This window comes from Polistes dominula, unplaced genomic scaffold, assembly GCF_049000335.1.
Source record: "Polistes dominula isolate Pdom_NZ unplaced genomic scaffold, Pdom_raw_medaka contig_31, whole genome shotgun sequence".
Classification (NCBI taxonomy): Eukaryota; Metazoa; Arthropoda; class Insecta; order Hymenoptera; family Vespidae; genus Polistes; species Polistes dominula.
The window spans coordinates 3,017,260-3,161,438 of record NW_028300925.1 but is presented as its reverse complement, the minus strand read 5'-3'; the positions used below and the strand labels follow the sequence as shown (position 1 = coordinate 3,161,438).

General features: G+C 32.0%; 9 protein-coding genes and 1 long non-coding RNA gene across 19 annotated transcripts in view; 3 read left to right on the top strand and 7 right to left on the bottom strand.

Annotated features, from left to right (window-relative positions):
* Positions 1 to 10,272, top strand: part of superdeath (Suppressor of ER stress-induced death) — a 25,332-nt gene extending 15,060 nt beyond the window's left edge. For 2 of the 4 annotated variants that reach the window (XM_015329116.2, XM_015329117.2), the window contains exons 2-15: positions 3,966 to 4,335; positions 5,185 to 5,483; positions 6,676 to 6,834; positions 6,922 to 7,221; positions 7,325 to 7,508; positions 7,606 to 7,762; positions 7,832 to 7,913; positions 7,992 to 8,175; positions 8,240 to 8,447; positions 8,518 to 8,795; positions 8,871 to 9,070; positions 9,159 to 9,470; positions 9,549 to 9,630; positions 9,703 to 10,272. In XM_015329116.2, coding sequence (XP_015184602.1) covers positions 3,979 to 4,335; positions 5,185 to 5,483; positions 6,676 to 6,834; positions 6,922 to 7,221; positions 7,325 to 7,508; positions 7,606 to 7,762; positions 7,832 to 7,913; positions 7,992 to 8,175; positions 8,240 to 8,447; positions 8,518 to 8,795; positions 8,871 to 9,070; positions 9,159 to 9,470; positions 9,549 to 9,630; positions 9,703 to 9,852 — 2,952 coding nt within the window. In that variant the 5' untranslated portion in view covers positions 3,966 to 3,978 and the 3' untranslated portion in view covers positions 9,853 to 10,272. Of the gene's footprint in view, positions 1 to 1,292; positions 1,678 to 3,965; positions 4,336 to 5,184; positions 5,484 to 6,675; positions 6,835 to 6,921; positions 7,222 to 7,324; positions 7,509 to 7,605; positions 7,763 to 7,831; positions 7,914 to 7,991; positions 8,176 to 8,239; positions 8,448 to 8,517; positions 8,796 to 8,870; positions 9,071 to 9,158; positions 9,471 to 9,548; positions 9,631 to 9,702 lie in introns of those variants that run through there. The other 2 variants (XM_015329113.2, XM_015329114.2) reach the window with 2 other exon arrangements.
* A 529-nt stretch (positions 10,273 to 10,801) lies between these two features.
* LOC107070683 (uncharacterized) lies at positions 10,802 to 30,303 on the bottom strand. The gene is made up of 45 exons (XM_015329111.2): positions 30,026 to 30,303; positions 28,885 to 29,325; positions 28,226 to 28,684; positions 27,693 to 27,876; positions 27,456 to 27,612; positions 27,293 to 27,374; positions 26,795 to 27,210; positions 26,404 to 26,681; positions 26,122 to 26,312; positions 25,491 to 25,793; positions 25,343 to 25,412; positions 25,080 to 25,244; positions 23,141 to 23,198; positions 22,900 to 23,007; positions 21,875 to 22,286; positions 21,629 to 21,784; positions 21,061 to 21,532; positions 20,745 to 20,983; positions 20,310 to 20,668; positions 19,930 to 20,210; positions 19,652 to 19,836; positions 19,400 to 19,573; positions 19,172 to 19,324; positions 18,856 to 19,085; positions 18,390 to 18,774; positions 17,863 to 18,021; positions 17,292 to 17,778; positions 16,964 to 17,202; positions 16,529 to 16,890; positions 15,906 to 16,183; positions 15,703 to 15,836; positions 15,475 to 15,636; positions 15,247 to 15,393; positions 15,044 to 15,122; positions 14,387 to 14,925; positions 14,121 to 14,279; positions 13,757 to 14,047; positions 13,499 to 13,679; positions 13,262 to 13,418; positions 12,945 to 13,189; positions 12,203 to 12,861; positions 11,930 to 12,097; positions 11,678 to 11,830; positions 11,537 to 11,615; positions 10,802 to 11,430 (listed from the first exon to the last, which is right to left on the bottom strand). The coding sequence occupies exons 2-45, from the start codon at positions 29,307 to 29,309 to the stop codon at positions 11,176 to 11,178; spliced, it is 10,875 nt and encodes a 3,624-aa protein (XP_015184597.2). The 5' UTR covers positions 29,310 to 29,325; positions 30,026 to 30,303; the 3' UTR covers positions 10,802 to 11,175.
* A 730-nt stretch (positions 30,304 to 31,033) lies between these two features.
* LOC149032955 (aminopeptidase N-like) lies at positions 31,034 to 35,159 on the bottom strand. The gene is made up of 11 exons (XM_089171315.1): positions 34,483 to 35,159; positions 33,933 to 34,388; positions 33,656 to 33,839; positions 33,405 to 33,561; positions 33,241 to 33,322; positions 32,770 to 33,152; positions 32,406 to 32,680; positions 31,859 to 32,049; positions 31,482 to 31,784; positions 31,314 to 31,383; positions 31,034 to 31,229 (listed from the first exon to the last, which is right to left on the bottom strand). Exons 1-11 carry the CDS (start codon positions 34,965 to 34,967, stop codon positions 31,098 to 31,100), a joined length of 2,718 nt encoding a protein of 905 aa, XP_089027441.1. The 5' UTR covers positions 34,968 to 35,159; the 3' UTR covers positions 31,034 to 31,097.
* A 300-nt stretch (positions 35,160 to 35,459) lies between these two features.
* LOC107070680 (aminopeptidase N) lies at positions 35,460 to 40,915 on the bottom strand. 3 transcript variants are annotated; one of them, XM_089171314.1, is made up of 12 exons: positions 40,800 to 40,915; positions 39,540 to 40,042; positions 39,009 to 39,464; positions 38,752 to 38,935; positions 38,166 to 38,322; positions 38,002 to 38,083; positions 36,931 to 37,346; positions 36,571 to 36,851; positions 36,293 to 36,483; positions 35,932 to 36,231; positions 35,772 to 35,841; positions 35,460 to 35,706 (listed from the first exon to the last, which is right to left on the bottom strand). In XM_089171314.1, exons 2-12 carry the CDS (start codon positions 40,037 to 40,039, stop codon positions 35,569 to 35,571), a joined length of 2,775 nt encoding a protein of 924 aa, XP_089027440.1. In that variant the 5' UTR covers positions 40,040 to 40,042; positions 40,800 to 40,915; the 3' UTR covers positions 35,460 to 35,568. The 3 variants fall into 3 exon arrangements, with proteins under 3 accessions (XP_089027440.1, XP_089027439.1, XP_089027438.1); XM_089171313.1 differs by lacking the exon at positions 40,800 to 40,915 and adding an exon at positions 40,523 to 40,766; XM_089171312.1 differs by lacking the exon at positions 40,800 to 40,915 and adding an exon at positions 40,523 to 40,766 and having other exon boundaries at positions 39,540 to 40,039.
* A 153-nt stretch (positions 40,916 to 41,068) lies between these two features.
* On the bottom strand, positions 41,069 to 46,222 carry LOC149032954 (aminopeptidase N-like). Its single transcript, XM_089171142.1, has 12 exons — positions 46,045 to 46,222; positions 44,920 to 45,541; positions 44,350 to 44,799; positions 44,071 to 44,254; positions 43,834 to 43,993; positions 43,505 to 43,586; positions 43,031 to 43,413; positions 42,667 to 42,944; positions 42,384 to 42,574; positions 41,960 to 42,274; positions 41,759 to 41,840; positions 41,069 to 41,665 (listed from the first exon to the last, which is right to left on the bottom strand). Exons 2-12 carry the CDS (start codon positions 45,486 to 45,488, stop codon positions 41,435 to 41,437), a joined length of 2,925 nt encoding a protein of 974 aa, XP_089027268.1. The 5' UTR covers positions 45,489 to 45,541; positions 46,045 to 46,222; the 3' UTR covers positions 41,069 to 41,434.
* Positions 46,223 to 47,306: 1,084 nt separating this feature from the next.
* On the bottom strand, positions 47,307 to 51,571 carry LOC107070679 (aminopeptidase N). The gene is made up of 11 exons (XM_015329108.2): positions 51,452 to 51,571; positions 50,894 to 51,360; positions 50,667 to 50,822; positions 49,916 to 50,556; positions 49,750 to 49,831; positions 48,973 to 49,657; positions 48,612 to 48,802; positions 48,009 to 48,176; positions 47,778 to 47,924; positions 47,608 to 47,683; positions 47,307 to 47,513 (listed from the first exon to the last, which is right to left on the bottom strand). Exons 1-11 carry the CDS (start codon positions 51,455 to 51,457, stop codon positions 47,379 to 47,381), a joined length of 2,754 nt encoding a protein of 917 aa, XP_015184594.2. The 5' UTR covers positions 51,458 to 51,571; the 3' UTR covers positions 47,307 to 47,378.
* Positions 51,572 to 63,452: 11,881 nt separating this feature from the next.
* On the top strand, positions 63,453 to 99,923 carry mAChR-B (muscarinic acetylcholine receptor). Its single transcript, XM_015329131.2, has 5 exons — positions 63,453 to 64,452; positions 74,744 to 74,922; positions 91,743 to 91,951; positions 92,121 to 92,309; positions 92,617 to 99,923. The coding sequence occupies exons 2-5, from the start codon at positions 74,825 to 74,827 to the stop codon at positions 94,926 to 94,928; spliced, it is 2,808 nt and encodes a 935-aa protein (XP_015184617.1). The 5' UTR covers positions 63,453 to 64,452; positions 74,744 to 74,824; the 3' UTR covers positions 94,929 to 99,923.
* On the bottom strand, positions 95,290 to 101,597 carry LOC149032953 (uncharacterized). The gene is made up of 2 exons (XR_016176102.1): positions 95,776 to 101,597; positions 95,290 to 95,736 (listed from the first exon to the last, which is right to left on the bottom strand). It is a non-coding gene; the product is annotated as an uncharacterized LOC149032953 (long non-coding RNA).
* A 101-nt stretch (positions 101,598 to 101,698) lies between these two features.
* Positions 101,699 to 103,572, top strand: Pfdn5 (prefoldin 5). Its single transcript, XM_015329110.2, has 2 exons — positions 101,699 to 102,004; positions 102,514 to 103,572. Exons 1-2 carry the CDS (start codon positions 101,800 to 101,802, stop codon positions 102,792 to 102,794), a joined length of 486 nt encoding a protein of 161 aa, XP_015184596.1. The 5' UTR covers positions 101,699 to 101,799; the 3' UTR covers positions 102,795 to 103,572.
* Positions 103,303 to 141,884, bottom strand: LOC107070691 (uncharacterized). Of its 5 annotated transcripts, none has more exons than XM_089171113.1 (6): positions 141,009 to 141,884; positions 112,039 to 112,244; positions 109,874 to 110,009; positions 107,006 to 107,139; positions 104,149 to 104,433; positions 103,303 to 103,991 (listed from the first exon to the last, which is right to left on the bottom strand). In XM_089171113.1, exons 1-6 carry the CDS (start codon positions 141,133 to 141,135, stop codon positions 103,920 to 103,922), a joined length of 960 nt encoding a protein of 319 aa, XP_089027239.1. In that variant the 5' UTR covers positions 141,136 to 141,884; the 3' UTR covers positions 103,303 to 103,919. The 5 variants fall into 5 exon arrangements, with proteins under 5 accessions (XP_089027239.1, XP_015184614.2, XP_089027240.1 ...); XM_015329128.2 differs by having other exon boundaries at positions 104,202 to 104,433; positions 141,009 to 141,880; XM_089171114.1 differs by having other exon boundaries at positions 141,045 to 141,880.
* Positions 141,885 to 144,179: the final 2,295 nt, after the last annotated feature.

Here is a 144,179-nt window from a genome sequence, read left to right as displayed (position 1 = left end):
TTTTCGACTTTGATGAACCTTTTAAAGGTAATATTGGAGCAAAATTCAATTAGATATTTTCAACAATTGCAAAGAGTTCCAAAAAAAAATCCCATGAAAGGTGTCTTGCACTTATCAGTCGCAGAAACGCCATTCTTTGTCTCATAAAAAATGGAAATTATTTATGACTCGACCTAAATAAATGATAATATGAATATGATAGTTCCTCTTTAAGAACGTTCATCACTGGTTTCACTTGAATTATATGTGACTTTGGCAAAAGATGCGGAAGAAATAACAATAAAAAAAAAAAAGAACAATGAAAAATATGTTAGGGGAAAGTTATATCTTTAGTCGATTATATATACATATACATGTTTGCTTGGGTTGATATATGTTATGCCCTACACATTTGTGCAAGTTAAACGAAGACATAAACTACCATTATAAAAAATATATGATCGTTACTAACTTTTATAAAATAGCACGATTAAACATAGGTAATAAATAAAATTTGTAACAGCATAAGAAAAGTTACATAGATCGATATCATTTCATACAAAAAATATAAAATAATTTAAAACACAACATTTATATATGACAACACCATGACTCGTTGTTTATCAAAAAAAAAGAAAAATTATTGTATACATTGGATATAACATATAATTTGTTTATTAATAGAAAAATATCGTCGAAACAATCATTGTTGACGTTCACGTTGTACCGGATTGACGTTACTTGCAAATTAATCCTCCGTCGAAGAGTTGTAATTTAATTAATCGTGAGAAAAAAAAAAGAAAAAGAAAAATCTTGTAATTTTACACATTGTTCGTTACAGATTTATCATCAATCTCGATAAATTTATTAGTGAATAATAATCTTGTACTATAACATCGTTAAAATGTACGATTAATTTGTCTCATTTTTATTTCTACTGTAATTATCGTAAAACAAGGTTCAAAGATTCGAATTACTCGGATGTTTTTAAACGAAAAAAGCCAAATCATTGATTATCAATTAATTTCGTTATCGTTGTAATCGATATTATTTAAATCAATCGTTTGAGTAGTATTTGAATATAAATATGTAAATGAAAAACAGATTTCATCAAAATCACTGATCTTTAATTAATTAAAAAAACAAAATTATACAAATATGTCATTCCTTCGTAAGTTTTAGAAAATTTCAATTGATGAGGAAGGCAACGTGTAAAATATGTTAGAGATAATTATCCTTGAAAATAAAAAAATAAAAAATAAAAAAAGGTATTATAACAAAAGATCATAGGTGGAATATATCGAATCCAACAGGAAATCGATTGTAGGGTTTCTTACGGTTTATCCGGAAGATGGTATGCAGGTGGGAAGGAAGGAAGGATGGCTAAGGAAAGAACGGAAAGCGATACCACGGAGATGGGCAAGCAGGAAACTTGGATGGCAAGGAGAGTAAGGAGGAAGAAGTATGAAGCCGGATTACGGCTCCCGTCCTTGCCAGTTGCGCGCGGAACTTCGAGCCGAACGGAGGTGTGTTTTTCGCGACTGATCCTGATTATAGTTTTCATAAGATATACATTCAGAAGAAATACATTTTCATCTTGGAAGAAATACGAATAGCATTTTGAAACCCACCACCCCACCCCCCCCTCTTCAAAACCCGCACGGCCACTCGCAGGCTCTTCTTTTGCGGATAAAGGAAGTGAGTTTCCTTTTTATCACGGAATTTTGTTTCATTTTTTTGATTGTTTTAATATTCGAAATATTTGATCGAATAAATTTGTCTCGAACGTGAATTTATCGATCCTTTATTGAAGAAGAAAGTGAAGTGATATTTATCATTATAAAATATAAATAATAAACGATATTAACATGTTTAAATTAATGATAGATAATTAAATTGATAAGCTGATAAGGAGAGACAGTGATTATTTTACTAAGTGAAATATAATAATAATAATAATAATAATAATTGTTTATCGGCTGTGTTTAATCAAACTAAGTCAATTAATTATTTCGTTTATTTACCTGTGTATTATTATTATTATTATTATTATTATTATTATTATTATTATTAACATTAACATCTGCTATTGGATTGTCTCGTCGGAATACGTAAATCTTCAATCTTATCTTATGTCATTGAACGACAATTTGAAATATTCTTAAGATAATAATAAAAACATAAACAAAAACAGAAAGAAGAGTAAGGAGGTGGAGGAGGAAAAGAAGGAGGAGTTAAAAGAGGTAAAGGAGAATGTTACGAAGAGAAAGTGACTGAAACGGAGAGAGAATAATAATAATAATAATAATAATAATAATAATCAAATAAATCTCATGATAAAAATATTTAATACGTTTTGATATTCTTTGAAATAACTCATTTTCCTTTTAAATGAGAAAAAATAATAATAATAATACTCGCGTCAGCAATGATCTCATTATTTAGTCGGCCTTTTTTCTCTCTCTCTCTGTTAGTTCGTTAACGCATATTCTTGGAAAAAAAAAAATAAAAAAAATAAAAAAAATAAAAAAACAAATAAAACGTTTATCTCGTAATATTTAGCAATGAAATAGTGAGCGTGTAAATTGCAATTTGTTGATTACTTCTTTCAGCAGATGAAGAGAGAAAAACTTACAATATCTAATCTCTTCTTATTGAACTACATGTGTATATCGTTTGATGTACTTTTCATTCTACATGATTGTTGTTAATCAAAGAAAAACATGTTTTTATCTGCGTCAATCTTTTCCAGTCGTGAAAACATTTTTTTTTTTTTATATATATATATTTCATTGATAAAAAAAGAAAATTCAAAGCAACAAAAAAAAATTGTGTGGTGGTAGACGACAACGAGTTGAAGTGCTTTAAAACAATCCAACCATCCATCGTCCACCCATTTCTCTCTCTCTCTCTCTCTCTCTCTCTCTCTGTCTCTCTCTCTCATTCTCTCTCGTATATGCAATCCTTGTTTAGTCGCTTGTAGTAATTTAATTACGTTGTGTAAATCTTTGGCCGGAAGGGACGTTGAAGTTAACGTTAAATTTTTTCTAACCAACGTGAGCTTTTCTCATTTCAAAGATTTAACATAACAATTCATTCTTTAAAATAATAGGGATTAACAAATACATATATATATATATATATAAAAGGGATTTCATTTGAAAATTATATGAAATTGTGAGACGATAATTTTACACGTAGGTATTATTGTATGACTACGAAGGAACAAGTTTGTTTCTTCGTTCTTTCAACGTTTGTTTCTTTTTAAGGCTTCGAAGTCAAGCGGAAAATTTTGCCGTGAGATAAAATCTGTTTTCCTTTTGACTTGTGATGTAAGGTATCGCGTGCGTACTCTACTACATACAGACATATATGTATACATTGCTTATATTTCTCGTGGAAAAATATATTGTATGGGATTATTATAGTTATGAGGATACTGAACCGGATAGTATAATATTTGTATTATTTCTATAAAAAAAAGCTTGTACAAAGATTGCAAGTAAATTGAATAGATCGATTGCTAGCATCTTCAATTGTGTAATCAACACATACTTATCGATTACTATCACGTCTTAGTTCAGTAAATCTCTGACGAATGAAATCGGCTAGGTACGATTCAAGAATCTTCATTATCCTTACGTTTCTTATCCTTGACACGTTCTCCGTACTACGTGAAATTACTTATAATGATAGTTTACCTTAACCTCCTTTGAACAATGATCCAAAAAACGTAGTTTTATCGTAAAACTTTAAAGATTATTGTTATCTTTCGTTTTTATGAACAACAACAAAAAAACCCATTAGATTTTATTCATTGTGATGTTAAGATCGTTGTTTTTGTTGCATTTGTAATGTTTTGCATAATTAACGAGTTAGGTCAAGTTTGAAACGTTTGAAATTTTCTATAAAATAATAATAATATGATTGTGTGAAGTTTCTAAAGATAAAAAAATAATATTAATTTGTATTCTGTCGTTTTTTAGGTGCACACATGATATGACTCAATCTCATGAGGTACTGGCAATGATGGATGCGCACACAACAACATTCGGACGAACTAAAGGATGCACAATTTCACGTTGCGGTGCTTTCTTCATTTGTACAATATTTCTCATTTCTTTGGTGGTAACCGGATTATTGGTTTATCATTATGCACCATGTCTCGAAGAGAAACAAATGAAATGCGATAACGCGAATACTAATAATAGTCGAGATACAAGTAGGATATTTTCCGTTGATTTGTCGAACAAAAAGAAAATTGATGTCAGATTACCGAAATCGGTTATACCGGAATCATACGAGTTAAGGCTCGTACCTTTCATATGGGAAGGAAACTTCACTTTCAACGGTGAGGTACGTGTGTTACGTTGATATTTAAATTACATTTACATATCAAAAGGAAAGACGAATAAGATAATTATCTAATGGTTTAAGAAGAAAACGTTAGAAAGGTCTTTATCATTCCAATCGATGTCAATTCAAATGTAAATTATTTCGTCACTCTGTCTCTTTCATTTCCCATTAAAATTACAAATCGATTTCCAATGTACCAAATTCTCGGGATAACAAATTTCACTTCGCTAACTTTTTGACCATCGATCCATTTTCGAAAGTTCCAACATTTTACGATTTTATCCACGAAGATGTCGTACTTTTACTTTGTCACAAATGAATCTAAATCTATTGATATATATATATGTAAATTCAATTTCAACTGGCAATTGAATTTTCGTTTTCCCATTTGACTTCGAACATTTCACTTCTTTCCAGTTTCGTGTTTCTTTTTTTCTTTTTTTTTTCATTAAAGTCTTTCATTTTTTATTCTCTCATTCTATTTCTGTAAAGTTTCAAATGGAAACGCATAAGATACGATAACACTTTGGTGGCTCAAAGGTGAAAGTACCTGTTCGAAACTATCACAGCTGGCCGATCACAATTAGAAAGTAAGGAATGCCACTTCATTTCTCATTGAACAGAGTGGCAACGGTAAACAATGAGAAAAGAGAAGTTTCATTGATCATTAGAAAGGAGCCGATGATGTTATTACCTTTCCTTTAATCCTATTCAATTATTATTCTTATTATTGAGAGATTTTTAAACGAAAAAAAAAAACAAAAAGAGATTTTATCGATTATAAAAATGTTAGGACACATTTTCAAATTTATTTCATTACGATGACAAACATTTGTTGACAAATTTCAGGTAACAATTTTAGTAAACGTAACAGAAAATACGAACAATGTTACGCTTCATGCAACCGACATGAAAATCGACGAATCTCTTACAAGTATAAGAGAATTTTCTATGTCTGGTAATAAAACAAAACCGATTACAATCGTCGAGCAGAAAAACGACACAGAAAGGCAATTCCATGTAATTAAAACGTCAGACACGTTGAAGGAGGGAAAGCAATACTTGGTGCATCTCAAGTTCGTTGGTCACCTGAATGATTACCTTCAAGGTTTCTACAGAAGCTCATACACCGTCGGCAATCAAACGAGGTAACTTAATATTATATCAATAATAATTCGAGATTCTATCGCAAAACGAGTTTAAACGTTTTATTCTTTTTGATTTTTTTTTTTTTTTTCCGAATGAAAAAAAGGCCATTAAAATGCAATCAGATCGGATAATCGTTAATAGGTTAAATAGTTTATGTATTATTTATAACGAATGCATTGATACGATTCGTTAAGATAAGAATCTTTTCTTATTGGAATTCTCTTTCAATAGATCGAATTAACATTATCTCATTCTATTTATACGATAGTTATAAATATCTACTAAGATTAAATCTTTTAATATAAATGTTGATATATATAGAGGATTAATAATTACAATTCGATATTAAATAGATGAAAGTAAATCTTTAAAGTTATTCAAGTCGATACTCGATCTGAAATTTCATTGATTTTATGTTCGAAATATTAAGTATGCTTACATATGTATGTATGTCATACTTTCTCTGATCGAAAGTGAAGGAAGTTGAAAGAAGACGACGATGTTACAGGTTCATTCAATTTATTTCTACTCTAAATGATCTCGTAAAAAATTAGTCGTCTTTTGAATCGACTATTGTGCAATATTATCTACCTTTAGAATTTTTTCATAAAAAAGAAGCAAATTTTGAGAGAATGAGATGAGTGCATTGAATCAGGAGTGAGATAATTTATTATATAATTATTTATTTAATAATTATAATAATGCGCGCCTGTAAGAATGCAACTCTTCAGACACACTTTGAAAATGTTGCTTGCGAACACTATCTACTGGGACGGAATTTTTTTGATACCCAAACTGTTCATACACGTTTATCTTTCGGGCAGAAAATTCAAAGTGTGTCTGGAGAGTTGCATTCCTAAAGGCGTAATGTTTTTATAAATAATAATAAAAATTGAACTTTTATTTTGTAATTAATACGCTTCGTAGTATGCAGTTGCATATAAACACATTCTATCTCATTCTCTCTTAGACTAAATCCTATAGATCTATATATGTTTGTTTATTTCTTTTTCAAATCACCCTCATTCTAAAGAAGTTTTTACTTCTAAAAGAAGATCGTTTAGTTTCTATTGAAAGAGTTTTAGCCTGAAGGTAATAAGAAGAAGATTGCGTTTATCAGTGAAACTTTAAGAACCGTCGTTTTCCTTCAGATGAATGTTTACCAAAGGTTTCGCGATCCTTGAATTATAGATGGATTGCTACGACTCAATTTCAAGCAACGGACGCTCGTCGTGCCTTTCCTTGCTTCGATGAACCAGCCATGAAAGCTAAATTCCAGATTAGCATAGGTCGTCCTAGAAATATGACATCTATTTCGAATATGCCGAGAAAAGGACAACCTGAACCAATGTGAGATATTTAAATTATTTATTCGTTTATTAATAAGTAAGAAAAAATCAAAGCATTGATTATTATTATTATTATCATCATCGATAGGCCTGGTTTACCCACGTACGAATGGGATCATTATGAACAATCCGTACCAATGTCTACTTATTTGGTAGCTTTTATAGTTTCTGACTTCGAAATGTTAAAATCGGAGTCTAGAAACTTCAGAGTTTGGGCACGCAAAGAAGCAATTAACCAATCTCACTACAGTTTGGATATCGGACCGAAGATACTTGAATATTACGAGGATTACTTTAAAATAAAGTTTCCCCTGCCAAAAATGGATATGGTTGCTTTACCTGATTTTTCAGCTGGAGCTATGGAAAACTGGGGATTGATCACTTACAGGTAACTCGAGTAAAAGTTTTTATCTCCTTTTTTTTTTTTTTTATTCCAAACTATCGGATAATTTAATAATTTTTGTTTATAATTTGAATGAATATGATTACAGAGAAACGGCTATGTTGTATCAAGAACGAGTATCAACCAGTAGCAATTTGCAAAGAGTAGCAACAGTAGTGGCTCATGAATTGGCACATCAATGGTTTGGAAATTTAGTAACACCAAGTTGGTGGTCGGATTTGTGGTTGAACGAAGGATTCGCCAGTTACGTGGAATACATCGGAATGAACGCGGTTAGTGATCATAAATTTTTTCTGTTTTATTTCTTTTTATTTTTTTTTTTATTTTCTTGTTTATTTTTACGAAACAAATATTGATACGATATTTTAGGTAGAACCATCGTGGAAAGTTTTAGAACAATTTGTGGTTAACGATGTTCAATCGGTCTTTGGATTAGATGCTTTACAATCTTCTCACCCTATATCTATAGAAGTTGGACATCCAGATGAGATTAGTGAAATTTTCGATAGAATTTCTTACGAAAAAGGTGCACCACGATTGAAATATATCATTGAAAGATTTCAATCTCAATTACATTAATCTTCACGTTTTGCAGGTGCTTCTATCCTCAGAATGATGGATCATTTTCTTACAACGGATGTTTTCAAACGAGGACTCACGAATTATTTGACAGAAAAGTAATTAATTATTTAATTAATATTAATTTTTAAGATTAAAATAAAAATCAACATATTTTCATATTTATTTTTCTATAGAGCATACCAAAGTGCCGAACAAAACGATTTATGGAACGCTCTTACGAAACAAGCGCATAAGGATAAGGTTTTAGATCCAACTATTACGGTCCAACAAATTATGGATACATGGACCCTTCAAACTGGCTTCCCCGTAGTTACCGTAACACGAAATTATCTTAATGGTGCTGCCACTCTAACTCAGGTTGGTTTATTTTTTGCTCTATCTATAATCTGTAAGAGTTTCCTTTAACTTTGTATCTCTTTAGGAACGTTTCATGCTCCAAAATAGTTCTATGACTACTAAGAAAGAACCTGAACCACTTTGGTGGATTCCTATTACGTACACGAACGAACAAGAATTAAATTTCAATAGGACTCAGCCTAACCATTGGATGAAAGCAGAACGTACGGTTAATTTGCCGAGTTTAAATGCTACCGCACATCAATGGGTTATTTTCAACGTCCTTGAAACCGGTACTTATATATATATATTATTTTCTTGAAATTTTGAATTCTTTATAAAAAAATTAAATCAATTTAACAGGTTACTATCGAGTCAATTACGATAGAGCTAATTGGCAATTAATTATAAAACAGTTAAATAAGGATAACTTCAAGGACATATCGACGATCAATAGAGCACAGTTGATCGATGATGCTCTCAATTTGGCTAGAGCAGGTAGACTAGATTACTCGATTGCTTTAGACGTCACATCTTATTTGGCACACGAGACCGAATATTTACCATGGAAATCTGCCCTAACTGCATTGAATTATTTAGACGATATGTTAATAATGTTACCTGGTTACGATAAATTTAGGGTATGTGAAAACATTAATAGATTTTCATTGGAAATCTGATATTATCGAATATAACAATTTGATTTATTCTTTAAGCTTTACACACTGGAACTTTTGGATAATGTGTACAAGCAAGTTGGATTTTCGGACAAACCTGGTGATCCACAATTAACAGTATTTACAAGAATCGATGTTCTTAATTGGGCATGTACTTTTGGTCACGAAGATTGCGTTGGTAATGCAGCTAATCAATTTTACAATTGGCGTAAAACGCCAGATCCTGATACGAATAATCCGTAAGTGACTAACTCGTTATCTTCTTTTTATTTAAAAATAAAAAAATGAAAAAGAGTGAATAAGATTATTTTTTTCTTGTAAATTAAGAATTTCACCAAATCTGAAGAGTGTGGTTTATTGTACCGCCATACGGGCGGGTGGTCAAGTCGAATGGGACTTTGCTTGGCAAAGATACTTAAATACCAATGTGGGCTCGGAAAAAGACTTGCTATTACAGGCCCTTGGCTGTAGTCGAGAAGTTTGGATCTTAAGTAGATATTTAGATTGGGCAGTTACTGAAAATTCTGGTATCAGAAAGCAAGATGCAACGAGAGTCTTCGGATCTGTTGCTAGAAATGTTATCGGTCATCCTCTGGCTTTCAATTATCTCAGGAACAAATGGAGTCGTCTACTAGAATAGTACGTTTTTCAAATTTGATCATTTTATTTTTTAAGTCTCAAGAATTTTTCATTATAAGTCTCAATCTTTTCTTTTAGTTTCGGTACTTCATTACTTTTGATGAACAATATCATTAAATCAGCGACCAGAGGTATCAACACAGAGTATGAACTCAACGATGTAAGTTTTTTCATATTCCAATTGTTTCTATCTTTTGCAATCGTAAATAATATTATATTTCATTTCTTATAGTTAACCGATTTCATAAATGAGAACAAAAATGAACTTGGTAGTGCAACCAGAACCGTCCAGCAAGCTGTAGAACAAGCTCAAGCAAATATACGATGGTTAGACAATAATTACGTGACGATTCGTGATTGGTTGCAAAGAAATACCGCGTAATCCTGATCAAATGATTACTATAGGTATATAATGATCATTGATTGTTCAAATGCCGCATTTAAAATAGCGGATTATCGTGGTACGTCGTTTTAATATTGATGAAAGTCGTAATACGTTTTTAAAACATCTTTTGCAACTCGCATCTCATTTACTCTGGTTAAGCATATATGCTATTAAAAAAAAAAAAAAAGAAAAATTGATACGAACTTAATGTTTAAATAAGTTCCCAAGAGAGTATAATATTTAAGCGTTTTTATATGTATCTGTAAATATGTGCGCGACATTAATATGTGTATTATACGAATAATATTTAGAGTATACGTCACAATGATATGAAAGAGGCTAATGATTTATGGATAATCGTGAATAATATAATGTGAAATAAATAATAAAACAATGAGTGATTGTTGAAGAAAAAAATATATTGGCCAGAATATTTTTTCTTTCGTCATATTATAAATCCTTACGATACAATTTTTAAATATCTTTATTTTAACGAACATATATAAATATTATTTTATAGATAAATTCGTTGGAAGAAAAACATTTCGAAAGATTTATTTGTAAAAAAATCATAAAACGTATGATATTTTAATTAGAAATAATTGTTTTATTGTTTTAATACAATCAAAGATAATTTGAAAATGATAATTCATGCCGCGCAGAAGCAAAGAGAGAATTCGAGGTGCGCGCGCACATCTGACATGCGCAATTCTTACTTTCATTTCTCGAGTTGTTTTGTTTTGTTTTGATGATTATGCCGAGTGTCTTGCAATCTCACGTGTCTGCAATTCGTTCAAGGAAGGGTAAGAAATAAAATCCGTGTTTATGGAAATTAATTAAGTGGTCTCATTAATTTTTATAGTCAATGCTATTACTCAGTTACTTTTTTTACAGTAATTAGAAATATTTGATAAAGTGGATTGATCTATTAAAACAAATGATAACATAACAGGTACTCATATATTTATTTTGTTATATATAACAATATTTAATAAATTACATTTGAAATTGTCATTATTATAAGTTCAATTTGAATTATTAGATGATTTGGAAAATCATTTCGTTTTTTGTTGACGCAATAATGCCATTAGTTGATGCAAATCGACAAATAGTAACACGTGAGATCGATGAGAGTTTAAATTTATCAAATTCAACTATTTATGATCACTTGAAAGGTTGAGGTTTTTAACCTCGAAATAAAAATTATCTTCATTTTTACAAAATAACAACGAAAACGACTTTCCGAACCACCTCTAATATTTTTAACATTATTTGTCATATGTTACTTTTTTACAGTTTTTATATCAAACAAAATGATTTCTATTTGAATAAAAGAAGCGACATCAAAGATAGAATGGTAAGAAAAACGATGTTTAAATTTGAACTTCCTGAATTGCCATTTGAATTATTCGTGTTCGGTCTTCTCTGGTTAAATAAATCTTCTAATATCGATTCTAATTGTGATGGCAATCGTTGATTTGTAAATATTATTTTTTGTGCAATTTCTGTAGCTTCTAACAATGCAGCAGAGATTGGTGCAAGAGCTTTCTCGTTATTTTGCTTAAAGAATTCAAACTGAAATAAAGAAAAATTTATATTTTAAACCCGTATCATAAATGAAACAAAAAAAAAATATATATATATATATGTGTGTGTGTGTGTGTGTGTATTAATAAAATACCTTATCAAGTGTTTGTGTATCAGGAATACGTATTATAATTTGATAAAATAATGCGCCAACTTGATTCCAATTGCCCATCCTAAAAAAATACACAATAAATGAGTTTTAAGATGAATCATATTATAATAATCGATAACTTACCAATTATAAATCTGTTGATAATGAGTGGTTAGATATTGATAACATTTTTTCCATCCTTTATCGCTAGATTTGTATATGGATGCAAAAGCTCTTGGAATATCTTCTTTTCGTACGTATCCTAATCCATTAAGATTGAAGATGTGTTCAAGATATCTAATCAGATATAAATAACAATGATATTATCAAAATCCTTTCCCTAATAATATAATGTTATTAATTCGAACTGTAAAAATAATGTAATTAAAAACTTACATATTTAAACTATAATCATTTTCTGTACATCCTAAAGCATCTAAGTAAATAAGTTGTTCAGAATGTAATTTTATTTCTGTATATTCTGTCCATAATCTTATCCAATCAGTTTCATACCGATGTTTTATGGTTGTACAAAGGACTGCAGGTTTGGCATTCCGTGAAATTCTGTATAAATGTATTTATATGTTAAAACATTGTTTTATCTATTATAGATTTTTCTTGAAAAATATTAAATGAAAAACAAAAAAAAAAGAAAATGATTATACGTACGTTTTGAAATGCAAAGCATTCCTGAATATATTTATCGATTCGTTGATACAAGCTTTACCACCAAATTTGCAATTTAATTTAAGTATTAATTCTCTGTTTAATTGATTTTCTTTACCACGTTTTTCCATTGTATCAAAATCATCATTAGTGTCATTAAATCCAAGTCTTTGAACGTGCTCATTCGTTAAATACAACACGTATTTCTGAAGACGCTCGGTATTTTCAGAATGTCTTACTTGTTCCCAGAGATAGTTGATACCACGTTCGAATGCCTTCCAAGGTAAATGTTCAGTTTCTTGACGCAAATAAAGTGCCAATTTGAGAGCCTTAGAATATGTATTTCTAGATCGAGCCAAATTGAATGCATCATCGATAATTTGTGCACGATTTATCACGTGAATCATTCTATAGTTGGCACTATTTAAAACATTTATTAATCTTATCATTAAATTATTATCATATTCCACTCTATAATATCCAACTTGTTGTACATTTAATACAATCCATTGATTTTTCAAATCATATTCAAATGTCTTTTCAGTTCTGCTTAACCAAAATTGTGGCTTGGTATTATCAAAATCTGGATTATTCTCTGTAGCTATGGAAATGGGTATGTGGAAGTGAGAAGGTCCATAATATGTGTAATACAAGAATCGTTCCTAAAATGAAAAAATGTTTAAATGGATTTGTTTATTTAAAAATTATAGTTCTTATTATTAATATTAATGAGTTTTCATCGTACCTGAGTAATCCTAATTTCTCCTGGTTTAGAGTAATAGATAGATACGACGGGATAACCAGGTTTATCAACCCATTCACTCATCGTTGTTTCTAAAGAAACATTCCTTTGTATATAACCATCTAAAGCATCCCAAAGTTTATTTGGATTAACTGTTCCATATTTATATTGATTAAGATATCTCCTAATGGTATAATAAAAGTTGTTTTCTCCAGCGAGCGTATGAAGCATGCGAATAATACTAGCACCTGTACATAGTACATAGAAATAATTAAGTAAAGTTTGAAATACAATCAATAATTTTATCTTGATACCTTTACCTTTTTTATAGGAGATTACATCAAATGGTTTTCTTAAATCTTTAGGATGCGAAACAGGATAATTCAATGGATGAGAGTATATGAAACCATCGATATCAAAAGCATCGTGCATATCATTAACCATAAAATGATTTATAAATTCAGTCTCATCTACTGCCTGTTTAGAATATATCAAATAATATGAAATATAATTAAATATTTATTTAAATATCATTATAAATTAAGAATAGATTATACTTCTAGGAGCAACCATTGAAGATATTGGGCAAATCCTTCGTTCAACCAAGTATAACTCCACCATTCGCAAGTAACCAGATTTCCAAAATATCTATGAGACATTTCGTGTGATATTGTTGTCAATATGGAATATCTTTGCGATGAAGGTGCAATATTTTTATCATAGAATAGTTGAGATTCCCTAAATAAAAAAAAATCAATTAATGCTAGTGTCTCAAATAAATATGATTTTAATTGTAAATAATAAAATGTTTATACCTAAAAGTAAAAAGACCCCAATGTTCCATCGCCCCTATTGGAAAGTTTGGCAATCCGATAAAATCTAATTTTTCTAATTCATCCATTTGTATAAATTTTTGATTAATACTTTTATAATATTTATAAGCAGCATACTGTGCTTCATCACCATAATCAATGGCATCTCTTCTTCCCCAAATATTGAATTTTTCTTTATCGTTATTAATTGGCAGGAAACTACCAACAACGAATGACACTAAATACGTAGACATATTGAAACTTTCCTTGTAAATATCCCACGTGTAATCCGTGCTAAACATAATAATTTATGTTAAATCAATTTTCTGATTAGTAAGATAGATAAGTTTCATTTTGAAATACTAACTCGTTAGGATATGATCTTTCAAGAGGCATATTACTTAAACTTTTATAAAACTTGAATCGTAAGATATGAATTTTAAACTTGGCCTTGAAAGATGGTTCGTCAAAGCATGGAAATGCCATTCTGGCATAATTTGGTTGGAAATAAGTGGCATAATAAGTGCTAAAAAAAAAATAAAAATGACATTAAAATTGAAGTCCAGATGTTTGTTACAACACTAAATCTAATCTTAAGATTTGATAAAAAAAATTTCATAATTTTATACATACTAATATTTGTAGCGTTCGAATTTAGCACTATACAATCCTTTCATTTCTTTATTATTGATTTTGATATTTTCAAAATCTATTGCCACGGTTATTTTTGGTACTTCGATATAATTAGAAAGATAAATGATCAGCTGTTGATTTTTTTCGTTTAATTGATAACCAAGAATGTTGAAATATTTCCGATCATCGTCAATATTTCCAATAGGAGTTTCATAAACCATTATCGTTGGTAGAATATCGAGTTCATAAGAATTAAGAATTATTTTGTATGTTGGTTTATCGACTCGAATATTTATTTCAACGGATCCTTGAGGTAATTCATTGTTTTTTATGATTATCGAGAGATTGTAATTAAGTGGATAAAGTGTTGTAGGTAAACGATCATTATTTAAAGGATAAGACTTTTCCAACCAATATGATATCTTTGGTATATTTTTTTTATACCAATTAAGTTCGTAAAGTATAAGATCGTTATATGATTGTAAAGTATTATTTAACGTTGGAACTTTGCTCACGATATAATTCGTCAAATATTTATACTGCAATATAATAATATATTAATTTATTTTTTTTTTGTAATTTTATTAAAAATTATAATATATATATATATATATATATATATATATATATATATATATATATATATATATTATGTACCTGTTCATAAAGCTCTTCTGTTGATATTCTTTCTGCGAGTCCTCCCATAATACTTTGTATTGCAGATTCATCTTCATAACTGTAATATATATATAATTTAATTTTTAATATTATGTATATTCATATTTTAAACAAAAAAAAAAATATATTTGAGCAATAAGGAAATATTTTTAAAAAGAGAAATTTAATTTAATATAACATACTATTGATAAACATTTTCAAACGCCATCGTCAAATATCTCAGAACAGTTTTTACACCAATTTGGGAGCTCTCGTAAACTGAAGCAAAAACCCCAATACTGTCTCCATATCTTATATCGGAATTTTTCGTTAACGCTCTATTTAACAACCTATGAATAAAAAAATACACATCGTTTGTATCAATTGTTGACAAAAATAATGTAATCATAATATAATCATAATTATTTTACGTGTTAATAAGAAGGGTATGTTCTGTACAACCCAATGCCTTAAGAATTACACGTTTTTCTGATGTGACAGTAGAATTTACATATTTTTCCCAAAAGGCGTTAAAATAATAATGATTTTTAACCTGTTCACAATATTTACCAGGTCTATCATTCGGTGATATCCTAAATAATTAACATAATGATTATTAATTACAATAATTATAGAATGATTATTAATAATCTACTCACTTCATTTGAATGCAATGTATGCTTCCATATTTACAGGCCCATTTGTGTAAGTCCATAAGTAAAAGATCAGATAAATGAGACTCATCAGTTAATGATTTTTCAACTACCGAATTGATGAGTTTTAGAACGTGATACTGAAAATGACGAGAATAACAATTAGAAATTACGAAAGTTATCAAAATAAAAAGTAACATGAAAATTACCTTCAATGATTGGAAAATTTCTTTTCCTTCCAATTTATTATGCAAGTATGTTAAACCATTGAAAAATGCACGCCAAGGTAAATAATCATTTTCGTATTTCAAATATTCCGTAGCTGAGAATAGTAAATCGTAATCAACGTATCCGGCTCTAGCAAGATTCATGAGATCGTCTATTAACGCGGCACGATTCACCTTGTGTATCTTATGAAACTTTTGTTGATTCAAAGCATCAATGATACGCTTCCAATTAGCAAGATCATAATTAACACGATAATAACCTACAATGTAATATTTATCTTAATATATATATAAATTACGTGTCACGTTGTTTGTTCGCAATGGACTACTAAACTACTGAACCGATTTTAATAAAATTTTTCACACTGTGTGCAGTTTCATTCAACTTGAAAGATACGATAGTTTATATTTCAATTTATAATCGCAATATTATTTTATTAATCGCGAATTATTTGTTTATTAGAAAAAGAGTCATGATTATCTCTGTTAGTTCGATAAGATTCTAACAGATGACGGTATAAGGTAATTCGTGTGTATCGGACTGATTGTGAGTCACAGCAACTCTCTTTGCCAAGAATCTCTCTTTAAAATGTGATCATACTTACCAGCTTGTTGTATGTTGAAAATTTTCCAACCATCGCTATTGTCCGTCATTATTTGCATTTCATTCTGATTTAACCAAAATTGTGGTTTCGTATTGTCAAAATTAGGATTTTTTTCTGACGTCCATGTGATCGGTATTTCCCAAATATTTTTAACAGATTCACCTTCTTCCTTTCTTAAGAAAAATCGTTCTTGTGATAGAGTTGCCGTACCATTTGAATCGATTGTAACATTGACAACAGGATATCCAGCCTGAGTTGTCCATGAATTTAAAAATTTTCTTACACCATTTGCAGACTTTTTGTCAGTTAATTGATTAGAGATAGCTTTGTAAAGATCTTCCGGAGTTGCTACGTTGTACTTTCTAAATAATTCAAATTCTTTATAAGATGATAATTATATTAATAATAATCGTAATAAGTGCAATAAATATCTACCGTTCTTCTAAGTAATTTTGCAATGCAGCGTAAAAAACATCACTGCCATAAGTCTTTTCGATCATTCTTATAACACTTCCAGCCTTGGCATAAGTTATTTTATCAAAAATGTCTACTATTTCTGTAGGAGTTGAAACATCATAAGACATAGGATGGCTAGACGTTAAAGCATCTTTTTTAAATGCAGTATGAAGTTCATTTACCACGAATTGCCATTCTAATTCCCATTCAGGTTTTATCTAAAATTTATAATCATAATAATAAAGAAATAATATAATTGAAAAATGATGATAATTGATACGTGTATATGTATTTTGAATTTACATACGTAAGATGTACCGAAGTATTCAAAATATGTTGCAAAACCTTCGTTCAACCAAGCATATTTCCACCATGATGGAGTAACTAAATTTCCGAACCATTGATGAGCAATTTCATGAGATATTATATTAGTTCCAGTTTGAATATCACGAATATTCGTTTCGTTAGATTGTAAAAGTAAATAGTGTTCTCTGAATGTGAGAAGACCCCAATTTTCCATAGCACCGAATGATAAATCTGGTATTGCTATCATGTCGAGTTTGTTCAATGTGTAATTGTGTTTCAATAATTTTTCATAAGTTTTAACAAGAGGTTCCATCAAAGAGAGAGAATAAGATGTTTCATTAAATGAATTAGGTCTAAACCATATTGTATAAGTTTTGTCACTTTCATGATATTCGTAATTGAAATCGGAAACCACTAATGCCAATAAATACGTTGACATCAATTCCGTATCTTCAAAACGATACAATATTTTAGTAGTTTTATGATTTCTAAAAATGTCATCAATCATATTTTAAATAATCCTATGAACAATAAATTCGTTATAATAATTAATTATAAAAAATATTTTTTACATTAACTTCTTGATCTCTTTCGGATCGGTATTACTAATAGCATGATAACCATCTGGTACTAAAACTTCCACAGCAAAGATAGCTTTCATTTCTGGCTCGTCAAAACATGGAAACATTTTTCTGGCTCCTACTGGTTCCATTTGAGTAGTTGCTAACCATCTATTCAAAAATAAAATGTTAACCCTTAAAGTGCACACTTGGAAAAAGTTAGTTAAAGTATAGTGTGGGTGTTTGACACCCCAACGTGTTTGAACGCGTCGTCTCCTGAAGCCGCTATTTAATATTTAGATCTCGCAATTCTTTTCAAAGTAATTTCATACATCTTTTTTAAAATAGAATAGGTTTTATACCCATCTGAATGAACACTAGATGGCACTAGACAAATAACCCATTTGTTCGAATTCAGTACCGTTTTCGAGAAATCAAACATTTGCTGGGATGTCAAACACCCCATGTGCACGCACTTTAAGGGTTAATACACGTTGAAATAATTATAAATATTAATGATTTGTAATATAACATTAAACCTTTTATTTCCATCACTGTCGATGTAATAACTTTTGTAAAATCCTTCCATTGCATTATTCAGATTACCAGTGTATCGGAAAATAATATTCACTTCTGTTTTCTCATTTAATTCATTCTCCAGTTTGATCACGTAAAAATCATAATCACTTTCATAATTATCAGTAATATTAACTTTTTCATTATTGACTATGACATTAACGCTATGTATGGTAATATTGGATGCGTGTAGAACAATTTCATTAGTTTTTTTAACAACCGTAGCTACAATTTGAACGTTACCATTGAAAGTGAAATTATCTAGATTGAGAAAAGGTTCCAAACTGAGTATATATTTCTCTGGAATGATATTTTTCGGTAAACGATACTCATTGATAATTGGATTATCTGTAAAAAGAAATGTTGCAAAAAATAAGTAGCAATCTTTGATGAAATATTTCATGAATTATATATTATCAGATATTTTACCAGATTCATGATTGTTATCATTTATCCATGAGATAATATGATCAACATTATTCTTGTACCAATTCAATTCGTATTTGGCTAATTCCAAAGAGTTGGTCAATGATTTATTTATTTTAGAAAATTCTGTATGTTTATTAATCAATTTTTCGAATTTGTTTATTAATTCATCCGTAGAAAGATATCGAGATAGTCCTGAAAGTATACTTGCAATCGTATCGTAACTACCATAACTGAAAAATGATAAATAATCATTTTAATATTATCATACACAACGTATTTTTTTTTTATATAATTATAATTATATTGAAGTATTTACTATTGTGCCATTAAATCGTGATTTTTATCAACAAAATCGAGAACAGTATTAATTCCGATAATGCTTGAACTGTAAACAGCTGAATATACACTGGTACTGTCTTGTTTGCGAATTCTAAATACTTCGTAAGGTGTAATGGCATATCGAAGATATCTAAAATGTAAAGAAATTTTGAAGAAAGTGATTTGCAACGAACAATGAATCAAAATTATCTTCTATCTATCTCACTGTTCTAAGATATCGACATCTTTGCTGCAACCAAGAGCATTTAATACAACCACTTGTTCAGATACAACTTTAGATGTTTTGTAATGATTCCATAAATTTTCCCAATCCTCCGAATCACCATGAAGTATTCCCATACAATATGCTGCCGATCGTTGATTCGGTTCTATTCGATTACTACGAAAGAAAAAAATATATTTCGAATAATTGGGTCTATAATAATCATAGATAAAATGATATCGATTAAAATCTTACTTAGAAGTCGCGTTAATCCAATTTTGGAAAAATTCCAATGAATTAGAAACGCATTGTTCGTGATCAAATTTACATGCTAGATCGTTAAGTTCTCGTCGTAATTGTACAGTTAATCTATCGTCATTTTTTCGATCAACATAACCGAGTTCTTGATAAATATTTTCGATAAGTGATAAAACGTGTTTCTAAAAAAAGAAAATTATTTTCAAAGACATATGAGTATGTTCGTATGGTCCTATTAACAATCTTTTTTGTTTTATTTTTTTTAACAAATTAACCTTGTACAAAATGTAATTAGTTTCATCGCCAGAAAATCGTTGAGTGAGATAATCAAGTCCTCTGAATGCAGCTTTGAATGGTAAATAATTTTTCTCTTGTCGAAGATATTGTAAACCATCTAAAGCAACTTGATAATCTAATAATCCAGCTCTAGCAAGATTTAACAAATCATCTATGATACCTGCTCGATTGTATTCGTGTATTTTTGTAAAGTTATTACTATTTAGTGTATCAATAATTCGATACCAAGAAGCATTGTCATAATTGACACGATAAAAGCCTGAAATCAATGAATCGATTCAATTTCTATTGTTCCACGATAGATGAATAGATGAATAATGAATAGATGAAAATAGATAGATAGATAAATTTTACTTACCAGTTTGTTGTACATTGAACACTACCCAATCCGGATCAGAAACATCGATAGGAATCGTCTCTTTTTCATCTTTCATCCAATGTTTAACTTCGGTTGATTCGAAATTCGTTTGCTTTTTCGTAGTACAAGTAATCGGTATCCACCAATTTTTATTTACAGACGTAGATTTGAGATTTCTTAAGAGAAAACGTTTTTGTTGTAACGTTGCTTTACCTTTTTCAATGGTCACTGATAATACAGGAAATCCTGGCTCCTTCGTCCAATTGTTCATAATAGTTTCGATAACAATATTTGAAGAATCAACGATATTTTGAAAAGCTAACCATAAGTTTTCAGGTTTGACGACGCCCCTAGTTTTACTGAAAGAAAATTCATCGAATGTAATGAAATTTTTATAATTATTTTGTACTTGTTGTTATTTTTGTTTATCTTTACCTTTCACGAACATATAATCGTAAAGCTTCATGAAATTTATTAATACCAATAAAATGGCTTAACATACGAATGACACTAGCACCTTTGGCATATGTTATAGAATCTGCAATTCCAGCAATTTGAGATCGATTGTTAACTATTCTTGTCATCGATTGTGAATCTTCAATCCCATCAACACCCAAAGCAGCTTGATGTTGTTCCACTAAGAATTGTCCTTCCATACTCCAAGTATTTTCAATCTATCGATGATTTTCATAAGTAAATCAAATGAAATTACAAAACAAACAAAAAATGAAATCTATTTGATCATCATTACCTTTGCTGTACCAAAATATTGAAAATATCTGGCAAAACCTTCGCTCAACCATAAATAACTCCACCAGGATGGTGTAAGTAAATTACCGAACCACATGTGAGTGATTTCGTGTATAATAACAGAAGCTACATTTTGTTGTGCAACTACTGAACATTCTTTTTCATCATAAAGCATTCGTGATTCTCTATAAGTAATCAAACCCCAATTTTCCATAGCACCAGCGGAAAAATCAGGTATTGCAACCATGTCCATCTTTGGCAATTCATATGGTTGATCGAACAACTTTTGTAAATAGTTCAATGCACTTGTACCAATTTTCAAAGCATAACGTGTTTGATCGAGCATATCTGGTCTTGCCCAAACTGTCAAAATTTCTGAACTATTTTTCGCAAAATCGAATATGGCAAATGCTACAAGATACGTCGACATAGGAACGGTCGTTTTAAAATTGTCCTTAAACAAATCTGATGAACTAGAAATAACACGATATATTTTCTCGTTACGAATGATTTAATAGAAAAATCATTAAAACATTTAAAAAAAAAAATTTATGAAGCTTATTTCTTACATTTTTTGGGTATTTTCCAAAGGCATATTACTAATACTAGTAAATTCTTTGTATCGTGTCAAACTTATTTTAAATGTTGCTTTGTAACCAGGTTCGTCGAAGCATGGGAAAGCATGTCTCGCGTGTGTCGTTTCAAATTGAGTTGCTGCCAACCATCTATATAAACAATGTTTATTCTTTTTAAAAACAAAAAAAACATAAAAGAAGTTTTATTTAGCTTATATAATGAACAAATAAATTACTTACTTAACCATGTTGTCATCAGTTATATAAGAACTCTTGTAAAATCCTATCATATCATTTCTAAGATAACTATCATAGGTGAATGTTAATACTATTTGATTTCCTTTATTAAGAGTTTTCTTTAATAAAATACTATATTTTTCAGTTTCATTATCATAATTCGTATCTACAATTTCCAATTTGACATTTTCCGCACTAACCGACGAGATTACATTGAATATACTTCCATAATGAAGGACAATTAATTTTGTTGGTTCATCTACTGTAACATTGATTTTGACTTCACCTCGAAACGAAAAATCACCAATTAACTTTGGAAATAGATTAATTTCGTAGGAAGTTGGATGCATAGAATTTGGCAGTCGATAATCTTTCGAAACGAGTTGGTCATCATACGTTTGGGATTCGTCTAAACCTATTAAAAATTAAATTTTATATAATAGAGTGTTTTTTTTTTATATTTGACGTATCAAACTTTTAGAAATTACGATAAAGAATATTAAGCATCAATTTTTTTCGATAAGGGGAACCACATGATTCAAAATAATATATCTTACAATTAGTTCAAAGTTATCGATCAAAATCTGTCAAATAATTAAGTTCGTATAAAAATATATTATCTTTTGCATTGTATTATAACAAGATAAGATGAATACGTTTATAGCATGATCCAAATGGCATGATAACGTGGCAGAAAATTCTAACGTCCCTAAAAATGTTCTGATAAGGTTGCAGACTGCAAAAATTCTTCCTAGGATTTTCATTCAAGTGTCTCATACACCTTTTTTTTTATCCTTCATAATCTTATAGACAAAAAAAAAGACGATAAATCTTCCAAATCATGGGTTCCGGTTATTTGCATTTGATCCTAATGCTTTTAATGCTTTTCTTCATCGTCCCGAAAAATTTGATACGTTATCACAGAATTAACCTATATATATATATATATATATATATATATATATATATATATATATATATATTTATTTAAAGGTTTTTCGTATCTTTTTGTTATAAAAATGTCTTACCTTCTAAAATATCCTTCGTATATCCACTGTTTAAAATAATTGCGATGCTTGCAATAAAAAATAACGTTCGATGAATATCCATCGTGTTGATTCTAACCAATTTCGTTACTAAGAAATGATACAAAATGAATAATAAAATTGTCATGCATATATGTTGATAATACGAGATTAAGCTTATCAGTAATGGAAATAAAATGTAAAAATAAAAATGTCCAAAGTTATTATTTTATTCTATACGTACCCTGATGGATAAAGTTTTTAATTGCATCGGAATTATCTTCATACGTTACAATAGTATTATTTATTCACTTCATTTGTTTGTATAATTATACGTAACACTATGATTCATTATTAAAAAAGAGTATTAAACACCTGTGTGTGTGTGTGTGTGTATGTATGTATGTATTCGGCAGGAGAAAAATGAAACGTCGTTCTTACACTGCTTATGTTTCTACTTCAATCCTACCAAGTAATATAATATATTTTATACTTAATCAGAAAAATACAATCTTCTATGTTATCTTATCACCTACTCCAATATTAATGTTATCATTTTTTTTTCAATATACTATTATCGATTTCGAGGAACGTGCAAAAATTTATACATTTGATATATAAGTGTAACACACATTTTTTTATTTCTTACACTTTCTACGCGCTTAAACTTTATTTATATAATATTGTATATAGGAACGATCGATGATAACACTTTTATATATATATAAATAAAAATTTCAATTTTTCTTAAAGATAATTAAATACAATATTTTTTTTTGCAAATATATATCTAAAGATAAGACTTTCAACTATCTGATACAGTTTATTAATTAAAGGCGTTTTACTTTCATTTTCATCAAATATTTGTTCTTTGCAATATATAATCTGATATAATTTATTTTTAATTGATAAATAGTTTCACGAAGATTCGATTTAAGTAGATAACTAATGGAAATATTAGGTCGAGTCATAAATAACTTCCGTTTTTTATGAGACAAAGAATGGCGTTTCTGCGACTGATAAGTGCAAGACACCTTTCATGAAGTTTTTTTTTGCACTCTTTGCAATTGTTCAACATATCTAATTGAATTTTGCTCCAATATTACCTTTAAAAGGTTCGTCAAAGTCGGAAATACATCCTACACTCAGTTCATCTTTTAAGATCATATCTCCAGAGCGGAATTTGACAAACCAATTTCGGACTGCCCTATCAGTTATCAGTCCTGCACTGTATACGCTGTATATTTTTTCAGCTGCCACTTTAGTGCTATTGCCTTGTTTCAATTCTTAAAGCATTACATGTCGAATATGCACTTTTTACTATCCAATTTCAGTGGTTAAGAAAAACGGTGAAATGTAACATTGACTATATAAAGAAACATGTGTGCAAATCACACGTGTTAGAAGTGAAATCTTCAAAAACTAAGTTACGAGAGAATGAGACGAATACAAAATATTTGGTGTAGGATAATTGTATTCTCTTCTTATTTAGTATCGCGGCCGTTTCATCGTCTCCCACCGCTCCGTTACACAGCCGCCTACCGCTCCGTTGCATAGCCGCCTACCGCTCCGTTACATTTTTCCAAATCACACCTATTCTAAAGAAGTTTTTACTTCAAAAAGTTGACAGAAGACTAACTGAATCCTCATCTATACAGTGATATTGAAAATCTGTTTGTTTCGGTGACTAATAGTAGGTAAATACGAAAAATAGTTTCTACATAACCGCGTCAGAAGTAACTGACGAGAGAAGAATGACTCGACCTAATAACTCGAACGAATTATTTCAAACGATTTATCAATAAATATTATTATTGTAACATTTTGCATTTGTAGATCTTTATAAATTTGTAGTTTATGTCAATATTATATCATACTTGTTAGTTGTTAATCAAATAATATCTATAAGTGAATTATAGGACTTTTAAGAAACAAAACAATGTAGAATTGTAATATTTGGACTTTGACTTTATATCTTATCGTTCAATCGCTTTCGATAAATTTGATCATCCATATATGTTACTTAAGCATTTCCGGTACTTTTAATATTTTTTTTTGCATCCTTTATGTACCTAGCTATTCGTTAGAATGAGAAATATTGATCGATTAATAAATAAAAGATAACGACAGAGTATCAAAGTTATAAAACAATGAGAACTTTTATCATTTTATTTCTTTGTTACATCCGTTAAATGCAAGTTCTCAAATTGTTCATCGATACTTTTTAAACAATTTTGCATTTTAATCCATCTAAGAACTTTTGACAGATGTTTCTTCGCTTTTTTCAAATTCTTTTCTACATCTTTTGTACTTTGTTTCAATCCATTTGCTTTCATAAAATGTTTAACCTGTATTAAAATATATACATATAATAATAATAAAATACAGACACACACAAATTAGTTTCATTTAAAATGACAATTGCAATAGTCTTGGAATACTGAACCTTATGAAATTGATCCCATGAAGTAATCTCATCAATTACTGTCTCAATAATTTCATGTGAATCTTCAATTCTATAAAATATCAAATAGAAAACTTAACATAGAATTGTATAAATGATTTCGTGAATTATCAACAACATTTTAAATTACCTCGAATTTATTTTTTCCCAATTATTTATGATAAAATCAATGGTGACGTTTACATTTTCAACACTAGTGTACATTAAACGACGATAAACGTCTACTCGATGATCCTTTAAAATTGGCGAATCATTTGTTAATGTTAAATTTAATAATTGCTCAACTAAAATTGGATTTTCTACACCAGTTAAATTGTTTAAGTTTATAAAACTTGGATCACATTTATAAATTTGGAGACATTTATTAAATAATATTTCATTGGCTTCTTTCATACCGGTGTTAAATACCCATGGTTTCAAATTGGTAGGTATACTGAAAGAAATATTATAAATATATGTTAATATATATAAATTGCATGTCACTTTGTTTGTCCACAATCGACTCCCAAAATACTGAACCGATTTTAATCAAATTTTGCACACTGTGTGCAGTTTCATCCAACTTGGAAGATAGGATAGTTTATATCTCAATTTATACTCCTAATATTATTTGTTTATTAACCAAGAGTCATGATTATCTCTGTTAGTTTGATAAGATTCTAACAGATGGCAGTATAAGGTAATTCGTGTGTATCGGACTGATTGTGAGCTACAGGGGCACCCTTAATTATCCATAGTTTAAAATTATAAACAATACTTACGGATTTGAATGAGGATTCTTTAAATGTTTTATCAATTTGGCATTAGCTATTTTTTTACATTCCAAATGACCAAGTTTACTGGCCAATTCAAGTACTTCAATTCTTTTTAATTTCGTTAAATGATCATCGTATGGTGTTTCATCGTAACCAACATTTTGTAATAAACCATCGATCAATCGTAAAACGTAAGACTACGAATGAAAATAAAATAAAATGTTAATATTACGTGTACAGTACGTTTTGCAAAATGTATGACTCGTTTAATTTATTGTATTATTGTACCTTAAAGAAGGCACTACTTTCTGGAAATTTAAAATAATCTTGAAACGTGTCAAATACTTTGAACGCTGAATACCATGGTATATAATCGGTTTCACGCCATAGATAATTCATTATTTCCAAAAATACAATTGGATTTAAACGTTTCGTACGAACCATATAACTCGAGTCATCAATAATTTGTGCACGATTCAATGGATGAATATTCGTATAATTTTCCGTATTTAAATATTCAGCAATTTTATTCCAATTATCTTCGTCATAATTGACACGATAATAACCTATTGTTAAAAATCGATTGTCACGATAAAATTCAACCTTACCTATGTACAAATTTTTTTGTCGTATTTTATTGAATAATTTTTATTTTTTTAATTTTTTTTGTTGCTCGTACCAGTTTGTTGCACATTAAATACGAACCAATCGTTCGGGTCGATGTTATCGATCGTCAAATTTTCATCTTGTGGTTTTAACCAATGTGTTGGTAAAGTTGAGGAAAAGTTAACTTCACTTTTACTTGTATAATTAATAGGTATCCACCATTTTACATCATCATCTTTGTCATCATCATCATAGTCGTCGTCGTCGTCGTCACTTTCCTCATCTTTCTCATGATCGATATCAGATAGTTTAAAACGTTTTTGCGTTACAATTATCATACCAGTATTAAGATCACGTTTAGCTGTTACTAAAGGATATCCTTTTTGATTTAACCAAGTATCCATTATTTCTTTGATATTGAATTTTTCTAAATTCATCATATCTTCGAATATTTTCCACAATTGATCAGGCATCGATGTTTCGTATTGACTAAAACAATAAAACATTTATGTATAAATCGTGAAATAAATTGTTTATTCAAGAATACATTTGAAAAGTATATAATACTAACAATGTTTTAAGATACTTTAATATTCCTTTATGAAAGATTGGTTCAGAAAGACAATGTGATAACATACGTAAGATGCATGATCCTGTAACATATTTGATTGTAAGATAAAATATAATAATAATAAGATTATTTTGATATTATTTTGAAATTATATTAATTATACCTTTATGACAGATAATAGCGGGAACACCTAAATAAGGTTCTTGACAGATACCTTTGTATGGTTTATGTCGTATAAATGAACAATTATCCCTGTAAAGTGTTATTGTTTGTTGAACGACCACCACAAACATTTCTAATACTCTCCATTCTGGATATGCCTTAATAATAAATAATTGTAATATAAATTGAATTAATTTAACAAGGAAGGAGATATATTATTTGATAAATATATCTTTACCTGATTAATAAAATAATATTTAAAATAATGTGCCAAAGATTCATTTAACCATAAATAATTCCACCAAGTTGGTCCGACTAAATTTTCAAACCATTGCTGAACCAAATTGTGTGCCACGAGTCTAGTTATCATTTCTAAATTATACGTATCCGTAGGATCTTCCACATATGTTATATCATCTTCACTGATTTGTTTAAAAATATTATATGATATATATATATATTTATTATTATTAACCCTTAAAGTGCACTGTGGGTGTTTGACACCCCAACGTGTTCAAATGCGTCTCCTGAAGCAGCCGCTATTTAATATTTAGACTTCGCAATTTTTTTCAAAGTAATTTGATACATCTTTTGTAAAATAGAATAAGTTATATACCCATCTGAATGAACACTAGATGGCACTAGACAAATAACCCATTTTTTTCGAATTCAGTACCGTTTTCAAGAGATCAACAATTTTTTTGGGGGGTCAAATCCCCTTTATGTGCACTTTAAGGGTTAATTAAGTAATGTTTAATAAAAAAAGATTACTCGTAAACGATGAGGCCCCAATTTTCTGTACATCTTTTCGAATGATTAGGAATCATAACGTGATCTATCTTTGGTATTAAATTAATAATACCTGTATAATGTTCAAGCTGTAGTTTTATATCTTCGGTAACTTCGTGAATAAGTTTGACAACGTTATGCCAATTTTGTCTACACCAAACGTTTATAGTACCATCTAAATTAGAAAATCGTTTACTATCGTTTGGTAATAAAACGATACCTAATAAATAAGTTGACATGATCGGTGTTTTTTCAAAATGTGTCCATAAATATCCTTTCTCGTCAATTGATGATTGTTCTTTGATCGGCATGTTGGATAAAGCAACGTATAATTTAGGATGTTTTATGGAAATGGTAAATGTTGCTTTCATATTGGGTTCATCGAAACATGGAAAGACACGACGTGCAAAGGTCGTTTTAAAATTTGTAACGACGTATCTACTAAAAAAAAAAAGATTTGATTTTGTTGTTATTAATTACAATAGGCAATAAGATTTTGGATTTTTGTTTGTTTTTTTTTTTTTTTAAATCTATTTCCATCGTTTTAAAATACTGTGATACAATGACTCAAGTTTTATTCGATAAGATATATAATAGATTAAATATATGTTATTTCTATGATGTATAAATGTTGTACGTACGTGCAGGTACCTTGTTTTTCGTCTGTATAAAATCTCCTGTTAAAACCATGAGAAGTATCTTCGAGTAAACCTTTAAACGTGAAATGTAACTTGTAACAATCTGGTTCAATGACATTTTGAAAACGTAATACAAACAATTCTTTTTCCTTGACATAAATTTGTTCGATAGGTTTGAAATGTTCATTTTTCGTATTAATCAACAACGTGGTTGTTTCGTTTATGATTATTTGATCGCAATGCAATGTAATATCGAAAGTTGATTTTCTAACAACGAGATCGATACATGTTTCACCGTCAAATTTTGAAAAGCTTAATGTCAACTTGATATTGTAATGAGTTGGTCGTACGCCATCCGGCAGACGATAATTAATTTTCTCCGGTTTGTATCGATCGGCATTCTGACTATTATCATCAATTTCAAACATCGTAGTTGTGTGACAGCTGTAAATAAGATAATGAAATTGCATATTGATGCTTTCGAGGATTTCATATTTAATTTGAATTCATTTTTGTTACAACAAAATAATGATTAGTGTCAATTTCTCAATTAATAATTTATCACATTTTACGACCTTGCTAGATTAGATTATCATTCGATCGTACGAATTAGAATTAACGATTATATCGAAGTGATGATTTATTTTCTCGATAATCGATGATCTAGGATATTTCGTCAAATTTACAAATATTATTGATGTTATCGCTTAAAAACTAATTAAATGTAAAGTATAGTTCTAAAAAAAAAAAACGTACTATACAAGTTTGTAGATAATAAAATAAGTCTCAAAATATCATGGTAACTATACATATATATATACTTAATAAAAATTACCTGATCTCGTGTATAATAAATTTGTTTGCAATTTTTATTTATCGCCGAAAGATTAATTGTTACTGATTGAATCGTTAAATGAATTTATTAAACAAATTATAGATAATAGTATCTCGAATAACAAGTAATACATAAAATAAAGTTTTCTATTATCATAAAATATTTATAATACTTCATTAAATAAAGATAAAGAAAGGTATAGACAGAGAGAGTGAGAGAGTTATTTCTAGATGATCGATAATAATTGCAGCATGTTTATTTTTACATAATGAGATAAAGCACTTATCATTATGAGTCACCTACACCTACCTTTTTTTCCTTGAACGTTTCTTTCACTTTTTATAATACGACGCACTAATACACCTCCCGAATAATTTATTTAATATTACAAACCTATTTTTTAATAGAAATAAAAAAAAAAGAAAATGTTCTTATTATAGAAAATAAACGGTAGATGATGTTGAAGAAGAAGAATAAGAAGAAGGTGAGGATTAAAAAGTTAGGAAACACACGCGATACGCGTCATCATCATAAAGTCAGTCTATTGAAATTTCTTCGTTCGATTCGCCATGACGGTTTATTATTATCACCAGTATTACGAAGTTTCACGAGAATTGTCGATTACTTACGATCGTTGAGTATGTTTCATTCATTTTTTTAAAAAAAGTGTTACACTCATTCACATATTTCTCATATTTCTTGAAGTAAAAACTTTTTTAAAATGGGAATGACTTAAAAACGGATGCGACGAAAAAGCGATAAGTGGCGATAAAAAAATTAAACAAACCCGATCAAACGAAATGAACAGCTACGTTAGTATAAAGAGAGAAATAGATAAACACAGATAAATTTAGTTTAAGAGAGATTGTGATAGAATACAGTATACAGTTATTTCCTGTTCTCGAACTCATCTTTATGCGGTGCCTTGGAATCCCCACTTCTGGTTACTAAACATTGTAAATGTGTGTGTTTGTATGCAATTGTATACTACGAAACGTATTAATTATAACATTAAAGTTTAATTTTTATTATTATTTATAAAAACATTACGCCTGTAGGAATGCAACCCACCAGACACACTTTGAATTTTCTGCCCGAAAGACAGGCAACCTGTAATACATACATGTATGAACAGTTTGGGCCGAAAAAAAATTCCGTCCCAGTAGATGGTGTTCGCAAGCAACATTTTCAAAATGTGTCTGAAGGGTTGCATTCCTACAGGCGCGTATTTTTATAATTATAATAATATTATTTAATTAATTATCCTACTTCTGATACTATGCATTCGTCTCATATTATAAAATAATAATAACAATGTTTATTTGAGGTAGATATGTATTTATATAAATTTATTAATTAAATTTGCATTATTATTTTTGCATTAATCGATTATAGTAGCATTGACGATATCTAAAAGTAGCGGCATATATTTGTCGATTTCTTCTTGAATCGCCTCAAAATGAAGTATCATTTGGTTCAATGGTTTTTCTTTAGATGAAAGTATGTCTATCATCTGTAAAAAAAATAATGCACTTGTTATAAACGTTGTGATCTTAAAAATAGAAGGAAAGAAATAGAAATTGATTGATATACAGACCTTTTTTAGTTGTTCTCTCGTAGTTATTCGATATAAAATGAAATTAAGAATATCATCTATTCTATCATTTCTAAAAAATAATCAAATAAAAATCAAATTAATAAATAATATTTAATTAGTTAGTTTATAAATAATATTATATATTATAAAGATTATTTGTGTTATTACTTTGAAATTGGTTGATTCAAATTTTGATTAATAAAATCTATGAGTACGTCAATGCTAATTTGAGATGTAAGCACCATTTGTTCTAATACAGTATCAATATCTTCTTTAGAAATTGGAGAATCTTCGGATAAGGTTATATTCAAGTAATTTTCTAGAATTGTTCGATTGTACGAACACGATAGATAATTTAAAAATATTTTGTCCTGTTTCATAATGTAATAATTTAGAACAATATTCCATACAGTCTCGTTTGCATTTTGTAATCCGTAACAAAATACCCAATCTTGCGAATCTGGTAATATCCTATGAATTTGATGAAACTTATCATCATTCTGATAAATTCATGTTAATTAAATTATTGAAAAATAAATATTCACGTTATCGATTCCGGATTTTCAAGATAATCGATTAATTGTGCTGTTGCATTTTCTAAACATTCAGGAACATCAACCATACAAGCAATTTCTTTGATGATCAGTTTCATTCTCTTAGTCCAAGAATCATCTTCCAGATTATCTTTATAATCCATATCTTTTAATTTATTATTAAGAAGCTGTCTTATATAAGGCTGCAATAATAGACAAAATTACATTAGTATTAACCTTTGCTTACCACACTTGGTCCAAAGGACCCAGACGACTTTTTTTGCCACTTGAGTCATTTTTCTCAATTGTTCAACTTTGATAATTTTGTAAACATATTTAAATTTAATTTAAAGCTATAAAACCAATATAGTCTTTTTAAGTAAGTATCAAAGAAGTCTAAAAAAAAATGTTGAAGTAAATCTATGCAATAGTTTTTTTTTTATAACAATTTTTCTCGTTCGGGTCCAAAGGACCCAGGTGTGGTAAGCGTGTTACTCCAAGAAGGGTGGTTAGCAAAGGTTAATAAAAATGTTAATATTAGGAATTTTTTCTAACTTACCTTCATTACAACCTTAATTTGATACTCTTTCAAATAATTAAATCCTGAATATAATCGATATAAAAATTTCCATACTAAAGGATCAGTTTCTCGCGATATATAATTTAATATCATTCCAAATGTAGTACCAGATATATCTTCTTCTTTTAAACTGTTCAAAGCATCGTCGAGTATTTGAACACGATTTAAAACGTGTATATTTTTGTAATCATCGGAATTTAAATAACGTGCTATTCTCTTCCAATTTTCTTCATCATAATGCACGCGATAATATCCTATGATAAATATATATATATATATATATATATATATATAATAAAATAAAAAAATACAATAGAAGTTTAAAATTTATATTAAAGTATACCAGTTTGTTGAATATTAACGATGATCCAACCATCTTTAGGAAAACCTTCTATCGTTTTCGTACTCTCCGATGGACTCAACCAATGTGTGGGTAAAGTCGATGAAAAATCAGGATTATCTTGGGTAGCAAAGTTCAAAGGTATCCACCATTTATTATTACACGCTTGATTAAGTTGTTGTTCCTTTAACGTAGCACCATATTGTCGTACTTGTATAGTCCCATTATTGTAATCTCGATCCACGATAATCCTAGGATGTCCTTCTTGTTTCGTCCAAGTATCCATCATTGATTTTATATCGATATCTTTGTGTTTCACATTTGACTCGTTCAGAACAACTTGCAAGGATCGCCATAAATCATCTGGTGTAACGGTCTTATATTTACTGATATAAAAATACAAGAAAGAACAAAACAAAAAAACAATTTGTTTTCCATTTTTCAAAAACACTTTCAATCCATAATTTGACTTACTTTTCATAAATATATTTGATAAGACCGGCACGAAAGATTTCATCGGTGATACAATGGGACAACATTCGTAAAACGATGGCAGCTGAAAAGAACATATCGATAAAATGAAAGATTTTATTTTTGAAGATAATATTAAATCAATCAACCAGATTTAGTCTTCTTACCTTTACGATAAGTAATGAAAGAATAAATTGTAGGAATATCTGAAGGGCTATTAACAATTTTATTCATCGGAAATTGATCCTGACAGTTATCCATTTTGAAAGCAATTTGCATAACATCCAAGATGAATTTATCCATTATTCGTTTTTCATGAAATAGCTGTTCATAGAAAAAAGATATGATAGAATATTCAATTTCATAAGAAATAGATCAAATGATATCAGTAATGTAATCACCATTATAATTACGTTACCTTATCAGTTATGTAAAATTGAAAGTAAGCAGCAAAACCCTCGCTCATCCACATGTATTCCCACCAACTTGGACCAACCAGATTACCAAACCATTGGTGTGTCATTTCATGAGCAATTAACATCACGATTCTATCCATTTCATCCATGGTAGTTTCATTTTCGTTGTAAACCACTAATTTTTCTCTATAATACCCACAAGACATTTCATTTAATCAAATGTTCTTATACAAATTGATATTACATCTTTCGTTATATTTATTAAACGATATTTTTTACTTGTATGTGATAAGGCCCCAATTTTCCGTAGCACCGCTAGAATAATCAGGTACAGCAACGTGATCAATTTTGGGTACAATTACACCAGTCCCCATGTATTTCTTCAATTCGTCTTCTACTTTTGGGATGATTTCGAGAGAAAATTGTAATAAAGGAATGACTGATTTTCTAGCCCAAATTGTAATGTTTCTCTCTGGTAAAGAAATATGTTCGAAATCGGTGATTACAAAAGCCAAGATATTAGTTGCCATGATCGGTGTCTTTTCAAAACGAGTCCATACTTCATCCTCGTTTTCATCAGTGAACGATCTTTCGTACGCTGGCATATTTGACAATGCCGTAAAATTGGCACAGTGTTTTAAGGAAATGTTAAATGTTGCTTTAAACGCTGGCTCATCCCAACACGGAAAGGTACGACGAGCGCTGATTGGTTGAAAATGAGTTACAGCAAGCCACCTAATTCACATTATTATTGTCGATTGTTTCATTTGTTTTCTTTTTTTTTATTCTTATTTTTTTTTTCGTAATAGTAATAATAAATTCAACTTACGTTCTATCACCGTTCTCGTTGGTGTATGAGTTACGATAAAAACCACGTAAATTCGTTGAAAATACACTTGAAAATTCCAAATGTAAATTGTAAGTTGCTAATTCGATGATATTGTCAAAAACGAGTATTAACATTTCTCTATGTAAATCGTAACGATGTTCCTTAGGTGAATACGATTCCCCGTTGTTGTCATTTTTTAAATAACTTTGCGTTTCATTTATATCAATATTATTCCAATTTAATTCGATTAATTTCGTTGGTTCACAAACCTCGATTTTAATGTCTAGTACACCGGTACAATTAGAATCAGGCATCACGATATCAGTTTCCAATTGTAAATCGTAATGAATCGGTACAACGTTTGTCGATAATCGATAAACAATCGTATCACTTTCGTTTCCAACATTTTTGTGGTTTGCCGATTGAAAGGAAAACGCTTCGATGGTAACCAGTACGAATAGTAAGCTTAATAACTTTCTTAACATGATAATCTATCGTTTTCTCTTTTTTTTTTTGTTACTTTTAAAATTGAATTTAATTACTATGATCAATGTTGATTAGAATTGAATTATTTAATTTTTGCGAAAGACTGTTGTTAGTTAGTTAGATTGTCTAATCTATGAACAAAAGACACTGTGACTAATCAGTTAAAGAATAACACATAATGTGAAAAACACTTATATGTTAAGAAACGATATTATCGTGAAATAGTTTTGCAAGAGGAAAAATGTTAGTTTTTATTCATAAGAGAGCATTTATAATGAAATGCATTATTTACGCATATGCCCTATGCGACCTGTATGACGCACGTGACTATTGTCGTATCTGTATTATATATATATATATGAACACGTAAATGCATCATAAATAGTGTGGATAGGAATTATATGATATTTTCTAATTGTATAATCGAACTAAAGAAAAAATATTGGAATATTGGACATTTCAATTGAAATCTCACAATTAAAAATAGTTAATTCGTATGATCATTCATTTTAATTGAAAATTATTTACAATAAAGTTATCGTTTTTAATTCTTAGATATTTACAGAGAATATATGTTAATTTACAATGTAACTATGTGTGTTACATTAATTCTTTTGTATGAAGCCATTCATTAAAAATATTCAACATTTGTTCATACTGCGTTAAAGATTTTTCTCTTTCCTTTATGCGCATCGTAATATCTTCATCTTCATCGAGATCTTTTAAATGCAATTTTATCTGAAATAAAATAATGTCATTAATTAATGCAAATAATTATGCAATATTTTATCAAATTTACAAACCTCTTCTAACTTATTCTTATTCGTAGCTGTGACTATCATATATTTGGACAATCCCAATCGTAAATTTTCACTAAAAATCATAAGAAGAATTTTTTTTATAAATAATAAAATCATAATAAAAAAAAAAAAAAACAAAGAGAAATTATTCAATTTATTTTACCGTGACTTAATTATATCCCAATTTTTAAAAATGAAATTTGTAGTCACATTTATCTTTTCAAGTCCACCGTAATATAAAGCTTCGTAAATTTCCTTGCAGTTTTCTTTTGTAAATGTTGAATTTTCAGCTATAGTCATATTCAAATATTTTTCAATGGCAGTTTCATTTTTAACATGCATCAAAAATTTAACGATCTCTGATACATTATTATTCTTTAAATCCCATATCTCATTCCACATAGATTCGTTGAGACTATTTGATCCATAGAGATAAGCCCATTCTTGCAGATCTTTTGGATATCTACAAAATATTTCTTTGATAGCACACCATAGAATATTTATCGATAATTTCAAAAACTTACTGATTTTTATTAGAAAATTCGAAAAATTCGATTATTTTAGTATTGGCAGCCATTATGCATTTGGGATGATTAAGTTTACAAGCCAAGTCTCTAACTTTTGTCTTTGTCAATTGAGTTCTGTAATCATCATCAGGATCAAAATCAAAACCAACGCTATTGATGAAATTATTTGTCAAATTAAGAAGATACGGCTGTAAAAATAATAAATAAATAATTGTAGAACTAAAATACATGCAATACGAATAAAATGAAAATTAATCAAAGTGTCTATCATTCACCTTAATAAGCTTATCACCTTCTGTGATTTCTAGAAAAATATGTAACTTATAATCAAATATTTGAAATACTGAACGCCATACGATATAATCAACTTCACGTGATAAATAATTAAACAAATCTAAAAATATTGTTAAATTCATTCTATCTTTAACAAGCATGCTGTAAGAATCTTGAATGATTTGTGCTCGATTAAGAACGTGTATCTTTTTGTAATTAGGTGAATTTAAATACTTTGTCAACTTTATCCAATTATCCTCATCGTAATTAACTTGATAATGTCCTAAAAAAAAGTACGCTTTTATCATTTTTTTTTTTTAATTATTCTTTTATTTTATTTAAAAATTTCATTAATACTTTACCAGTTTGTTGCACGTTAATTATTATCCAATCATCTTTATCAATACCATTAATAATAATGCTATCGTTGTTAGGACTCAACCAATAAACTGGTAGAGTTGACAAAAAATTTTGATTTGTTTTTGTCGCATAATTTATTGGTATCCACCATTTATCCTTGCAAATATTTAAATCACATTTATCAATTGATACTGTGTTATTGTCATCGATACAATTTTGAGCAATTTCTTGAGTAATCGTTGCCTCGCCAGTAACGTAATTTCTCTCTACTGTCACTAGAGGATAATTTCCTTGATATATCCAAGTTTCCATTACTTCTTTAACTGTAAAAATACCACCTCGTGATATTTCTGGAGTATTGTCTACACCATTTTGAATTTCCTGAAATAAATCGTCGGGTAATGCGTTGCCGTATTTACTGCAAAATAAATTATAGAAAAATGTTATTGAAAAATGTCATTAAACTCCATTGCTTTAGGGTAGGAAGGAGGAATGGCGTTCACTTAAGGAAAATACGTTGTACTTTTCAAAATATTAATGGTACTTCAAAATTTCAAAAAAAAATAACAACTTCTTTAACTATTCATTAATCAACATTTTATCTTTGACTTATAAGTATTAGAAAATTATTATAAAAAAAAAAAAACAGGCTTCAGCACCATTGTCCCTGACTTTGGGTAATGCCGCTCAGGCTAAGGGGTTATGGGGTTTTTTGCTTCCCCGTTTGTTCACCGCTTTTAACAGATCCGACTCTTTTTTGTCCTTTTTCGGCGAACACCTTTCCTGGGTTTGTCACCGTGGTGATACCAGTCTCGTCACCATTGTAAATGTTGTTTGGAAGGAACTTATGTTTTATGTTTACCGAAAATTAGATCAGTGTGGCCGTAAACAGAGAAACACATTTCACGGTCACCGGTCTGACCGAGCTGACTTCCCGTACGCGTCGCTACCTGTTAGAGGACCCCCGCCGCCCCCACCCCCCTCCCGCACTTCACGCGACCGGCCTGTTGCTATGTTCCATTTTGACAAAGTTATACCCAGTGAACGCTATTCCCCCTGCTTCACTTACTTACTTTTTTTCTAGATAATTAATAAGACTCGTATGAAAAACTTCTTCAGTAACGATATGACGTAACATATTTAATAAAGATGGTGCTGAAAATGAGACAATGCAAATATGAATTTTCCTTTAAAATTAAAACACATCAAAAAACATTTAATTATCTCGATTACTTACTTTTCATGTATAATTCTCTATCGAAAAGATCCTCAATATCTTTGGGACTGCTTACGTTACGACTGATTGGCTTTTCGCAAGTATAATTGCCATTATAATAAATAAATAATGGTAAATGAAATGGTAACATTTCCATGAATCTCCAATTCGGAAATATCTGCAATATTAGTGCAATGAGTCAAGAATAATTTTATTTTTGTAATTTAATAAATAAAATAAATCAATTTGTGGCTTACGGTCTCGAAAGAGACCAGACCTTGCAACCGGCTAACGTTCAGCGTTATAATTGCCTAAGTTAAATTTTTCTTGATTGAAAGATCTTCAGGGTAGGGTGATCAATCCCTACACCGTTCCAAGATCATCGTGGTGATTTGCGAAGCAGGCCTTACCGGTAAAAACACGGGGCGCAAAAACACGATCTCACAAACCACGACCGGAGCACAAGCATGCTTTTCTTATTCGATGTCGGAGAGCGGGACTCGAACCCGCGACTCCGGGTGGGTGTCGAGCGCTCTGCCGACTGAGCTTATGCCGTGCTTTTATTTTTATAATTACAAAATGTAAATTTGTCTTTCTTTCTACTCACCTTGTCAGTTATATAAAATTGAAAAAACGAAGCGAAGCCTTCGTTCAACCAAATGTGATTCCACCAAGTTGGACTGACAACGTTTCCGAACCATTGATGCGTCAATTCGTGAACAACGATCATAGCAGTCATAGTTTTATCGTGAACAGTGGATGTATTTGGATTGTAAATAAGAAGTATCTCGCTGAAATTAATCGTAAATGGATTATTTTGAATGAATTTTTCTTATAAATAAATAAACATCGAGAATTGTTTACTGATATGTTATGAGACCCCAGTTTTCCATAGCACCATGATTATAATCTGGAATAACAACGTGATCCATTTTTGGTATTCGCATCGAACTGTTCGTATATTCTTCAAGAAGAACAGAAGCTTTAATGGCAACTTCGTAAGCGAAAGTAATCGAAGAAAGAATGTTATTTCTTGCCCAAATGGTAATCGTACCGTCGGCGTTAGAAATATTAACAAAATCTGATACAACAAAAGCCAAGGTGTACGTTGACATTATGGGAGTTCTTTCAAAATGTGTCCATATTTTTCCATCATTTTCATCGATTATCGATCTCATGGCAACCGGCATATTTGAAAGGGCTGTGTAATTCGTTTCATGTTTTATGGACACGTTAAAGGTAGCTTTTAAGGATGGTTCATCCCAACATGGAAATGCTTGTCGAGCATAAGTAGGTTGAAATTGTGTTGTTGCTAACCATCTATAGAAATATTTTTCATTGAAATAAAATATGTAATAATAGAAATTTGTTATAAATATTATTTTTAATACTCACACTTTGTCACCGTAGTCATTTATATAAGAACTTCTGTAAAATCCTGTCAATTGGTCATTGATAATACCCGTGAACTTGGTGTAAAACCTGTACATACCTTTCGGTATAACTTTTTCAAAACTTATTGTCATGATTTCTGTTTCATTGACATAAACAAAATCAATTGGCACGTATTTTTCACCATCCATGCTTTCTAAATAAACACCAGTCTCGTCGTATGTTAATTCGAGAGAATGAAAATCCAATGTGTTCGTCATACTTTTCAAATGAAGTAAAGTAATCGTTTCTCCATCAAAAGTGAAATTATTCTCTTCTATATACGGTATTAATTTGATATTGTAATTTATCGGTACCGCATTGCCACTCAAACGATATGATTCTTCCGATATTTTCCGATCAATGTTTTCATCATTCTCTGAATTTTCATCTTCCAAAGGTAACGTCATTAAACTTCGTGCCAATAGTAAAAGTAAAGCAACTAGTGTTACGATTTTTGCCATCTTCTTAAAATAATATAACAATTTATGATAATATTTTTGTACAAATGACAAATTTTTTTTTTCATTCACAGTTCATATTGTAAGAACAAATTCAATAAGAAAAGAAAAAATTAATATTTAGAAAAAATAATGATTGTATTGTATATTTAACACGTTCGTCGCGCCCAGCACGTTTCGGTTGAGTTTCTCGTCAGGCCCAAAATTCGACAGTCAACGCGTTGTAACGTAAAGAAACGATAAGTCAAAATATCAACAATGCGACCCGAGTATAATTATGGTTATATTATATTATTATATTTTATTTACCGAAAATAATTTTCTTTCGAAATGGGAAATGTGATAAGTTGTTCCAACTAAAAATACTATAACTTTAACAAGAAGAGTGTCACCGTATACGGTGACAGGGCCCTCGGGGAAGTATGACCGTCTCCGGTATACAGTGCCATGGCGACGAACGTGTTAGAGATACCACTGTAATATCACCTTGTTTGACGTATTGTTTCGTATACTATGAGTTCTTATTGTGTGTGATCAAAGATTATTATTATATACTGTATAATCGAAATTAAATATAAAGTAATATAAACAACTATTGTGTTATTGATATTCGCGTAACATTTTGTTTTCTAATTTCTTGTTTATACAATTTAATCGATATAATATTAAAATAAGAAAGAAAAACAAAAATTCGTAATAAACGACGATGATTTCACGTATGAAACTGATTGAACGAATAATTTACAAGTTAAATTTACTATACCTTTTTACATAAACGCGCATGCGCTTTCAGACAAACAACTAAGCACGATTGTCTATTAAAATTATATTCATATATATATACTCGAATTCTTTGAACCTTGATCTATAACTTGTTTGCTAATCGTTAATAATAAAATATTCATTTAATTATTTCTTAACGAAACTTTCTTACATACAATTATCAATGTAATATATTTAATCGAAATATCTAACGAATTTAATTTTAAATTCTATTAATATTCAAATAAATTAACATATCGCACACTAATATAAAGTAGTAATATTTTATTAATATAAATTATATATATATATATATATATGATTGGTTAACAAGCAGATATTTACAATAATTATTGTGTCTGTTACATCTATTTAACATATACATATACATTTAACGTACATTTATATTTTCAAATACGTTGTTTTCAGTTAAAAAAATATCTTTTGTTTTTTGTTTTTTTTTTTCAATGAAATATCACCGTAACATTTTCTTTGTCTGTGTACATATATATAAAATGTAAAAATTAATAATCAAAGAAAATGAAAAGAATAATTATTGAATAATGTTACGGCATGATGAAATAATGTTTTCATCATGATTATCTATTGAAAATAATTCTAAAATTAAAATTATTGTTATTGTAGTACTGTTAATAATAAAGATATAGTTATTAAAACTGTAGTAAAAGTAAGTGAACTTGAGCTATTTGGTTTTTCGGTTGTCGGTGGTGGTGGTGGATTATTTATTTCCGTTAAAGTGCTATTAATGATATCATTATATTGATCGTACCATTTCATATTTCTGTCTGCAGTATCCAAAATTATTACCGAGTCTTTTAAATCGCTGGCTAAAGTAACATTATGTAACTGAAAGAAACATAATATATAAATAAATAAATGTTAATTAATAAATGTTAAATTTTATCAAATAAAATGTGAAATAAACAAATAATTTCTAACCAAAAGTATATCCTTTTCAGAAACAACTCTGCTCGCAAATTCAGTAAGGTAATCCTGTAGGTTTTGCTTAAATTGATGGTTACTGAAAAAAAAAAATAAAAAAGTGAAACATTTGAGTATTATATACATTTTTTACGTATATAATTAATAGATATTAATTTTTCTCTACTATATAATTTAATTAATTATTGAATGACTTACAAAGCTGTCAATTGTTTCAGATTTTTGTCCAAAAATTCAAGAACAACTTGTACACCAATAGGATTATTTGAGTATATTGTTTCGAAAGTCTCGATGAAATACATCTTTAAAGGTTCCACATGAAGTAATTGGTCAAGGAACTTTTTCAAAATTTCTGATGACGATGAACAACCCAAAGAGGAGATCATGTCTGATCTCTCATCATTGCTCAAGTCAGTTTGTGTCATTCCTTTCATGAAAAATCCATACCATTCATCTTCAGTCATATGCCTTGCTGCTGCACATAATGTAACTTTCTTCAAATCTTGAGAAAGACTGTGAATTTACAATTATTAACAACTGATTAGATTGTTTGATTTTTGTTAAATCTTATCTTTATAAATTAGAGATAAAAATAAATCAAATCAAATATATATATACTCACGTAACATTGCTATTTGGATCTAACGCAAGACGAACTTGTTCAACGGCGTAATTTTTGCATTCATCCAATCCAAAAGCACAAGCCCATTTTATGGCGTCCACTCTTAAAAGTTTTGTTAAATAATTTTCTTTCTCACCATCAACATCTGATGTAATGTTAAATAACTGTTGAGCAATTGGCTTGAGATAAACCTAAAACATTCAAAGATACTACGTTAAATTTTCATTCAATAAATGATATTACAAAATAACAAAATAATTCATAATGTATTTAAAAAATATACCAAAAAGTCATTGTATATATCAGTTAAGCCTAATTGTTTGTTCAACGTTGATAAACCATTTAACGCGGCCTTCCAAACGACATAATTTGTTTCTTTCTCAAGGTATCTGACTAATTTCAAAGTTACGTCGTAGTTCAAATATCCGGCTTGGGCCAAATTAAAAGCATCATCGATTAGTTGAGCACGGTTCAAGGGATTTATGGTTGCGAAATCTCCATTTAACAAGTATTTAGATAGGATTATCCATGAGTTAATATCGTAATTGACTCGATAATATCCTTGATAAATAAACAAAATGAGAATATAAAGAACAACAAAATCAGATAAATATTATAAACAATTATTTTTCTTCCGTTAAGCTTACCAGTTTGTTGTACGTTGAAAATAACCCAACCTGCTACGTCGACATCTTCCTTAATAGTTAAATTTTCGCCGGGTTTCAACCAATGTTGAACGGAAGTATCACTGAACGTTGAATTGTCTTTCTGTTGTACATAGTTCAAAGGAATGTACCAAGATTTTTTTTCAGTATCATTTTTTTTGACTAAATAAAATGGTTCTTGTGTTATGGTGATAGATGAATCTTTGTCTTTTCTATCTACGGTCACCGTAATTACTGGATATCCATTTTGACTTGTCCAAGTTTTAAAAACTGTAGGTAGGTCAGTATCTTTCGGCAAATTATCCTTGTTTGCAACTTTTGTGAGAGCTTCAAAAAGTTCTTCCGACGTCACTGATTTAAATTTACTAACAAATAAAAATGTGTTAATTAACAATCATATATATATATATATATTTTCAGGATAATGATAAAAGATTAACAATTAAATCATCTTACTTGGTGTCAAGATAATTTTGTAAACCTTTTTGGAAAATATCCTCTTTGAGAACGTGACTGAACATTCGAATGACAGAAGCACCTGTAATAAATCAATTTTACGTAATAATTAATTCATATAAAATATTGTGGGATTCGTGAGAAAAATTGGATCGCTGCTGGACTGATTAGACCAGGACTCGAACCACGGATCTTTCGCTTTCCAGGCCAACTGCTCTTTTAATCAATTGAGCTATCCAGGGCCCACTGACCAATCTTTCTCACGAATGCTCAATAAGTTTGCCACGGAGTCATTCGTCCCACAATATTATTTTAAATAAATAAATTACCTTTATCGTAAGAAATAGTGTCGAACGAACTGCTAATTTCTTGTTCGGAAGTTTCATCGTAATCCAAAGGCCGTGTTTTATGTTCATAAGCATCATAAGCAAGTGCATTTTGGAGACATTTCACGTTAAATTGATGCATAAAATGCCAATCTTGATTGATCTGTAAAATGTAGATATCAACTGCATTATAATGCATCAATGAAAATAGAATTGTTTTTCAATTATGTCAATTCTTACTTTATTGGCGATTAAGTATTGGAAATAAGTTGCAAAACCTTCGTTGAGCCAAACGTGTTTCCACCATTTAAGAGTCACTAAATTTCCAAACCACTGATGTGCAAGCTCGTGGGCGATTATACTCGCTACTCGTTGTTTATCGATAGTTTTATTTAATTTCTCGTCGTACAAAAGAGATGTTTCTCTATTAATCAAATTGATTAATTAGTATTACAAAGAAAGAAAGAAAGAAAACAACAAAAAATACTTACAAATTATTGAAGATATGATTTTCCTTACCTATACGTCACGAGACCCCAGTTTTCCATTGCAGACGGTTTCAAAGAAGTTAAAGCAATTTGTTGCATCTTTTTATGACCCCCTACACTATAATCAATTCCAGTATAATTCTTCATAGATTGTAATACTTGACCACCAATTTCTGCAGCTGTTTTTGTCATATCCACAACTTCTGGTCTTGAATAAACAATTACATTATCTTTTTCATATTTAGAAAATTTAGTTACCGCGTATGCTACAAGATACGTGGACATTTTTGGAGTTTTTGTGAACGTTGTTTCTTCAATATCTCCTTCGACTTTTATCGATTCTGAATGCATATTTGAAATTGCTTTATATCCTTTATTATATTTTATCTTGATAGAGAAAGTTGCTTTTAGATCTGGTTCATCAAAACATGGGAAAGCATTTCGAGCACCGATTGGTTCAAAGTCTGTCACAACATACCACCTATATGAATTCAATACAAAAGTAAAATTAGTTAATAATAAAAGCAAATACAAAATTTTATAATATTGAATACATATTATTTCATTCATTCATCAATGTGTTTTAGGTTTTTTTTCTTACTGTTCGTTTAATTCTTGATCCATATAAGAACCCTTATAAAATCCTTTACTAACATCACTTATCACTCCTTCATAATCCAATTTCAAAGTATAATTTTTATCTTTTGTGATTGCAGTATCTAATGTCAATGTATTAATGTCTGTGCCTTCTACACGTTCTACCCCAGTTATTTTAATCGGTTTACTCTCATTAGGCTTAGTATTAGGATCAAGTAATTCTGTTTTCGTTAAACTGATTAAGTTTGTAAAATGGAGCTTAATTTCTTTCGTTTCTTTATCTTCAACGTGTAACATTATATTAACGCTTCCAGTATATTTATAATCAGGTTTTTTTAATTGCTCCATGTCTAAAGTCAATGAAATGTCGTAATGTGTTGGTATAACATTTTTAGGTAATCTATATTTAGGCGGAGTTCCCTCATTTTCCGCATAACTGCTTTTATCAACAATTGTTTTCTTCTCATTAAACACTCGATTATTTTCTAATGTATTAACATTTTGTGATGGATACTCAGCCAAAGTTATCACCACGAGCAACGTCATGGACATTAACACTTTTAAAAAAGCCATATTTGATGGAAGGTAGAGTTTCTTACTACTGCAACGATCCAAATTTCGAATTTCTGTCAATTTGATCAAAATTGATTAATTAAATGACATATATATATATATATATTTTTAATGACATTTAATTTATGAAAAATATATATTTGAATTAATATAGAAATTTCTGTAACTTTGTTCGAATTTCTAAGAAGTCTTTCGTTCAATTCTCTCGCGAAATATTTCGTTGCTGTATAACTCGATATAATTTGAAATGTTCATAGAAACGTTTGCTAATAATAATACACGATTGAACGTTGAATTTCTGTTTGTAAATAGATGTAAAATGAATGAAACGATTTATCTTTCGAACGAATTATATAAACACGTAATACTCGTTTATAATTCGAGAACACAATATGAAATGGAAATTTTCTTTGCTTTCACATAACACAATTCACAGTTGTAATTGTTCCCCAAAGTTACAGAATATTTCCTGTATAATTATATATATATATATTTATAAATGTTAAATACACACACAATAGATACAAATATAAAATGTAAGAATAAAATAGTATACCTTTAAGAGAGATAAACGAAAAAAAAAAAGTGAAAAGAGAATTGACGTTAACCGTCCGTTGTTCCTCTTCTCTATGGTTGTTGATCGAAAACCCTATCGGCAAAAATCTTCGTGCTTTATAAACCTGTATCGATGTCACCGTGATATAAATTATGTCGATCCCGTCTTCTAATCTTATCGGATTGGTCGTTCACAGTAGAAGATATTATATTCGTCGAGAGATGATTATTAAGTGTTCTATTTTTTAGGTAACTCGCAAAAAAAAGGTTACTCAAAAATTTCATCAGTGTGATAACGATTAAGAGATAATTTAGATATAATAGAAACCGACCAATGAGAAACGAACGAATAGATAAGAGCACGATTCGATTCGTTGTCTTATCGAAGAAAATCGTTAAAATGTTCATACGTGAAACGTTCAAAAAGTATTCGTCAAGTTTTGTTTTTTTTTCTTATTCATTTATAATAATTAATTTCAATGAAAATTAATTTTATTTCATCTACTATTCGTCAAATTATACAAAATTGAGTTATTGTTTAATAAATAATAAAATATTAAAACAAAAATTTAGAAAAAGGGGAATGCATATATAAATAATTCAATGTAAATTATATTTACAATATAATAGCATACATTGTAGAAAACAAAATATTCCATGGAATAGTACTAGATTGTTTTTTCTTTTTTTTTTTTTTTTACTTGTAATATTCATAGGCATATAATTTTTTTCTTTTTTTATCTGTATCATAGATTAAAAACTGACGTCAGCATTTATTTCTAGGTGTCATTTATCTTCAGATAATATGATTCAATGAATATCGATGTGTTGCAACGGTAAGTAACGAGATTATCAATATCTATATACATACGTATGTATGTTATAAATATTTGGTCTATAAATTACAAATAGATATTGTCATTGTTTATTAAGATTGAAAAAAAAATAATATTGTTACAATACTTTCATGTGTTTTACAAAAGTAATCGATATCAAGAAGAATAAGTAACGTCATGACAGAAAGATTTCAAGTATTAAAATGAAGATAAAGAAATAAAATTTGGATACAAAATTCAGATAGTTAATCTCGAAAGATATACGCGTAGAAAATGATTTTTCTTTTAAGATATTTTCTTCAAATATTTGACACATTTAATAATTTCTATTTATCTAATGTTTATATTAATATTACAATGGTTTAAGTATATATATATATATATATATATATATATATATATATATATATATATATATATTATCGTATATTAGGAAAAAATATTTTATACATAATGTATATATGTTATTATCATATATATCACACATTTACAAATTAGATTAGAGATTTGTGGCAATGATAGGCGCATATTTTTCGACCCACTTTGCATTTTCACCAACAGAAACAATTGCTTTTTTAGCTGCTTTTAATGCTGATCCAAGACGATTCGTATTATTTTCGACGAAATGACTAAGCTATAAAAATCCAATGTCGTACATTATTAATCATGATTCATTACAAATATATTTATCGTATTATTATTAATGATAAATAAGTATTAATAATTACTTTGTTCATTTGTTCCTTAGTTGTCATATTCTCTCCAATAGTATTCAATATTTTACCTAAGAAATCATATCCCCGTCTGTTGGATAAAAATAATAATTATTTTATAGTTATTTTACTGTAATCAAAAATATATATCTACGTTTTAATATATATATATATTCGATACGTACGAATCGATAATGCTTTCGAGATTGTTTTCAACGAATTTTAAAGTATGATCAACGTTCTCTGGATTACCCTTCGTAACAGCATTAACTATCGAAAATCTGTATTGTTTACGAATTTTCGAACTTTGAGTAATCGATACGTTGAGATACCTATCGACAAATTACAATTTGTAAATTATTATTGGTAAACGTGTGTAATCTATTTGACTTGTTGAATGCTACTATGAAACATACTTATTCAATAAAATAGGATTTCGACTACAACCAAGTGCAGACAATAAAAGTTCTTGTTCGATATGTAAATCCGTTTCCAAAAATTTGTTCCACACTTTAAACCAATCATCATCATTCCCATTACGTATACCAATGCAATAAACGAAACTTTTCAAATTTGCCGATATTCTAAATAAAAAAAAATGCCTTTAAAAATCATTTCGATGATTTACGTATTAACGTCACTGCAGTCAAATTCCGATAATACGCCAATTTACACTTTCAATTGTTGCGACAAATCATAGAATAACAAAACTTGATTTAAAATCAAAACACTTTGAAAATTCAAAACATTTTATTTAGAATAAGTAGTCAATCGGATTTCGGTGGAAAATAATCGGGTAGATATAGAATTTAACATAGATTCAAAACAGTCTCTAAACCTGACGAAACCCTGACGGTTGTTGTGTGCAAACAACAAGATTGTTGCATGCGAACAAGATTGCTTTTTATTGGCGCATTAGCGGAATTTTTGCTGCAGTAGCATTAATACGTAAGTACCATCATTTCAAATCATCTTGTCAATGTTTATTCTATTTTTTTTGTTGTTGTTGTATTTTTTACGTTTTATTCGATTCCGATATCCACGAACTAAATAACATTTTCGATGTCTCGAGGCAGTGTACGTTATTGAGAGCACACGCGGTAGATAAAATTATCTCACGTAGAAGTTTCGTTTGTACGTTATCGTGATATAAATTCTCCGTGAATCCTAATAACTTGTATATAGGTAGAATCAGATTTTCGGCATATTTCTAAAAAGAAAAATAAAATCAATTTAAATTCAGGTGATTATCAAAAAATATTATCTCTAGCATGGAATATAATTCATTATAATTGACTACAGACAAACAAACAACAAATATTTCTTCTCTCAACCGTGCTACTTATTTTTCATTTTTATTTTTTTATTCATTTCAGTTACCTGGAATGCTTTATGAACCGTAGATATTTTATTTAGAATTCGATTGAGAAACATGAAATTATTAATAGCTGCGATCCAAGGCTCATAATCTGTTTCTCTTTTAAGATACTTGGACAAGTTAAATGGGATCGAATAATTTATATATCCCGATCTTGCCAGATTAAAAGCATCGTCAAGTAGTGCCGCACGATTCACCGAGGGAACTGAGATAAATTCCTTTGATCTTAGGTGATCAATAAGCATCTTCCAATTGGATTCATCGTAATTGACTCGATAGAATCCGATTTGCTGTACGTTGAAGAGTACCCAGTCGTCGTCACGAAAGTTTGGAATCATCGTCCTCTTATTCTGAGGATTCAACCATAGCTTTGGTCGAGTACTTTGAAAATCAATGATAGACGAGTTAGTTGCGAAGGTCAGAGGTATCCACCATGCTCCAAGTTTTTCGTCATTGTCCTTGATTTTATTTTCATTATCTCGATGTAGATTAAATTTTTCTTGCGATACCAATGTCCAATGTCTCGTGTAGTTACGTTTTACCGTTATCAAAGGATACCCAACTTGGTTTGCCCAAGATTCGAATACGTCCTTGATTGATGGACAATCATTCGTGTTATTTGACAAAGTATCGATAGATCTCTGTAAATAATTATACAAGTTGTTTGGTCTTGCTGCACGATATGACCTAAAATGTAACTTTAAACATTATCTCGATTAATTTATATATATATATATATATACACACATAGAAAATATGTACGCATTTTTATCACGTACATTTCCATTAAATAATAATGCAATCCATTTTGAAAGACGTCTTCACCAATGGCATGATTTAACATTCGAATTACTGAAGCTCCTGTAAATAAAAAATGAAACATTTCATTTGATTTATTGTAAGAGATATTTTAGAAACAAATCAAATAGCAAACTTTCGAATAACCTTTTCTATATGTAACAAAATCTAACATTGCCATAATGCTATTAGGACTTCCAACGTTACGACCATTCATGGATCTATCGTGATTCATAGAATCTAAGAGAAGAGTTGGTTGAACATAATCGACGACAAACATATCCATCATTTTCCATGTTGGTAATACTAAAGATGGTCCAAAATATTGAAAATACGAGGCAAAACCTTCCTTTAACCAAGCGACATCCCAAAATTCTGGCGTTACCAAATTTCCAAACCACGTGTGAGCGTATTCGTGTGCCATAGTTGTCAAACCATTGACTATGTTTCTCATTGGAATTGTTTCGTTTTCAAATAAGACAACAGATTCGCGATAAGTTATCATACCCCAGTTTTCCATAGCGTTGAAATTAAAATCGGCTATGGCAAATTGATCCATCTTTTTAATAGGATTCTCAACTTTCATCCAATCTTGTAATGCTGAATAAATTAACCAGCCTTGATTCAAAGCTAAACTACCATGCGATTGCATGCTATCTCTAGTCCAGATTTTAAAATCTTTCGAAAATTTGGCAAATTCTACCACGTAATCGTGTACCGACCATCCTACGAGATACGTTGACATTCTTGGTGTAGTCATGAACGTTGTTAAACGATAAAATTGATCTCTGTAAATGTTTTTTTTTTTTTTTTTTTTAAATTAATCATCTTGATTAAAACAATACTGTGTTAAAATACTTTATAAATTATTGAAGAAATATTTTTCTTATATACTAACATTTGTTCGATACTTTTGACATTGGTATTACTAGTAACAGTTTGATTAGAATAATGACCAATGGTTATTGTAAATGTTGCTTTGAAATATGGCTCGTCCATACATGGAAATGCTTGACGAGCGTAAGTTGGTGAAAATTGAGTTACACCGATCCATCTAGAAACGATGAAATGTAAAAAAATAAATATATAATTCGATGATAAGATAAACAATATTATCGAACTTACTTCTTTTGTCCATTAACTTCGTAAGAACTTCTATAAAAACCAAACACGTCATCCGCAATTTCTCCCGTAAAAGAAAGTATCAATGTATATCGTCCAATTTCTAAATATTTCACGCATTTGATAATATACAATTGTTTATTTGTATCTGTGTATTGATCGTTGATTGAAATTTTATCAATTTCTTTGTATAGAAAAGTCTTATCTTTGTCTATTCTTAGTTTATTGGTGTGTAGTATTATCGTGTTTGTCTTTACCAATACATCCAACGTTATTCGAACTTCAGCTTCATAGACAAATTCATTTGCAGCTAATTTTGTTAATATTTTTAAATCATAAGATATTGGAATTACATTATTTGGTAATCTGTATATCGATGCATCATCGATGTTTTCCATTGATCGACCATCGTTTTCATTAGACGCAAAATTCAAATCAATAAAAACGAGATAAAGAAGAAAACGTAATATCTTGTTAAAGAAAAAAATTTCTTTTGTTAATTTATTTGAAATATAAATGACCAATCACAATTGATACAAATCATTAGAAAAATCAACTTACCGACATTTCGAAAAGATTAATCTGCTACGTCGTGGTTCAATTAGAAATGAAATTATATTTATTGTGGTGAAGCATTTCTTTATCATGATCAAGACGAACTTTTAATCTTTGGATTATCTATTTTGTCATTTATAAAGTACTTTAAAATATTGATTTATTATCGAATGCTATTGATTTTAAAAATTCAGAACAACTGAGAATGAAAAGAAATATTTACTTCTGATATAAAAGAGATAAAACGATCATTGCAAATTGAGACAAATGCAGACAACTTCTCGAGAAAAATTAAAGCTTAAAGAGTTTAAGAGTTTTAATTATGTTTCTTGGAAAAGTAAATAATTATTCTATATTTGCATAATTATAAATAATTACCATGTATTATATAATATTTTAAAATAAATAATTAGAAATGATCAATATGTTTAGTTCAATCAAATTTTCTCAATTATAAAAAAAGCCGTAATGAATTTATCCGTCAAAGTACGAAACAATTATTTTTAGCAAAATAATAAATTGTACGATAAGATTTTAATTGTACGTACGTTTAATCAAATTTCCTGCCATGTTATCGAACAAAGTACAATTTTTTGTGTTGTGTTTATCTTATATTATAAAATCTCTTACGGAAATCGAATAAAAATCTTTTATACATATTATCTATTATGATTCATTTTTTTTCATTTTTTTTTTCATAAAACTTTGACTCGTTTTCTCTTTCATTACTTTCAAATTATTTTATTGTTTTGTTTTTTTCAATTCTTTTTTTGTCTTTTTTTTTGTGAAATCAAAACGATGCCTTTCAGAGGTTAACAATGTTGAGGTTTTCGATTCAACTCGTAGAAATTTGCATATAATGGAGACAGAGCGGCGAACGTGTTGTCGTATGCTTTAGCCTTCGTAAATGTGTTTACTTACATTCCACATAGCACGATATTGGAAACTCTCTGATGGACGTGCCACCTTTGCTCGCACACATGTTCTTATACGACAATGTTTCACGTAACTCGTTGTATCATCGTCTTCATTTCTCTTTACGAAAATATCTATCAATTATATTCGATCATTTTAAATTTGTCATAGATCGAACTAAAATAAATCCTATCGAAAATGTATTATTATTATTTTCATTTTGACAATATTTATTAACCAACTTCAAAAAGGAGGAGCTTCTCAATTCGGATGTTTGTATTTTTTTCTTTTTTTTTTTATGTATGTTCGAACATAACTCCGTCATATGTAGACGGATTTGCAGAATTCTTTTTTTGTTCGAAAGGGGTTTATTTCAATTTCATATAGATCTGATGATGAGTTTCGAAGACAGACAACGGAACTTTTCAAAAAAAAAACCAACTGACTTCAAAAAACTCTACTGGCACTAAAAAGTTTAAAATAACCAATAACAAAATTTAACAGTTTTTTAGAATCGGTGCCAAGCCCTACACGATAGATTAAAATATTACTAATTTGTGTTTAGTATTAGTAATATTGTAATCTATGTTGTATTATAATAATATTTTCATACTAATTTGTGTTTAATAATTTGTATTATTAGTAATATTGTAATCTATCGTGTAGGGCTTGGCACCGATTCCAAAAACTGTTAAATATTGTTACAGGTTACTTTCATTATTATCTCGTACGTGTTTCTTAGAATTAATTTTAAAATAAATTTGTGTTCTTACGAATTCGAGGAAGAAACAAAAAATATTATCAACATATAAACTTAATTATCTTGTACAAAACCAATTGATTATAAGAAACTTATAAGGTTAATAAATAAAATATGTGGAATACATTAATTTTATATAAATTTGAATCGTACAAAAGTTTTAGGGTTTACAATATGACAATGTCTTTAAAAATATGTATATACCTGTGTGTACCTAAACGTAAATTGCACACACAGACAATGATCTTTACTTTAAACGATTCTTCTCTCCTATCTCTTTTCTTCTTACTTTCTTACTATCTCTTTCTCTACATTCTGTCTCTTGGTTTCATATGAGACAATAGAATTCTCTATGAATTGAAACAATGCTGGTCGACTACGAAATGAATAATTACATGGATTTAACGAGCTAACACTAATACTACTACTACTACTACTACTACTACTACTACAACTACTATTTAATGACTTGGTTGAATTAATGAGCTTGTCTGTGTGTATACATTTACCTTGAAATCATCAAATGTTACACGTGCCAGTAATTTATTCTTCGATTGTTTTGTTACTATATTTAATCGTTCTTATAAAACATGGTCAAATCATTAACATCTTCAAAATTATTTCAACAATGAATGATTTGTCCAAGTTATGTATATTTGTCAAAGTAGATTTGATCGAAGAAGAAGAAGAAATTTAACTCGAAGTATTCAAAATCTCTAAGGAAATTGCAACCATGATTGTTCTGCATAATAAAAAAGTCCCATAGCTTCGTTATACTCTACCATGAGTACGATACTTAAAATCCATCATACATTGAAAAGTTTCGAAGTTTACTGTAGTCTGTTTATAACGTAATCTTTACACGAAAAATTATAATAAAGTAGAGTAGTTCATTGCCCTGTATAAATATACTCCTTCGAGAAATGAAACTTTACTGTAGCCTGTATTTTAACAACCCTTTGAGCAGTGAATTTTCAGTTAATTGCTTAACTGACTTATAAGACATTGTAGAACGAAGAATAATACAAGCACGATCATATACAATTGTAATGGTTAAAATATTCAAATATTAATAAATATTAAATTAACTGTAATTTTACTTTGATGTTTTAGATCCCGTTTGACTGCTAAAGGCGTATATATATATACGCTCTCACAAATATATCAATATACACGAAAGGTATAAATAAAGGTCCTCTGTATTTTTTTACAATAACACCTTTATTGCTGTATTACCGATTAATTTAACATGGAATTTATTGTGATATGTAACATAGCAAGTAAATATTGGCAATTATTTCAATGACGTTTAATTAATTGCATTTATATTTGAAATTGGTTTATTTTAATTTTATTATCTTTATATTCGTTCACATTATCGTTTGATTATTTTTATTATTAGGTTAAAAATTATTAAAATATCCAGTTGTTAAAGTTATTATACTCTGTGTTACATTATAAATTTAAATTACCGATTATTATTGAAGGAATGCAACAAAATAAATAAAAATAGCTTAAAAATTACTTTAAAAAAATGCATATTTTTATTTGATTTGTCCATTATTATCTGTTTTGGTCAGTAGTCTAATGGAAAAACAGTCGCAACTGACTGACATGCGAAAATTGTGCCAATTCATATTAATGGATTGATTGGGTTGAGAACGCGTCGCAGTTAAAGGGATATATATGCTGTAAAAGTTCTTCTTCTCACAGAACAGAAGAATAGACATTTTTACGTGAAAAAATATTGAAACAAGAAAATGAGTTATTTTACTTTACATTTCTTTTCTCCTTGATTAAGTTACTTCTCGCGTACTTATTATTCATTTATTTTTAACTCGTATTATTCTAACATTGTGTAACTCATCTTGAACTTTATAATTATGATTTATCGTGTTTAACACAGTCAACAAGTTTTCTTAGAAAAAAATAACGTTTCTAAAACAGAAATATCACGATTTTGTGATGATGAATAATGTGATATCTTGAAAATTGATTTATCTATATTATCTTGAAATCGTTTATTCATCAATCGAAAGACGACTGATTGTTTTGTCATTAAAAATTTCATTAATTTCGTATCACCGTACGTACGCTTTTGATCGCACAAAAAAAAAAGACACAACATACATCCTTCAAATAAATAATACTCGATTAGTCAAAATTGTTATAACGTGAATTAGAAATCGTTGAGATAACAACGGAACTCGTTACTTGTTCCGACCGATGCTTGTTCGTTATCATATCGCAAAGTATTTTCAAAATCGATAAATTTAAAGTTTTTTTAGTTTAACCTTGAGTATCGTGATTCGACACGATAAAAGACTTTGATAATTTCCTAGCTACTAACATAAGACTGCATCTTCTTTTACTCTCTACATAAAAAAAAAAAAAAAAAAAAAAATAAAATATTTACACATGTATGTATTTAATATAAATATTAATAATCAATAAGAACGTGACGATCAAAATGATTACAAAGAAAAAAAAAAATTAATTATTATCAATCATCGATTGGGTTGTTACATGATGTTACGAAACGTCGTTAATATTTCGAATAATTATTTAATTTTTCTTCATCGAAAAAAAAAACAAGATACACGTTTTTGCATGCTATGTTAATCTAAATATTATTTGCAATCTTATGTAAAAAAAAAAATATCCCTTACTTAAATATTGATAGAATGACATCAGCTACTAAAAAAAAAAAAAAAAAAAAAAAACATCCATTGTTCGGACAATCAAAAGATAGAAGGAGACGTAGGATCATCTGTCTATTGATAATATCGTCGTTATCAGTAACGTTTCCCGCCATGATTTTTCCATACTAGAAATGTTTGTTCACATTTCTCTCACAATTTACTCGTCGTCCATTGCACGTTTGCAACATCGAAATATTTTTTACCCCACGGCTCTTTTTATTTCACGGTAGAGCATTGTTTATGTAACAGTTACTGTACTGTATACTAGTGCATATCTAAACGTGCACACGCACATAGAAATTAAAGGTAGAGTTTCGTTGTGACAATTACTTGCACATATTTTTACAGCGAGCTGCCCTTCGTGATTCTCCAAATCTTGGTAGTGAATGTTTGTCTCTCTCTCTCTATATATATATATATTGCAGACTATGCATAATATAAACAAAACGTAGGTACTTTTATGCTACTATATTACTAGTCTTTATTTATCATGCGAAAGATGCACCCATGTTGACAAGGAAACACGGCAATCTCCCTAGAGGAATGCAAGTTGCAATGCACACTCTTTAAATACTACGAACTTTTCCCTTTTCCTTTTCTTTTCTTTTCTTTTCTTTTCCTTTTTACTCGATGTACACTGTTATAATTTTCAAGCTAGCAATGTTTCTTTTTTTACCTTTCCTACCGTATTCTTTTTTACTTTACCCAATGTTCAATATTCCGAACATTTTGCTTTTGTATTTTAACGAAAAATATTAGGAACCTTCTGAAGGATCTTCTGGACGATATAACAAACAACGACTACAAAAAGAAAGATTCTATCCAGGTCTTGACAAAGTTCTACGCTTCGGAGAAGTAAAAGAAAAAAAAAATAAAGAAGGAAATTCAATAGAAATCAAGGGAATAGACGAGAGTTTTTTTTTTTTTCTTTTAAGAAAAAAAACGAAGAATTCGCGACTGGATGGTACCCAGTAATGACTGGGCGACTTGGTCGATGCTAAAAGAAAACTAAAAGGAGGAAGAAGAAAAAAAAAAGAAAAAGAGGGAAGTCAAACGTTTAGTCAGAACCGAAGTATAATTCAGTAAGGGGAAGTAAAGATAGTAGTAAGGGAGTAGAACGTTGCCTTGGAGCCTTTGCACAAACTGCTAGACTTGCTTGCACATCGCCTTCGGTACCATGATAATTTGATTATCAGTTCGTTTGAAAGCCTCGTTTCTCATTTACGGATGCAGCTGCAATAGACAGCCTCTCTTGGTTTCGCAAAGCCATTGGCTTTATCCAATAATATTGGACAAATTCAATGAATATTGTGCAAATAAACGTGATTTTTATTTTTATTTTTTTTTATTTTACTTTTCGTTCATTCGTGTTTGTTCTTTCATTCATTTATTCATATCGCTATTGTTATGCATTAAATTAATTTATATATATATGTATAGTAGGGAAATAAAAAAAACAAAGATAGATACATAGGCATATTCAATACATTTAAATTGAAAATGATATTATTAAAAAGTTTTCCCCAGGTTCGCCTTGGATGGGGTAGTCATATTCGCGTTCGATAAAATTCAATTTTCATTTGCTAAAACCTGTTTCTTATTTAATCTACGATAGTAGCGTTGAAATATTGCAATAGAATGCAATTAGCTCGAACCACTTTCGGAAAAGTACGAAGAAGATGATAGAAAACTTGATATTCTCTTGGAAATGATATTCTATTTCAAGGAGAATTGAACTATCGCTCTAGGTCCTCTTACCTATTAATTATATATATTATAGATTTATGCATACATATATAATATATGTATATACATACATAGGAATCATTTTAAAGTTATTATTATTAATCAATCCCATTGGGACAGAATGATATCTTCAGATTTGTCGACTTGATCACGATACGAATTTCTGTCGGTACTGTTAAGAGTGCTATGCATACTTTTTCGAACGACTTTCTCGTATCTTTATCAACGAGCAAAAAAAAAGGGGTAAAGGGCGAGAGAGAGAGAGAGAAAGAGAGAGGAAGGAAGGAAGGATAGAAAGAGGTGTACGTACTTTTGAAGGGAATGGTTTTTGTGTTCGCACGAGTAAATATTAGCGGAGGATGATGAGAGAGCCCTCCGACCACTTCCTCATTTCTTTCTACTACCTTTTTTTTTTCCTCATACCATCGCGTAACGATGACCACCACCATCTTTTCGTCTCGTCGTCGTCGTCGTCGTCATCGTCGTCATCGTTGTCGTTGAGCATGGTAACACATCTCAGCTTCTTCTTCTGTCCGTCTTTAATTTTGCTTTTCTTTTTTTTTTTTTCTTTTTCAGTCACCTACCCTCTCGCAACGTCATTCCCAAGACCACCACGAGTGCTTCCACCTGTTCACCTCGCGAAACCCCTTTTCTTTTCACCCCTCCCCTCCCCTCCCCTCGCTTCGTTGGGATCTAACCAAAAAGCATGAGGCTTGATATTAACTCCATTCAAAAGTTGTGCTCGTCACGACTACGACGTCCCTTTTTATCGAGAGAGAGTCTTGAGGACTTCATTCAAAATCACCACTCTCAGATAATTACTCCATGCATTTGTCGAGTTTTTCCGTCTTAAAGTTCTCTTCTCCTTCATTTAGATTTTCAACTATCATTCCATAGCTTTTCATTGTTTTGTTTTTCTTTGCACCGATTTCAAATGAAAAAAAAAAAAAACTTTTATGATCGGTCTTATGATAGAAAAAAAAGAATATAATAGGTTTCTTATTCTCTCGTTAAAATTTTCTTTCGAGATAATTAATTGGTACGATCATCTTTACTTAGATGAGATGAATTATAAGAGAAATTTTAAAACGACACGATTAAAGGAACTAACAACATGGGTTAATTAATATCACTTTTGTTTCGTTAAAAATGAATTAGAATGGAATATGAGAACAATTTGTGAAATATGTTTATGTAAATACATGCATTTTTAATTTCACGAATTTTATTAGTTAGAGATATTTTTCGTTAAGAATATACAGCAAGATGATACACGATATACATGTGTCCCATGTATGCATGTATACTCATGTATACATTTGTAAATGTATGTTCACCTTTTCTCGCAGAACCTTCCGGTCAACGAACGCCATTTTCGCTGACCAAGTAGAACCAAGTTTCTCCCCGTTGAAATTTTGTCAGAATTTTTTTTTTTTTTTGAGAATAGCGTCTGGGTTTGAAATGAATGGGGTTTTACAAGGAGCTGCGTGTGAGAGGAGAAAGAAGAGGGATTGCCTTGGGCAATGTATACAATTCCCGTAATACTACATTGACTGTAACGTATACATATGTATAATACATCTGCAATACAGGTGAAACGATGTAAAAGAACTTTTATTATGAAAAAAAAATATCGTTGCAATGAATTCAATATCTCTGTCACAAATTAACAAATAAATTTTAACATAAATGACTGTAAACCGTCTAAGATTCTTTTATTAATTCGTAGTCGATGATAAAGTGTAACTTTAAATAATACGATAATAAAAATAATAGAACAAAGTAGATAATAAAATGAATCCTTTGTGTAGGTACCTACATGTTACCTATTTTTATCCATTTCTTTTTTTTCCCCCTTTTTTTTATGATGATGATGAACGTCAATCGCTCTTCCGGAACGCTTTCAATCTTTCGCATATTTTAACGATGTACGCCCGGTTATAAATAAATTTCGTTTTACAATAGATCGGACTCTAAATATCGGACTGGCTGACCTGGCGCAGAAACCAATGTGAGAGGGCGTCAAAGTTATACTATTCGAGTTACTTTCAATCTTTACGTCACAGTAGAATTACGTCACAATGTTTCGTTCAGTAAATCGAGTATACGAAGTTAATTTTGCATATAAAGCAGTCATTAAACCGTAAGAATTTTTATGAATAGAATTAATAAATACGTTTCAAAAAAAAAAAATAAAAAACAGATGTGTTGCAGATCACACACAGTAGAAGTGAAACACCCTCAAAGAAAACCAAGCTTCAAAATAATTGAATTATAATACAGTGCCATCTATTCAAAGAACCTTACAGAACCTAGATAACTTCTAAATAAAAATCTTTAAATTAGTAATAAAAAATAATAAAAAAAAATTGGGCTATGTGCTAAGTTGGAACAAATCACGTGTGAAATAAAATTAATTTCATTAAATTAAGTTGAGTAGTTGTTGGAATTATTAGTGGACAAACATATTGTGACACCGAATGTTTATATATAGAATATTTTATTAAATAATTAATTAATATATAGAATTAAATAATACATTGAATTGTATTAATTATTCGGCTAATAATTTGAATAATACGTGGCCCATTGCTGGGCCCATTAATCGGCCGATGATCAACTACCATTAATGGGCCGATAATAAATGCCGGTAATGGGCCGATAATAAATGCCGGTAATGGGCCGATAATAAATGCCGGTAATGGGCCGATAATAAATGCCGGTAATGGGCCGATAATAAATGCCGGTAATGGGCCGATAATAAATGCCGGTAATGGGCCGATAATAAATGCCGGTAATGGGCCGATAATAAATGCCGGTAATGGGCCGATAATAAATGCCGGTAATGGGCCGATAATAAATGCCGGTAATGGGCCGATAATAAATGCCGGTAATGGGCCGATAATAAATGCCGGTAATGGGCCGATAATAAATGCCGGTAATGGGCCGATAATAAATGCCGGTAATGGGCCGATAATAAATGCCGGTAATGGGCCGATAATAAATGCCGGTAATGGGCCGATAATAAATGCCGGTAATGGGCCGATAATAAATGCCGGTAATGGGCCGATAATAAATGCCGGTAATGGGCCGATAATAAATGCCGGTAATTGGCCGATAATAAATGCCGGTAATGGGCCGATAATAAATGCCGGTAATGGGCCGATAATAAATGCCGGTAATGGGCCGATAATAAATGCCGGTAATGGGCCGATAATAAATGCCGGTAATGGGCCGATAATAAATGCCGGTAATGGGCCGATAATAAATGCCGGTAATGGGCCGATAATAAATGCCGGTAATGGGCCGATAATAAATTTTATTAATGGGCCGATAATAAATGCTGGTAATGGGCCGATAATAAATGCCGGTAATGGGCCGATAATAAATGCCGGTAATGGGCCGATAATAAATGCCGGTAATGGGCCGATAATAAATGCCGGTAATGGGCCGATAATAAATGCCGGTAAGGGGCCGATAATAAATTTTATTAATGGGCCGATAATAAATTTTATTAATGGGCTGATATAATAAAGGGTTGAGAACATGGGAATCTGTTATTTTATAAAATTCAACTTCAATGATCAATTAAACATTTCTCATTTCTTTTTCTTTTTATGAAATAAAAATGTTTCCTTGTCGAAGATATTAGAATGAGAATTGAAATGAAAATAATAAGGGAAGTGTAAACACAACGCGGAAAAGGAAGAGGAAGAAGAAGAATATGAACAAGAAGAAGGTCTATTGTATGGTCCAGGCATCGCAGATTAAGTTTAGGTAAGAATTTTTAACGATTTTGAGTAGAAAAAAAAACTTTAAACGCGTTTATCTCGAAACTATGTTTTGAAATACTAGCTCCATCGTATCTCACGAACCAGTAAACCGATTCTTATAAAATTTAATCCACATATTCTACACATGAGCTGTAACAAACTGACGGAGAGTTTTTTCTTATATTTTAATTTTTACTATTTATTTTTAGTCAAAAACAATAAAAAAAAGGTCAAATTTACGTTTTTTTTGTAATTTGTCCACCATTTTTTTATTTATTGATAAAATTTTTATATAAAACTGTCACTTTGTAGCTGAAGTCATACAGAATATAAAACCATTTTACTTTTATGTTTCAGGTAAGCCATTCTCAAGTTCTGATGGAGCTACCAAAGCACTAAAGTTTTAAGGTGTTTTTTTATACTACTGTTTTTGCAATAAAAAATTAATTAAAATGAAAAAATAAAAATTCATTTATATAGTTTAAGACTCAATTTAACAAACCCAACAACTTTTAGATCGATATCTTTTATAGTTTTCTTGGAAAAAATTCGCGAAAATAGCCTTTTTTTTAGGTGCTCAGAGTAGAAGGTCCCCTTAATTAATTATTTTTGTTTCATTGGTTTCACGGTTTCTTACGTTTCACGATTTTCAAATCACCCTGATTCTAAAGAAGTTTTCACTTCAAAAAAGTTTAACGATATTAACCCATTAGCTGCCACGATCCCCATTTGAAGATTTTGAAATTTTACGTACACCACTCGGTTTTATGTGAACTGTATGGAAAAATGACACAATAATAGCTATTTTATATCTATAGGATAATAATAAAAGAAATAAAAAATAGTCTCTTATTGGTTTATTTTTTCGTGCAACCAGCCACAATCCCCATTTAAGACTTTTTCAAAAATATAAATATTTCTGAAACAAAAAATGATTTAGCAGTTAAAATGGGTTAATAAAGTTTCTTTTCTTTTTGCATAACTCATGTCTCATCAAACTATTTGTTAATTCTGTTAGCCGTGTAATTAACTGCTATAATTTTATGCTTGAATTTAAACCCTTTTAAAGTACGTTGACATTCTCACGTATTCGTTCTAAGTATATATGAATGTCGCTAGAAACGAGAAGATGAAGACATTAAAACTTTAATCCGTTGTTCATTGAGCTTAAGGATTGTCTCGACTACTCTATCTAATTATCAACTTGTATGTGTATGTATATATGTATTTTCCCCATTCTTCTCTCTCAACGTTTTCCCTAGATTCAATGAAATCCTCCTATAGACCACAACGTACAAGTTTTCCCGATAACGAACATTTCTCACCAAAACTCTCTCTCTCTTTGACGTTAACTAAGCATGCGTTTTCACGAATGCTTTTCATCATTTAAATAGAGAAGAGATCTACTCGATGATATCGAATTTCATAGGGAAACGATTTTGGTGAAGCTTTCGAAATGTGAAGATGATCGAAGGTTCGAACGAATTTCTTAGATCCTTAGATGCACAAAAGTTGGGAATAAAAGGATGCGTGAGAGAAAATTGGCCCTTATTCGTTTTCTAAAGGAAGAAAGTAGAAGAGAAAATAAGAAAACCAAAAATAAATATAAAAAAGAAGAAAAGTTTTTAACTGTATATATATATATATATACATTTAAACTTATAAATATATATATCTTAGAGGATATTAAAGGAAAAGTTGTGAAAAAAGGTATGAAGGAAGAAGAAATCCCTGCGCCTATTCCTGTAATTCTTTATTTACAACTACTAACTCATTATCATAGCGCAGGGGTTAGTAAAGTGAGCGCACACGTATATAAATGTTGAAACGTTCGCGAATAAGTTAGCTCATTGTTAATTCACATACTCGTACGACTGTAGGAAGGCTTACAGGCTTCCAACGATTATGACAAAAACTAGGTGAATTGATAATATAACGGCAAGGAGAAGGGAAAACGATTCATCCCCCTTTTGGATGGACGCACGTCGAAGGGTGGCTTGCGTTCATGCGCAAGCGCACACACTCGCGCGGAACGGGGTTGCCGACGGATACAACACAACTACTACTACTACTGTTACTACTACTGCTACGATTACGACTACGACTATGACTATGACTATGACTATGACTACTATGACAACGACGTCGACGACGACGACGACGACGACGACGACGACGACGACGGTGGCGACGGTGGTGAAAGCTGGACGACGTTGTTACTCACGGCGCTCACTTCAATCTTCGCCGCGTGTCCGTCGACCCGGACTACAATCTCGATCTTTTTCTTCCCTTTAATTTCTCTTAACCCTTTCGCTTATTCCACTTGTAATCATTGATCATAATTATCATCATCATCATCATCATAATCGTTCATCGATTATCGTTCAACACGTTACTGTCGAATACGACATTCGCGCGGTGTTTTCCCATAAAAAAAAAAAAAATAAAAAAAAAATCAAGGAATCTCGGACAATAAACGACTCGACAATAAAAATGAGCCGTGTAATGTTATAGTTCGTGTGCGTGTCTTTTTTTTTTAATACACGATCGTTGTTCGTACACGTCCAAATTAAATCCGAAGAATTGGAGGAAATAAAAAAATCAACAATTTCTGTGACAACGGCAAAAAGGGTTCTATGACGAAGTTTGACAGAAGCAACAACAACAACGACGACGATGACGACGACGACGTTCGATCGTTTAGAAATAGGATCAAAGTGATTTATTTTGCCTACCACGCGATCGAGAGAACTGTTATCTTGACGAGATAACGCGCCAACGAAAATACGAAGAAGAAGAAAAAGAAGAAGAAAAAATCCCACGTGATTTACTCGAGATCTTTTCAAATTTCTTCGAGACAATTTTTCTCTTTTTCTTTTGAAGATTCGAATGACTCGATCATCGATAATTGCATTATTATTAAGTGACAGTAAAGGAAACAAAAAAACAAAGAACAACGATCGAAGAGAAACTATTTGAGAGAAGACGTCCAACACGTGTACGGACAATGCCTTTGCAAAACGTCCGTCCTAAGACGGAATGGAACTTTAAGAGGTGAACTTTCACGTGGCCTACTTCGGTAAAGTCCTTCGTGACTGGAGGGCACGCAAGGTGAGCGTCATACTTCGTTACTTGTTGCCGTTACTACACCCTCGCGTTAGCGGCCCCTTTTTGTGACGCGCCGATTACCTGCCACCTGAACGTTTTACTCGATATAACTTAGCCGCAAGTAGCACGATTAGTAATAGAGGACTATTACTAATATACTAACAGTTATCCAAGTACTTATATACAATAAATATATTTTCTGAAAAAGGTGTTAACATCAATCTCAAGTTTAACAAAATGTTAAATACCTAATCGTCAACTAATTCAGATACCAATACCAATCATCATCTTTTTAATAGATGATCGAGTTTGATTTTACTTCTGTCTCTCTCTCTCTCACTCTATCTTTGTGAAATATTCACGTTGAAAGGGATGGAATTCTAGTAACGTTAAATTCATAGAAGATCATTCGATCCTCTTCGTTGTATTACGGAATGCGCGACTAAAATTCCATAGAACGAACAAGGATGAGAGAGAGAGAGAAGCAACCGATACTACTAACGAACCAACCTTGTTTCACCCTGCTAAACTCAAGCTAAACTCGATGTAAACGAACTCTAGATCCGTTTATTCTGCTCTACCAGGCGGCGATACCTATATCGGACCGGCCGTGACCGTTCGAGCGAGTCTAGCATGATAAAAAAAAGGGGGATGATTTCTAACGGAATAGAAAACTCGATCATCTCTTTGTTAAATCGTGACAAAATATAGGTATATATATGTATGATTATTTTCATGTCTTCATAACTAATCCTGTCTTATTTTTAATCAAATGTAATGTTAATGAAAAATGGTGTACAAAATTTTCACTTACAAGTGTTACTCTTCATACGTAAGTATCAGTAAAGTAGTACGATCAACGATAAATCAAACGAACGTGATAAATTGTCTAAAATTGTTTATAACAAATATTCTCGAATAAGTTTTACACAAGTTTATCAGAAAGAACGATCATTCATTATCGATAAAATTTAATGTCGGAAAAAGGATACCTTTATTTTATCGTAATACTATCATAAATTTATTCCCATAATCGATTTCGGTTGAATTCGTTAAAATAATTGATATTTATGTAAAGAACTTAGAAAGTAGAAGAATAAATTGAAGTCGAGTGCGTTTTTTTTTTTTTTTTTAAATTATTCAAATATATTTATTAGAATGATTCTCAATGGTCGTTGAATCTTTTAAAACAAGTAGATATATAAATACTTAATCAAACACGAAGTATCATTAGCGTCACCACAAATCTATAATCGAAAAGAACATTATTCGAAATGTAACTTTTACGGGGGATGGGGGGAGGTGGGAGGGGGTGGGGGAAATTATACTTAGCGATCGATTTAGATTCTAACTTATTTTGTAAGATTGATAGCAACTTACGAATCCCCCTTTTAAAACCCTCACGATCTTTAGCAATATATTCTGACTTTCCTATCTACTTTCGATTCTCCACGAGTCTTCTGAAATTTGATGTGAATACCTTCGCATTATTATTCCAGTCTGTGTCAACGATTTACTATTAGCCCATTCGGTTATTCAATAACTTTTCTGGCCTTGAAATATATAACGTCGAACAATATTCTCATAATAATCGCAAGATGTTTTATAATCAAATGGAAGTAGTATGATTTATATTTAAAGATAGAAAAGTCAATTATAAAGGAAGAAACGTAATGTTTAATTAAAGTAAGTTTCGTAGTTGTTAATGACTATAAGTACAACTATTTTATTGGAAAGTTTATTATATCTCTGTCTTTCTCTAATTATGTTAGGAGAACTTCTTAATGATAAATTGTAGATGAAGTACTTGTGTTAGTAGTTGTAGTACAAGAAGCTGTTCAACAATTATGACCTTTCGTAAATCGAGTATCAAAGATGATTGCAAATAATGCAATTAGTCATGTATTATCTTACAAATATGTCTCTTGGTGTCTGATCAACATTTGTTAATGACAATTGATCACATTGTATAACATTAAAAACTTCAATCATCAATTATTTGAATTCCAATTAATTGCACGATGTTCTCTACTTTATCTTTTCTTATTGAAAATGTCGCTTACGAATTTTTAATCGAAATAAAAGTTCCAATATTATATTATTTTCTAACTAATTAATGATGGTTATTTGATTAGAAAATAATGAAAGGGAAATGTCGCCAATCCCTTAACGAGATTTCAATTTCAAGGTTAAAAGACATATGAGAGTGGAGACGTATGTAAATAAAATGACAAGAATTTAGGGTCTCATGTTAGTCGAACACTACGAAACTCTACGCATAACAATAATTTTAGGTCGAACACGAGCATCGAAGGATTCTCCTTTATGCGTCCTTCCCGTAGTTCTGAACGTGAGATCGATAAATATCGATTAGTTCATACTTTGTGGATACACAAACGTGCACTTGTACACTACCTCATGGTCACTTCGTTCTACGAGGGTCGAAGACTCTAAAGGATAATAATATATATATATATATATATGTATATAAGTACTTAATATGACAAAAGCTTATAAATTGTTATTATGAATTTAATAACAAGGATAATGCATCGTTAATATGATATTTATTATTTTCCATATGCATTACATTTTATAACATTTGCAATTAATGTAATAAATACTCACATATCGAGGTATATAATTATTCATTGAAATATGTTAAATTGTAAAGTTGGAAAATAACATTTCAGGTACAACTCTCTCTCTCTATATATATAGGATATATGGAAAACACATATAACGAATTTCATAACGTTTTACCATCATGTAGATGCACCTCGATATCCTGATATTAAAATGTCAAATGAAGTGGCGCAATATCGTTCCATTTCATTCCGTTTCGTTCCGTTCCGTTCCGTTCCTCGTTGAATTTTATTTTAAATAAAAATCCTGACTGGGTTATGTGTTCGTCAAATATTGAAACATTTTTTTTTCCTACGAATCGCGTCGATTGTACGTACTCGCTCGTTATGCCACAAGAATATATAACGAAGTACTTTATAGATTGGATCAAATCATAGATACGCTAGATTGAACGAGCCCGTTTCTTTTGGATCATGACGATTGATGTGTTATTTAAATGAAAGCATAGTGATGGACGTTCATTGTGTAAATATTAATGCTGAATAAATAGAACATTATGTAAATCCTACGTGATGTAATAAAAAAAAAAGGAAAAAAAAATCAAATCAAAAAGAAATCAAATGATTTTAATCTGAATAATGGTATAAATAAATATATGATACGTTTAATTGAAACCAATGTTTCATTTTTATTCAATTCTAATTGAAATTTATTTATTTATTTATTTATTTATTATATCAAAAAAGAATAATTTACATAGTAATAACAAGGTTAATACATAATAAATCCTACAAGAGATAAACGTAGTTACCTGTACATAGAGTGGTACATACTAAAATTACTAATACTTAAAACTAAGAAATATAAATAAATTGAAATAACATATATAAACTTTGTGAAATAATTATCAACAAAATCTTAAAATCTTTCTTTGTATTTTTTATTTTTATTTTCATGTTCAATCGACTATCGATTTTTCTTTCGTTCTTGTTTAAATAATATCATAAAAACACTAAGTATATCGATTGTTAAATTAAAGCAATAAAAAATAAGAAAAAAAAAAACTTTGCCGACGCGCTTCGTTAAGAAGTCCAAAGTAAAATAATCACGATTACTGGTTTATACAATATCACGAGAAGCTAAAGCACTTTTCGAGCGAGACAGCACGATAAGGAACACGAGAGTGAGAATGTTACACGCTATCGTTCGTGAAAACACATTTAATCCAATATAAGGAAACCGTCACGAATACCTTTCGATAAACATTTTAAAAACGTTCTTTCACATTTTTTTTACAATATTATAATTCGACAATTATTACAAAACATCACTTTAATAGTCACACGATTTCGTACCGTTGACTCCGATCGTTTACGCATTGAATATTTTTGACTTGTATCTCGTTAAGTCAAATCGAACGTGATTTTAAAGCTTGACGATTTGAAAAAAAAAAAAAAATTATTCCCAAATAGAAATTCCGATTCGTACGTATTCGTACGTCGATCAAAATTGGAAAGATTTGAAGGTTCGTTTCGTGCATCACGTCACGTCGAGAGATCACGATCAAAATAGTACTCGTGTGTTAACCAACCGATACGAAATCTACTCTTGTTAAACCCTACGTTTCCCCTCCCCAGATTCCTCTCCCATGTTCTCCCACGATAATCCTTCGTAATTATAGCGTAGAAAGGGAAAGAAATGAAATGTCCTTCAAATCGTATAGGAACTATTTAATCAGAGAACTTAATCTCTTGAAAATCTTTGATTAATCTTCGATTCTCTATCTCTTTATACTTTTATTTATTTCTTAACAATTTTCTATTAACTCAATTCTATATTATATAATGAAATAATATACTTAATTATAAAGATTAACGTTTATGATAATAATCTTAATATATATATATATATATATAAATTACGGGTTTCACGTTGTTTGTCCACAATGGACTCCTAAACTACTGTAACGATTTTAATCAATTTTTGCACACTGTGTGCAGTTTCATCTAATTTTAAAGATAGGATAGTTAATATCTCAATTTATAATCGCAATATTATTTGTTTATTAACAAAGAGTCATGATTATTTCTGTTAGTTCGATAAGATTCTAACATATGGGGGTATAAGGTAATTCGTTCGACTTAAAGACGTGTGTAACGGACTGATTGTGAGCCACAGCACCCCTAGTATCATAGTAATTTTTCTGTTCATTTTTACGATCAAAATTGTAGTATAACATAACGAGTTCATGCCCAACAAGGGTAAAGATAATCCTATCTTGACTACTGAACAAATTTCTCTTCGAAGCATATCATCCTTGACAAGGATGTTCGGGGGGTGGGTTTGGAGGAGGATGAGAAGCGTCGGATTAACAATGTGCGTACATCCTCCACCTGTCGAGCAACACGGCTATCATATTTACAATGTTACCACTGGTCCATGAACAACACCTATAGAAATTCAATATCGACTGCAACGTCGAAATATGTGTGCGTAAACTCACTCACTCACTCACTCACTCACTCAGACATATGCAATTATAAAGCATCTTGTATAATCCCTTTTGTATGAAAGGGAGAAAAGGGTGGTGGGAGGGGTATAGGATCAAACGTACAGAAAACGAGCATTACATCTTCAACAACTGGAACTTAAAAACTTTGACTACAAACGATGTGGTTACTAGAGAGAGCGAGAAATCCTTTTTTTTTCTCAGATCTTGTAAACTTCGAGTCGAAGTATTCTAACGATCGTTAAAAGCCGAGAAAAATGAAGGAAAGAATGAAGATGAAAAAGATATTCTATTACATTGGTTTTACGATATCATTGTACAACTTTTATTCGTGTTTCTTACATATCCAATGTTATCCGAGATAAAATGGGATTGCTTTGACAAAATTCGTAAGTCGTTGTTAGATCGGATGAATGATAAAGGGAACATGAATGTAATAAGATAAATTCAGATGGTTTTTTTTAGAATAATAGAAGGATTAACACATAAGACCATGTCAAAATATATTATAAAGTTTTTATCTAATTATCTTAAAGCCGTTTATTCGCCGAATGAAAATTATTCGCGTAGTAATTCGTTCGTTTAATTTTAAAATACGAGAATTCCTTCGTACGTTCGGATTACGCTTTAATGTTAACGATTTCGAAAGCTATTTTTTTCTCTTCGTTCGGGAAATAAAATGAACAAAAAAAAAAAGAAAAAAAAAGAATTGTTTTTGAATCGATGTCAAAGGAAACGATATCAGGCTCTTGTCGATACAAAGCGATGCCAAATAACATAGACTCGTGAGAAGTCAAGGGTGATAATACGCAATTAATTAATTTTCATATCAAAACGGTTATATATGAACGAACATGCCAATTACTAAAATGAACAAGGATGGGTTTAATCGATTGAAATTTCAAAAGGACTACATATGTATTTGTAATACAAGTAGATATAATATATATATATATCACAACGTTTATATTCTCGAAGAACGAAAGACGAATTGGTTAGCATAGTAGGATCGTGATTATAGTACTCTTGCTCATGCCAACGTTAAACGGAAGAAGATAGAACCTCATTAAAGTCTCGACGGTTAGAAACGTTCTTTTTTTTCTTTTTTCTTTTTTTTTCTCTAGTCGATAGGCTTATCGGAATTTTTCCATCTCCACGGAATTTATTTATGTACTATATATCGACCCAATTTCAGGCAGGCAGCCTCCTCTTCCATTTCCTCAACAAGGAATATTGAGTCAGTCCAAGTGGAAGCGGTAGTTTCCTTTTACTAAAAACTAAATAGAAAGACGACGCGACGCGCTCTTTCGTTCGTAGGACGAGTAAATTATTTGCAAATCGGTCCTAATGTCTCCTTTCCTTTTCCTTTTCCTAACCACCTATTTCTTTTCCCCTTATTTTTTTATTTTTACCTTTTTCAAGATTTTCCTTCGAGAGAACGAACGTCTCGTGTATAGTCAAAACTGAATATTTATTTTTGTCAAATATCAATTTATAATAATCATTCTCATCTCGTTTTTTTTTTTTTTTTTAAATCAGTATTTGTTAAATGTATAAAATTTAAATTATGTCAATCTAGCGATCGTCAAGATAAACGGGGACGATTTTATTTGACAATGATTTTTACGTTATCTTGTGAAAAACGTGTGTATGTAAGTTTAAATGTCTTTCTACGGAATAAAAAGTGTTTGTTTGTTTGTTTTTTTTCTTTCTTATTTCTCATTAATTCCAGATAAATCATAAAGTTTGCTTAATTAATATCCTACCACAAGCCGCAATGTTTACTAATGACAATACAATGGGGCACATTTTATCGTACCACGAATCCACCCATCGATTTACATGCTATTTCATTCTCGTTTTTTCTTTTTTTTTTTTTTAAACATTGAACGATTAAGTTGCATATATGTATAACATGTGTATGGATCGATTTGACATACAGAATTCTTGTTGAAATTGTAGACAAATCGATGATCGGTTCTAGACTGATAGACAAAATCGTCTAATCTACGAACAAATCTAATCGTTCGGATTCTGTATCAATAATCAATCTGGAAACTGAGTTTTGATGATTTTTAAAGTAAAAATGAATAAAACAAAATCGTGCAAATTCAAATAGCCCAGTTCCCATTTTTCAAAGCAACCTTTCTCTCGCTTTCACTATGTTCTATAAACATATATATAAATATATGTGTAGTAGTGCTCTTTTTTATTTTTTACTTTTTATTACAATGTGAGTGTAGCCTCTCTCTCTCTCTCTCTCTCTCTCTCTCTCTCTCTTCGTTTCATTTTCATTATCTGTCGCTTCACGTGTACCATATCGGTCGTACGAATACACGATGTATGAACATTCACGTATATAGACATATATTACAAAGTAACGCTCGTGTGTTTTCGTATGAGCTGTATTATATCGGGAAACTGCCTGTACAATATTTTCTCGTCAAGAGAAAAAAAAGAAGAAGAAAAAAAAGAAATTATAAATCATGGGTTTCGCGTTTGTATGAATGAATGTATATGAAACAAATGTGATAAGACGAAAACAAAGAATGTATTTACTTGCATAAAAGTCGATAATAAATTATAAATGAAATCTTTTACGATTGTACAAGAAAATATATTTTACTAGGGGTGCCCCGTCATACGTTACTGTGGCTCATAATCAGTCCGATACAACGAATCTTTATTAATAAACAAATAATTGCGATTATAAATTGAGATATAAACTATTCTATCTTTCAAATTGAATGAAACTGCACATAGTGTGCAAAATTTTATTAAAATTGGTTCAATAGTTTAGGAGTCCATTGCGGACAAACAACGTGACACGTAATTTATATATATATATATATATATATATATATATTAAGATAACAAATTTGGATAATCTGGGAACAACTTTGGAACATAATATATGCATCATAATATTATATAAGATAATTATCTATAATAATAATAAAAACAAAAAAATAAATTCACATTTAAAAAATACGCTTTAATAACTTGGAGAGAATATTTATGATCCGCCAATCAAAAGTAGTTGAAAATAAGAAAAAGAAAAGATAAAACGATAGATTTAAGTTCTCAAGCAATGATTAACTATAATTGGATACTTCAATCTGTTTGTCTTACACATGGATTCATAAGAAAAATCTTTAAAGACGATAAGAAGAAAAAAAGTTAATAAATATTGAAATATTCGGATAGAATTCAAATGATATTTTGCATTAATTTAAACTTCTTCTTCTTATTATTATTAACTGAACAAGACATTTTCTTTTTTACAACTATCAGAATAATTATAATGAATCTGTACATAAAATATTTACAATTGTTAAAATATATAAATATTTTCTAAAAGTGTTAAAGTCATATATATCTTGTTTTGAAATGAGAGTTGTTCAATCGATAAAAAGAAGAAGAAGAAGAAGAAGAAGAAGAAGAAGAAGAAGAAAAGAGAAATCTGATCATTTTCTTCAACGTAATTCTATGAAAAAAAATGTTCTTTCTTCTTATCTCTGTGAATCCTGGCAATGAGAAAATCTCTCGACGCCTGAAAGACGGCAATTTAAAAGTGACTATTGGAAAGATGATCGTGAAAAAGAGAAATCCTTCTCTCTACAAACGATTCTCTACTTGACATTGTATAACATTTATATGCATGTACTTGGACTAGTCCATAAAACGAGAAAGAGAGAGAGAGAGAAAGAGAGAAAGAGAGAGAGAGAGAAAGAAAAAAAAAAGAAAAGAAAAAATGGGGGTGAAAAAAGAGAGAAATCGCAAAAATACTCGAAAAAAAGAAGATATCGTCGATATACGATAAGAGTCTCACGTGTTGTATATTATTTCACATGTATATCATCTGTACCACATATACATACATAAATACATACACATACGTACTTTCGACGAGAATTCTTCGAAACTCATGGAGAGAAACCCGCTGGAAAACTGCAACGATCGATCCAAATGTTTTACACGAACTTATTGTGTCTCCCTGCGTTCTCGAGTGTTATGAAAGCATGTGAAACAAAGTGAAAAATAAAAAATAAATTTAAAAAAACACACACACAAAAACAAGAAAAAAGGGTATAATATTCGGGGTCTTCGTTTAATTAATTTCAACAATTCATAAATGAGTAGAGGAGGGGTTTCTCGTATCGATTACGAAGGAAATTTGTTAGCTAACTTGATATACCTATTAGAAATAATTAGATTTTCCAAGCAGGAAGAATTTCAAATTACGATTAATAGCTTGTTAATTTTCATCGTGTTATATATATATATACATTCGTTTACGTGAATTTCAAGTATTTCTCATTATCTAACCACAAATTAAATCTATTTGATGCTAACAGCTGTAAGACTAGTTAATTGTTCTGAATCATGATTTTATAATGAACTTCTCTTTCTCTAACAAAATTCATTCAAATACGATAAGATTTTCTATTTGATACGATCTAGGAAGTTCATTTCTTCATTCGTAAGTAATTCCTTTATTACGAAAATGCAGGTAGATGACTTGTTTCGCGATAATAAGTGACAAAGCTTGAAATAAAATAAACCATTGAGATGATAAATTTTGAAAAACTAGAAATCCCTTTTTTAAATTTTTTTATAAATGTAATACACTTATCAATATTACTTGTTGTTTTTATAGAGAAGATTTACTTAGAGTATTCCACTTTAAACGATCATTCTATGAAATGTCTATTTAATTCTGAATAAAATAGAATTATATAAAACAAAATGTTTCTCTTAAAAAGTATATAAAAGTATACGTAAGTCTTTTCCATTATCTTTTACATGATTGCATTTTTTTTTGCGTTACAATCGTAAAATTTAGAAGATTTTGCTTGAACGATACTCTCGAGATTTATTTTTTTTTTCTTTTATTACATTTTTTCCCTCGATCGTCCTTGACACTGTCCTTCTCTCGTGACAAACTTTATTAGAAAAAAAAAAAAAAGAAAAAAACTATAAAATATATTATCGATTTTATAAATTTATTATAAAATAAAATAAAAAATTCTAACGAGACTTGAAAAAGATTGTGTTAAGTTAATTATTTAAATAACTTTTTTTTTTCTTTTCATATATTATGCAACAATTTCGTTTTTATAAAAATAATAATAATTATTATTATTATTGGATTATCGATAATTTTTTTTCTATCTATCTATCTATTTTTGTTCACAGAATGTCCAAGAGATGACTGGACAGTGAAAGAAGGTGCGGTGGCTCCTGAGTTTGCTGTCACCGTAGCTTCGTTTAGCAGGAATGGAGGTAAACGGGACTCAGAGTAGCCTGAACGGCACCGAGGTCAATCGTACGACAGCACCAATCTTTACCATTGGCACCGACTTTATTACACGGTGGTGAGTTTTACCAATCTGATATCAAAAACAACCTGACAATTATATTTTTTCTTTTTTTTATTTCCTTTCATTTATCTCGATTTACAAATTACCTACCCGTGCTTTTGCATTGATGGTTATTTTATTTCTTAATATTTATGAATTAAACATTTGGAAAAAAAAAAGGAAAGAAAAAAGGGGGAAAAAAAAATAACAAGGCACTAAGAACGATAACGAGAAATATTTATGGCAGTTTTCTATCGCTAACGGAAATACACACTCTCTCTCTCTCTCTCCTCCTCTCTCTCTCTCTTTCTCTCTCACTCTCTCTCTCATGCATATTATTTTCTGTTCTCCATGCAACACTTTTTCCCACGATGCAGAATACGTATATCTCACCTACATTGCTATCCAATGGTTTTTCGTCGAAGGACAAGTCGGGAAATCGTGTCACCAGAAACAGTGACTCTCAACCTGATATTCATCGTTGTTTGTTTTTTTCTTTTTTTTTTCTTTTCCTATTAAAATATAAAAGTACGAATATTGAGTTTAAATCGTGCATAAAATTTGTATTGCTATTATTATTATTTTTATTATTATAATTATTATATAAATTCATTCATGTACGTATATTTATTTAAATGTAATACCTGTAGATTATATTTTTATATAATGATATATATATATATATATATATACCGTGAAAAGTTTAGAAAGTTTCCAATTACATTATCGATGCATAAAGTTTCGTATCCTTGACTTACAACTCTAATTATCTCAAACATCATCTTTACCATCTCATTAATAGTCAATTAAGACAATTCGCTTCGACTAACGAAATTTAACGACTCAAGAATTCTGATATTTCGTTCGATAAGTACACACACACACACACACACACACACGAGCACATAAATACATATATGCGACAGGTTGTTATAATGATTGATGAATAGAACTGAAATATTCGTATCTCGTTATAATTCAAGTAAAACGACCGATCACAAATAATCATCATCGTAAATAATCGTATCGACGTTTACGAGAGATTTTAAGAGAAAAAAAAAGAAAAAGAAAAAAAATAAGGTAACACACACTATAGTGAAAATGCTTTTCTTTTTAAACATCGTAAACTCGTTGTACGAAAAAAAACAAACAAACAAACAAAAAAGAAAAAACCTGGTGAGAAAGTAAAGCGAACGCAAATTCATCGTCGTCCTAACGATTATCGTTTCTAACGATCGATTTTTCGCTTTTGGATTTTACGCCTTTTAAGCCTTTATATGGGCAAACGTTCAACACCTGGAATACTCATTATCGTGGAGCAATAACATCGTCGCGATTCGTTCTATTAACGCGCCATTACCGTGCATCTATGCATTCAGTATTTGTAAGACATATGTACACACACACACACATATATATATATAGTATATTTATATATATACGAAGTCTGGAGGAAATGAACTTTCATAGACGGAAGAGAAAAAAGAAAAAGCTCTCTCTCTCTCTCTCTCTCTCTCTCTCTCTCTTTCTCTCTTCCTCTTGTCGTAGTTTCCTTTGGGCCGGTAGCATTGTCCTTCGAAGGCTATAAATAAGAATCGATCGTGCAAAGAGCTGTCTCGATAAGCGAAAATTCATTTGTGGCATCGAATGAAATTCTCGTCCGATTATCAAGTGATTTGAACTAACAACTTAGATTCTTACCATCATGATTTTCAATGGTGTTTCTCTTTTAAATGAGAGAAAGAATGTACCAAGTATGTTTATTATTGATATTCTTAAACGATAAATCAGATGAATTGGAAATAAATGAGATATGTAATATCCGACTTATACTGTGCTCTAAAAAAAAAAAAAAGAAAAAAAATAAAAAAGAAAAATGTCATAAATTATTCTCTACAATATGCGCATATTATACGCGTATAAGTTTCAAATAATGGGCACTCTTGTGTGTCCATTGCAACAGCTGGTTGCATGGAATTTTTCGATAATGCACGATCCCATTTACTTTCACAGGTAATTTGCTATTTAAAGGAATCTACTTTTTAAAATGAGGTGAATCAGTGCCGAAAATGTAGGATGTAAATTGTAAACGGCTGATCAATACCTTCCTAAAAGATTGAAAGAGAGAGAAAGAGAGAGAGAGAGAGAGAGATAGATAGAGAGAGAAAGGGCTAAGTCGGTCTCGTCGTCCTAAAAACAGTGGTACACTTTTGAAAAAGGTCCGACCATCGTGATTTATGGTTTACATCGATCTTTTTCAATCGTGCAAACCTCAACCATTATCACATGGTACGGTCGTTGGATTCCGTTGTATTCTCAATGTGCGAGAGAATGCAAATTCCCTTATCTACTGACAGAAGTGAACTTTCTTTTTATCGATTTGCCTTGGGTGCAATTAATCCCTGTGTATCAAGGAGGGAACATCGTTGCAACAAAACGAAACTCGTATAGACTAATCTCGACGAAACAGAATCCTTGACCTACCACCAGCAATATCAGTAGTAGTAGTAGTAGTAGTAGTAGTTGCAACTACCAATAGGAAATTTTGCAAATACTCACTGACTATACTGACGATGAGAATGAGAGTATGTAACTTTTGTTCGGCGTGTGTTACACGTTTTAGTGGCTTAGGCACGGTTTACTATTAGGTGTATACGGGGCCGATGTCATTTAACAAAATAGAGAAACGAATTTCGTGCTAGCTAACTGTAACACGCGAACATAACAAAATCGTTACAGGTATGATGTTCTAACACGCGATACAAATGATTATTTTCAAACTTATATTGCGTATTTTCTACGACGACACGTGTGTGTCTGTCATTTATCGATTTCTTTGTTTTTTTTGTTTTGTTTTTTTATCGATTAAATTTACAAATTTATATCTATTTTCTTTTTATTTATTTAATTACAACAAAAGATTATGACTTTAAATAAAGAATTGATTATTCGATTTAATAAAAGTATTTAATGTTAAAAAAAAAAATCAGATAAGTCAAAGATACTATAATAGTTATTAGTTAAATAGGAATAATCAATTGAAAATGGAAATTTGGATGCACTCGGAAACATGATTGTCTTCTCGTCATTCGAATGCATCATCGTCGTAGTTGGGTATTAACGTTAAACTTCGAAACAATGGCCTTCAAATGTCGCTAATGCCAACTAATCGCTGGTATTTGTAGTACGTGTTCCAGAGTATGCTTAACTTCGTGACGATAGCAATACACTAGGATCATTTCAATCGTTCTTTACACATCACAAAATACATTGGCATAGAGTAAAGAAAAATTTGAAATTAATTTTCAAAAGGATGAAAGTAACAAATAAAAAAAAGAAGAATAATAAAAAAAAAAGAAAAAAAGAATAATAATTTTAATAAATGTATTATTAAACACGTTCGTAGCCATGGCACCGTATACGGGAGACGAGCATGCTTCTCCGGTGAGCCCCGTCACCGTATACGGTGACACTCTTCTTGTTGAAGTTATAGGATTTTTAATTGGAAAAACTTATCACATTTTCCATTTAAAAAATTATTTTTGGTAAATGAAAGATAGTTTTATATTTTATTATTTTTGATAAATAAAACATAATAATGTAATATAACCATAATACTCTGGTTACATTGTTGATATTTCTACTTATCGCTTCTTTACGTTACGTAGGCTTGCCGACAGTCGAATTTTGGGCCTAGCGAGAAACTCAACCGAAATGGGCTAGGCGACGAACGTGTTAAACACGTATATTTGGTATGACACTACGACATACATATCGATTTTCGAATTTTCAGTTTCCGTGAAGAGGAATCGAGGAGGAAAAGTGTGTTATCTATGTGCCAAAGTAGAGCGCATCGCTTTCAAATCGCGTGTTCCTATGCCTCCAAACGGAAATGCATACACCAGGTTCGCCCGCATTCGAAATACTACCTACCTACCTACCTACCTACCTTTCTATTTCGATGTGCATAGAATTTCTGGGAATATTTAATTTACCTTGAAGAAATATCGAGAAAAATGTGAATATTTTTTTTTTTTTTTTTAACGCAAAAGAACGAGAACGAGTTCTTCTCATCATAGAATCAATCCACGTACAATGATGAAATATTATCAATATATAGAACAAGATAGAACATATTACATCTTTTAATATTCGAAATAGTATTCAACGTTCTATTTATACAGGGTGATTCTAGGAACGAAGGCAAGTAATAACTTTTTTTTAAGTAACAATAGAAAAAAATCATAAAGGAAAAAGTTATATGGCACAACAAATGTCAACTTTCAATGATCTTACTTTTTTTGAAAATCCATCGATGCACTCATTAGATGCAGTTGCACTTTTTTTTAAATCGAACTTTATATATTTTTTTTACACCATTCGATTCCTTTTTTTATTCTACGTTAAAAAGTATAAAATGAAGATCATCGAAATGTCAATAGTTTACGAGATATTTGAAAAATCATCCTATATTTTTTCAATATACTAATCTGTCAAGTTTTTCCTTCGATAAATTGTAAATTCTTATTTAATAGAATATCTCCATTATTATTATGTATATGTGTGTTATTTATTTACTTGAATACAGATACATATATAATACATTTGTAATTAACTGTATCACTATCAGAGATTAGTAACGATACGTTGCTTTTACGTGTTCTGATCTAACAGTTGGTGCAGATGGGTTAAACTTTCGAGATATCGAGTAGTATCGTAATTATGCACAGTTATCTGCAGAGGAGTAACAGTGTTAATTACTTCATAGTTTTCGACAATACAAATACACTGATAAACATTACACAAGGTGAATCAAATTTAATCAAGTATAGGATGTTTATTCATAGAAAAGGAAATATTACGTTTTCAGAGTAGATTTGAGATAAACTATATTTGATTTTTTCCAAATTACTCAAAGACATTTTTCTAATGTCAAGAAGGGAAGAACACTCACTCCATCCTCCTGTAAATTTTCTTCAAAGAAGAAAACTTTGCCATAAAAAAGTTACATTCCCATTCCGTAAAGCTAAGAAATTATACATCGTCTTTAGGTCAACGAGTTTTCAAAGAAGATAGAAGTCTGCTGAGTAGGACGAATTTTATTATGCGCTTTTATATATGCTTAGACATAGGTATACACACACCTCAACATATACGAATTCACTATGTCGCGTGAATAAATACGCTGATCTAGCTGAAATAACATTTTCAAAATTGAAGATATTCTCAAGTGACATTTTCTAATTTTTTTTTTTTTCTTGAGAAAAGAACCAAATTTTCAGATTATTACGGTTCATAAGAAACAGTAAAAAGTAATGAGAATAAACTGAGAGAGAGAGAGAGAGAGAGATAGAGGAGATTATTTTGAAGAAAAATGAAAAGAGAACTAAAAGAGTGTATAAATATTTCAAAGAAATAGAATTCTTACGAACTTGATGAAATAATAAAAGAACTGACTTAAGTGATCATTGCTTCCGCTGAACATTCAACTCTCAGATTATTTTGGGCTTGTCACGTTTAATATTACGAGACATGTTGTAAATATTCTTAATGAGAATTTCAATCTAAATTTAAAAAACAAAAAAAAAACAATAGATATATTCGTGAAACGATGATAACATCAATAAATAATACGAAACGATACAAATCAGATTTTAATCGAACGAAATAAATTCGTTTCCGTTTGTTTGTTTGTTTGTATTTTTTTGTATTTTTATTTTAAAAGATCACACCGTTATTTAACTGGATAATAAATAGAATTGGAATGATGAAAAAAAGAAAAAGAAAAAAAAACAGAAATAATATTTCGATCATGTTTGCTAGCGCACAGTTTTTAATCAAAACTTTTCGACCTAGCACCACGGTCTACATTTATATTTCAAATTACTGGCGTGGAAATCATCAAATATATAGGACAAGATAGGATCTGAATGTGAATGTGTGAAACCTACGGTGCATCTCGTTTAAACAAAAATATTCTGACTATACGTAAAAATAGGTACGTAAGCATTAAAAGAGAACACTTTGAAGTTTTCCAAAATAGCATAGACGACTGAAGAGAACCAGGGACACATTCATTTTTCATTAACTCAATTATCCCGTACTTCTACTCGACAATTTTCTAGGATGTGTCTGTCGTTCGTGCGAACATAACACCATGATATTCTTGGATTAACTTTGAGAGTACTGTACAAGATTAGCCGTGATTAATTACCGAAATGAAACATGATTCAGTAATATGTCATCCATGTTCAAACTATGTTTGAAAAAAAAAAAAACAAAAAATAAATAAATGTGAAGACGACAACACTTATTCATAAACTTATATCGATCATAGTAGATTCATCTTATTAATCTTTTAGTAACTTTACTTCTTTTTTCTTTTTTTTTCTTTTGCAAATAATTATCTCTTATCGATAATAATTAAGATCACTGTAATACTTTTTTTTTTTTGACACGTAATATCTTTATTTTTTTTTTCATCCTACTTTTAAAGCTTTCATTATTTTTCAAAAAAATAAAAAAGAAACACCTCTTGTGTAATTTTTATGTCGTATTGATAATGATGAATCTCTATTTAAACTATCCCCCCCCCCCCACGTTCTCAATCATACTGAGAAAACATGGTAACCATAAACCATCATTTGTCGTTAACGTGAAACTAAAATAATACGCTTGATGAATAATTATCGAGTAGATCAAATTGTATCTTGCAAATTACAAAATTGTTTTCCTTTTTTTTTTTTATTACAGTTTACTTTTGACTTGCACAACTCGACCCGGTTTTTGGGGGTCTATAGAAAAAAAAAAAAAAATCTACGAAAACCTATTGTCTGAAAATCTCCTTGAGTTTCGGCTTAATAATGTATGACTAGAAAGATTTCTAAGATGTTAAGATACTTTGAGAATCGATAACTGCAATGAACGACGTCTCGAGGTCACAAGGAAGTCTTTTGAACTATGCATATATTTTCAAGGAACAAACAAACAATGAGAGATAAACTTTTATTAAAGATATGAGATTCACATTGAAATGTTTGAAATTGTTCACGTTAATAAGACTAATTTATAAAACTAAATTGTATGTTACTCTTATCAATTATTTCATAAATCAAACATACAATATTTTACCATGATATTATCGAATTTTATCGAAGCAAATATGAGCATGAATTTATAGGAAAATCTTGGAAAACTTTGAATAATTACTACGATCCAAAATTTGAATATTCAAACCACGTGCCAAACATGTTCATGAAAGGAATGACCTATTAGGTGAAATGTGATTGGTTAAAATTGATGTAGAAACATACATTCTCTCCCTCTCTCTCTCTCTCTCTCTCTCTCTCTCATTCTATTTCTATCTCTCTCTCTCTCTCTCTCTCTCTCATACTCGAAAGCAAGTAGATGAGTGTGGCAAGCTGTGATACAGGCCTTTTCATCTTCTAGGAACTATAGTGTAGTGTGCTGGTTAAGAGAAATGTCCTTGCTGCGTTAATTACTGCCAAGTCTTTGTGTGATAATGAAGAGGGTGAGCTGTAGGGAGGGAAAGAGGAAACTTCCTTACAAAGCGTAGGGATCGTTGTTGTACACCTGCACGTTAAGGGAGGATCGTCGATTGCAAGTGTGCGCTCACTTCCTGCACTATCCAATTGTTTTTACCTTTCATACTACCATCTGCAATGTAAACTGTGTCGATACTAGACGATTAAACTATACATACATATATATATATATATATATATATTCTTAATATATATAAATTACGTGTCACGTTGTTTGTCCGCAATGTACTCCTAAACTACTGAACCGATTTTAATAAAATTTTACACACTGTGTGCAGTTTCATTCAACTTGAAATATAGGATAGTTTGTATCTCAATTTATAATTGCAATATTATTTGTTTATTAACAAAGAGTCATGATTATCTTTGTTAGTTCGATAAGATTCTAACAGATTGACTGACTGTCTGTGACTGACTTTGAGCTGACTGACTGTGAGACTGATTGTGAGATATATATATATATATCTAAAACTCATTTTATAACAATTTGGAATATGTACTTTTGTACCTAATGTTTTATTCTTTTTATGACATTTCTAAAACTCACCAATGATGTGATGATATTTCGTTGATCGATGTTAACATTATGATAAGAATTATTTTCCTTTTAAATACACCTTATCAATCTTCGAAATACAGATAGAGTGGTATAATTTGGTCGTAAAGTCGTCAGTCAATGTCTATGAAAGGTCTTTTGCATAAGAATAGAATATTCTTTGTACTAGGTCATAAGGAATAGTTATAACGATATTAGAAAAGAAAAGATATATATATATATAGATATATATATATATAGGTATATAGAATACTGAAAACAAAACGACGGACAAATCTATTTGTTCAGAGATAAGGATAATGGACAAAGTCCCTGTTGGATACTATTAAGATTTCAATTGTAACTTGAACCAGTTTTGAAAATTCAGTAACACACTGGCTAAAGTGTAACTTGTTATATCTATAAGTTTCGATCTTATGTGTTATATAAAACAACGGAGTAATCAACATACAATTCGATGGACAAATAATCCTATTAGAGATAACACGAAATTCGAAATGTTCTAAACGCAATAATGAAACAAAAATTAACTGTAATAACTGAATAGATCAAAACTTTTTGATTTTTTACGTACTTTAAAGATTGATGATGTAAAGTTTTAGTTGAAAGTTTGATAATAATAAAAATGAGAAAAAGAATAGAAAAGAAAAGATAGATGATGAGTTGGATTTTAATCAAGCGCATTCTTCGTAACACTTTAACGGGGAGGGGGAAAAAAATGGAAACGATTCAGATTTTAGGAAAGACAACAACAAAAAAACCACCGAATGGTGATTATGCAATTTGAGTAGACCTGTGTTAGAGCTGTCAGCCAATGTCATTGGCTCGAATATCGAACGGGGAAAAGGGATGAAGGGTTGGGGAATGTTAGGGTGGGGGGGGGGGTCTCAACGCATCCAGGATGGTTTCAGTGTCATGCCTGAAGCGTTCGTACGCTAGCAGAGTTATTAAACGGGTTCGTTCAATTCCCTCGAGCCATCGAGATTCTCCTCTGGCAAAGTCTACTACGTCACCACAGCTTTACCATCAACGTAACCATCAGGGTAACACATTCAACCCTGTAACCGTGATGCCTCCTGATATTTATGGAACTTTTTCCTTACTTTCTACAGAAGTGTAAATCCGATTTGATCTTCTTCACACCTGTATTAAGGCTTCCAGCTTGATGATCAACCATGAGATAGACAGCAACAGCATGATCATCTATCTTTCTTTTATTTATTTTTTTTTATTTTTACTTTGTATGAAACTCGAATGAATTTTTATGGCGAAATGGAACAATATTTTTTGTATTCTTTTTAGAATCATCGTTGCGTTATTATATGAGATGAATCCTAAATTAGAAATTTATTTAAAAATCGAGTGTTTGAAAAATATATCTTTCTTGTTAGTTAAATTTATTCTGTGTCTAATATATAGAATATTATATATATAATTATAATAATATAATATAATATATTAAATAAATATTAATATAATATTAATATAATAAATATAATATTAATTATTAAACACATATTATATTACATATATAATAAATATAATATTAATTATTATATATATTATATTACATATAATATATATATATATATATATAATATGTATATCTATATTATATATTATATATTAGATACATATAATACATTTATTTATATACATATCATATTATTAATCATATTATTAATTATTAATATACATTTAATTATATACATATAATTTTTCTTTTTATTTGCTTTTATAATATTTATCATTAAAATGCTAAATACTAAGTTGTTATCTCATGTAATCCAAGTACGTATAGATATCAGATTGTATCCAATCACCTATCTAATACCAATTCGTGTCTGTAATTTCGTATTAATGTACAATATTGGTATATATATGTCTATGTATATATGCTTATCAGTATTTACCACAATTATCAAATATCCACACCCATATATTTATATCTACTTTAAAAACTTGATAATCTCAGATTTTGACGTTAATCACGATGAAAAAAAAAAAGAATAAACTCGATGAAAGACGAAAGACTATTGTGTTGCTTCGTCAACATCGAAATATTAAAATCGTCGAGTCCGACTTTTTGAAAGTTTGACCAAGTCTGAAGTAATTTAGCGGGTAAAGATCAAAAAGTTCTCTTTCGTGCAAAAGGCAATGAAACTACCATGGGGAAAATCCTTTTGAGCGTTTGCGCAGGTTGGCGAATTTTTAGCAAATTTTGGCGGCTCATTGCTAACCCCTTTCTCTCTTTCTCTCTCTCTCTCTCTCTCTCTCTCTCTTTCTTTCTTTCTTTCTTTCTGACCGCAACGATGTTCCATCTCAAGGAATACTTTTGCCAGCTCTTTTCCTCTCTTCTTTTACTTTCATCTCAAGATTTTTGCCCGACGAATGCCGGAGCCTCGATCCGCCAGAAAGGGATGGGGTAAAAAAAAAAAAGAAAAGAAAAAAATAAAGGGAAAAACGAAGAAGATACTGGAAAGAGAGAGAGATGAAGATACAAGGATGGAAAAGAATAGTAAATGTGAGTGCGAACCACAACCGACAAGGGAATCTACCATTTCACGCAAAAGTCCTGCCTTTTTATATTTCTCCAGCTTTTTCTTTCACATTTTTTCTTCTTCTTCTTCTTCTTCTTTAGGTTTTCTCTTGGTTTCCAACGTTAGATTTTCAACGACAGTGCGAAGTCCTCATTTATCAAATTGAATCCTTGCTAGGAAGATACACACGTACTACACTCGCACACGATTTCTTCACTCTTTTCTTTGGTTTCTATCTTACCATTTTTTTTTTTTTTTTTTTTTTTTTTTTTTATTAATACAAATACCTTTTCTATCCTAGTGACGAAGGCATTGTTACGAATAAAATGTGATAAAAGAAAGAAGAAAAAAAATCAACAACGAGATTTATTATAATAAAAATAAAACGTACTTCGATTGAGTTTGCCTGCCAGGAAGAGAGAGAGAGAGAGAGAGACAGACAGACAGAGAGACAGAGAAAAAAAAATACAAGAAAAAAAAAGAAGAAGAGAAATGAAATATAAAACACAACGTTTTAAATCAAATCGATACTACGCGTACATTCGAAAACAAAACGGCTATTGAAATAGCAAGCGCCATGAACGAAAGTTTTATTTAATAAATGTTACTGAATGAGTGATATCGTAAAAACGTGTGCGAATTAATACAACATTCATAAATGCAACGAGAAAACAAGTAATATGTGTTTCTCTAACATTTTTCTTTTCCATGAAAAATAAATAATAATAATAATAATAATAATATATATGAGAACGGGCATGTTTTATTACAATAGTTGAGCATTATGAAATAAAAAATAAAAAAAAAGGCTAACACCAATATTAGAGTTTGGTAAAGTTTCATCGAACGTAACCGCATTATCGTGTAAAAAGATGCAAATGCTCGGTTAGATAAAAAAACAAATATTTACGATCTTATCGATAAAATTATCTACTTTTTTTTCAATCGTTTGAATAATTTTCAAATACCAGAGAGAAAGAAATAAGGGTCATCGTTAAATATAATTCTACCTGTAGTTTGTAATTTTAAATTCTATATATTATATATACAGATATATATATGTATAATGTATATGCATGCGTATATAATTTTAAGATTCTTGATAAAATTCTATCCATTGGATAACGGCCTATTTCGATGAAGAATATATATAGAATATATATATATATATATATATATTCTGAGAATTTAAAGGAAACGATGTCACGAAAAGACGAGACGCGAAGAAGTAGCAGGTGGTTCCGATATCAGCCTGGAGCTATGGGTTACGTATTTCACATGCATAGAAGTCTCTTGAAAGGTTCTATCGAGTAAGGAGCCAAGCGGAAAATAAAAATAAGATTACCCTCGAGGATAGTAGTAAAAAAAAAAAAAAAAAATTTCTAAAATATAGCTAAAGCCCCTCGATCGTGTACTGTCGAAGAGTTATATACTATTTTCCCACCTATCATTTATTCGATATAAGATATTCACAAATAGAAAAACATATTAGATGATATACTAACGCGATCATGTTAGCTCGATTTATACTAAAAAAACAAAATTATAAACTTGACGAATAACAATGAAATAGAAGAAGAAGAACAAGAAGAATTAACGATCGTTACTAAAAATAATAAATAAAAAAATACAAAAACAAGACTCATCAATTATTTTCAATGGTAAAATGAAAGATTTCATAGAAGACATTAATCATAGTTTTCGAACGTTTCTATCAAAACTATCTTCGTACGCATTCTCCATTCCAACGAATGTTTATACACCCGTATAGAAAATTTTGTTTTCGGTAGAACAATTCAAATTCTCTCTTCCGTCATTAGTCGAACATCTGCTTTTGTCGGATACGAATCGATGAACATCGAAAATCGTGAGAATTCGAGTATCAATTACTAACGATAAATCGATAATAGATCGACGATCTATCTACGAATAGGAAAAAGATTTATGTTGGAAAATATGAGGTGGTCTCTGTGGGATTTAAACACAATGATACTAAAAAGGAAGATGGAAAGGAGGAACGAGAGCTGAAACCGCGACTTTCCACAGTATTCACCGGTTCGTCGAAACGATGCTAGTTGGATAGGTACTTGTTGCCTCTCTTCTTTTTCTTTCTCTCTCTCTCTCTCTCTCTTTCTCTTCTTTACCATGTCGTCGTCTCTACTTCTCTTTTCCTTGCAATTTCACCCCACCAGTTCGTTTCAGTTCCCTCATTCGTCTCTTTTTCTCTTTCTCTCTCTCTCTCTCTCTCTCTCTCTCTCTGTCTCTGTCTGTTGAACCACCCCTTTTTCACTCCCTCTTCATCCGTCCGTATGATCATGCCATTCCACAGCGATGATCCTCTGCTCGGCGGACTTATATAGCCGCTCCCTTTTGCCACCCTCTTGGCACACATACACCCCAGAAAGATTGATGTTCCATCTATCCACAGGTTACCACTACCAGTAACTCTCATTATAACGATGATGTACCTCTTCGGTGTTAGTTGAAAGGAGCCACGTTACGATTGCTTCTCTCCTAGCCTGAATATTTCCTCGACTATGACAGCAGAAAAGATTAAGTTTTAATACCGGTACGTTTAAAGTCCAACCATTGAAATTTCATGGAAATAAATCGCGGTAGTAAGAGATTCTGTTACATTTTCGTGTCTCGTCGATAAACCCTGATTCATATAGGTATGTATGCATGTATGTATATACATCATATTCGTATCACGTACTCGATAAATCGATACATCCGCTCTAGACCAATTAAATTTATCCGTGGTACAAACGGGGAGCGTGCTAAGCAAGTAATCGTATAACTAATACATCGATGAATAATTCACTAATGCAAGAGATATAACAATTTTCTGAATTAACTTATACAAATATGTACATTTGTATATCTTTATTTGTATGATACTTAAACTTGAAACGTATATATATATTTTGATATATAATCCACGTTGTACAAGTGGACCTTATATACACACTCTTTCTTTCCAAGCAAAATTCATGAAAGCTTACTACGCGTAGTCGTATTGTACAAGCCGTACCTCCTTCTTTACTCGAGATGTATTTTTGCATACTCACCACTCGGCGCGTTACTTCAACGTTCACCTCTCCTTGTCTTTCCCTTTTCCTATTTTCTACTCTTTCAAACAACTTACTCGTTGAATTCTAATCTCTTTACATCTCACTGGTATTCAACTGAAACTGAGTACATTCCTGAAATTCGTTCGTTTGAAGAGTTGGACTCTTGTTATAACTTCTTTCATTTTCTCTTATCTTTTATATTATTCGTATAATATAAAAAAAAAAAATGTTTGGAGAGAATTTTTTTTTTTAATATTATATTATAAAAATATCATCGTTGATATTAACCGTACTTTGTAGAAATGATTCAAGGTCCCGTATCAGGATAATACGATCTTCAATAGTTCTTTTAATAATTACATGCTCCTCCAGATTTTTATATCACAAAAATAATTCAATTTGTTTAAAAACACGTTTACGAATCGATTTATCTTATCCCTTCCGAAAATCATTCGAGATTGAATTGCCAACACAAACAAAATTGAATATCTCGACAAGCGAGTATTACAACTCATTGAACAAAACGTTTTTCCTATCTATCATCTCACAGGGAAGAAGGGTTTAAAATCATGAAGGCCTATCGAAGTGCACCCTCTTTTTTTTTAAGCTTCTCATCATCCCCTTTAAAGCTTTGGCTTTTTCCATGAGTTTTCGTTTTGCGATTCACTCAGACGTGCGACCATTTGAACTTTCTCGTTCGAAAGCAAAACTAATCTACGGTTCATATATCTCACGATGTACCAAATAGCAATTCGAAAAATGAATATATTCATTTCTCTTAATCATTGAATGAATATCCTCACCACCATCTTCCAACGTCAAACTCGAACTTTAATTCTTGATAACGTCATTTAAAATGAAAGAAAATATTATAAGAAAAATCTTATGCTATGGTTCCCTCCTCATAAATGAGAAAGATAATTAAAGATGTTCCTTATCGAGACAATTATAGATGCTAAATTCAGCTCTTTTTCTTTTTTTCTTTCTCCCTATCTGTTTATCTCTCTTTCTCACACTCTTTGGGACCCTTTCATGTTAAAGATGGCAAAGAAGAACCCCTATCAATAACGTGGAACGAATAATAGCAAATTATGTTATGGTACAATTCCTTTAAAAAAAATTATTTCATTATAAGAAAAATATAGATTATCTCGTTTCTTTAATTATCTCTCAATAATTGTTTTTGAAGTAAAAATTTCTTTAAAATTGATGTGATTTGAAATTATTATAATACTATTTTTATTATTTTTAAATAAAAATATTACGCCTTTATGAATGCAACACTCCAGACACACTTTGAAAATGCTGCTTGCGAGCGCCATCTACTGGGACGGAATTTTTTTTCTGCCCAAAAGATAGGCAACCCTTAATACAAACGTGTATGAAAAGTTTGGGCTGAAAAAAAATTCCGTCTCAAGAGATGGCGCTCGCAAACAACATTTTCAAACTGTGTCTAAAGGGTTGCATACCTACAGGCGCACATTTTTATAATTATTAAATAAATAATTACAAAAAAAAATAGTAAAAATAATATTCTAATATTATTATATAATAAATTATTCTACTGCTGATAACATTAGATACACACATACATCGTTTTTAAAGTTATTTTCAACTAAAAAATCAAATGAATAAAAAAGACAAGACAAAGACAAAATCGTTTTGTCTTTTTAGTCTTTTTCAACTATTTTTATACGGATTCCAGGGGTTTAGTCTCTAGAGTCTAGAAGATTGAAACAATGGATGATACTGCTTCCCAGCTTTTTATACGCTCTGCTTCCTTATCTGCGCCAGTAGCTCGCTATGATAATAGCTCTCTCTTCCATTATTGTAATAGCGTTACAATGACGTTCACTGATACCCAAAAAAAAAGCATCGGTATGATGAAAGTGAAAGACAAATTAAGTTCAAATCACCGAATACCAAGGTCTAACATAACTCGATTGATATACGTTAAAATAATTGATACAGGTGATTGATTAGCTAAAAAATAATGAAATAAGTAATAACAAAAAGAAACAAAAAAAAAACTTGTATTACCTGGTAATAAATGATTCAATGGTGACAAAAAGAAAAAAAAAGGGGAAAATAAAAGGTTGAAAAGAAGAACGTCCGAGCGAAATCTTTTGAACTCCCTCGGAATCGGGATCGTCGACTCATATCTTCGCTGACAAAAAGAATTCACCCTCTTTAAGGCGCGCGTCGTCGTCGTCGTCGTAGTCGTCGTCGTCGTCGTCGTCGTTTCTTGCCTGGCAGCGACGGAACCGGTATGTGACGGGAGGGATAGATGTGGTTCCATTCATGCTTATTTCAAGCTCATTGTGTGCCCAGTGTATTCAGCCTTTGACTCGCCTCTCGTGTTGCCACTGCAACGACGCTTCATAGAGCACAAGAGAAGATGGTAGAAGAGAAAGAGGAGGAGAAGGAGAAGGAGAGGGAAGGGTATAGAAGAAGATGGGGGTGGTGTTCGTGTCGGGCTAGGAGTCAGGAAATACCGGTGTCACATTTTCTTCAATGGTAGTAAGCATCGAAGATTATAAAAAGCAAGAAAGAAATAAAATTATGTGATACTACTTTTTTGAAGTGAAAACTTCTTTAGAATGGGAGTGATCTGAAAAGTAAATAAACGGAAACGGAGCTATGTAACGAAGCTATGAAACGGCTGCCATACTAAATAATGAGAGAAAAAGAGACAAACATAGGATTTAGTCTGCGAAGGAATGAGACGGAATATAGCTATACAGTTTTTCCTATTCTCGGTCTCCTCTTTATGCTATGCTTCGTAGTTATCGCTCCTGGTTGTATATGTGTGTGTTTGTGTGCGACTGCATACTACAAAGGGTAAACACACATATTCGTTCGATACTCGAAATGTTTGTAGGTAGGAGCGATAGAAGGGTAAAAGAATAAACAGAGATAAGCACGTAGGTATGCGACAAAAGTATAAGGTCCAAACGAACCGACGGTCGACATAAACAAAGAAGGTGCGTGGTAAGAAGAGAAGATCATCGACAAAATTTTGATTATATTAACTTATAAGATTGATTATTTGTATTTATTATTAATTATCTTGTTTTTCGTTATTTCTTTATTTTTGCAGGAAACTGAAAAGACAACGAGAACGTCTATGTCGATACGTGTACAATCAGATTTTGACAGCGGAATGTACCCAATTGAATGGAACTTGGCCTGATCCTGACGATCCACGTTGGAGTAGTGGTGAATACGGGGAACTTTTGCCCGAATGGTTTCCAACAAATGCAACCAATACCACGATACCAGGAAACGTAACAACCCCATCGTCACTGGGTAATATAATTGAGATTAAACAGTTCGTAGAATCATATATTTCTTTCCAATTAATTTTCCACGAAAATCTCATCACTTTACTTTGATTTAATATATTTGTATGACGCGTTCAATGTTCACGTTTTATTAAAAATTTAATAAAAGGATATATGATTTTTCTATCAAACAGATATAGCACCTGTATTACCACCCTTCGAGCTCTGGCAAACGGTCCTGATAGCTATATGTTTAGCAATATGTATATTACTAACAGTGGGTGGTAATATTCTTGTATTATTGGCATTTATCGTCGACAGAGCCATCAGACAGCCTAGCAACTATTTCATCGCGTCATTAGCTGCTACTGACATGCTCATCGGTAAGATTATCATTTGTAAAATTGATGATAATATTTCGTGACTTTTCTAAGAATTTTATAAACACGAATGAAAATGGAAATAATGCGATGCATGCTGTCAGTTATTATTTCAGTTTTATTTTTCGTTTAATATCCGTACTTCCGTTGATATGACAGATATGTTATAGTAGTAGTAGTAGTAGTAGTAGTAGTAGTTGTTGTAAATGATGTAGGTCGGATGTTATAGATGGTCCGAAGAACGATTGTTTCATCATACACGAGATATACTAGAACTGATCGATCCTACTATATCTTCGTTGTTACACAGGTACAGTCTCTATGCCATTCTATACGGTATATGTTCTAATGGGCTATTGGAACCTTGGACCTCTACTCTGCGACCTATGGCTATCCGTAGACTACACCGTCTGCCTTGTGTCACAGTACACGGTCCTTTTGATTACGATCGATCGCTTTTGCTCGGTGAAAATTGCTGCGCAATACCGCAGTTGGCGAACAAAGAATCGCGTCATCTGGATGGTTACTATTACTTGGATAATACCAGCACTTCTATTTTTCATCAGTATATTTGGTTGGGAACACTTCATCGGTTACAGGGATCTTAATCCGGGACAGTGTGCTGTGCAATTTCTCAAAGATCCAGTGTTCAATACTGCACTTATCATTGGTTATTATTGGACAACGTTAATCGTTCTTTTCATTCTATACGGAGGAATATATAAAACTGCGTATGACATGCAAAAGAAAAGTGAAATGAAACAGAGAAAAATGCAATCGATGGTGGCATTGAGCGCAGGTGCAATGTCTGGAATGGCTGGTCGTGCGGCCGGTATAGGTATGTCAAAAACTCAAAGTACCTTGTTGAGTCAAGATAAGCCAAGAGTGAGCTCGTCGGGGGGTCAAGAAGATAATACAGCTGGTGCCGATAGCGGACAAAAGTCATCTAAAGTTTCGGGATCCGGTGGAACGGAGGATGCTGCGGACAAGGTTACCTGTGCAAGTACGATGCCTACGGAAACTGAGAAATCTGAACGATCTAGTAGTCCGGCCTTCGATTCCGACGAAGAAAGTACCGTCGGACCAACTCAACAACTGAGTAATGTTAAGAAACGTACGTCTTTAGCTGGTTTGGTCGTTCAATCTGGCGCGCTTCAAGTATTTGCCACAAATGGTCGATTGAACGGCATAGTACCTGTTAAGATTGAAACAAACGTACCACCAAACACGAAAAAAATCTTACCGGCGACTACTAGTCCTATATGCGAATCTAGCACGATGACACAGAAAGGCCAAACACTGCCGAAGATACAGGAGCTTAGTCTTCTGGATACCGATAATCCAATCGAGCCAGACAAATCTAGTAGTCAAACATTAACCCCAGAACAATCATTAAAATCTATCGACGTTTGTAGTAACAAACATACGACAACGTCGAACGAGGATGCAACGCCACCAGTTCAAAGCCAACAAATTTCGTTGAATAGTTCTCAACAAAATATCATACCACCACCAACGCAATTTCAAAGTAGCCCACCTATAACGGAAAGTCCTTCTACCTCGTCGTCAGGTGAAAGACCAAAATCCTTGGTAGTTTCTAGTCATGGTCAAGGTACTTACGATATTTTAACTGGCCTCGATGGTGCCGATTTGAGGTACATGGACGAAAGCTCGGTCATTCTTCCGAGCCCTTCATACGAAAGTCCACCATCATCTTTCTCGTGTAGTTTAGCCAATCCTCTTTCTACCGCACCATCGTCGCCTATTCTCTGTAATGCAGTTTCTACGGCAACTACGACTAGTTTGTTGCAAGCTGCACTCCTACGAGCTACTCAACAAGCTGGTTCCAATCAGATAAATCTATCGAACAAACAAACTCAACAGCAATTACCAGCAATGTCGAATGCCTCAAGTCAAACACATCCACCTCGTGTATTTATCACTCAACAGACTAACGCAGCATCTCAAACATCTCCTACGGTTAGCAAAGTGCATACTGAGGTAACCGTCAAAGCAGAAAATACTAAACGTCAACCAGTTACAACTGTGATTAATACCGCAAAAACTATTGTTGAATCATCTAACAGTACGACCGAGAGATTTTCTGATCAAGCTACAGAAAGATTATCCGATCAAGCGACCAAGATCAGCAATAATCCACCACAAAATTCATCATCGAGTAGTATGGTACCAACGATTTCTGGAACAGACGGACAAGAGACGAAAAAACAATCGAAAAAGAGTAAAACCGAAAATGGGGAAGAAGGTGGTTCCAGAAGAGATTTTGTTAAAACCATCGGTAAACGATTAAAGGCAAAAACTCAGAGAAATCCGACAATGGCACGGCAAAAGTCAAGAACGGAAAACAGAGCACGCAAAGCTTTCAGAACTATTTCTTTTATTCTTGGAGCTTTTGTTGCCTGTTGGACGCCCTATCACATTTTGGCTTTAGTCGAAGGCTTTTGTACAAATCCTCCGTGCACGAATGAACATCTCTTCATGTTCTCCTATTTTCTGTGCTACGCAAACAGCCCTATGAATCCTTTCTGCTATGCTTTGGCTAATCAACAATTTAAGAAAACCTTTACGAGAATACTTAAAGGTGATCTGCACATGACGTAAATAATTCATCGCTCGTCTCATATATATATCTATAAAGTATAATATTATAATAGTATGTTGTACCTATTTTTGCTTGAGAATATGGTATAAGCTATAGAAAATGAAAATGAAAAAATGAAATAAAAACTTGACTTTAAGGCCTTCCATAAAGCGTACCGAAATATTCCCATTTATCGTAATGGCGATTAAAGCGGACAATAATTTAATCAAACGGCGGACTCTCGTGGAAAACAAAAATTAAATGAATGTAAACGAGCTTCTTGTATATAGATAATTAAAAAAAAAAGAAATAAAAAAGAAAAAAAAGGAATTTTTTCGTTGACATCTATATTCGGGTGTACATATTGTATATGTGTGAATATTTGTTAAAAAAAAAAAAAAAAAAAAAAAAAAAAAACTGATGTTACAAAAGAACAGAGAATGAATGAGAAAGAGGAGATGATATACTGAGAGATCTTATCGAGTAAATGTAACAGTTTTTAGATGAAGCAACTATCGTATTTCGGTATCGATTAAAAAAAAAAAAAAAAAAGGAAAAAATAATAATTAATTAAGCCTTTGATGTATACTGTCAGTGTAAGCTCGAAAACATCGACTTTTGCGATGAAAGAAACACACGTGCTTTGATAGCACAACTGAAAGGAACGTAAGGTATACATAATTATAGTTATTTCTTAATTAAAACTGTACAGAAGTGAACGTCGATATGTTGCTACGATGTTTCCTTGGTCATGAGATTAAATATTCTTAGATGAGAAAGTAATTTAACCCTTTCGCTACGGGCGTATTTTACGCGGTGCTACTTCTACTGTACGTGCTGTTAATAAGTGCAGCATCGAAATTGCACTTTGCACTATTTTTAAGTAATTTTCTTATTGATATTAAGGATTTTTAATTAAAATAAACAAAACACTCAAAATTACACGTCCACAGTGGGATATTTGACGTGTTATAACTGCATATGCTCGTCATATGTAAAATACGCGGTATTTTATGAAGGGTCACTATAGTGGCCCGTAGTATCTCAGTAGCATCTTATGGAGGGCCATTTTAGTGGCCAGTAGTATCTCAGTAGCATCTTATGGAGGGCCACTTTAGTGGTTCGTAGTAGTGAAAGGGTTAAACGGAAGATCCATACACACATACACATACACATCATTCTTCGAGAGACATGTTCACATTATACATTATAAAATTCATTTTTCTTTTAACACGACATGTTCACATATGAAAATATAAGATCGATATTACTAATTACAAATGGTTAGAGAAGCCTTGAAAAATGCTACTAACGTTTAGTGCGATAGATTATATTTAATGAATCTCTTAAAACGTATGTTTAATAAGCTTGATTAAGAAAATACACATACATATATATATATAAAATTATGTATAAAATGGGCATTTCGCGTTCGCCACATGAAAGACAAAAAGTGAAATAATGCTTGAAATAATTAATATAGAATAATATATTAACCCTAGTGATATTCCCTATGCGTGCTAGTTATCTCGTACAAATCTTGACCGATGATGATCGCACTAGGAGTCTTCAAATTTTAAGACGAAAAAGGTCGTTTAACATGGTGCGCTCATTTACTACACGTGGCAGAAGTGTAAAAAAAAAAGGCTGTTCAAAAACTTTCGACGAGAAGCAATTCCTCTTGTTTATTTTCTTGTTCTTTTTACGAGCAACGAATTGGGTCAAAGCAGCTGCTCGTTTCGAGAAAGTAACCGGGTGTTCGAGGATTTCATCGTGGAGCCATATTGGATCCAGATAAACACTGCCCTGGGGTGGCCTATCGATGCTTAGGCCTTTTTCTCTGACCTTCCTCGAATTTTTTTACATTTCAATCGAGACGAGCAAGAAAAATCGTTGGGATTTGCCCAATCTCGTTACACAACTATGTATTTTAAAATAAATCTTCTCTTGATTTCGTTAGAACGAAAATAAGAATGTCGAAGTTTACTGTATAAGAAAATAAAAAAAAATAAAAATAAAAAATTAGAAAATTAATTTGATCATTAATAGAAGAATTTGTGTTAACGTCAATTGATTGTATTTCATTTTCTTTCAAAAAAATTCTAATATTATTTATCAAAAGTGATCTATCCTTCCAAAAAAAGATATAAGCCAAGATAAACTACGTTGTTATACGTGTAACCGCTTGTATAGATAATTTCTGTAAAAATCAAATGATATACTTCACGATAAGGTGTAGGTATTTCCGTATAGCTTATTTGCCGCTACGCATGATCGAAATTGAACGTAACCCGCTGAACACGGGGATATATGGAATGCCCGGTAAGCACAATAAGCGCTAAGTAAGCGCAAAATAAGCTTAAAGTAAGCGCAGATCCAATGGATTCGTAGATGCATGGATAAATGGGTGAAATATTTATGACTATATGCATGAGTGTATGTGTATGTATGATTATACGAAAGAGTGAGTGTTTGTCCTGTGTGATGTATAAATGTGTACATGGAAAAATTCACACTTTATAATATTGTGATTTTCTCGTCAATATTATTAATTATTATTATTATTTAATACATGATGTATCTAAGAAACAAACAAAAAACAAAAAAAAAAAACAAAACTAATTATTATTATTAAGTTGTTATATTCTTACCGAATGATAAATGCGCTAATGAAGAGAAATTTTTGGCACTTTTTTTGGATAACTTCCAAAATTCACTGCCAATGTTATTAGTCATTTTCTTCTTTTTGCGAATGAAAAAAAAAAATGCTCGAAAGAATTTTGAATAAATACATTTTTTTTTTTTCGATGGACGTCATCACACATACAAAGCCAAAAAAAAAAAGAAATAAAACATTATATAAAATATCGTAATTTAAAAATCGCTGTATCGATAATACCTCAACAAGAAAATCGCTTCCTCATCTTCCTTTGTATCATTATATTATACGGCTATACGATAATTTTAATTCTACGAGTAATATCGAATAAAATAATCGCTTATTGTACAAAGATTATTATTACGCAGATAATATAGCGTCTCTTTGACGTTATGTGATGTAATTAGTATGTGTATAGGAGAGAAAATTGTATTATGTACAACGTAGTGTTATTATCGATATTACGGCGCAATATTTAGGAAAATAAAATATCTATATATAAATATATAGGGAATAATATTATAATAGTATTGTTTTTCAAATCGTCCTAAAAAAAAAGAACGATTATACACGAAATAATAAAAACCACATAAAAAAGCCTATGTATAATAATTCAATTTCGACGATTCGAAAAACCCTAGTCTTCGTACATTGTGCTGCTATTTCATTACGATGATGCTTTTTTTATATAAGTATATATACATATATATATAAAGCAAATATAAATTAGGTACCTATTGTAAATGAGCAAATAATAATAATAAAAAAAAAGGAAAAAAATACACACAAAAAAACATATGAAGATGCGCTATTAACTGTGAGAAAAAAAAAAGAATAAATAAAATGTGACACGTATACTCGATATTATAAATTATTATGACTGGTATATCTTTAAAAACAAAAAAAAAAAAACAAAAAAAAAAACAAAAAAAATTCAACACATCATTTTTATTGTTCATTAAAAAAAAAAAAAATGAAAATCCATTGATCGTTCATACAATTCTAATTCATCCCTAAACAAATGTTCTCTCTACCTCAAGACAAGATACGTAATAAGAAAGACAATGATCTTTAAAGCAATTCTAATCGCATATCAAAGAACAATTAAATATATAGTATATATACATATATATATGTTTCAATTCTTATGGGGAAAAATTTGTTATTTTCTTCTAAATGATTTATTATTGAATATCTTTTTTTTTTTTTTTTAATATAGTGGATGAAGAGAAAGAGAGAGAGAGAGAGAGAGATAGAGTTAATAACAAAATCGAAAGCAAGAACGTTAATTGTTCCACAGAGCGCATATCTAAGTGATGATAAACATCGTTAATTCATTTTCCAATTTGGCCTAACGATACGGAAACTCGTTTCCTACTTCGCTAATGAACTAAAGTATAACTTAATTAATGAATTAGCTTGCTCGAAAGATACCTTTTATAATAAATTCGAGAAAACGAAATTTTACAGTATATAAAGTATATAGAAAATTCAATTAACATTATTATATTTTAGAATTGAATGAATGATCGATAAGAGCAATCGATATGCAGTTAAAAGTTTAGAAATTGTTTTTGCGAACTATACGAACATATGAGAAAAAAGAACAACAACAAATAAAATTAATTGGCTTGTTAAAGAATGAAAGATTGAGAGGGAATAATGAAGATACTAAATATATATATATATGAAATAAAAAATTATCATTACAACAATTCTAAAGTATCATGGTTATTATTATTACGTGGGATCAACAAAAGAAAACACATACTAATTATCATTAAAATTATAGACAATATCATTTGTGCGTGCTCACGCTTGACAATCTTTAATACACTGACCCTTAAATCTTATCTTAATTAATATATAAATTACGTGTCACGTTGTTTGTCCGCAATGGACTCCTAAACTACTGAACCGATTTTAATAAAATTTTGCACACTGTGTGAAATTTCATTCAACTTGAAATATAGAATAGTTTATATCTTAATTTATAATAGCAATATTATTTGTTTATTAACAAAGAGCCATGATTATCGACTGTTAATTCGATAAGATTCTAACAGATGGCGATATAAGGTAATTCGTGTGTTTAATATAATCGACATGTTTTTTTTACAATACTGCACTAATTCGTATTTTTATGTTAATCTCGTGATTTATTTCTGTAATCATTTAAAATACAATTCAATCGTCAATACACGTATAGAGCTACGCACATTTATAAAATCATTTTGCAAGGGTCATGTGTATAAAAAAAAATAAAATAAAAAATACAGAACATTTGTGTCTATGGCAAACGTAATGTCCTCCGATAAATTATTAAAAAAATATATATATATATATATATATATATATATATATATATATATAAAAATTAGAAAAAAATATATATGTAATAACGACAAAATATCGTATAAATTATAAGATCTGTTGCTTGAATTGTGAAGAAAAAGAAAAAAAAAATGAACAGAAAAAGAAAGAAAATAATATTTAGTACCCGATACGACGCAATTATCAATGAGAAGCCGAGAAAAATAATCAATAAAAAAAAAAAAACCCTATTGTCAGAGAAAACTATATCGTTTGTTTAAAATATATGCACGATAATTACATGCGACGTGAAAGTACAATAAAAAGACAAAAAAAAAAACAACTTTGCACACTTAAGGAAAAAAAAAAAAAATAAATAATCGAACGATCGTGTTCTGATCGTGTAAAAGAAAGAAAAATATACAAAAAATGTTAAACAATATTAACAAATAATATTATTCGTCGATTAAATAAAAAAAAAAGAAAAAAAAAGAAAAATGTGTCTACAAAATATCGACATACGTTTTAGCTTTAAGAGCGCACAAGAAAATAAAAAAAAAAAGTAAAATAAAATAAAATAAAATAAAATAAAAAATAATTTGTTCCCGCCGTTGGTGATCCTTCTTTGCTATAACTGTCCGCAAAAACGTGTCTACATTTGGATGTCCTTCGAGGAATATCCTCGCCACCAGCCAATGTTTATCCAATGAAAAAACAAAGAAAGAAAGAAAAATAAAAATAAAAAAAAGATTACTTGTCTTACACGATTACGAATGCTGCTGCTGCTGCTGCTTCTTCTTCATTTTACGTAGGCAAATCTAAGAAAAAATTTATGTGAATATATTAAAAAAAAAAAAAAAAAAAAAAAGAAGGAAAAGTTCGAAAAATTGCATACTATCATGGCATAGATAATATTTAATTAATAAAAGTAGACAGAGAGACAATTTTTTTTTTATTTCTAACTTGATCAACAATTATATGCAAGATTAGAATTAATTGATATGTTTAGACATTGGAAGTATGTAAGCACAAAGATGCGTATAAAATAAAATAAAATAAAATAATAATGTGATATACGATTAAAACAAATATTTTTATTCCATTACTGCCTCTCCTACTAATATTTTTCTGAATAAAAAAAAAAAGGATCTTACTGTATATCTTCCTGAAAATATATAACTGTTAAATCGATTAAATAGACATCCTGTAACATCGGTAATACAGTGTTAAATAATGTATTATTAATAATACATAACAAATTATATTATTAATCAAAATATATTATTAATATTACGAATATATTGTTAAAATGATAAATTTGATAATTAAATAAATGAAGATATGTATTAGCTTTGCGAAGTGTCGGTAACAACGGTATCTATACGACTAATCATAGATACGAGTGATCATAACATTATATATTTAATTATGTATATTAGAAAGTTGTGTTGAAGGACTTAAACAATGAATAATTTTGTTTTCATAAACATTAACGGATATCTTCTTTATTATTGATTTATATTAAAGTTAGAATCTTAGTAAACACTTTTTATCGAGAAATCATGCACTTGACTCACATTACCGACTAAAATACAGAATATATTTTTACAATAACACAAAATATTCGTTTAAATAATTATTATGTAATATAATGTTTAATACTTTGTTAATAATTATGAAAATTAATTTTATATTATTATTTGTTGGTATGACTAATAAATGTTCTCGTCGTCAGATGACAGTTGTGTTTTTACGTGACAAGTGCTGCCACTTGGAAATATTCGTAAGTTATATGTAAAACAACGTTGTTGTTTCTTAGTCGTTTTACCCATGTTTGGGTATTCTAAAAAAAGTACGTCCGGTGTTACAGAACAGTTTTTTGAGGTACGTCAGTGTGATCTTTAATTTAACATTTAAACATGTCTGGAGTAGTAATGTCCGAAGGCTCTCAAATGCAACAAATTGATATATCAAACTTAAATCTACAACAATTGATGCAGTTGAAACAACAAATGGATCATGAATTGAATATCTTTCAAGATTCATTGCACAAATTAAAACTCGCACAAAGTAGATTCTTAGAATCTGGATCGTGCTTAGAAAAAATTACGCCCAAAGTTGAAGGTCAGTTCTTCTTATAATTTTTCTCTAATTTTTAATAATTAAATAATTGTGTATTATTTCTTTTTCTAAGATGTACTTTTATAGGTTAGGAAACAAGATATCTTTTCATTCTGTTTTAACTTTTCTATCTTTTTTTTTAATATTATATATTAATTATATTAATTTTATTTATATTATTATTATTATTATTATTATTATATTATATTTTTATTATATATAAATTTTTTTTTAATATTTTAAATATTTTTTTAATAGCTTATGTATTTAGAAAATGATAGAAGAATTTCATTTAATAATAGAACAATTTTGCATTACGTTATCAAATTAATTTACCATAATCCTAAGCTGTGTACCATTGTACTGTGTTCATTTCTAAATCCTAGTTATCGTATAAAATTAACCATAAACCTAAGCTACCTGTGTACCCTACACTATGTTCATTCCTAAATCCTAGTTTCGTAGACCTAGTGATTGTATGATCATAAGATTATCAAGCTTTTATTTAATAGGAAAAGAAATACTTGTTCCTCTTACTGGATCAATGTATGTTACTGGAAAGTTGGCAAACACGAGTGACGTTTTAGTTGATATTGGAACTGGATACTACGTTCAAAAAAACATACACGATGCTAAAGAATATTTCAAAGGAAGAGTTGAATATGTTACCAAACAAATGGAAAAGATTCAGCAAGTTGGTTTAGAGAAAAGTAAAATTAGGGATGCTACAATGAGCATAATTGAAATGAAACTACAGAATCAAATGGAAAAAGAGATCACGGAACGTGCGTAGGTTGAACGACTAAAAATAGACAAGTTTTGTTTCTATGTTACAAATCTTTCTTTTTTCTTTTTTTTCAATTGATCAAATTTCTATTAATTTATGTTTCATTATGTACATTAAGGAGAACACAATGCATCAAACTTCTATAATATTAAATCTCCTTGTAAAACTTCATATCAATGTGTTTATCAATATAAATATATTCACATTCGCTTGAGATATCATAATTGCAATTTTTATTTCTATATAGATATATTATACTGATCTTGTATATTTTACATTATTCATAATTATTACGAGAAATTTCTTTTCGAATTATTTTATACCGTACCTTTTTGTGATCCATATAAATAAATGGTAATAATAAAAATGGATTGTATTTTTTTCTAAAATAAATAAAAATCATCTTCCTATTTTTATTCTTCGACAATATTTATGACAAATAAATCGTAAGGTATGCATATATACATACATGTATGGAAAATTTGGGTATTGCACAGGAAAGATAAAACGTCGATTTAACGAAGGTGAATCATTTATTCATTTTCCATTGAAATAAAACCTCGTTTATGAACGATAACAGTTTTTGCCCTACAAACGTGATAAGTCACATTGTATTGGGTACAACGGTACAGAGGAGGTATCAAAATCATTGTCGGAGGATAAAAAACATTATATAATGTGTTCGAAATAATTGTTCGATATTTTTTTTTTTTTTTTTAGCGCGACGTTATCGTCGATCCTAATATATTATAATACGACATATTTATTAGGATTACAAAGTCTTCTCATCAGGAAGATGAAATGACGCATGTCGCATACACGTAGATATTTTACTAAATTTTTTTTATCCTATTTACACGAATAACATACGTTCGATACTTATTTTAACGAAAAACTTTTCTCTCTCTCTCTCTCTCTCTTTTTTTATTTCTCCCTTCCATCACCCCCTGTTCTGTTCTCTGATTCGTTTTCTTTTTATTTATTTTTTTCTTTTATTTTATTTTATTTTTTATTTTTTTTTATCCGTTTTCCCTCATGTTAATATTCTCGAAATTTTACAAACAATTTTATTTTCTTCCTCTTCGACACAGTAGTATGCATAAATCCCAGTCGATGTTCACAGATGTTATCTCAGATTGCACAGCAACAAGGTGGCCAGTACACTTGCGCAAAACCACTCCTCGACGCTTCTTGCTGCATTACCTAAAACAAAAAAGGATATCTAATGTAAATGCAAATAAATGTACAAGACAAAACTAACTGCAATCATGAATCGTTACTAACAACATTTTATTTCTAAGTAAGGTCACACACACACAACTTGGATTGATTTTTAATCGAATAGTAAGCAGTTACACACATGGAACATAATCGTGCGATCCATTAATGTTGTAACGATTAACATTACTGTACCGGTGTAAGAAGATTCACGTGTTCCCAATACGGAAGCCAATATCGGTCGTTCTTCCATTAAGATGGTTTCGGCTTTCTTCTGATAGAGATGAAAGACGTTTGCGTTACATACGACGTGCAGTTTGCCGTTGATAAATATATTCGAAGCAATCTCAAAGTCCAAGCCAGCAATAGCCATGTGATGATCATCAATGAACTTGTCCGTGATGTTTATTACGAAAGATGAGTTTACCTTTGAAAGAAATATCCACATACACATACACATACACATAAATATAATATATCAATTAAAATATAAAGATATGTTCATAGGGATGGTAAGAAACTAATTGGTTGAAAATCCATAGGTATCCTACGACCTTTGTACTATTATCTTAAGATTTATATATACATATATATAATCGGTATGAAAGAAGAAAGATGGAAAATTATCCTTACTACTTCCTGCCACTCGTTTACGCGGTAACGCCTCCCTACGAGAAAGTCGTAAATGATTTGCAATGCATTCAGTTTATAACTATAATATTTATCGGATTCTTAGGGCGGCAGTAAAACGTTTCAGATTACTACTACCTAGCATGGAAGTGAGAGTTCCGGATTAAATGAAGTCTGTCAGAATGTATCGATACTCTGAGCATCATGTACGGACGGTTTATAATTTCCTGAATGGCTTTACCCAGCTTCACTTTATTACTTCATATATATAGCGGTTTTCTCTTCTTTTAATACACTCGAACGTCAAAATAAACTTTTTACTGATATTTTTTTTTGTTTTTTTCATCGAACTTCTATTTTATACGTAAACGCGAAATATTACGTGGTTTGGAAGATAATTTTTGTTTCGAGGTTAAATCTAAACCTTTCAAGTGGTCATAAATAATTGAATTTGATAAATTTAAGCTCTCATTGATCTCATGTGTTAGTATTTGTCGATTTGGCATCAACTAATGCCATTATTGCGTCAGCAAAAAACGAAACGACACTTTTCGATCCACCTAATATTTTATTGCAATTTTTAGTCTACGTGCAATTTGATATCTTTCAACGTTTGTTTGGTTTTTTTTTTTTTCTAGCAACAATTATCGTTGTTTCAAACAAATTGATGGATTGAATTTATTTAATTATCATCAAAGGTATAAAAATGTAGCTTTGATATTTGATTTTCGCGCTGGCATATATATTTTTCGATATGGAAAAATCGAAGAAGCGTAGAAAAAAGAAAAAAAGGAATCCAGTAGAAATAGGATTTTCACGATGGCTTTTTCTATCGTAAACTTTTTTCTATTTTTTTTTTCTTCTTCTTCTTTTTTTCATTCCCTTGAATACGTACGATATTCTACTGACATCGCCTTTATACGGATAGGGCATACTTCACATAGAAACGCACTTTATACGAGACTTTGGAAACATTCGATTCGACGTAAAATTCACGAGCGACTATAAAACTTCCATTTTAGAAATGCAACCCTCGTGGAAAGAAGATACTCACGCGTATACGGGGAAAAAAAGTCTTATAATATCGTTTTTTTTTTTTTTTTTTTTTTTAATGTGATCGTAATAAAGCGATTTTTCTTTCTTGTTTTTTTTTCCCCCTTTGATTTTCTACGTGACTATGATAATACGATATGAATTTTAATTGAACGAGATTTTGTGAAATTTTCTTTTAATAAAATTCTTTATCATTAAATCATATGTAAGATTTGAATGAACAAAACGATCGGTTTGTTAAATGTAATACATTTAAATAATCCATAACATATAAAGAGATACATTTAGTACATGGAATTTGGCTGACACGCGACACACCAATTTCTAGAATTAACGCTAAACCAATCTCGGAAAGTTAGTCCTTAGAGTTAACAAGATCGAACTTGTGATACAAACTTATCTTAACTCCTATTAGCATTTGTCTTTTCGTTAATGAGCTATCCTATATATATATATATTTGAAAAATAAAATCGTTCTTATTTAGTATCGCGACCGTTTCATCGCCTCTTACCGCTCCGTTACATAGCCGCCTACCGTTCCGTTACATTTTTTCCAATCACACCCATTCTAAAGAAGTTTTCACTTGAAAAATTATTTTTTAAGTATAAAGAGAGAAAGCTGATGATATTACCGTGTTAATTTAAAAAAAAAAAAAAAAAAAAGCAATATTATACGACATGGAATTAAAATCAGAGAAAACAAAGTTATAAGAAAAAACTATAATCAGGATATGATTCAATCACATTTACTTTTATTTCCTATTTAATTAGCGTTTAATCAACATTCGTCGAATCGATCGTATCATCGTCAAATGGTTTTATCAAAAGTCGACAAAACAAACAAAGAACGAACTGGATTTCACGTTTGCATGAATAATTCGACAACACGACATGAATATATATATATATATATATATATATATTTCTCGTTCACTTTTGTAATTTTCAAATTCGTGCCCGTATAAATCTCTAAATTAAAATTCAAGCGTGGGGCCTTCTCCACATTTCCCCCTAGCCTCCCCCAGCAGCCTCATGCGATCCACTTTTATCTAGCCATTAAATTAAAAGCTTCATATATTTAACGCCGGGTGAACATAATAGAGTGATAAAGCGTATCAATGAATAATTAACGTGGTTGGTAAAAAGGGGTGCGGCTAAATCGATCGGATGGGGATGAAAATTTTAAAAGAGTATATTTAAAAAAAAGCTGGGGACAAAAAAAATTACCTATTTATGATCGTTAAAAAATATCGTTCGTTAGTAAAAAAAAAAAAAAAAAAAAAAAAATAAACCAAATTGGATCGTTGATTACAAACCTGATTTCCATTGACCGTCCATGTGATATTAGCTTGAGGATTTCCTGCTGGAACGGTACAATTGCCTCTGACCGTGTCACCTACCGAGTATCTTGTTTTTTCCGTGATCACTTCCGGATTACCTTTAGGAAGATCTACAATTCAAAGAATGTTCATTGTAATGGGGGAGAGTATCGGTAAGCGCATTATCGATTAGAAGAAAAAGCTTTTTCTATACAGTAATGACCTTTTTACATTCTTTGACCATTATTATGTTTCTATTCTTTTCCATTTCTCTTTCTTTCTTTGCTACTTTTCTTTTTCTTTCCATTTCTTTTTACGTTCGTTTCTAGTCTACTAATAAGGTGTTGCGACGAAGTCGCTGGGTCAGGATTATTGTTCGCCAAGTTGAAAAGCAATTCTTATAGAAAAAAATTCGAACGATGCTTTTTACACAACATTTAATGGTCTCGAGCGTGCGACTAAGGAGAAACGTAACGACAACTTTCATGGTTCTCTTCACCTAGATTTTGCTCATAACCAATGTCGAAAGATATTCGATGAAATTTGTGAGAAAAAGTAAAGCAAAGATTGAACCACTGGATTATCATCTTCACCTTGTCAAGTTGAATCAAATTCATCGATATGTCATACAGAAACAAAAATTGAAAATGAAAATCGATTTCACCGATGTATACATATATATCTTAATATATATATAAATTCCATATCACGTTGTTTGTCCGCAATGAACTCCTAAACTACTGAACCGATTTTAATCAAATTTTGGCACACTGTATGCAGTTTCATTCAAATTGAAAGATAGGATAGTTTATATCTCAATTTATAATAGCAATATTATTTGTTTATTAACAAATAATCATGATTATCTCTGTTAATTCGATAAGATTCTAACAGATTGCGGTATAAAATAATTCTTTGACTTAAAGACGTGTGTATCGGACTGATTGTGAGCCACCCTAGTATATATATATATAGTTCGAGACGTTACAAGTTCTTCTCTCTACTCGCAAGGAACGCATACGTGACTAATAAATTATACGCTAACAGATAAAAGAATTGTTATAGTAAGTACTACGGACGGTAGTAAATTCTCTTTATTTCTCTCTTATCTCTTTACCTTTCTCACATTCTTTATCTTCTCTACTACCCTTTTATCCTCGTTTACTTCTTGTTTTTATCAAATCACGAGGTAAAAATATTATACAACTGGAGATGTACTCAAGAACGATCCCTTTAAATTATCCAAGAATTGTTGTTTCGTTTCTCATGCACGATGCGATTTCCGCATCAATCCTTTAACTTTCAAGGCCACGTTTCAAGAAAAGGATATTATCTATCATTTTCAACATGTCCCTGAGCCACGGTATACTATTTTATCAGAACTTTACAAGTAGAAGATGATACAAAAGCACATTCGTATACTAAAGAATAAATGAAGTATAGAATAAAATAAATAGAGAGAGAGAGAGAGAGAGAGAGAGAGAGAGAGAGAAAAAATAGATTCTTAAGAATCATTCGATCAGGAGGATCGAGCTTTTACGAGCGATTCGTGATCAGAAATAAGAGGCAATCACCTCGGGCCCTTCCTTCAAAGAAGGAATCGCTACTTGTACTTGTTAGATCAACTTGAATAGACGAGAGACGAGAGCTATAGGAACGAACTTTCCGATTCTTTTCTTCTTTTCTTCATTTCTTCTCTTCTCCTTGGCATATTCCGTCTCTTTCTTTCTTCCCTTCATGTTTGTCAACCTTTACTCGCCTAACTGCGTTTTAATTGATCGCGATTACGGTGACAATGCCGCTCACCATGTAGTATAATCAATTGCGGTAATGAAAGGCTCATTTGAAACGAAACCGACGAAAGAAGGTTTTAAAATGAGAATAAAAGAAAGGAGAAAGGGATTCCTTTCGATTATCCTCATAGACTACAACGTAGAAGAATGCCGACGACTCGGCTTAAGAGTTTTAATTGAAGAATTTTTACGATGTCGTTTTCAATGAGTAGAAAGTAAGAAATAACAAAAGAAAAGAATAGGAACGATTGTTTTTTTTTTTTTTCGGCAATTCGTCTCTCGAAGTACTTTGGTGAAGAAGAAAAAAGTGGGTTTTGAAGGGTTTTTTTTTGTTTTGTTTTTTCTTATATTACAATCTTTTTGATAATTATTCTTTAACACGTTCCCTGCCACGTGTACCACCAGTGGTACACGTAAATATATGTTTATAGTAGATATTGTTTAACTATATACCGATATATTACTTTTGAAAATTATTCTTAAGTTTATTAATATTATTTCAATGTACTTATATTTTTTTTTTAGTTATATTCGTTATTATCTTATCTTATTATCTTTGTTATGTTTTCTTAGTTTTAAGTATTAGTAATTTAAGTATGTACCACAGCCTATGTACAGGTAAACTATGTTTACCTCTTGTAGGATTTACTATGTAGTAACTTTTGTTATTATTATTATGTAAAATTTTCTTTTCTGGTATAATAAATAAATAAATAAATAAATAAATTTCATTCTGTAAAAGAATATTTCTATTAAAATATTGAAGTGCATCATACAAAATGCAGTATAGAACAAAGTACATAAAGTTTGTTTAATTGTTATATTTACAATAATTAATAATTACATGTAATAGTTGATTTTTTGTTAAAGCAAAATTAAATTTGTCTGAATGACAAATCAGGTAAAAGGAGCTTGGCACGGAACGTGTTAATTAGTTAATGTTAAAAAAAAAGTACAAAAATATCAGAGGAAGTCGTACTAAAATGTCAAATTTTTTTCATGATTATTTCTATTTTCATACTTATTTTTCATCTTATGTAAAATATTACCTGGATAATGAGATGATACTCACTTGCTACCTGCATGTAAACATAATCCGACATGGTATTAAATGTTGGAAAATCTTCGGATACCTCGCAACGATATTTTCCTGAATTAATTGGTTGAACATCCTTCAGGGTTACGTATTTGGCGTTGCTCTGATTAGTCTGAAACATAAATGTTTAATTGAGAAATAATAAAATGAAAAGCCTTGAATTAAAAATACATTGTTATTGGTGATAGTCCGATAGGAATGAGACACAATTTTTGATCAAAGAGACAAAGTAACGAATGAAATAACAACGCGAGTGAAAAAGTTAAAGAGAAAGGGGTTGATGGAAGTGTGTGTGTGTGTGAGAGAGAGAGAGAGAGAGAGAAAGTAACGTGGGTTGAAATTTTCAGTTAATTTAACAGGAGAGACCGCGGGATTGACCAAGCTAGCACACAGCCGGCAAGTGCCATTTATTGCAAATCGATCGCACTTACTCGTCCGCTTTGACATCCTCGCGGCGTTCGTTCGTCCGCGACAAACAATAGCTCGCAACAACGATTAATTATATGTTGCCGGTGGCAGAGCGCGATATAAATCACACAATCAATTTTCCTCCCGCACTCTCTCATGGCTTGCTCTTGGCACGTACACCAATCGTAAGCCGTTTGAGAGGACCAATCCTCATCCATCCTCTCTCTCTCTCTCTCTCTCTCTCTCTATCTCGTTTATATACGTTATGTTCTATTCACTTTTTTACTTATTTCCTATCGAACAGAACCGAAAGTATGTATTCCATGGAGACGATTTAAAGTTGAAAAGCTTTTGCTACTTCTATTGATACGCCATACCATGACGACGAAAGAGAGAGAGAGATAGACGACATTTCACCTGATTCCGTTCGAATACGCTTACTACTACTTCTACTATGTTTTACGAACTTTTGACTTTCTCGTTATTTTCGTTTTATCATCGTAAAACTATAAGATAAAGTTTTGTGCCAGCATCGAACGAAACGTTCTAGCAATGTAATATATATATATATATATATATATATATATATATATATATATATATACATACTATTCGTTTAACAAAATAGCACAAATTGATGGTGAATATTTGTCTCTTTAGTTTCACTCTCTGTGTGCTATCTATACGAATGGTACGTACGGGGGAGAGGTGGGTGGGGGGGGTGGGGTTGGCTCATCCAACAAACGCGTATCGCGATTTATCGAATCGTGGGTAAATGGATAGATTCTTTCCATCGGTGAAATCTAATTGGAAAAGCGTTACACGTGTGAAAGAGAAAGAGTAAATATATATATCGACATACGATGCATACACACACACACACACACACGTATACATCATATGGCCAAGCCTATATTTTTCTGTAAAAGGTTTTTTTAAACTGTTTTTAACTAGATGTTGGTGTTTTTTTATTATACCGTTATGTTTAAACTTTATTCCCTACGAACGATTGATTTCATTCGATACACGTAAAACTTGACCGATAGATCCGGTGTCATTTCTATTATTAACTGAGTCTCGATGTGTTATCGATTCTTGGATTTTTATGCATTTATTTATTGTAAAATTTGTTCTCTTGTATTGTTTGTTGTTGTTTTTGTTAGTTGAAAATAACGAGCATATGTTACAGTTGCTTTTGCTGAATGAAAATTGTATATCGAAAATATCAAAAGAAAATGAACAGTTTGATCAATCTTCTTTTATATATCCATTATTATATATCTTTTGATTACATTGAAAAGATTTTCTCTTGTTAATATGTTACTCGTACGTCGTCATCATCGTCATCGTCTATGTCGTTCACGTTACCATTGACGTAGTAAACGTCGTATCGGAACAATCCGATTGAACGGAAGGTAAGAAAATTTTGTACACGAAAATGAAAGATAAAATGAATCCATAATATTTGACGAAAATTCACTGTATAATATTATTCGAAAATTTGTCTTAAATAATTATTATAGTTTATCAACATCTGTCACGTAATTTTCCATTCCATAGTAATTATATTAATTATCCTCAAATCTAGTCCATTTATTGGTTAAAATGTTGGTAATTATAGATACACCTAACCACGAATATGCGATCAATATAATCTATATATATATATGCTATTATACAACGTAATCTCTTCCCTTTAACTCGTGAATGTTTGAATGTTAGAAAATTCTTACCACAACTTTGGCACCGAGATCTCCAAAAACTTGTATCGGTGGTTCCTCTTTCGGAACGTATTGAAAAAATTCGTGTGCTTTGTTGTACCATTTAACTGCATAAAGAGAGTCCGTTTCCAGATCGTACCTGCAACTCATGTTGACCGTTGTCCCAGCTGCTACTGCAACTGGTATATCGACCGACACATTTGTCAATCCACGAACACCTGAAAATGTCAATGAAAACGAATTTACAGATAAATATGTGTATACAAATTGGAAACGTCGTTTGTTTAATTCGTCTTAAGAAAAAAAAACTTGTCAAGTTTTCTTCATAGTCGACACTGATTCGTCTGGTAAAAAAAAAAAAAAAAAAAAAAAAAAACAGAAAAACCAATTCAACCTGACAAACTTAGCCAGCGATAAGTTAAATGGATGGACAGGTTCTTAAACAACTTTACGCGTAATCCTAACAACGTCAGCGTCAACGCTCGAGCTAGCTAGCTAGCTAGCTTGCGCGTAGGCGTTCTAAAGGATTACTTTTTCTCACGTGAGTAATGCAAGTCACGTGTACCAAAGTAAAAGAGATATTACCTGAGGGTACCAACAACAACATGAGCGTCAAGTTATTTTTTTATATCTTTTTCATTGAATCTAAAACTTTAAAGAATTTCTCTTAATTCAAGGGTAGGTATTACAAAAAGAAAAAAGAAGAACAAAAAAACTGGAGAGAAAAAGTCAAAAGAAAATTAACGTAAAATAAAATAATGAAAATTAATTTGTTGCGAGGTGTTAAAAGAGAAAAAATTTGAGACTATCATTATTTTTGAAAAAAAACAAAAAACTAAAAACTAAGAATAAAAATATTATACGATTAGTGCAAATAGTGCAAAACTTTGGATTTGTATCCACGCCAATGAGAAATAACGCGTGCAACGAAGAAGATGAGAGTGTATGAAGCGGTCGAATACCAAACACTTTCTTATCGGTTGAAATGGTGTGAAAATTGGCGTCTTATCGGCATTAATTTCACCTCACGAATGAAGCGTGGAAAAATCTCTTCAACGTATAGCAGCCCCCTATCGTCCTGTACGTGGATCGTGGATCTCACAGGATCGATACTCGTACGTGAGTTGGATCTATGAAAAGGGGACAGAGATAACGCGTGGATTTAATCGTTAATGAGAAGCCACACATTTTTCTCATTTTTTTTTGTTCCATTTTTTTTTTTTTTTTTTTGTTATTTCTCTTATTAACTCATTCTGAGATACCTATATATATTTTTTTCCCCGAAGAGTTCGATTATTCAGAACATTAACGACTTGACGGTTTTCGATGGCGATCAAGCGACAGCCGGATAATTAACGTCGTCGAATAATTTATTGAATAATCCAGCAAACGGAATGCCGTAAATCTACGAGCAGAGTAGCCGTCAGGTTAGCTCGGATATCGACAGGTATGGGGGAGAGAGAGAGAAGCTTTCGATCTTCGCCCATCAACTTAATACTATTACCGTATTTCGAACGATAACGCGGTGGATTTATTAGCACTCGATAGTCCGAGTTTCGTGTCGACGTCGGAACTCTATTCACCGATAAATCTCATTGTTTAATTTAATTTTTATACGAGATAGACGATAAAAATTGAAACACCGATAGGTAACGTACGTTTAAGTTACATTTATATTACACGTACTACCCTTGCCGTTGACTTTTTTTTTTTCATTTTATTTTGATTTTGATTTTTATCTGTATTTTATTTGAAAAGCATCCAACGAGAGAAAAAATAAGAGAGAACGAAATCTATAGGATCAACGACTACGTCGTTGATACTCGTTTCCACGGTAAGAGATGTGGTAATGGGAGATGGGTCGGGGGCGAAGGTTGATGAAGTTCGAGACTGAAGAAAATTAGAATAATGGTTAGTGCCTAATTAGAAGATACTTCTCTCGTTAATTGGGACGTCCAACGTTGTGGTATGGTAGTTTAAGTATCGCCTCTGCGCGTAAGTATAATCGGTAGTTTCAAAGTGAGTGAGTGAGAGAGAGAGAGAGAGGAACATAGGCCTACTACTATACCTACGAATAGAACTCGCTTCACAGATCGTTCCATCGAGATTTAAATACCATTGCTGGGCTCTGCTAATCACCGCACTAATCCTTAATTACCTTGCGTTTGCTTGTTCGTAGTGTAGAGTATCGTAGGAATCGTGCTATTGTGTTATTCGCATCCATGGTGAAGCACTTTAAGCGAAGTACATCTTCCGTTTTTGGATGGTAACAAAACCTTATCATAAATAACACCTAAGGGCCAACGGACAATGCCATCGCATAAACTAACTTGATACATTCTTGTTCGTGCGCTTGTTCATGCGCTCACGCGTGCGTTACCGACCTACTCGTCCTTAAATTATCGCGAGAATAATAGGCCGCGAGATGTTAGATACGAAATCGTTCCACCTGTCTCCCGTAACCTATTCCTCGTAATCCCTTCATACCATTTCTATTATCTCTAACAGATATATCGTTGTAAATGCAAAACGTTTCAGTTTATCACGAAACAACGATTGATTGCGCACGAAAACGAAAGGGATTTTCTAATTGGGAAAAATCTTGTTACAAAGTAACACACGTATTACTTTGTTTGATAAATAAGCTACATTATGAAAAGTAAAATGTTTATTTATGATACCATTGAATATATCGTTTCGATTTGATTTCATTAAACAATCTTCTTTTGTATTCTATTCATATTACTTTTCATGTTAAAATAATATTTCATCTCTATTACAATTTCAATAGCATTCTTCTATCTTATTGAATAAATAAATGAATCGTTTTTACCTTGTAGGTATCCACGCTTGACACAACGTTATATTTGTTAAATATTTAACCAAGGACAATACTACTTAAAGAGATATTCCATGCTATTGCTACAGTGTTGAGATCCAAAAGACAAGGTAGAGACAGAGAATAATAAGAAGAAGAAGTTAATGGAAGGAAGTGTTCTATTTCTGTAGAATAATCCTGAGGAAACGGTGAATCATGTTTCATCTCCAGGTTTACATCTTGTCTAAGCGACGGATTCTCTAGTACTAGTAGTATAGTAAAGGAATATTTGAATAGTAGTACTTCCATTCCGTATAAACACCACAGGCGTATCCATTGCCATGGAATTTGCCGTGAGAACGATAAATATCTCAAGTAAAACACACACACACGTATACACTGTCGACTGAGGTTCGTTTCACTTGTCCTTGATCGATAGTAATAAGAGGAAGATACTATAAGACAGATATATGTATGAAAGGTTTTGTTGGTATTGGATATTATCATCTATCTATTCGTTAAACGTGCTGTAATTGCTGAGAGACAGACAGGTTAGTAGAAGATTCTTTTGTTTTGACTTTATTTCAACTGATATTATAAGGATATCCCTTGGTGAAGCTTTAATCATGGTTTAATTATTTATCTATTTGCAGTAGGAAAATCCAAAGTGGGTAGATGGGGTGGTTAGTGGGTAGGTTACTAAAATGGGGAGTGGGTTGGTGGGTGTTTTAAAAGCCCCCTTCCCTTTTCGACTATTATGCATATCCTTAGGAAAATCCCCTACGGCCGCGAAGCCGGAAAAGCCAAAGGCGTAAAGAGAGCTCCGGTATTCTGAAATGAGATCCCTTTCTTCCTTCGAAACTCAACTAAATGAAAAACTCTACTACAGCTCCGACCTCTAGAAGCTTTTATTGTTTTCGTGAAATAGGGAGGGAAGGAAAGAAACGTGGGAGGGGGGGGGTCGTTGGGATCATGGGGAAAGAAAAGAAAAAGTAGAGAAAGAAAGGAAGAGAAAATAAGGACGACATTGAGTATTCTTTTCTTTTTTTTTTTTTTTTTTACAAAGCTTTCAACCTAAAGTATCCGATCGGTGTGGCAAAAACTTTTTACTTCATTCGTTTAACTGTAAATTATCGATTTTTATTACTTTATATTTTTAATCATTTAGATCATCTTACATACATTTGTTTTAAGATTGGAATTTATTAATAATGTTCACATATGTATATTTAAAAAAAAAAAAATGGGAACGTATGCGTAATACGAATTGACGTCCATGATATTTTTTTTGGATACTTCCTGAAATATACACATTTTAATATATATATATATATATATATATATATATATATATATATATATATATATATATATATAAATTACGTGTCAAGTTGTTTGTCCACTAATAACTTTTAAACTATTCAACCGATCTTAATGACATTTTTTTTATTTTATGTATATATAGGATAGTTTTTATCGCGATTAATTTTTTTTATTTTTTATTGCTAATTTAATGATTTATTATTTAGAGGTTATCTAAGTACCTAGCTTCTCTAAGTATTAAATAGATAATGCTGTATTATAATTTAATTATTTATATATATATATATATAAAGAAGTTTTCACGTCAAAAAAGCCACAGCAACGCGTGGCCGGGGCACCCCTAGTATATATATATATATATATATATATATTTAAGTAAACAAACGTGAGTTAGAAAAAATATATATTCAGGTAGCCGCAATGAAGCTCGCCCTAGGGGAAGCGATACGATTTTTTAATCTCACGGATGGAAATGTTTGCGTCGACGTGACGACGTACCAACCTGTCCAACGTTGTTCCACATACTCGTTCGCATTTAATTTCGAATGGAAATAGTTATGTGTGTATAAAATACAAAGGTAACCGATTAATATTTCTATCATTTCAAAAAAGTTATCTTGATTTTGGTTTTGTATGTGTGTTTCTATTTTTTTTTTTTTTTTTTACTTTTTCTTGTTTCTCTCAATTTATCTTTCAATTCCAAATGAAAAGTTTCATAGTGAGGAAGGGATACTTCGTTGCGATTTCACGAAATAGCACTTCTCATGGATGATGAAAGATATAGAAAAGAAATGAGAAGTTAGAAAAATACTTTTAGAAACGTAAGTAGAATTTCTTTTCATACCAACGGTAAAAATAAATATCCGTGAAACTTGATAATAAAACGGGACGCGTATTCGCCAAGCCCTCACCCCTCACCCCCCCCCCTCCTCACCACCTATCATCAGAGCTTCTGTATCAAGGGTGTATAAGTAGTACGCAAGGAGAGCTTGAAAAGAATCCTTTTTGGATTATTGAGAAAGAGAGAAGTTGGTTGGTTGTCGATCGATCGATTTTCAGTCGAACGATGCTTCCTTAACGTCGTATAATCGAGTCCACGTTTGTTGTTGGGGTAGCCCATTTACGCTGAGGCCCACCACCACCACCACCACCTATTGAAAATCTTTTACAATAGAACCAACCCGAGAAATCCTTTTCTTCTTCATCTTTCTTTCTATTAACCGTTCGAAGAATTCCGTAACGTGTCGTTTTCTTTAGCGTTGCGATATCCATGCAGCAGCCCCGTTTCCGTTCGTTTCGGCTCATAAACCCATTTAACGGAGAAACTTGGTCTATCCGCTGTAAATAATTACTTCTGTCTTTTTTTTATTTTTTTTTTTTTTTTTTAATATACCAACTCTGAAAACGTATTCTTCATGCGTATAACCGTACTTGATGAAAACATTTTTGCGTTCAAAATGTATTAATAATGTTTTCATTTTTTTTAGTTCCTCTCGAGTTCAAAAACGAGAAATACACGAACGAATCAAAAATATCATTTTAATGAAACAACAGATTTATTAAAAATCTTTTTATCAGATTACTGAACGTTAACAAAGGTACGTAGATATCAAGGTAGAAAACATAAGTTACCGATGATTCGCTAGAAGATAGACGATGCTTCTGAGAAACCTCAACGGGAAAACCATAGACTAAGGAAAAGAATTATTACGAGAAGAAGAATTCTTCGGATGATGAAATCCAGATTCGAGCTTTGCGGCCTCTGTGTATCTGTCTGTCTGTCTTGTCCTCCTCTCTCTCTCTTCTCTCTCTTTCTTTTCTCTTGACTATGTGGACGTTCGAGGAATTCGTTTCTCTTGGGGTCGCTCGAGAACTCTCCACTCGTCTTTCCACTGCTTGAACCAACTCCTTTTCCACGGTGTATACTTCCGCGAACGAAAGAGAAAGAAAAAGAGAGAGAGAGAGAGAGAGAGAGAGAGAGAGAGAGTAGCTCGACGGGAGAGAATGCAAGAAGTTAAAGAATCGCAGCGGGGGAGGATGAGGGATGGAAAGAGTTTGCGTGCTTGGACGCAATGGTTTTAGCCGCTCGTCTTACTGAGAGATATTCCCAAAGAAAAATAGTATATTACCTCCATTACTAGAACGCACTACGATAAACTTAGTCAGTCAAGCATTCCAAGAACCCTCCTCTTCCTCCTCCTCCTCCTTTTACCTCTCACAAAGTGAGAGAGAAAGATTTAAGCTACCTATCCTAGAAATAGTTTTGCGTATCTCTAAAGCTTACGAGAGAGAGAGAGAGAGAGAGAGAGAGAGAGTTCAAGCTTTGTCATCGCATTTCTGAATTTAAGCTTTACCGCATACGCGATGAGAGAAAGATTCTCATGAAATTTTGCGTAAACTCGCGGTTAAAGGTATGCAGTTTTGTTATGAAGGATCTCTCTTTCTACTTTTCTATTTCTATTTTCTTTTTTCTTCTCCTTCTCTCTCTCTCTCTCTCTCCCTACCTTTTCTTCAATCTTTCGGTTCGTATCTTTTTTTTTTTTTTAATTTTTTTCCTACTTTTCTTCAGTGCAAGTCGAAGCGAGTAATCGCTTTCACGGTGGTCCCCCCTTTTGAGATAGCAATAAAAAGTAGCAAGAAAAAGCGATTCGCTACCGTTCGCCGTTGTCCTTATTGCTTCTTCTACCTTTTTCTATCTTATCCTTACCCCCATAGTGTAGCCAGAGAAAATATGGACTTGAATTTTTTTTCTTTTCTTTCTTACTTTGATATAAAAGAGAGATGTAAAAAAAAAAAAACCAAGAAGAAGAAGAAGAAGAAGAAGAAGAAGAAGAAGAGAAACGTATCGTCTTATAGGATGAAAGAATGTAATAGGAGAACAATCGTAATATCAATCTATATGGGGAACACCATTGTATTATATTTTTATCTTCGCGGTACTCTTCTAGTGATTTTCTCTTACTTCCATGTTTCATTACACTTATTCGTAACGCATGCCAGCGAAATCACTTCTTCCTACTCCATCTTGTAGAAGAGAGGAGAGGAGGAGCATAAGGATGAAGCTTAACTTCGGGAAGTATGTTCGGTATGTTTGCGTATGGATTTGATTTACTCCCTTTTCTCGAGGGCATACCTCGATATTCGCCTTTAGCCATTTACGGCGATGATAGTGGCTGCAATGTCTACGTTACTAGAGAGAAAGAGAGAGAGAGAGAGAGAGAGAGTAATACCAGTGCTAGTATTGGTGGCAAAGATGATGTTAGTGTCGGTGACTTACTTTGGAAGATATAGAAAGGGATGGGGATGGGGGAGGAGGAGGGGGTGGGGGGGTTCTAAATTTTGTTGGTTTCCAAGACTGAGAAGGGTGAATCTTGTGCTCATCGATATAATACCTCTGAGGAATCCCAATGTATCGTGAATCGTCTTGGAAGCTTCTCCGTAACACGGGTACCTTACTACTACCCTCGGGCCAAGTGTAATCTCAAATAAACTTCGTTCGAATCGAAATGGGAACAGATACAACGTAGTCTCTCTCGTCGTTTCTAAGAGATAAGACATTGAGACGTAACAAGTCGAAGTCTATTGTTACCATTTGATTTAATAGAATCAAACGTAGTTTTGATTTCAAACACGGTAGAACGATTTATTATCTGTGATCTCTATGTCGAGATTAGATATTTCGGTTTTTTTTTTTTTTTTTTTTTTTTTTTTTTTACAAAACTATTCAATAAAAATACAAAACTTCTAAAAAGTTTCATCAATCTTTATTACAGCTTAATTATATAATTATTATCTTATTGATACTTATTAAAAATAAATATAATATATCTATCCGGTTACGTATACTTTTTTTTTTTATTTCTAAAGTCACGAGTATCGTGACACAATAAAAGAGGGGGGAAGGGTGGAAGGAAAAGGTGGACAGTGGTATTATTGGTCGGATACGATGTAATCCCAAGATTACCTATCTCCATTTCTATCTCTTTTTAACTCGGTGGTAATGTCTGTCTCTTTGTACACGACGTCCTAACGGCGTTAAAGTATCGCACGATAGATAGATAGATAGAAATAATTCTGCGGACACGATAAGGAATCGTGTCTCGGGGATTCTCGTTTGCTCGTTAAACGAATCGATTAATATCAAATCTCTCTCTTTCTCTCTCTCTCTCTCTTTCTCAAGTATCTTTTTTTTCTACATTTAACGTTGTTGCTTGTGTTACGTCTACGTATGTAATAATACTACTTCGTATGGTAGAAAATCAAAGAAGAGGATAGATATAGGAAATGGGGGAAGAAGGAGGAGGATTAGGGGGATGAGGGGGAGGGGGGAGGGGGAAGGGGATTAGGAAGGAGGGCGAATAGAGTAAAGGGGGAGAACGGAATGCAATAAAAAGAACGATGCATATCCTCGTTGATGCGCGCACGATGTTATGAGGAAGAGGAGTGCAACACAACAATAGACATGCATTATGCCAAGCTCGCGAACTTGAGTGGGGGATAAGGTGCAATCGCCTTACGCGTCCTTTGAGAATGAGAAAGAGAAAGAGAGTAAGAGAGAGAGAGAGAGAGAGAGAGAGATAGTATATATCCAACAATGAACTCATATTCTCATCATTTCAACCGACTGTACTACTATCTTCCTACCTACGCAATCGTTAAAGTGTACTTGTAAAAGGGTTAAGCTCAACTCCAGTTGATCCACTCTTCTTGGCGCCAGCTATGAAAGATGAAATATATATATATTTTTTTTTTTTTCAAGATAAAACTCTATGCGATGCGATGCAATGTGATATGATATCGTTCAAAAGCGAGCTAGTTTTTACAACAACAATAATAAAAAAAAATATAACAAAAAGATCCCTTCCCATGAATCATTGATTTTCCTTTGCACGCGAGAGATACACACTTACGAGTTATGACGAAGAGGAAGTATGTCAATGGTATAGTATTATTTTTATGTTGCTTTTATATTTTTTTTTCTTCGTCGTTTATTTATGAAATAAATTATTGAAAAGAAAAATTGTCATCTATCGTTTTGCCAACGAATTGTTGTACCTACGACACACGTATAAACCAAATTAAAATGGAATCGTAAGTTCAATCAAGAAACGTAATCTCTTGATTTAGATTTGGCACAACAACAACAACAACAACAACAAAGTAACGTGTAGCGAGTAATAAAAGCGAAAGATAATTCGACTTGGTTATCCGATTTCGTTAGACGTTTACGATTAGACGTAATTCTTTTTAACGTTGGGCTTTGAACGAAATCCTTGGCTGACCGGCAACGAGAAGGTGGAGGATCAATTCATTATCGGAAATCTGATTACGGATGCGAACTTGTGGAAAAGGACTGCGGAAAAGCTCATTGCCACGTTTGCGTTTTTTTTTTCGTTCTATTGATGAAAGCTTGTGTGTCCGAAAAGAAAGAAAGAAAGAAAGAAAAAGAAGAAAATAAAAAAAATAAAAAATAGGAAATAGCGAAAGGGATTACTAAAAGTTGCGAGATATACGAGCACTGGGTGGAATAAGGGAAATAAAAAAAGAAAAGACGACGAATAAAGTCGAACGAGATGGACCAACGAGAGCTATAAGAGAAAAAGGAAAAGATGATAGTCTACGGAATATGGAATGGTGTCCTTTCGCGAGTTGGAAAAACAAGAGTATAAAATGATATAAAAGACGACGTATCCTTTAGTCTTTTCTCTTACAGTCAAAGAAAAAGGAGAAGTAAAAAACAAGTTAGGAAAAGATAGAGTAGTAGAATAAAATCGTATAGGAAGGATACACAATATTTTCATATGACAGGATAATCTTCAAAATGTCGTCACTAAGTTAACTTTCAATTTTCTTCAAACGTACATATTCCAACAATAGTTAGTACTTATCAGACATACATTAAAAATATCATGTGGGCAGATCACACGTGCTAGAAGTGAAACCTTCGAAAAACTAAGTTTAGAGAAAATGAGACGACTGCAGAATATCAGGAGTAGGATAATTGTAGGGTTTATTTGTTATAATATTATCATTATATTGTTGTTATCACATTCAAAAATTATTATACGTTTTATTGATAACATATATAAATAGATAACATATTACACAGTAAGCAAGTTCTCAATTCAAAGAAATGAGACGAGTTGCTTCTGGTAACTAAAAAGTGCATGGTAAATAAACACCTCTGATAGTGTAGTAAACACCTCTCTAGTGAGGTTTTTTCCGAAAAGTAGTGAGGTTTTTTCCGAAAAGCAGTGAGATATTATATGTAAAGATATATGCGTATATATACGCGTGTTACTATTATTCTCGTGGATATAATAGTGGACTTAGCTTTTCTACATATATTCTTATATTCATAACGTGTGTACAGTTATATTATAGTATTCCGTTTGCAAAGGATTAACGAAGAAAGACGACCGTGCGCAATTTCTTTCGATTCTCGTTGGTAGCTCGTAATGACTTCGTTCCACGTTCCAAGCTTAGTCGTTTGCGTTTTTGCCATCGTTGTCTGATATCTCTGAGAGAAGCAAGTACCGATAGATAGATAGATAGATAGATATATAGATAGATAGATGGATGGATAGATAGAAACCCGCACTACCCTCCTCTCTCTCCCTTTCACGAGTTCCGCCTTCAAGAATCCGCTTTTCTATACGGGCCGGTACAACCACCAACACCACAAAGTTGCACTACCTACGCCTCCTTGCACCTTTTATTTATCGCTTCACGCGATTCGAGTCCTTACGGTTTCAACCGACACTTTCCGGTAGTAGAAGGCGTAATGAGCCGGTGCGATAATCGCCGCCCTTCTCCTCCACACATCCCCGTCAGCCGCATTCTTTCCAATTCCGGTTACCCACGCTTCGTGACGCGTCGTAGACTGCATCTACTTCTCTTGTCTGCATAGAAAGTGCACCTACCATTGTTTCGAGCTACCACGAGTCGTGATTAAACCTTATCCCTTTACCTACCCCCCCCCCCCTTCTACGATCGTTGGACTTTTTCCCCCCACTAATTTCTTCCTAATCGTTTTCTTTTCTTTTCTTTCCTCCCCCCCCCCCTTCTTTCCTCCAAGTACTAACCTCGAACTTTTGGATATCACACGAGATATCCACATTGAACTCACCTCTGTTTGACCCTTTCTCCTACCTTTTTCTACTACCATTCGTTCTCATTCTTTACCTCATTCAGTTGGAATGTGTCTTTCCTACGACACTTTCGTATTTTCAGGTTCGTTAGATGCGCACGAACGAAAAGGAAAGGGGTGGAATGACTTTTCGACCTACGATTAATGTTGTCCCTGTCCTGACGTTAAGTGGAATATGAGGACTGTAATGTAACACAAGGGAGGTGGAGTTTTCCTTCACGATTAAGTTCCTCCTTACGACGCTTATTATTTTAATTGGGTAATACGTATGTCGGCCGCATAGGAAATGAGATTTCCGATGGAGATCGGGGGGTAGTAGACGACATTGGATGCGCGATTTAGGTTGAGAGAAGACGATGAGAGAAAGCGAGAGAGAGAGAGAGAGAGAGAGAGAGTGTACTCGCGTGAAATTCTACAAAAGCAATTTGAATTTGCCAACGAACGAACGAAGGAGACAGACAGAGAGAGAAAGAGAGAGAGAGAGAGAGAGAGGGAATTTAAATTGCTTTCGAACTGTCTGCATTACCAGATAGAATTCGAAATGGTCTTTGGAGTAACTCGCGTCCGATTTGCATGTCGCGCGACTTCTTCGACGAGGTTGCGTGTAACCCTTGACATTTTTTCTTCCTAAGAAAAATAAGTGAACGAAGAAGAGGTGGGCTTCGGGGGGCGTGGAGTAAGATGGGAGGAAACACGTGAAAAAGATCTCAAAGTCTTTTATACTCGAAATAAAAACATTAGCATAAAGATTAAGCGTTTTATTTTCTAGCCGTTAGGGGTAAACAAGAGAATTCCTTTTATTACGGACTCATATACGCGAGAGGATATCACGTTAACGAGAGACAAAAAGTTGGATTAAAATGTTTACTTTTTTTTTTTTTTTTTAAATAGCGACAAAAAGAAATCATAGACTCAAAATAAAAAAAAAACAAAAAAATCTCATTCTTCGAGAAGACACGGAGAAACGTAGAACAAACGATCCCTGTGATCCTATGATATTCGATAATCGTATTGTCGAGGAAAAAAATAAATTAGTCGACGTTCGTCCAACAGCAACAGCAACAGCAACAGCAACAGCAGCAGCAGTTGCAGCAGCGGGGATTGGGAAGGGGGTTTGGAAGGTACACGAAACTATAAGCTTAATTGAAACGCGTGATATTCGATTTCGGTTGCTCCGCTGAAATCCGCGAATGGCAAAAAGAAAAAAAAGGGGGGAAAAACCCAGAGAAATAGGGTGGAAACAGGGTGTGGGATGAGGTGTGAGGGATTGGAAAGAACAACAATGCATCGTGCTAGTCCTGACTGAGCAATTTCCTCTTCGACCGCGTGCCCAACGAATAACGTTTAATTGCCACGCGCGAAATTGGGACGACGATGGTGACGTTGGTGTGTGGCCTGCCTGCCTGTGCTTTAGCCGCTTCTAACGCGATTGCTTTTCGTTCCGAGCTTGCTCACCTTTCCACCTACCTCTCGAGAGCTTTCCAGTCAAATCGTCCCTATCCCACCCATTTCATACACATACACATACACATACGCACACACACACACACACACATGTACACTCTTTTACTTTTTCTTTCACATGTCAGCCCACTTTTTCGTTTCGCTCGACCGCACACACGTAAAACCACCCCCATCCTTCGAGCTTTCCACACGAAAGCGTGTTTTTTAATTAAACGTATCTTGTCCAACACCTACCTACCTACCTACCTACCTGGTAAAGGTAATCTCTCGTAGAAATATACGAAATGTGCTGAAATTCTTCTCCTCGAGATATCGTTTTATAAGGATCATCTCCCTTTCCCCCAATTTTTTTTCTCCTCACCCCTACTATCGTTCTTTTAATTCTCTTATCGTTTCATAAAAATCAGCACGATTTTATAGAAAAAGTTTTCTCTTAAAAATGAACGGAATTGCCACCACCACCATCACCACCACCACCACGATCCTCTGATAAATACATCGATTATTTTTGTTCACGTATATATGATTTTCAATTTAACCATCACCTTAACAAAATGATATCTGACATTTAATTCAATTTTTTTCTCTCTTATATGCACACTAACAAACACTTATAAAGATAAATATATGTTTTATTAGAATAACATCATTCTGTGAAATATTTTTAACTTGTCTCACGTTGTACGATTAAGTTCGTTTGATCCATAACGAAACGTGTTATCATTTAAAACGAGATGAAAAATTCAATAAAACGTTTAAACATCCAACGAGAATTTGTTACCGTGGTACAATGGTTCTCCTTTTTTCCTACGATTTATATATCGTATCGGATTTAGATCGCAAAATCGACGTTGTATCAGCTTCTTCCTTCTCGTCTTTTCTGACACAAAGTTAATCGAGTTGCGTACGCGAACTGTATCGTTCCAGTTAGGAAAAACCCCGTTATATTGCTTCAACAATTCTTTCTCTCGATAACATTCGAGAATTTGTGCTTATTTCGATTTAGATCCACCTGTATTATTCCGCTTATTTCGTTAGCTATTACCTAACGGAGCTATACAAAGTTGGGGGGGGTGGGAAGGAGAACGAGAAAGAGAGAGAGAGAGAGAGAGAGAGAGGGACTATCGTATTTCTAAGAAATCTCTGAGAACGTTTTATCGAACGTGATTACATAACAGCACAACTATAACTACGAATTCTTTTCTATGGGAATTTGTGCGGGTTAAGGGAAAATTCGAAAACGATATATCCGTCTTTTTCTCCATACAACATGTCAATCGTACCTACGTGTACAGCAATTGAACAAATCCAAGGCGGATTTTGTTGTTAGGTGAAATATCCTTTCGTAAATCGTTGTAACTTTATAGGAGAACATATGTAATACATATATATGTATATATATTAATTCTATGTTTATGTGTTATGAGAGCTCGCTAAGCGCCTGTACATCGATCTACCAACGTACGTCTGTGCTTGTAATTATATGAGAGTATTTCTCGTCGACGTTTTCGCGCACGCGTTACTAATTTCGGTTTGTACGAAGCTGTATCTATATATATATATATATATATATATATACATTAATACATATATAGATACATACATGTACACATCCCGTTTCCTTCCGAATATTTAAAACCGTCTCGTTAACTGCAACGTGCCTTGATTAAAACGGAAGATGTATATTCCTAGCCAACCGTAACGCATCCAGTCCAAGAAAAAGAAGAAAAAGAAACACACACACAACAGGAGGGGGAATAAAAAAAAAGATGAAACAACTAAAAAAAAAATAGATCGAAAGAGATATGGCAGATCGTTAATGCACGTGCTATGTCGTGGATATTAAATTACTACCGTTGCTGAAAATCCAACCATCCATCCGCGCGAGCCTGAGAAAGATGATATTTGTTGTTTCATACGTGAAATTCGCATTGCGGATGTATGTGAAATATTAATACGACGATGATAATGATAATGATGAGACGAAATGATTCCTATGAATATATCTATTCGTCGGAAAGATTAAATATTTGACAAGTAATTAAATTTGTTTGTTTTCTTTTTTTTTTTTTTCTTATTACAAAGTTAATCACTCGTAGTTAATCCTTTGATTGTGGCGCGTTCTCGAATCAATCCATTAAATATGAACGGGGCGCGATTTTCGCATGACAGTCGTTGCGACTGTTTTTCCATTCGACTATTGACCAAAACAGATAATAATGGCAAATCAAATAAAAATATGAATTTTTTTTTCGGTAATTTAAATATAAAAGAAATAAAAATACTAAATTTATAATGTAACACACGAGTATAATAACTTTAACAACAGGATATTTGAATAATTGTTAACCTAATTATAAAAAAGTAATAAAACGATAATGAACGAATAATAAAGATAATAAAATTCAAATAGACCAATTTTAAATATAAAAGCAATTAAACTAAACGACATTGAAATAATTGCCAATATTTAGTTGCTATGTTACATATCACAATAAATTTCATGTTTACATATAATATATATAACAACGGTTTATTTTATTTGACAAAACTCGTATAATCGATATAGCGATATTCGTGTTATTTCGTTTTGAAAAGTAATGAGAGATAGATAGATAGATAGATAGATAAATAGATAGATAGATAGATATAATACAAAACTATAAACTATATAAAAAAAAATATGGTAAACCTACTATATAAAAAAAGAGTATACTTTAACATAACAATATAATGTAATATAATACAAAAAAAAGAAACAAACTGTAAAAAGAAATATAATAATAACCTAATATAAAAAGGAAAAAAAGAAATAAAATATAAAATATACTCTCTAATATAATAATATATTATAATATAATATAACACATTAATCTAATATATCTAGCTTTAGAAAATGTCATCCCTTAAACATCATCTGCGAAAGAGAGAGAGATTGAGATTGAGATTGTAAATGAGAGTAAACTATACGTGAAAATAATGAGAAGTGTAAACAGTTAATGAGAAAAATGATCTCTTCTTTCATAGTCGGCGAAAGTACTTTATTACTTCGTTCGTACAAGTAGGTATAACACGCGCGCGAGCGCAAGTGCATTCATTGCATCCTTCTTCTCATCTTATGCACATCCGGTAAATAGCAGAAAATTATGGACAACCGCGGCAGGCGATGATAACTCCTGTTACAGCTTTTCAACGTTTACTAAAAGGGAGAAGGAGGAGGAGGAGGAGGAGGAGGAGGAGAAGGAGGAGGAGGTTGGTTGGTTTCTTCTTTTTCTTCTTCTTCTTCTTCTTCTTCTTCTTCTTCTCCTTGTTCGTTTAGTCTAGCCCGGCTACCTCACCTCCTTTCATGAAATGGAAACCCTTTTCTTGGTACTTTCCTCTCTTTCTCTTTCTGTTGGAACAAGTCACGATGAGGACAAGGTTGCAAAGCTATGAGAGACTATACGGAAAACAGGTCAGAGAATTACTAAGAGAAAACGTTCATTTCCTTGCTGTAGTTGTAGGCTCTCTCTCTCTTTCTTTCTCTCTCTCTTTCTCTCTCTCTGTCAGTTTCTCAAGCAAAAGATCTAAAGGATTCAGGATTGAAGCACATTTGTGTAACGGAGCAACACGATTTACAGACGTCCTTGCCTTTTGCTTTAAGTCGAACAAATTGTTAAGAGGGTACTCGTCGATGGCACGTTTCACGTTTCAAAAATATCATTCTCGACAAGCTGATTTTACAGGTACGTATATATATGTAAGTACTATACGTAAATAAGGAAAATGCTAAGAGAACGTGCCTACTCAACGATCGAAACCTATGGAAATCCTTAGAAAATTTGTAAATTCAAAGTACGAACTCGTTCGAACGTGAATTCGGTAATGGAATTCCTTGGTGAAACTTCGAAGAAAGTTAGGTGTTTTTTTTTTCTTTTTCTTTTTCGTTGAAAGAAAATAGTAGAGCAGGAAGGAAGGAAGGAAGGAAGGAAGGAAGGAAGGAAGGAAGGAAGGAAGGAAGGAAAGGGCTGTTTAGAAGACGTTTTTCGATAATTTCACGATTATTCAGGAAAATCGAAGTCTCGGCATCTAATCGTAATTTATCGTCGACTGTCTGGGATTACACGAAAAGTCACTTTATTTTCGAAAAAAAAATAAAAAGAAAAATTCACGATCTCCTTCTAGTGATATATATATATATATATATATATATCGTACGATTTTTCTTTTTAAACTCTTTTCTTTTCTCATCTCGTCATGATTTCACTCGATTTCCTATTGATCCTTAAGTCGCAAATTTCCAAACGATTTGAGCGAATACGGTTGAAGACTAAAAAGACAAGAGAAATAATGAGGCATGAGTGAAAGAATGTACGAACGAATGAACGAAGAAACATTGACTAACGGAAGACGTCTAAAAGAGGAGATGGAATAAAAGAGAAAAAAAAAAGATATGTGGGCGATGAGGAATAACTCGTTGAACATAATCGATTACTTTTACATTGTCTTATGTTCTATACTTCCGTAATTCATTGCTATATAATAATTTTACTGACAAGAAAAAATACTACTACTACTACTACTACTACTATTACTCGTATAAAATGTAGATAATGTAGCGTAGAAAGGAATACATTTAAATTTTGTACTAAAAAAAACATCGATATCATTCTATTGAAAGTAATTTCTCTCGAGTGAAAGTAATTCTCAAGTGAAAAAAATAAAATATGTATATATATATATATATATATATATATATAGAAAATTCCATTACGTGAGATGAAATCGAGAAAAGTAGCAAGTTGGGAGAACTCGCCTTAGAACGGGGGTGGATGACCCCTTAGGACATCGTTCGTGTCAAGTTCGCTTCTTGAATCTTGGAAATGGCAAAGTCGAGCGCGTCACTTTTCGGTACAACGATTTCGAGTAAGTTCGTAGAGAGTGTGCATCGATGCGAAAGCGACGCGTTCAGCGAGGACGGTTTTGCTTGGACGAAAGTCGTGTCGAAGGATGAAATGCCTCTAGCCACACCGTGTTCCTTCTGTTTGCGTGCAACTACTTCTTGTTTGAGAGCTTTCGTTTGAACGAACAACAATCTTCACGCTGAGAAGTGCTACTTTCTGAAGCATACACTACCCTTCCCTCCCTTCTATCTTCCCTTGATTATATATAAATATAAATATCTTTATATATTTCGTATTATATATATATCTTATGACACAGGTATATAAAACTTTAGAAAACGTTTATGAAGCCATTTCGATCTAAGCTATTAAAGAGAAAAGTACCACGTAAATATCATCTCCCTTTAACGAGCAATTAAATCTATTTTTCAGATCACGTTAAATGTAGTTGTTCCACTTTTTGTTAGAAGAAAATCGTTAAAAAGAGCTCATAAATCGTCACTTACTTCGAATGTTCCTTTAGAATAGTACGATAGATATCCTACCTATTATTCGTTTCTCGATTTCAAATCCTATCCCCCCGCCCCTATAATGATTAAAATACTGTGATTTTACATTGTTTTATTTTCAACCCGTTTGCACACACAGACACACGATTCTCGACATTCAATATTTGTTTTATATATGTAGCTATTTGAAGAATTTACATTACGCGTATTGGATTTGAGAATTTGAAGAAACATCGATCGATTTCAATGGTGACACACAAGGAAGAAGTAGACAACGTTTTACCGAAAACTCGTTTCTAGGGATTAGTATATAGGACGTTGTGAAATCGACGATCCATGGGCTCATCATTCTACTCTTATCGTCGAGCATTTCTCGCGGAAACGAGGATTTACGTTGCCGACGCGTTCCTTTCCTCGATGAGAATTCTTAAAGCGTACTGCTTGCTTCTGCAAACTTCGTCTCTTTTCTATCCTTCTACTTGAGTTCTTCTTATCCCTTTCTCTCGTTTATATCGTACCTTCTCTCTCTCTCTTTCTCATACTTTCGTCTACTACGAAGAAGCAGCTTACTTAACGTGTAAACCTTCCTTCAGCTTTCTTCGTCGATCGGTGTACCAAACGACTTTTACCGAAGTGCTTGGTATCGATCCTTAAAATTTAACTCAACACGACGACGACGACGACGACGACGACGACGCAGCAGCAGCAGCAGCAGCATGGCACGACTCGGTTCCAAGTTTGACACCTTAAACTGCTTTAACGAAAAATGGCTTAACTTCAAGTAGTCGAAACCCATAACAGCCTCGCCTCTAACTTTACTTGTTGGTAGTAGTAATACTACATATATATATATATATCGTTGAGAGCGAAAGAAAACTGACTTGAGAAAAAGAAAGAGAAGGACAATCGATTGTGATTTACAGAAGACAAAGGTCGTCTCATTTGATCTCGTAATTGAGTTCTCTTCTCTCTTCTCTCTTTCTCTCTCTTCACTTTACTTTATAAATGAACGTTGTTATTTCTTGGTAAAACCACGATGAGATTTTGTATAAAACATTTCGTATTACAACTAAGAGAGAGACAGAGAGAGACAAATAATTAAATAAGATATATATATATATTTGTTCTAAAATATATTAATATAACTTTCTTATCGTTGAATCTCAAGCATTGCTATTCACATTTCGATTATTCGAGTTTGCTTTTTGGCATTGCGTTACCCGTACATAGTGATCGTTGCGGTCACGTATAGTACGCCCAACGCGGTTCGTTTAATGACGAAACGCGGTCGTATGGAGCATACGTCATGAGTTACCGAGCGCAAACGTATGATTTATGTGATCGATAGTTTTGATATTTTCGAACGTTGCATATACATACACAAAAACACAACACAAGTACACACATATACACACTAGATCAGTACAGTATCACGACGACACTTAATATTTCAGTGAGGGTTACGGTTCGTTGAAATTTCAACGATGATCCCCTGCTCGGCTTGCACTCGATCCCCAACTATTTTTCAATATAACATACCGTACCACGTTCTACCATTCCGTGACATTTTCGATAATACAAGTAGAGGGGGTGGTAGAGTTAGAGTGACGGCTAGAATCATCAGAGCAACGCGAAATATCGGAACGTGTGTTTGGCTGGCAAACACAACACGCACCTCTACTCTCACTCCATGAGCTTTCTCCCTGTCTCTCCACAATCTGGACGTGTCGTGGTGGTGTGTTACGAGAACCTACTTCTCTGTGTACAAACTCAAATCTCTCGACTCGGAATTGTAAGCCGTACAACCTTAATACTCGGGAATATATATATACATACATAGAAGAAGAGAGAGAAAAGGTAGAGAATCCACATAAGATAAAGACAGTTTCCGCATGGACTCGTTTGATGATATCGCACGAGAATAATAGTATTGCTCTTTTGATATCTAGATGCAGATGATACAAGTGTTCTTTAAGAAATTCTCTTGTGTTACTTGACATTTTCTAACAACAATTTATTCTCTCTCTCTCTCTCTTTCTTTATCCAAGCTTCTTTTATTTATTTATTTATTTTATTTTTTTTCCCTCACAGATTTACTCGCGTGTTAGTTTCTCTCTTTATCTTGGCCTTTAGATTCGACCGCCATCCGTCTTTCGAATAGCCCCGTTCTAGCAATAATATCTTTAAAGTGGTCGCGTCAACGGCGAACCATAAATCGAGTCCAGGGTGGTCTCTTTTCTATACCCACTCTCTTCGTAAAAGTATCCAGCAAAAGCTACGGTAGAGTACGAAATACGAGCGATTTAGTAAACGTCACGTTCGCGTGACGTTTGATAGATACGAATGACCGCGCGATGGGAATCCACTGGCCAACCCTCTCCAGAGTCAACTCTCTCTGTCGTTGTTGGAATGATCATCGTCTAGCGTATATAGGAAACGTTTCAGGATCGTCATACGTCTACGTCTCGCGTCTCCTGATACTTGGCCCAGGCAGTCAGGCAGTCAGGCAGTCAGGCAGGCAGGCAGGCACCAATATAACCGAAGGGTTCAAGTCCGTGCATCGATTAGCAATTTGCTAAATTGATAACCCGCGTTGGATGGTATGGGATACTCGGTTCGATCGATATAAGGGTGCTTTCGAAAGGAAAGGAAAAAAAAGGTCTCGATTTTCCGGAGATACTCGAGAACGATAGATAGATCTCTTCACGGTTTTCCTTGTCGGATCGACAAAATGTAAATAAAAAAAAAATACTACTCGTATAGTAGTTTGAAATCAACGCGAAGGGGGTAACGAAACGATCTGGGTCGAGCGATGCTTCAACGAGTAATCCGAATGCACTTCGATGCGTCGTCGTTCGTAATACAAAACAAATGTAGACAAAAAAGAAAAAAAATGTATGCACATAGATAAAAAAAAATGAATGAAACAAAACATAAAGGAAGAGAAAAAAATAATAGAAGAAAAACAGAGAAGAAGAAGAAGAAAAAAGGAAAATGATATTGCGTCGGTAAGGTAAACGAGGAACGTCATCATCCACGTTTGGATGACAGTTTAGCAATTCTAGCGGTGTTTCGATGGCGTGCCAAGGACTCCTTATTCTACAACTTTTTTTATCATTTCTGATCTTTTAGTCTTTTCAATTAAAAAAGTTTATTGTACGGGCGCAGTTAAAGCGCATTCACGGTACTGTCGATTTTGTTCTAGCTCAGTCGGTCCACGGTATAGAACGCAACGTAGAAAGTTTAGTTCGAGAGGAAAAGGGAAAAAGGGGGCGGGGAAAAAAATCTAAAGAAGGTTTACAGTATCGTCGTACGATTCTCAGTTGCTTATACTACGTTATAAGTGTATAGTGCTTATGTTGCTGGCTATGCTCGTGTATCCGTTCTTGTAATTACGAGAGAAAATGAAGGTACCGCGTACCGCGTGTTGCTGCTGCAGTTGCTGTTGCTGTTTCTGTTGCTGTTGCTGCTGTAGGCATACGCGAGAATCTTTTTATGAACGTCAACGCGAATAAAAGCGAGTTTGTATATGCTAGCGGGGTTTCTCGCGTGTGTGGGCGCTTACGCGTCCTATTAATTTTAAATGGACTGCTTGGGACAGATGCAAGTTGATGCGAAGAAGAGAAAGAAGAAGGAGGTAGGGGATTTTTTTTTTTAAAGAAACACATGTGAGATGGATAAAGAAGAAGGAAAGAGTATAGACCGATGAGATGCCAGCAATGAACTCCACGAAAAACTCTTTCGAAAGATTACATTAGACTCTCTCTCTCTTTCTCTCTCTTATCCTTAGGAGAATGCACTTATGATTCTCGTGTTGCGAGCAGTCGCCCACAGCGTTTTCGATGACCGTATATACATCATTGACCGGATCCTAAACGTTAGATAATAATTCAAACTTAACTCACATCCGATTGTAAGTATCCCTTGTTCCGTTCGATCATCATCGATGAGAATCGATCGTGAATTTTTTTTTCAATTCGCCTTACGATGAATCTTAGGGGAAAGAACGTTCATAAAACATTATACGCATTGAACGATGTAGCCACACACATGGACAGGCGGACAGACAGACAGACATACAGAGAGACAGACACATATACATCGTTCGAAAACTGTTTCGAATCCTTTCCCCTTTCGACATTGACGTTATCGCGACGTATGACGATAACGGGTGGTATAACTTTTTTATTTCCTCGAATTTTTCCAAAGACGTAGACATCATATATTTCAAGGGTCTGCAAATGTCAAATGCCGTTAGTCGGGATAGTTTAAAGAATTGAAATGGAGAAAAAATAAATTATTGTTATCGGTGCATCTGTTTTATCAGTTAGGATGCAAGCCAAACTAACGTCGGAAATGAAATCAATGTGGTTTATTTATGTGTTGCAATTTACAAATGCAAATATATATATAAGCAAAAACGTGATGAGAATACGACGAATGATTAATAAGATTCTTTTTTCTCCCCTAGGCTATTTTACTGTCATTTTAAATCATGAAAAGGTGTGGATTTAGGATTATTCGAATAGTCGATTTTCCTTCTCATTCTAAACTCCTCCTCCCCCTCCCCCACCTATCCCAGCTCAGCCCAACCCTCTTTCTCTTCACCACCTTTTCCACGTTGATACCTACGAAGGGATATCGGTGTTTGGGAAAAGGATTTCAGTTGGAAGTAGGTAAATGGTAATCCCAACGATTCCCTTTCAAATGCGGCTCAAGTTCCGTAGGAATCAGCAACAGCTTATCGGGGTTATGACACTCTTCGAGAGTCTCTCCCTATTCTGCTTCTTCTCACTTTCCATCTTCTCTCTTTCTCTTTTTCTCTCTATCGATTACTTTTTCTATATTTCTCTCTCTCTCTCTCTCTCTCTTTCTTTCTTTCTTTCTTTTTCTTTTTCCTTATATCTCGTTTCAACGTAACTCCTATTCCTATTTCTTATCTTTCTTCGTTTTCCCTTTGACCCCCCTGCCACTTCTCGTACCACCACCCTTCTTTATCCTATCTAATCTTCAAAACAGAGTCCAATTGCAATAACATCATATCTAACTTTTTAAAATAGCCATAGTTCGTTGTACTTTATGAATGTTGACAATTTTCACGTGGAATTTTATCGAATGGGGTTGACAAACAATGTTGTAAATGTTTTTTTTTTTTAACAGTTTAATAGTTGATAACAAAATATCGTTTTAAATCATCTTATCATAATTTATTTTTAATTTTAATGTAAAAATATCATTTAAATTTGCAACATATGTATATGATTTTATTTCTGTATTTTTCGTGTATACTTTTCTGCAACTCGTCGTCGTCGTCATCGTCATCTTCGTCGTCGTCGTCGTCGTCGTCGTCGTCGTTCATGCTTATCGTTAAATCTTTTTTGCCTCGCGGGCCAACACAACGGCGGATAGTTCTCGTTTTCTTTATCTCACTATACCGATCTTCATTCTTTTTATTCTCTTTGGTTTAACGTAACTTAGCCATATTTTATATCCTCTTTACTAACATAGTGCGGACATCTTATCAAAAGTTTAATGTAAACCGTAACTTTCTTCGCCATTTCCCTCTTTATTCCCCTTCTTTCCTGATCCTCCTCCTCCTCCTCTTCTTTCTGCTTGCCTCTCTTCCGTCAACATTATTCTCGTATAATGAGCAACGCGAGAATATAATTCTCTGGCTAGGCACGCTCTCGAAACCGTAAGAGAGCATGCTCGCGATAAATCGTGACGAACGCGAGATCCTCGACCCACCTCCACCTCCTCCTTTTACTCGTACTCCCCTTTGCACACCGCCCCTCCCTCTCGATCATTTCGATAATCCCGTTAACCGGACATTAACGAATCGCCAGGTTTGATCGACGATCCTTCCTATCCACCTATTGAAATTCTTTTAAGAATATTATTATATCGTCTTGATGAATCATGAAACCCCTTTTTACTCTTTCACTCTTTCCTCCCTTCATCCTCCCACCATTACTCGAGCACAAATTTTTTTACCCTTTTCCTAGTTCCGTATTGGAATAACACGAACGTGTATTATTATAAATAAACACTTTAAAACGCGACAAAATCACCTATAATGACCACCTGTTGATCTCTTTTTCTTTTTTTTTTGATTAAATAAATCAATATAAAATGTATTTTAAATCGTATTTGTTCGGGAGAGTAAAAAAAGAGGAGAGAAGAAAAAAAAATAAAAAAAAAATAACAAAAATAAAACAAGAACGAAAAGTGAAGAAAAGATGGAAAGAGACAAAAGGGGAATACAGAAGGTATCGATAAAAATAGTGGTAAGAAGGTCGAAGGTCTTTCTTACGTAACACGAAAAAAGAAAAATCCCTTCACCCCCTCCCTCAGTATCATATATATACATTTGGTAGAAAACAAGAACGAAAGAATGGAAGTTTGAAAGGGTTCGTATACGAGGGTAACATTCTTCGTAACCATTTTCCCTCCGTTTTACTGTAAAAGTAAAGGAGAAAAGTTATCGGTATGTCCGAGAAAAGGATGAAATGAATGTGGGTGGGGAAAAGTAAGAGAAGGAGAAAGAGGAGGGTTATTTGGTCTGAACGAGAAAACCGCACCAACCAACTTTGCAGACTTCGGTAAACCGACTAAAATCAAAGACAAGGTCTGATTTGGCTTTGCTCTATCTCACATAATTAGCACGTTGAGAGTTAGTTTCTTTTGACGTGGTAATGAAAAGAGACGTTAAATATCGTTCGTAGAAGAAAAGTTATTAATAATCGTTTCAAGGGTCGGCTAGAGTCATACAAATGAGATCTAATTAGGAGCAGAGGCACTTCGAAGAAGTCTCGGGATTTGAACTTTGCCTTCCCTTCACCTTTTCACCAATGGTTTTCTTTCTATTTTTTTTTTTTTTATCTTCTTCTTCTTCTTCTTTTCACTCCTTCATATCCTTAGCCGTGTTTCCTCATCTTTTTTCTTTTTTTTTTCTATCTTCCTTCTTCTGTCATTAAATCTTTCTCTCTCTCTCTCTTCCTCTTTCTCTTGCACAATGTCTAGAATCGCTTCCCTCAGCATCACGATGATATCTTAATAACGTTCCTACGCGCCACGTTCCTTACTCACGCTCAAAGCTTAAGAGAAAGAGAGAGAGAGAGAGAAAGAGAGAAGTAGAGAAGTAGAAGTAGAAGGAAAAGGAAGAAAAGGAAGAGGAGGTTCAAGCCAGATCGGAAGAGCGCCTTAGCGTCTGAAACTCGGATCTCCGGTAGTAAAATAGACGGCTTAATTGCTTAATTTCTCACACGGCGAAACCCCCTTACCTCCCATTCCCCCATTCCCCCTTAACTCCCGCCACCCTTCCTCTCCTTCGAAAGAACAAAAGCGTGTGCATAGGACCGTTACCCCGGTCTTCATCATCTTCGTCGTACTCCTCCTTCTCTTCCTCCCTCCCTCCCACCCTCCCTGTTTCTTCTACTTCTACTTCTACTTCTTCTTATTTTTCATTTTCTTACTTTTATGCGTTATCAACATTACTCGTAGCGTGACACTTTAATTATGCCGCCGCGTAAATTCAACCGCCTAAGCGAGCACGCACTTGCTATATTCCGATGGTGTCTAACCATCTCTACCCATCGAATGGGTTGCCCATTAAATAGCCCCGACTCCTTTTAACCCCCTCCCCCTCTCCACTTATTCTCGCTTATCTTATATTAGTATAGCCTGGAGTAGAGATGAAATGCGATCTATCGATTTCTATCTTTCTTACTTTTATTTATTTCTTTTTTTCTGTTTTGTTTTGTTTTGTTTTTTTTCTTTCATCAAGAAAATCTTTCCGTTCTTATAATCTAAGCGTGAAAATGATGAATAGAGATAGAGAAAACCTAACTGCGATAGGTTATTTTACACTGCGTGCGTTTATTTCAACAAAGAATCGAGAAGATTCATAGCTTTTAACGTGTCTCCCCCAACCCCCCAACGCCCCTCGCTTCCCCCCCCCCCTTGCGAATCGTGTGGTTTGTGCGTGTGTGTTCTTTCGATTTATTTAAAAACAACCAAAAAAAAAAAAAAAGAAAAGAAGATAAAAAAAAATATAGCTATGTAGGTAGAGAGGAAAACAACAATCCACCAATCATATTTAACTGCGTGTAGAACCGACGAAAAGCGCGATCTAGTAGTCGACGATCCCTGTCTCGTCATTGATCCTATCGTTCGCAAAAGCTATTGTTGCTTTTGACCAAAAAAAAAAAAAAAAGAAAAAACAAAAAACCTACCACCTACCAATGTACTTCGTCCTTTTTTTTTTTCTTCTTTTTTTTTCCTGGTGGTGGTATTTTATTTATTTTTTTTTTTTTTTTTGGTACCAATTTTTTCGTTCTCTCTTTATTATCGCGATTTAAACGAAATAATGTCGTATTAAAAATTTTAATTATTCGTTCAAATCTGACCAAAAAAAAATTCTTCGCGGTTGGGTTGAATTGAGTTGAGTTGGGTTATTGAATGAGAAAGACTGGTCGTTGGATTGTAAAAAAAAAAAAAATTGTTCAACTTATTTTCGATCACAATCGAATGAGAGAATATAATATATCGAATATACTAGACAGGTAGCTCATAAAAAAAAAAAAGGGGAAAAAAAATGACAATGTTCATTTGGAATCATTTTCAATGCTTCAAGGGAGAGAATATTGAGTTTCTCGTAATCGTTCATTTAGTTTTCTTCATGGTACTGTTGAGTTGCAATGCTTATCGATTTCAATCGTTTGAAAGAACGGAAGAAAAGAGTTAAAAAAAGAGAAAGAGGAAAAGAAAGAAAGAAAGAAAGAGAGAGAGAGAGAGAGAGAAAAGGTGCTTCGCTTAAGATCGTAAAAGTAGAAAGAAATTTGACTCGGTTAAGTTCCGACGAATCATTTCTCTCGCATCGTTTAATAGCACGAAGAACGAAGAAAGAACTATGAAGCTTCTCTCTCTCTCTCTCTCTCTCTCTCTTACACTCTTTAGTAGAAAGTTCACAGATCGGCTGGAACGATCTAGCAAACGAGTGTTCTTTGCAAAAGAAACACTCTGTTACGTAATTTCCTCGTGCAAATATCATTCCGTGGTAGGACGTTTAATTAAATTTTTTTTTTGTCAAATTCGGGCTTAGGGGGAAGAGGTCGATAGGAAATATTCGTTCGTTCGTTCATTCGTTCATTCGTTCGTTCGTACGTTCGTTCGTCCGATTGTTTCTCGTAAAATTTATCCGATCAATTTTATTAAAACGACCACGAGCAAGTACGAATATTTGCACCCGTTAATTACATATATATATATATTTGCAATAGCGAATTTATATTTATTAAATCGTATCTGGGATTTATATTAGAATCCGATAATTAAACTACTACCAACCTCAACAAATTCGTACGTACCAACCAACGAATATTTGCGTTCGCGCGAATGAGTCTCGATGAACGTCTCCTCATCCTCCTCCTCCACCACCCTCTACATCTACCCACATGAAATCGAATTAATTAAGATTTCCCACTTGCGAATACGAGGGGAAAAAAAAACATGCAGTTTGGTAAAGCACCGATTTTTATGTAGTTTTTTTTCTCTCTCTCTACGATTCCTGACGAAAACACGCGTTTCAATTAATTCAATCGATCGAACACAACCCCACAATTCGATACGATTCGAAACTTTATTGTCTTCGTATTCAACACCTTGCTTTTTTTTTCTTTTATTCTTCCTATAATTCTTACGACGAGAATAATTAACATCCGACGGGTTGAAAAACAGAGATATCATCATCAGATGTGATATTAAAATAATTATTATTAATTAACAGGTATATAAAAATAACTGTTAGTCAATTTTCTCAAAATTCTATCCAACATTCTCCGTTGATTATTTTCTATTCTATAACTGTTAATGTTTCTCTATCTTCATTTTAACATAAACGGTAAGCTAACTTCGGTATATCGATATACAAAGGACTGCTTTAATCCCATCCGACGAACGTTTAGTCTCGCACAAAGAGAAGGAAATCGGACCCTTTCGTCTCACCATATCCGACATACTGTGTTCTTTCATCATGAAACGGACGAGTACGGTTAGCGCCGGTTGTTTTTCTTATCGTCGTGTAGTATTCTGTCCTATACCGAGAAATAAGGGATAGTAGTAGTGTGTGTGGGGGGTAGGTAGTTAACGAAAGGAATTTACGGTACAGAGGTTATACCTAGTGAACAACAATGTTACGCGACGATCGTTTCGATCAAGTCGTCTTCTTTTTTCTTTCTTTCGTTTTTTTTTTTTTTTTTGTAAGATTGATCAAGATTGAAAAGCAGACTCTGTTGTTGTTGTTCATGAATTCGTGAGAGATCGGAACAACGACGATGACGATGACGATAACGATGACGACGACGACGAGGAGGAGGTCAATGTTATAATCCTACGAATCCGAGTTAAAGTGATCGATCGTGTAAGATCGATCGAAGTATCCTCCCACAACCACTCCACCCCCCACTCCCCCAAATAAAAACCATTTTCTTATTTTTCTACAGAAGGTTGACGTAAAATCGATTAACGTTACCGTCGGCTGGAACGATCTTTGAAAAATAACGATCTAAACTTATTATCGATTATAATGTTCTATTATCGATTATGATATTACAGCAAATGTGATAAAAACAAAAAAATGATGATTTCCAAATAATCTTTTATCAATTCCTTTGAAAAAGGTTGATCGTAAAAAAAAATTGTTATATAATATTAATCGCGTAATCGTCGATAGTACGCGGATCATTCGTCAATGAAAATAAACCGTGAGTGAGTTTTATGGTTTAACACGCGAGTCTGATGATGAATTTTTTATTTTTCTTTTTTTGTTGTTGTACTTTTTAGTTTCTTCTTTTTCTTCTTCTTTTTCTTACCGGTTACGGTGCCGGCGAACACGACGAAAAGCAGCGAAACGAAAAGGGAAGGACGACGCGCGGCTCGGTATTTCGCGACACTTATCATCATCGTGTGTATCGCTCTCGTATTGCAATTATCCACACCACCCCACCTTCGTAATAGCACATACAACCACACAGAAACGCGCGAACGCCTTTCCGTGACACTGGCAGATGATCACTAACGATCGTTCATATTTCAAACAACACTTTCGCTTAATATCACGTTCATATCACTAATCGTTTAACGATCCATCCGTTATTTCGTATCACACTATTTATATAATATTATAGTATCACACTCGTCGTCACCCTTGTTTCCTTCTTATTTGATATCACGAAAAGTTGAAAGATAATTATAACTTTATTTCTTTTCTTTTTCTTTTTTTTTTAAATCGATCAACAACTGTTTCTCTTTTCGTTTGCGTGCGTGTATATGTGTGTTTTCTTTCGTTTTTTTTTTTTTAAATGTAAATCGAACAACAATATCTAAAAAATGTGTAGAATTCGTCGATCGAAAGGGGTGGTAGAGAGGATGAGAAAAAAATCAAACTTAAATAGATTAATATCTTCTTCGATCAAATTAAAATTGTCTTTTACGTTGATGAAAGATAAAAAAAAAATATGTCAATAATCAAATATATGAATCCCGTTCCTTTTTTCTTTCTTTTCGTGTTTTTTTTTTTAATTTTTTTTTTTAGTATTATTTCTATACGATATAATATAACGTCGTTTTAAAAAAGATAGGACGCGTAACACACGCACCGGAGCTTTTCCGGTCGACGTCCGAGCGGCTACTGAAGGCTCCCGCCGCAAGCACGGAGAGCTTCCAGTGCGTCGACTCCGTCGTGCAACCCCCTAAAGCTTCGGGTGATTCTCTCTCTCTCTCTCTATCTATCTATCTCTTTCATTTTCTATCTCTATCTCTCTATGTACCCCTATCTCTCAACTGTGTTCCTCTTGGAAAACCCTCTCGGCCATTTTAGCGCCGCCGTTGCGATCAGGCGCGCCAGTGCAAGCTGCGCGCGCGAGAGAGCTTTCGCGTCCTAAAGCGAAATGCTGAAGAAGAGGAGGATGAGGAGGTGTAAGAAGGAGAGAGAAAGAGAGAAATAGAGAGAGAGAGAGAGAGAGAGAGAGGTGGCGGCCACGGATGGGTGGCTAGACAGGAGGGAGTGATTGATTGGCGCTGAAACTTCGCGACTGATTGAATCTTTTTTACGTTTCAATATTGATATCCCCACATGGGAACTATGGCACGCGAAGAAAAGGATACTACTTGGTTTACGGGGTGGGGGGATGATGTGTTGAATCTACGATCAAATGATTATTTTACTACTACTACTACTACTATTTTCACATATATTATGTTTTCTTATATCATTTTACAAAAATTTCAAATCAAAATCCTTGCTTTGCTTCTTCTTCTTCTTCTTCTTCTTTTTAATTAGAATTTTATTTATTCTTATTAAAGAAACGTTGTTGCATGCAATAAATTACTTCATATATGCGTCAGTAATTTTGAATGAGAAGACGAGAAAGTAAACGACAGGATAAATAAGATAGCCCGGAGTACTATACTACGATTAAGAATCACTTTAGCTAAGGTTGCACGTTCCTCTTCTCCGGTACCTTCTTGAAAGCTCTCGAACGTTACGATGCAAATGACGCGTGATTCACGAAGAAGCGCGCTAATCACTGTTCTCGTCCATCGAAGAAGAGACGTATAGGTATCAAGGAGAATTACGGTAATTAAGGTCGAGCCTCACCTAGTTGTTAGAGATACATTAATCAAGAAGTTGGGGCAGATCAAATGTTTTTCGCCACTTGGTGGATATCGAAGAGTAACGGACGATATTCGAGAATGTGTGTTCACTTACATATATATATATATATATATATATTATAATGTCCCTTTTTTTTTCCTATTTTTTTTCTTAAGATCTAAGAGAGAGAGAGAGAGAGAAAATGAAGATGCACCGAGAGAGTCAATAAACTTCAAGGTGAACACTTTGATTTGATGAGAAATCGAAAATAATCATGATCAGGAAACGTCTATCTTGAAAATCGACTATCTCAATCGACGTATCATCCTCTTAACTTCGTTTTCCATTATCCTTTTTCCATTTTTTTTTCTTTTTATTTTTTTTTTTTTATATGCGAATAGGACAGATAGATGCAATGACCTCGTTCTAATCCAGAAAAGAAATCTGTCGATCACGGATACATCTGCATATCAAAGACAGGGTTGAGTTAATTAAGAGACCGGATGGATGATTAGTCGAGTTGAGTCACTGATTGGAAGATCAATTCGATTGGTACGTACCTACATACCTACTTACAGTATCACCGTGGACCGGACATCGATGGAAATCTCGATCGATGCAAAATACCGTTTAGGAAATCATCGACGATTCCTACTTTCTCTTCTCTCTTTCTCTCTCTCTCTCTCTCTCGTTTATATTCTCGTCGTGGTTCAACGGAGGAAAGGAGCGTTCCAGTTTTGCGTGAAATTTTCTTCATTGATCTTTGGAAAGCTCGTAGGTGGAAGATTTACCAACGATGCAAAGTATGCTTGCTGTACGAAGCCTTCGAATAACTTGATAGGCTTACGAGAAATAAGCGGAAAGTAGAAAGAGAGTTGATGTTTGTAGAGCGGCCTTAATTTCTTCCAGAGCAAAAGAGAGAGAGAAAGAGAGAGAGAGATGATTTCGCATAGGTAAAATTAGTTAGAGAGAGAGAGAGAGAGAGAGAGAGAGAGAGAAACAGAGATTATAACGCATCTGTGCGTACAAACGTTGCAAACGAACAGAAATTTTCATTAAACGAATTACAAAGCTTACACTTGCAGATGAAGCTTCAAAGCTGCTATGCACAGTGGCATAGTTAGAGAGGAGTCAATGCGATTAAAGGAAAAGTCCTTGACTCCTTGATTCACCCACAAGACGATTGGACTGAGTCAATTTTTCTGCATGACAGACCGTGAAAGCGACTGAGATTCAACTGCAGACAAACACACATAGAATAGACTAGAACATTTCTATTCAAAATTTCTTTACACGAAATTTCAACGAAATTTCTGTTTTATCCAAGATTTTTCACTTTCAGTAATAACAC

What these genes read in the sequence shown, in the direction of transcription:
- LOC107070683 (XM_015329111.2), bottom strand. Translation starts at nt 29,309, where the DNA reads ATGTTTGAAATTGATGATAATAGTCAGAATGCCGATCGATACAAACCG. An exon ending in GAAAAACAAGGTACCTGCAC is followed by an intron (nt 28,685 to 28,884) that starts GTACGTACAACA and finishes TTTTTTTTTTAG; the next exon opens with TAGATACGTCGTTACAAATT. An exon ending in GAAAGATCATATCCTAACGA is followed by an intron (nt 14,048 to 14,120) that starts GTTAGTATTTCA and finishes TATTATGTTTAG; the next exon opens with CACGGATTACACGTGGGATA.
- LOC149032955 (XM_089171315.1), bottom strand. Translation starts at nt 34,967, where the DNA reads ATGTTAAGAAAGTTATTAAGCTTACTATTCGTACTGGTTACCATCGAA. An exon ending in AATTTTACATAACTGATAAG is followed by an intron (nt 33,562 to 33,655) that starts GTAACGTAATTA and finishes TTCTATGAACAG; the next exon opens with CTATTTCATGAAAAACGAAT. An exon ending in TTGAATCAACCAATTTCAAA is followed by an intron (nt 31,384 to 31,481) that starts GTAATAACACAA and finishes ATTATTTTTTAG; the next exon opens with AAATGATAGAATAGATGATA.
- LOC107070680 (XM_089171314.1), bottom strand. Translation starts at nt 40,039, where the DNA reads ATGGCAAAAATCGTAACACTAGTTGCTTTACTTTTACTATTGGCACGA. An exon ending in TAGAGAATTATACATGAAAA is followed by an intron (nt 38,084 to 38,165) that starts GTAAGTAATCGA and finishes TCTCATTTTCAG; the next exon opens with CACCATCTTTATTAAATATG. An exon ending in AATTAACGTGCAACAAACTG is followed by an intron (nt 36,852 to 36,930) that starts GTAAAGTATTAA and finishes ACTTTTTTTTAG; the next exon opens with GACATTATCAAGTTAATTAC.
- LOC149032954 (XM_089171142.1), bottom strand. Translation starts at nt 45,488, where the DNA reads ATGGCTTTTTTAAAAGTGTTAATGTCCATGACGTTGCTCGTGGTGATA. An exon ending in CACTATTTCTTACGATAAAG is followed by an intron (nt 43,587 to 43,833) that starts GTAATTTATTTA and finishes GATTTATTACAG; the next exon opens with GTGCTTCTGTCATTCGAATG. An exon ending in ATATATACAATGACTTTTTG is followed by an intron (nt 42,575 to 42,666) that starts GTATATTTTTTA and finishes TGAATGTTTTAG; the next exon opens with GTTTATCTCAAGCCAATTGC.
- LOC107070679 (XM_015329108.2), bottom strand. An exon ending in CATTATTATTTAATGGAAAT is followed by an intron (nt 49,658 to 49,749) that starts GTACGTGATAAA and finishes GTTACATTTTAG; the next exon opens with GTCATATCGTGCAGCAAGAC. An exon ending in AATCCTATTTTATTGAATAA is followed by an intron (nt 47,925 to 48,008) that starts GTATGTTTCATA and finishes ATTTGTCGATAG; the next exon opens with GTATCTCAACGTATCGATTA.
- mAChR-B (XM_015329131.2), top strand. Translation starts at nt 74,825, where the DNA reads ATGGAGGTAAACGGGACTCAGAGTAGCCTGAACGGCACCGAGGTCAAT. An exon ending in ACCGACTTTATTACACGGTG is followed by an intron (nt 74,923 to 91,742) that starts GTGAGTTTTACC and finishes TTATTTTTGCAG; the next exon opens with GAAACTGAAAAGACAACGAG. An exon ending in AACAACCCCATCGTCACTGG is followed by an intron (nt 91,952 to 92,120) that starts GTAATATAATTG and finishes TCTATCAAACAG; the next exon opens with ATATAGCACCTGTATTACCA.
- Pfdn5 (XM_015329110.2), top strand. Translation starts at nt 101,800, where the DNA reads ATGTCTGGAGTAGTAATGTCCGAAGGCTCTCAAATGCAACAAATTGAT. An exon ending in AATTACGCCCAAAGTTGAAG is followed by an intron (nt 102,005 to 102,513) that starts GTCAGTTCTTCT and finishes TTTATTTAATAG; the next exon opens with GAAAAGAAATACTTGTTCCT.
- LOC107070691 (XM_089171113.1), bottom strand. Translation starts at nt 141,135, where the DNA reads ATGATGATAAGTGTCGCGAAATACCGAGCCGCGCGTCGTCCTTCCCTT. An exon ending in GGACGGTCAATGGAAATCAG is followed by an intron (nt 104,434 to 107,005) that starts GTTTGTAATCAA and finishes TTTCTTTCAAAG; the next exon opens with GTAAACTCATCTTTCGTAAT. An exon ending in ATCGCACGATTATGTTCCAT is followed by an intron (nt 103,992 to 104,148) that starts GTGTGTAACTGC and finishes TTTTTGTTTTAG; the next exon opens with GTAATGCAGCAAGAAGCGTC.